General features: G+C 37.9%; 2 protein-coding genes across 2 annotated transcripts; one reads left to right on the top strand and one right to left on the bottom strand.

The window, feature by feature from the left end:
* Positions 1 to 38,625: 38,625 nt before the first annotated feature.
* Positions 38,626 to 90,959, top strand: TMEM26 (transmembrane protein 26; the record flags this gene model as incomplete). The annotated part of the gene is made up of 6 exons (XM_080695063.1): positions 38,626 to 38,816; positions 56,291 to 56,369; positions 61,077 to 61,190; positions 64,494 to 64,714; positions 87,389 to 87,465; positions 90,541 to 90,959. 6 exons carry the CDS (start codon positions 38,626 to 38,628, stop codon positions 90,957 to 90,959), a joined length of 1,101 nt encoding a protein of 366 aa, XP_080551189.1.
* LOC308261933 (large ribosomal subunit protein eL18-like) lies at positions 68,036 to 68,602 on the bottom strand (the record flags this gene model as incomplete). The annotated part of the gene is made up of 1 exon (XM_080694121.1): positions 68,036 to 68,602. One exon carries the CDS (start codon positions 68,600 to 68,602, stop codon positions 68,036 to 68,038), a length of 567 nt encoding a protein of 188 aa, XP_080550247.1.
* Positions 90,960 to 123,360: the final 32,401 nt, after the last annotated feature.

Raw genomic sequence — 123,360 nt, 5'->3', positions numbered from 1 at the left:
TGCTGAGGTTTCCCCTCCATTGTCTGGGGTCCCTCTAGTATCCCTAATACTCCCTAGCTTGAGCATATTAGAGAAAACATATGTCCCTTCTCTTTCTGTGCTTGGCTGAATCTCACTTAACATAATGTTCTCTAGGTCTCTCCATTTTCTTGAGAATGATATGATTTTGTTCTTAACTGCTCAGTAGAATTCCATTGTGTGTGTGTTTTCCATAATTTTGCAATCCATTCATCTGTTGATGGAGACCTAGGTTGGTTCCATGGTTTGGCTATTGTAAATTGTGCTGCTATGAACATGGGTATGCATATATTACTGCAGTTCTCTGATTTTAAACCTTTTGGAAAGATACCCAGTAGTGTTATAGCTGGATCATATGGTGGATCTATTCCCAGTTTTCTAAGCAATCTCCACGCTTATCTCCATAGTGGCTGCACTACTTTGCATTCCCACCAACGGTGCAAAAGAGTTCCTATTTCACCATATCCTCACCACCATTTGCTGTTATTTGACCTCTTTATGCATGCCACTCTGATTAGAATTAGATGGACTCTCAGTGTAGTTTTGTTTTTTTAATTAATTTATTTGTTTTTTAAATTGGTGCATTGTAGTCATATATCAATCACATTAAAGTATAAGACTTGAGAGGATATACAAGCACACATCATCCAGTTAGACCTCATCCAGCCCCCATCCCATTCCCTCCCCCTCCCTCAATCCCATGCTTCTTTGGTGATTAACTTTGATACATTTGTTTATGTACCTCCTGAGTTTTAAAGAGGCTCCGTGCACTATTCCATACCCTCTGATTGGTCACATTAGTTGCTTCACTATAGGGCCTTTTCTATAGCTCAACCTCTTCCTGTTGCCCCTTTCCTCCTAGTTATTGCTGATTAGGGGAAGCGTCTGATTTATATTTTCTGCGATATATCTCTGTGCATGCTGCGTTGCAAGTACTGATCCCACTCTTGATGGCCCCAGTAGTGGCCTGGCTACTCAGTGGACTGATCCAGACCTCACTGGCTCAAGCAGTGGCCTTGCCTCATGGGAGGCCCTGGTTCTGGTCTCACTGGCCCTCACACCGGCCTAACACCTCAGCTGGCTTCAATCTCAGCCTCGGAGGCCACAGTAGTTGCCTTGCCTCACGGCAGGCTCTGATGCTGGCCATTGGCCCCGTCACCGGCCTAACCCCTCGGCAGGATTCCAATCCCGGCCTCGGAGGCCCCAGCACCGGCCTTGCCTCACGGCAGGCTCCGATGCCGGCCTGGCTGGCCCCAGCACCGGCCTAACCCCTCGGCAGGCTCTTATCCTGGCCTCGGAGGCCCCAGCACCGGCTTTGCCTCACGGCAGGCTCCAATGCCAGCCTCACTGGCCCCAGCACTGGCCTAACCCCTCGGCAGGCTCCGATCCTAGCCTCGGAGGCCCCAGCACTGGTCATGCCTCACAGCAGGCTCCGATGCCGGCCTCACTGGCCCCAGCACTGGCCTAACCCCTCGGCAGGCTCCAATCCCGGCTTCAGAGGCCCCAGTACTGGCCTTGCCTCATGGCAGGCTCCGATGCCGGCCTTGCTGGGCCCAGCACCGGCCTAACCCCTCGGCAGGCTCTTATCCTGGCCTTGGAGGCCCCAGTACTGGCCTTACCTCACGGCAGGCCTCAGTGTAGTTTTGATTTGCATCTCTCTGATTGCTAATGATGTTGAACATTTTTCATGTATCTATTGGCCATTTGGATCTCTTCTTTTGTAAACTGTCTATTCAATTCATTTGCCCATTCCTTAATTGGGTTATTTGTTTTGCTAGTGTAGAATCTTTTGAGCTTTTTGTATATTCTGGATATTAGCCCAGTAATCAGAGTGGGAGCTGGTAAAGATCTTCTCCCATTCTGTAGGCTTTCTCTTTAGATTCTTGATGGTTTCCTTTGATGAAAAGAAACTTTTTAGTTTGATGTCATCCTACTTGTTAATTCTTGTTTTAATTTTCTGTGCTTTAAAGGTCTTGTTGAGAAAGTTACTGCCTATGACTATATGTTGGAGTGTTGATCCTATGACCTCCTCTAATACCTTAACAGTCTCTGGTCTGATTTTCAGGTCTTTCATACATCTTGAGTTTATTCCTGTGCATGGTGAGAGGTAAGAATTTAGTTCCATCTTTCTACAAATGGATAGCTAGTTCTCCCAGCACCATTTGTTGAAAAGGCTGCCTTTTCTTCAGCATATGAATTTGGCCCCTTTATCAAAGATCAGTTGGCTATAAGTGTGTGGGTTATTTGTCTGTGTGCCTGTTATTGTGCCAATATCATGCTGTTTTAACTACGATTGCTCTGTAGTATAATTTGAAGTCAGGGATTGTGATGCCTCCTGCATGGTTCTTATTGCTGAGAATTGCTTTGGCTATTCTGGGTCTTTTCTTTCTCCATATGAAATTCATGACTGATTTTTATAGGTCTATATAGAATGAAATTGGTATTTTGATAGGAATTGCATTGAATCTGTAGATCGATTTTGGCAGAGTGACCATTTTGATGATATTTATTCTGCCTATCCATGAGCAAGGAAGATCTTTCCATCTTACAAGTCTTCTCTAATTTCTTTCATTAATGTTTTATAATTTTCATTGTAGAGGTCTTTTACATATTTGGTTAGGTTTATTCCTAGATATTTTATTGATTTTGAGGTTATTGTGAATGGAATTATTTTTATTTCTTTCTTTGTGGATTTATTGTTAGCATATACAAAAGTGAATGAATTCTTTAGGTTGATTTTGTATCCTACCACTTTGCTGAATTGGCTAATCTGCTCCAGTAGTCTTTTGGTTGAGTTTTTTGGATCTTTTAAATATAGGATCATGTCATCTGCAAACAAAGATAATTTTAATTCCTCTTTTCCTATACTGAATCCCTTTAATATCCTTTTTTTTGTCTTATTGCTGCGGCAAGTCTTGAGGACTGTATTGAAAAGGAGTGGTGATAGTGGACATGCTTTTCTTGTTTCTGACTTCAGAGGAAATTCTTGCAGTTTTTCCCCATTCAATATGATGTTGGCTTTGGGTTTATTGTATATTGCCTTAATGATGCTAAGATACATTCCTTCTTTTCCAATTTTCTGCAGTGCTTTTAACATGAATGGATGTTGGATTTTGTCAAATGCTTTTTCAGCATCTACTGATATGATCAAGTGGTTTTTGTTCTCAGTTCTATTTATGTAGTGAATAACATGTATTGATTTGTGTATGTTGAACCAGCCTTGCTTTTCTGGGATGAAACTGACTTGGTCATGGTGTACAATTCTCTTGATATGGTTTTAAATGCGTATAGCTAGTATTTTGTTTAGAACTCTTGCATCTATGTTCAACAACCTGCTCACATTTAAAAAAGAAAAGAAAGCCAGGTGTGGTGGCACATGCTAGTAATTCCAGTACTTGGGAGGCTGAGACAGGAGGATCACAGGTTCACAACCAGCCTCAGGTCTGCCACTTAGTGAGACCCTCTTCAACTTAGTGAGATGCTATTTCAGAATAAAAAATAAAAATAGGGCTGGGGATGTAACTCAGGGGTAGAATGCCACAGGGTTCAATCCCCAGTACCACAAAAAAAAGAAAGAAAAAATCACAAGAATTATTTTTGTTCTCTCCTTTTCTTCCAATTTCACACATTGAAACTGTTACCAAGTCCTGTTGGTTCTATCAGAACTGCCACAATCCTCACCATAACCTCATTTTTCTTCTCCCTGGACCATATTAGGAACACTTTAACTTTCCCTTTCTTTTACACTCAACCCTGTCCAACCTACCTGCACATCTTTGCTAGGAGAGACTGATTTTTGTCATACTGGAAATGGAACGCAGGGACATTCTACCTCTAAGCTACAGTCCATCACTTTTTCTTTTTTCTTTTTGAAACACGGTCCTGCTGAGTGCCTCCCTAAGTTGCTGAGGCTAGCCTTGAAACTGCTATCCTCTTGTCTCAGCCTTCTATATTCTAGGATTACAAATATGCACCAGGTAGGCCAGTGTTATTAAGAAGAAGACACATCAGTCAGGTGTGGTGGCACAGGCTTGTAATCCCAGCATTTGGGAGGCAGAAACTGGAGGATTATGGTCCGCAGACAGCCAAGGCTACTTAGTGAGGCCTTTTGCAATTCAGTGAGACCTTGTTTCAGAAATTAAAAGACAAAAAAATAGGGCTGAGGGTGTAGATCGTAGGTACAATGCCCCTGGGTTCCATCCCCTGGCCCTGGTAGGAGAGAGAGAGAGAGAGAGAGAGAGAGAGAGAGAGAGAGAGAGAGAGAGAGAGAGAGAGAAGCATTTTAGGAATTTTTGCAATACAAACAAGCTGTCAATAAAGCATTATCTTGCTTCATCAACTTATTTCATTCCCATCACGGAAATGGCTACCATAATAACGGTTAGTTCTAAACCCTGAAAATGTATCTTCAGACAAAGAAGGCCCCACTCTAATGGAGTTCTACATTCTTGTAGGAGAGATGACAATAAACAAGTATGAATTGGGCTGAATATTAAAATTATATTATAAAGAAAAATGAATCTGGGTAAACAGGTAGAGTTGTTGCTCATGAGGTGTTTGCACAAACCTTGAATGAACTGACCCTGAGTCATGAGCTGAGAGTTCCAAGCAGAAGAGGAAGAAATGCTAAGGTCATGAGGTGGGACACGCTTGAGTTTTTTTAGGGTGGGTGAGTAGGAAACCGGCCAGGCAGAGTGAGTGTGGAACATAATGAGAGGGAGTAAGGTCAGGGAGGAAGCAGGAGGCTGGGTTTTTCTCAGCTAGTCTTCTGATGATGATGATAGGAGTTTAAGCTGAATGCAATTGCAAGGCACCCGAGGGTTGGAAGTATCTGCATGGTGGGAACTCAGTTGTATTTTAAGATCAGCACTCTGGTTATTGTATGAGTAATTGAAAGGAAATTGAAGGCTGGAGCAGAGATGATGACTTGAGGTATCTGATAGGGGGCTATATGTCCAGGCAAGGCATGGACCAGAGGGGTAATGGTTGGGTGTGGTAAATTCTGAGCATTTAGTGTTTTTTGAAAGTAGAGCTTGCTAATGCACTGAATGTGGAGGCTATAAGAAAATGCAAGTTTAGTGGACTCTGTTTGCAAGGTGGTCAGCTGTCTCATACTATCTCTGTCATTTATGAGTTATTTTCCACTGTTTATTCAGGGTAAGGACTTTTGTTGGCCTATCTTGTATAATATTTACCATCTTTGTAGTAATGTTGAAATATTTTCATGTGTCTTTTTCCTGTGACTCATTGAAGATAAAATAATTATAATTTAATGAAGAAAATAAAATTCAATAAACTGTAGTGGCTTGAAGGTTGACTGATGCTCAGATTTTAGGTCTTAGAGCCCTAAATAATGGATTATACTGGCCCTAAAGTCAAGGACTGCTCCTCAAGATCCCTTTTATTCCCAGTTAAACTCATTCTGTTGAAAATCCATCTCTCATCTCCCCTGATTTTTTTTTCTAAACTTAAATCCTGATGAAAAGTAGAGACTTTATCCTCAGAGTGATTATGCAAAATGTTGCTGTTGGGTAAAGAAAACACAAGGGATTAAAATAGTCTTATTATGTCCTGGAAATTGAGTGGCCAGAAATTTCAGAAATGTTTTCAATTTATTGCTGGTGTCAGAAGCCTAGTAAAACACTGCCTCTGATTGGCTATTATTGGGTCTATGTTCTATGGGTAAATGAAACTTAATGAATATGTTATTGAATTTTTAAAATTCAATAAATTTGGAGGGAAATAAGGATGATATAACTTGGGGGCAAGATGTAGTCTATTTTTTCTTCCATGAAAATTAATTTTCTTGTGTGGATATAATAAAGTTGTGATACTTAGATTTAATAGGTCATTGCTAAAAAGAGGAAAAAGGATTCTATATTTTGGTGTCTCTATGAAAGACAAAAAAAAATAAATAGTCACTCACTCCAGGTAGTTTGATGTTTTGGCAATGTTGGTATCAGGTAAGTTGAATTTTAAAAAGCTGAATTACATATTATATATGATGAAAAATGCTTGACCTGGATTATAAAAAGAGAAATTAAATTAAACTTTTATTGAAATAGAAATTTTTTACCAATAGATTGGCAAAACCCATTTTATGACTGTATACTATCTGGATGAGGCTACTGGGGGTGGGGGAATAATTATTCTTATATATTGTTGACAGAAACTAAAATAGTACAATCTATAAAGTGATAATATTTAATAAAATGACATATTAATTTTCACTTATTGGTGATCTCACTTTCAAAATTTATTCCAGTGATTCACTTGCAAAATCAAAAACGGATATACGCACAAAGCAGTTCATTGTAACAATAGTCTTGTAATTTCAAATACTAAGAATATCTGAAATGTCCATCTTAAATGCTCACTTAGGCCCACATAAATAAATTGTGGTACTTCCATACAATGGTGTTTTGTAGCTATAAGAATGGAAATATTTATACCTTTCTTTTTTAGATAAATGACACATTTAGAACAGTGACACATATACTTCTGTTCAGGTGGGGGTTTTATTCAATATAACAACCTGAAGATTATTTCAGAGTCATGTATTTAGAGAAAGAAAGTGGGGAAACAGAAATGAAAAGATGGGAACTGAGATGTATTCCTCATTCATATAAATTTATATATGCATGTATATAAAGTTGACTTACACACACACATGCACACACAAATTTATAGTAAATGTTTTTGACTAGTTACTCTAAACAAATAAAAATTGTTTTTGACTAATTAATGTATATATATATGGGTTGCTTGTCTTTGCCTGAGGCAGGTAATGTTGAAATCCTGCTTCTCCTAAGGTCTCTCTCACTGACTGTGAATATCTTCAAAAGCTTATTCCCAGAATTTAACTTCTGCCTTTGTGGTCCAACTCCAAGGCACAAAAAAATAAAATAAAATAAAATTCACAAAGACCAAATATGATACGAGTTTGAGGATTAAAAATTTGATCTCTCTGTTGCTATAAAAATAGGGAATTAAACATTAAATTAACACACTTTTTCCTTCCTTTAATTAAAGATAAAGCAACCCAAACAAACAAACAAACAAAAAAACACAAATAAGAAAAGAAAGGGAGCAGTGGCCCACCAAACTAAAAGTAAAGGTTTAAATTTGTTACACAACCATTGGTTGGCTCTATAATCATATAAAAGCCTTCATTTAATGCAGTAATGTGGTTTAAGCCAAAAGTAGCTCAAATGTTCCAAGAACTCACCAACTCCCAACTCCTAGATAAAGTCACCAAAGGAGTTTTGTTTAAATCTCTGAGTGCAAATGTTTGCACCATATATAAACCACACTTTTTCTGCCTTCTTTGGGAGTCACAGATCTTGCAACTGATAATCATACGCCATGGTGCCTTGAACCCTGACTAGCAGATGACCATTTCTATAAGTTCCTGGACTTTCTAGATAAAGACATCCAGAACTCCCTGGCTATACATACCATCTCTGGAAGTGCCAGGACTCCAAGTTTCTGGGTGGTGATCTCTGCAAGTGACAGACTATTAATTTCTGCATAACCCTTCTGGAAAGTGTCTGAATTGCAGATTCCTTGATGACAATCTCTGGAAGGGCCAGACTATAGATTCTTGCATGAGCATCTCTGGTAATGTCAGGACAGCAATTTTGTGAATGATGAACTCCAGAACTTCCTGGACTATAGATTTCCAGATAATAACCTCAGGAAGTGCCCGACTTCAGATTTCTGCATGTCCATCTCCAGAAGTATTTAGACTGCAGATTCCCAGATGAAGGTCTCCAGAAATTTCTAACTGCAGATTACTGGAAGAAAGTCTCCAGCAATACCTGATGGCAGATTTCTGCATGGGCATTTAAGATGACAATCACCAGAAGCACTTCACTGCAATTTCTTTTTTTTTTTAATTTTTTTATTGGTGCACTGTATTCATACATCATAATGGGATAAAAATAATACTTTTGTAGACATACATGCACACATCGCCCAGTCAGCCCCTACCTGATCCCCACCCTGTTCCCTCCCCATCCCTCCTTCCCATGCTTGGCTTAGTGGTTGACATCTAGTTTTATAGCAGTTTATCCAATATTAACATTGATAATCTCACATAACAGTTTCATTTGTCTGATACCAAGCTTTTGATGACTTAAAGATAACATTTCAATATTTCTTTTTGCTTTCTTTCTTACCAGAGAATATTTCTTTCTTTTTCTTTTTTAAGGTGAAACTATCATATATTTATTTATTTTTAACAAAAAATCTATCCTAATATGGAATATGGACTCTAGATACCCAAAACGCTCTCAAAAAAGAACAAAGCTAGAAGATGTATATTTTCTGATTTTAAACCATATAAAGCTACAATAATTGAAACAGTGTAGTACTGTTATAAAGGCAGCTATATAAACCATTGGTGTTAAATAAAAGCCTAGAGATAAATTCTTCCCTATATTGTCAAGTTATTTTTGACAAGGGTGCCACGAACATTTGGTGGAGGAAATAATTATCTTTTAACTTAATATTGTTGAAAAATAATAATTACATAAAAAAGAATAAAATCGGACCCTTACCTACCACCATATACAAATATTAACTCAAAATAGATAAAAGACCTAAATATAAATCTTAAGACTATAAACTTTTAGAAGAAAATCTGGGTCATAAAACCTCACAACATTGAAATTGGCAGTGATTTCTTGGATATGATTTCAATGGCACAGGCAACAGAAGGGTAAACAAACTCCCTAAAAAATAAAAAAAAATTGTATATCCAAAGACAATGTAAACAGAGTTAAAAGTTACTAATAGAATGGGATAAAATATTTCCAAATGCTATATCTGAAGGTATATTAATATTCCAAATAGAAATCCTAAAAATGAGCAACAATAAAAGCAAACAATACAATTTAGAGATAGGTAAAAGACTAACATAAAAAAATGAATCTCCACAGATAACCAATCTTAGTTGTCTGTTGAATGGAAAATCTTGTTTCTCTGGTTCTGGTGTGTGTTACCTATTTCTTCTTTGTAGTTAATCTCTTTGAGTATTTTCTCTAGCGCTGGTTTTGAAGACATAAATTCCTTCAGTTTCTGTTTGTCATGGAAGCTTCTTATTTCTCCATCTAATTTGATAGAAAGTTTTGCTGGGTAGGAAATTTTTGGCTGGAAGTTGTTTTCTTTCAGAGTTTGGAATATGTTACTCCAAGCCCTTCTGGCTCTCATGACTTGGTTTGGGAAGTCTGGAGTGATTCTAATTGGTTTGCCTCTGAATGTCACTTGGCCCTTTATTTTTGTTGCCTTTAAGATTCTCTGCTTGGCTTCCACATTGGTCATTTTGACAATTATGTGGCGTGGGGATCCTCTTCTCCGATCCTGTCTAAAGGGAGTTCTATAAGTTTCCTGGACCTGTGTATTGACCTCTTGCTCTATGTTTGGAAAATTTTCTGCTATTATTTCTTTGAAGATATTACTTATCCCTTTGGTTTCACCTTCTTTTCCCTCCTCTATTCCAATTATTCTTAGGTTAGCTCTCTTAAAATGGGCCCATATTTCTTCAATGTCAGATTCCTGCTGTCGGATATTTTTTTTCTAAATTAGAAATTATGCATTCATTTTTTGAATGATCTTCTTCTAAGATCAAGATTCTATTCTCCATGTGATCTAGTCGGTTGTTTGTACTTTGAATTGAGTCCTCTACTTCATTAATTGCATCCTTTATCTCTTTTTGACTCTCTCTGAATTCTTTTCAAAACACCTCTATTATTTCTATAGTTTTTTTCCTGATTTGATCTTTTAGAAATCTCTGAATTTCTGTTTTATCAGGTTCTGATGTTGTGGGGTTGTGGGCATGCATTGCTCCATTGTTATTTCTCTTTCCCATGATTTTGGAAGTTTGTTCCTTTTCTGGGTTCTTCCTTTGGGTCACTACGACTTCACTTAAGGTGCTCTGGAAGTTTGTTCCTTCTCTGGGTTCTTCCTTTGGGTCACTACGACTTCACTTAAGGTGCTCTGGATCTTGAGTCTGTGGTATCTAAGTCCCCACTACTCCTGTACTGGGTTGTATCACAGAGTCTCAGACCCAGGGAGTCAATCGAAGCTGCTTTAGACCATGGAGGGTGCCGGGTTGGATGTTCTCCTATGGTGTGATATCTCTGCCACTGCCACTTCCCCACTGGGTCAAGTCCCTGGTAGTACAGTACTGGGATTTCTCCTCCAGGGCCCACAATTTGACTGACTGTTGTTGAGTACGCAGATGGAGCTGTGGTGGACTCAGTGAATTCGCTGCTGCTGCCGCCGGTGGCAATATGGCACCACTGCCACGCCCTCAGCCGTGAGGCTGGCATAATTCTTTTCTGTTTTTGAACTCCGTTCTGAGTCCCTGCAGGGTGTGCTGAGCCTCGCTCCTGGGAGCTTTAGATGCTCCCTGCGCTGAGAAATCTGCCGAATTCCTCCCGGCAGTGGTTCACCTCGGCTCGCTGTCCGCCGCTCCTCTCTGGAGCCTGGTGAGCTGTTGAATGCGTTGGTCTGGTGCCGTCCGGTAAACTCGGCGCTGCCCCTGGCAGTAAGGTGCTGCTGCCGCGTCCTCAGCTGTGAGGCTGGCGTGTCTCCTCTGTAGCTCTGGGCTCTGTTCTGAGTTCCCCTTCTCTCTGGGGCCTGGTGCTGCAAGAAAAGATGGCGCCCGCGCCGTTCCGCACCGCAGCTCCGGCTGCAGCACTGCGGTCTGGTTTCTTTTCTGGTGCCTTGTTTTTCCAGGCCTCTTTTTCTCTGTCCCTTGTAATTACATTTTTTGTTTCTCCGCTTATGGTGTTTTCTGGCTATGAAAGGTGCTGATTTTGTGGTAATAGAGATTGGTTGTTAGCCGGGCTCGTAAGCCCCGCTTTCCTCTGTCGCCATCTTCCCAGAAGTCCTTCACTGCAATTCCTATAGGACTATATCTGGAAGTCCAGGACTGAAGGCTTTCTTATGACAATTTCTGAAAGTGCCAGGCGAGGTTACTTCATGGTCATTTCTGGAAATTCAGGGACAAATGACTCCTAAATGATGACCTCCAGAAGTGTCTGATCTGTCACTTCCTGAGTGAACGCATCCAAGATTTCAAGGACTAATGATTCCCAGGTGAAAAACTGTGCAAGTTCCTGGAACTACAGATTCCAGAATGACAATCTCCAGAAATGTCCCTTTGCAGATGCCTGCTGTGGCCATTTCCTGAAGTCACAGAAATACAGATTCCGAGACAATGATCTCTGGAAGTGCCAGATTGAAGATTCCAGATGATAATCTTCAGAAAGCTAGATTACACATTCCACCATAACTGTCTACAAAGTGCCTAACTGCAGATTCCTACATGCCCATCTCCCACCTGAGATCAGAAAACCAATGGCAATTTTCAGAAGTGCTTGATTGTGATTACTGTGATCTTCAGAAATGGAAGACTTTAGATTCCTGAAAAATCATCTCTGGATATGATAGACTGCATATTCTCACATGACCATCTCTAGAAGTGCCAGACTACAGATTTCTACATGATCATTTCTGGAAATGCCTGACAATTCCCTTCAAATTCCCCAGTGAAATGCACTGGAAGTGCCTCACAGTAAATTCATATGTGACCATATCCTAAAGTGCTTGGACTAGAGATCCTTAGGTGATAATCTCTGAATATTTTAGAATGTAGATTCTTGCATGATCATCTTCAGAAGTGCAGAATGGAAGATTTTTGTATGACCATCTCTGGAAGTCTTTGGTATAGAAATTCATAGGCAATAACCTCCTTATATTACCACACTGCAGTTTCTAGATTACCAAATTCAAAAATCCTAGGATTACATATTCCCTGATAAAAATCTCCAGAAAGATTGGACAACAAACTCCTACATTAATATCTCTGGAAGTTCTGGGACAGCTGATTCCCAGAAGATTATCTATGAAAGTGCTTGGAGTATAGATTCCAAGATGATTTCCAGAAGTGTTGGATTGCACATTTCTGCATGACATTCTCCAGCAGTACTGGACTGCAGGTTCCTGTATAACCATCTCTGGGATTCCTATATCTCTAGAATTCCTCCTAATACAGATTCCCAGATAACAATCTCTGGAAGTGCCTCACTGCCATTTCCCTAGGACCAAATCCAGAAGTCTCAGGATTACAGATTCCCCAAGGACAGTCAGCAGAAGTGCTGATTCCCTCATAACCATCTCTGGAAGTCCTGGGACAGCTGATTCTGGATGGTGATCTACAGGAGTGACTGGACTGCATTTTTCTAGATGATAATAATATCTGGAAACATCAGATTATATCATGATCATGTCCAGAAGTACCCAGCTGAAGACTCCTACATGACCATCCCTGTGCCCCTGGTTGTCAGATTCCCAGATGATAGACTCTGTCTGGAAGTGTCTGACATGTGACCATCTCAGAAGTGGAAGATTGTAGATTCATTGAAAACTATTACTGAGTTTGCTAGATACATATTCCTGCATGACAATTTATGGAAATGCCTGAACATTAGATCCTTGTTGAAGACCTCTGGAAGTTTCTGACTTTAACTTCCTGAATGAATGTCTTTGGAATTGCCTGGACTACAGATTTCAGTCTCTTATTCAGGCTGCTCACTGTTCTCATGTTGATCCACCACTGACAAGCAGACCTCCATTGACTTTTTTTTTTGGTTCTTTGGCTCCTACTTAGGGCAGTAAAAAAAAAAAAATGTCATGTGCTTTTTCTTATATCCCATTCTTATAAGAGCTGACCATGGCACAGTGCCTGTATTCCTAGTGATAGCTGGTTTTTAATACTTATCCAAAACACATAGGTGACCAATGTTGAAGGACTTCCAGGACAGCTAGAAGAAGCACAGGACATCTCTTTCTCTGGTTGTTTACTGGAGCTTAACTCATGGAGTCAAAATGCTTAACTGATTTTGGTAAGTGATTTCTGGACTACTTCTATTGTGTCTCTTGCCACTGATCTTCAATTTTAATGTCCCTATCCCTTTGGTCTACATTCCCACTGTGGGTATAATTTAAAATTTGATGTCTATGGATCCCACAGAAACCTAGATTGCATGGCCAGATCCACTAATTGGAATGTGCAGAGTGGGAGGTTTAGGGAAGAATCAGTGGATTCTTTCTTTTCCTAAGTTGGAGAATGAGTTTGGGGAGCTTCATATAGGTTGAGACTGGAGTGTGTGTGGGAGACAAGGGGCTGAAGAATTCAAGGTTTAGGGGAAGGGGACTGTCATCTGGCTTCCATATAAGATGGCTAAGCATCATAATAACCATAACATGCCTTGAGAGATTTCTGTGGTCAGCCATTTCAAAGCTTTCATTTATTATAGTAAATTTTATCTAATACCTTTTTAATATATTTTCACCTGTGACTAAATTTTAAACTTTTAGCAGTATTATACAATGGTAAAATTTGTCTTGAATACCCTTGACTTGAAATTGGCTTGAGTGAATTTATAAAATATGATTTTCAAAGCTGCTTTTATCTCTTATAAAAGTACCACTGTCTGTCAGTCCACTCACTGTTCTTTCCGTGGCCACAGGCCACTCATTTCATCATAACGTTAGAAATTTGTTGTAACTATTGTTACAAGAGCACTAGATTGACAGAATTCAGTAGAATGCAGAAGCCATACTGACATTAGATCTTTTAAAAAGGATGTTTAGGAAACAAAGGTAACACTGATATAAATCTTGAGTTTGGATCTTGTTTAAAAAATGCATTTTTTTACATTGGTTACCTTGAAAATATGAAGCAGTAAAATCTAAATAATTCTATGCTCAATAAAAATATTGAAGCTGGAAAGTTCTATATCAGAAACTTCAAAGAAAAAATATATACTTTATTTTTAAAGGATAAAGCTTACCTCTTCTATTAAGTAATTTGGAGAGTCAAAATAACTTCAATCATTGCTGTGTAGACTCCACAATTTTCTGAAGACTGTTACTCTTCAAAATATAACTGCTAGCCGGGCTTGGTGGCACATGCTTGTAATCCCCGTGCTTGGGAGGCGGAGACAGGAGGATCGCGCAGGTTCAAAGCCAGCCTCAGCTACTTACTGAGGTTCTCAGCAACTTAGTGAGACCCTGTTTCCAAATAAAATATAAAATATGTCTGGGAGTATAGCCCAGAGGTAGAAAAGCCCCTGGGTTCCACCCCCAGTAATATATATATATGTGTGTGTGTGTGTGTGTGTGTGTGTGTGTGTGTGTGTGTGTGTGTATAATTTCTGCTGCTCAATATTTCTGCATTATCAACTTTTGATTCAGAAAGGGGTAAATGCACCTTTAGGTTTCCCCAAGGAAAGTCTGTACCAATATCTTAAATGAATCTAACATTGCACCTTTTGGAGAGTTTAGAAATTGTTTCACAGAAAAATTGCCTTGCTTTTATTTACAGCTTCATAGGTCATCTCCAAAATCTATGAATGCTGTACAGTAAAAAAAAAAATTGAAACACCTTAGTGTTGCTACACACCACCCTATTATTTGTTTTTTCTCTAGGACTTACAGCATGAAGGTGTTATATTAAAAATAAAAAAAATTTCAAGAGCTTCTTCAACTTTGTTTAAAAAATAGTTTCCCAAAGAATAAAAATCATCTACTTGCAAACACAAGGGCTTTACAACAAATTAGCATCCTGAAAGTTGATTGCATAATATAATTTAGCTTCCTCCCACCCCTGAAACATACATTGCCTTAGTTTGACTGGTTTTTCTTCTAGACATGCTTTGATTATACCTTTTAGACCTAACCAAGTCTTTTATAACCCAGTTGGTAGCAGGATGTCAAAAAGGTAGGACAACTAAGGCAATGACAGTTGCCTCTTTTTCTGAAAGCCAGAGGTGATAAATAGAAAAGGAAACACTTTTTTAGTCAAGGAGGAGTATCTTTCAGTTAAGGTAACATAAGTAGTTGTGCTTTCTGCTAAAATCCCCAAGTGAGTTTTATTGTTTCTTTACTATTTTATTTATTTTGTGGTGCTGGAGATTGAGCCCAGGGACAGTCTACCTCTGAGTTATACCCTCAGCTCTATTTTATTTTTTATTTGGAAACAGGGTCTGCTAAGTTGCTGAGAGCCTTGCTAGGTTGCTGAAGCCAGCTTCAAACCTGTGATTCTCCTGTCTCAACTTCCCAAGCACTGGGATGACAAGTAAGTGCCACCACGGAAGCTTTTAAAAACCAGTTACTTACCAGAACCGGAAAGATTCAGAGAAATGTTCTACCCTAAACCTAGGACCTAGGTTCCTCTCTCGCTGGGTAAGAACTGTTCTTGCCTTTATCCCACTGTGTCTCTAAGGCTCAGCATTTGGTAATCAGTAAAACTCAGCTGATCTCTTTCTCAGTCACAACCCCCCCCCACACACACACACACACACTACTGGTAACTTGATCAGGCCACTTTGGGACAGAATGACCAAGCCTTCCCCTAAGACAAAAGAATTTATGATCAACCTTTCAAAATACCAAGTAAATAGGTTTCTGTTTCTTTTTATTTTTTAATCACTTTTTTTTTTGGTGGTACTGGGGTTCCTGGAACCCCTTCTACCTCCGGGTTACACTCCCAGACCTATTTTTATATTTTTATTTGGAAACAGGGTCTCCTAAGCCAGTGCAGCTGGCTTCGAACCTGCACGATCCTCCTATCTCCGCCTCCCAAGAGCGAGGCTTTTTTAATCACTTTTAAGGTCTCTTTCCAGTCTATAAATTTAATAGAAAAGACAAACACATACAAGCACACAATTAGTAGACCAATCATTTAGAAGCATATGCCCTCTTCTGTGGTAGTGATTCGTTAGCCCAGGCTGCCATAACCCAATACCCCAGACTTGGAAGTTTTATTTTCTTACAGTTCGGAAGGCTTTAAGTTCCAGGATCAAGATGTAAGAGGGTTACTCTTTGGTAACCTTCCAGCCTTCAAACTGGAAACTAGGTTGTGTGGATTTTGCAGAATGCTATTGATTCCACTTTTCTAAAGAACTGACTCATGCAGACATGCATTCCACATGTCACTTAATCATGTGTATTGTAAATGTTTCCTATTTAGTCATGTTTATATTTTGTTGTTGCAAAATTTAGGAATCAGAAAATCTCAGCCATAGTTCTGTAGTTTTCTGACTCCTAGCATGAGTCAGAAGCTTAAGTGGCTACAAAATATTTAAATGACTATAAAATATTTTCTAAATTCTCTAACTGTGCTAGCTGCAAGACCTCATGGTGAATCACTTACCCACTCTGAAATCCAGTTCCTCATTTGTGAATGGGAATAAAAATGTATTCCATTTTGATCTCACTGTCACTTTAGAAACTCATAACATGGCACGTGTACAATTTCCTTTAAAGGTACAAAGTACCTTTATGTGATTGCGTTTAGTACTAATGCCACATAATGCACAATGCATTTGTTAACATGGGTTCATCTCGAATTGAAAATTCTCAAACCTAGGGTGGGTGTAGTTCAGTGGTAGAGTATTTACCTAGCATGTGTAGGGCACTGGATCCGATCCCCAGTCTGGGAAGGAAGGGAGGAAGAAAGAGAGTAACTCAGGATTAAACTCAGTGCTTTGTTCATGCTGGGAAAGAACTGTCAGCATTTTTTCTTTTTCTTTTTCTTTTTTCTTTTTTTTAGTACTGGGAATTGAACCCAGGGGCATTCCAACTGCAAGTTACATCCAACAGCTGTATTTTTAATTCTTTTTATTTTGAAACAGAGTTTCACCAAGTTGCAGAGGGCCCCACTAAGTAGCTGAGGTTGGCCATGAACTGTGATCCTCATATCTCAGCTTCCCAAGTACTGGGTTTACAAGCATGCACCACCACGCCCCACTTTAATTTTTATTTTGAGACAAAGTCTTACCAATTTGCCCAGGCTAACCTTGAACTTATGGTCTGCCATCCTCCTGCTTCAGCCTCCTGAATAGCTGCGATCACAGGCCTGTACCACCCTGCCCTGCTGTAATCGTAATAGTTAGAGTTAGCAGCAGGAATCATAACTTCCTCCTCAGCAATTTTGCAAAACGTTTTCATCACGGCCCTCAGCATTCTAAACCTTGTGGTCAAAAGCACAGGCATTTATTCTCTGCTCTGCAAATTTCCATGAACTCTAGTTCATGGGAGTTGCCTTTGCAGAAAATAGTGGATTGAAAGGGAATGAGAAATCAGAAAGACTGTGTGCCAAGAAAAGAAAATAGACTAAATCATCTACCTTCCTTACCACCCCTTTCCCATCTTCCTCCCACCAGCAGGGGCACAACTAGTCCTGAGAATATTTTCTCGAGTCTCTTAAAATCACATGGAGAAAACAGCATTCTCTGATTGAAATAAGCAGAAGGTTTCATGTCTCCTTTTGTCACTGAATCAGAAAAAGAAGCAAACAGAACACATTCGGCTCGATCGAAATCTAACCAATCGCATAGCTTATTAAACACAGCATCGACAGAAAGAAAATATGGAGTCCTTGCCCAGAAAAGATGGATGCCAAGAACAGAGTAATTTTCTGGCTTTGTCTTTGATATCTATAAATTTCATTCTTTGTACAACTCGCTATGTGGCTGAATAAGTGTTGATATTAAACATGAGGGGAAGCTCTCAAATGGACAGGGAAATGCACTAGGGATAACCAGATGTTAACTAGCCACACTCCACGCCGACCCTCCTCACATCTGCTTCTGACCTCAGAGAGCGTAAAACACTTTCTTGTCTCTGCTATTATTCTATCTCCTTATTTTTGTGGCCAAGTGTATATTGGATACGAAACTTGTTCAGACCAACACTTGGCATGTGAACTCTTGATTTGGCTGCAGCTGGGTTACCACCAATTTGCAAAATAAAGTATGAATAATAATCTAAGCTGTAAGAGTGCAAAGTAAAATAAATCTTTACTTTTCCATCTTATCAGGGAATATAAATCAATCTGGCATGTAAGTCAACCTTAATTTCTATGTAAAAGTTCCAGATGTAGTTATGATTCTATTTTATAAATACAACCAGCATGTTATACATAATGAGAGCTAAAGATGCCACAGATCTCATCAATGGCCCTTTCTTCATAAACCGAATCGAAGCCCAGGGCCGTGGAATTCAACTGAGTTCACTTGACAATTCTGCCTTTGCACAGGTTCTCTTCACTCTGCTCCCGAGCCTCACTCCAAGCAGCTTCTTTCCACTCTTTATTTCCTGCCCTGTTTGTTCTCTTCCTATCTATGGTGATAAGTTGACTCTTGGGAGAGCAATTAAGTTTTAAAAGAAAAAAGGGAATTATATTTAGAACACATATGTGCAATAGTGATTTGAAGTAATGGCCTCTTTTTTTTTTATCTTCAAACTAGGCTTGAGCATTAGGGTTGTTAATATTTTAAGCCTCATAGAAACCCTTCACCATATAAGACCCTTATTGATGTTCTGCATGCTTGGCATGGGGGTGCTAGTAACCTTATACCCATTGTGTAGAAGACCTTGCACAGACTGGCAAGGCTACCAAGGATTTGTATTTATTTATTTATTTTTCTGTACTAGGGATTGAATCCAGGGTCATTCTACCTCTGAGTTACAGCCCCAGCCCTATTTTTTATTCTTTATTTTTGAAACAAGGTCTCACTAAGTTGCAGAGGGTCTAACTAAGTATCTGAGGTTGTCCACGAACCAAGAGATCCTCCTGTCTCAGCCTCCCCAATGCTGGGATTACAAGTGTGCATCAACACACGCGGCTCTCCCAGCCCTATTTTTAACTCTTTATTTTGAAACAGGGTCTCATTGAGTTGCAAAGGGCCTCACTAAATAGCTGAGGTTGTCCTCTGCAAACTGTGATTCTCTAGTCTCTACCTCCTGAATGCGGGAATTACAAACATGTGCCACCACACCCATCTCACTTAGGATTTTAACAACAAAATTTAAACAGCCATTGGCTATATCTATAAGATGCCCATAACTCACTATGGCACAAATACCTTGCTTTCTTTAATACCATGGCAACCTGCTAGGGCAGTTCTCTTAAAAATTAGTGGTATAGCCGGGCATGTTGGCGCACGCTTGTAATCCCCGCGCTTGGGAGGCTGAGACAGGAGGATCTTGCAGGTTCAAAACCAGCCTCAGCTACTTAGTGAGGCTCTCAGCAACATAATGAGACCCTGTTTCCAAATAAAATGTAAAATAGGTCTGGGTAGCCTGGAGGTAGAAAGTCTCTGGGTTCCAACCCCAGTACCACACACACACACACACACACACACACACACACACACACACACACACAATTAGTGGTATTAGTCAGGCTTGGTGATGCATGCTTGTAATTCCAGTACTTGGGAGGCTGAGACAGGAGGATCGCAGGTTTGTGGCCAGCCTCAGTTACTTAGTGAGGCCTTTTGCAAATTAGTGAGAACCTGTTTCAAATAAAGAACGAAAAAAGAGCTGGGGATGTAGCTCAGAGGTATAATGCCCCTAAATTCAAACCCCAATACCACAAAAAAAGAAAAAGAAAAAAATTAGTGGCATCAATGCACTTGCCTGTAGTTACACAGTCTTATGAGTTGGATCCCAAAGCTCAGGCCCACAGGTGATGTTGCTACTCTCTGCATCACATTAGAGGCAATCTAGTCCTGCTGATTCTCCCACTTTGCAATGCCTCTCCACGAAACAGAAGGCATCCCCCTATCTCCTTTTTTTGTATTTCCATCCCTGTTGCTTTGCTTTTCTGCACCCTCAATGACTCAAACATCTCAGGATATATTCCCTCCCCACTCAGCTGAGCTACCCTTTTCTAAGTGTCATGGTCTTTAGAAGTCAAGGCCATCTGGTTTTAATATCCTCTGCCTCTCTAAATCCCACAGTCATCTCCTTTTATTCACTTGGAAGCTTTGCACGGGAGTCCTTTTCTGCCAACTGTAGTTTCAATAGATCTCTACCACTTCTTAACCTTAGAGACACACTGAATTTCTTGCTATTTCCTTTAGGTTTGTGGATGTCCTCCAGTTCCTTTTTTCCTTACCCATCCTGGACTTCTTATCTGATAGTGAATCCATTGCTCCCCGCATTCTGGGTTCCTCTTGATTCTGCCCCATAAAACAGAATCACAGAATGTTCACAATCCACTTCCTCTGTACTTCCTCTACGTTGGACAGCTGAGGGTTACTGAAGGAAGTGACATATTCTTACATGTTGGTGTTAATACCAGCTCAAATTTGTTCACTAGCCTTCTATTTACCTTTGCTTAGACTCTACTCTCATTTTGCTCAGAGACAAGCCCAAATCTTTACCACTCTCCTCAGGCTCCACACCCAGCCTATTGTGGCCTCATATCCTATTTGGCTTTGACAGCTGAGGTCATCAGGTCTAATCCATGCTAGTTTCCGGCCTCTCTTCATCTGTTGCCTTATCTAAATCTACACTCTTCCTTCTTCCTTGCAGTCTCAGAAGACACAATTCCCTTCTCCTGCCTAGAATTTCTTCCCTTGTTCTCTCCATTTAGCTAACTCCTCACTCATCTTTTGAGACACCTCAGGTGGTTGATCTATTTTTTTTTCCTTCTAGTGGTGCTGGGGGTTGAACCCAAGGACATTCATTCTACCTCCAACCTACCTCTTCAGTCTGCTTTTAGTTTGAAACAGGGTTTTGCTAAGTTGTCAAGGATCTCAATAAGTTGCTGAGGTGGCCTTGAACTTGCTATCCTCTTGACTCAGCCTCCCAAGCACTGGGATTACAGATGTACACTATCAAGCCTAGCTAGTGATCTCTCTTCTAAAATAAGCTTAAGGCCAGTCCCATAGTTGGGTTAAGTGACCATCCTTTGAGCTTTTCCAGCATACCCATCTATCCCTGTGTTTATGACATTGTATCATAGAGCCCAGTGGGTGCTTGCTTCCTAGACCAGGCCGTGAGGTCCTTCAGGTGAGGGGCTCCCCATCCCTTCACAGGTCCTCAGTTTCTCTCGAGTATTAGTTGTGGCCTTATTTGCTTCACATCTCATTCTATTTGCATCTGCACTAAACACGTTCAGACTTTTTATTCTTGTCATTCCCTAAACAATACTGTATAACAACTGCATCATAACATTTACATTTTATTGTGTATTCCAAGTAATCTGGAGATGATATAAAATTATATGGGAGAATGTGCATAGGTTATATGCAAATACTACATTATTTCAACAAGATAATAAGGAAATTGGTATCCTTGTCTTGAAACTCATCTCTTGTGGCTACAAAAAGACAACTGTATTTATAAACTAATTTACTTTTAAGATATTTACTTTTTTAATTGATGCATGACAGCGTCACAACATAATGTAGTTCATAATGATGGTGACATGCATGCGCACAGCACTGGGGGTGGGGGTGGTCCCCTGCCTTTCTCCTCACTGATCCCTTCCCCATACACGATATTGAGATTGGCATTGCTGTTCTCACACATGTACATAATATCAGTGGAAGTGTTTCCTTCATTCATCAGTTATGTACACTTGGGTTGGTTATTATGAATTGTATTGCTATAAAACGTGGATATGCATATATTACTATAATATTCTGATTTCAGTTCCTTTGGAAAGATGCCCAAGAGTGGTATAGCTGGGGCATATGGTAGATCCACTGTGAGTTTTCTGAGGGTGCTCCACACTGATCTTTAGATTTATATGCAATTTTTAAATACAGTACAAAGTGTACTCCTCATCCATTTCCCTTTTTGTTAACATCTTACATAGTATATTACATTTATCACAAATGTGGAAGCAACATTGACTTTCTTTTATTACTATATCAACCAAACTTTACACCATATTTGTTTCTCTACTAATGTCTTTGTCTTGTTTCAGGATCCCATTCTTGATGCCACATTGCATTTACTCATTATGTTTCTTTGTCTCCTTAATGCCTTCTGGTCCTTGATAGGCTCACAGTTTTGGTTTTTCATGACTTTGATAGTAGTGAGAACTATTGGTAGGATATCCTGCAAGATGTACCTCAATTTGAGTTTGTCTGATGTTTTTTCTCATGTTTAGACTGTTATAGTTTGAATCTGTAATGTTCCCCCAAAGGTTCCAGTGTTAAAGACTTGGTCCCTAATGCATCAGTGTTCAAAATTGGAGCCTTAGAAAATGTGATTGGATTATGAACTCTTTAACTTCATTGGCTTATTAATGTGTAATTGGATGGCTCCACTGGAGGAGGGTGGAAAATATAAGAAATGGGACTTAGGTGGAGAAAATAGGTCACTGGAGACACATCCTGGAAGGTAGATGTTCTCTCTGGCCCCTTCCTCTCTCTCTGTCTTTCTTGTTCTTTCTGTTTTCTGAAGAGCAGATTCTTCATGGCCATGATGTGAGCGACTCTCCTTCACCATAACTTTTCTTCATGATGCTATGTCTTGCCAGAGGCCCAAAAACAATGGGGTCAGTTGACCATGGGCTGAAACCACCAAATAAATTTTTCTCCCCTAAGTTGATTTTCTCAGGTATTTTATTATAGAAATGGATATTAGAGGTTAGAACAATGACATTATAAGTTTTGGGGAGGCCTAGTATAAAGATAGATTTTTATCATATTGTATTACAAATACATGCCTATTGAAATGACTTATCACAGTACCATTAGTATTGACCTCATCATACATTGAATTTTCTTATTTGTTCCTTCATGTTGATGGGGGTCCCTGCCCCCCATCAGTGGCGGGACCGAGCAGGAAGGTAGAGTGCCAATGGCTCGAACACACACACACATACACACACACACACACACACACACACACACACACACACGAGCCGGGAGTCAAGTCAAGCAAGATCTCGTTTATTCCCCTCCAAGCAATCATATATATAGCACAAAACCACGAGGGGAATTCCCATGGGAAATAGCCTAGCCTATCGAAATAAAGATCACTAGCACGTAGTTCACAACCAGTCCCAGGCCAGTACATGAGCCATTCATGTGTGCAGAAGCTCCTTTAAAGGTAAAAAAAAAAGGGAAAAACTGCTCAGTCTCCACACCCATAATGAATGGGGAAACCAAGCCTTTGTAGCTTCCTCCAGGTGCCATCTTAGCCCCTTTTCTGCTGAATCATTTTACTGTGGAAGTTCTTAAACTTTACCTAAAGCTTTGCCTTAGGCTGCAGGCCGCTCAGGCCGAGGGAGGCTGCATCTCTTTAGGCGCTGTATGGACACGCCCCATCATATCCCCCTTTTTCTTTTATTTTTATCAGGACTGGGCCTGTCTTAGGTTGTCCTCATCAAGTACCAGAGATTACCCATCATTGGATAGCACAGATCTATGCTGTGCCTCCTGTCTTAGGTTTCACTAGCCCATGGGGATCTTACCCGTCATTGGTCACCAGCCCTTCAACATGCTGCAATTTTCCCCATCTGGGGAACTTGCAATGTGGGAGAGGGGCGGTCATATTCAGAGCACCAATCATAAGATTCATTTTCTTTGCTGGCAAGCCTTTGGTAATGCACTTTTATTTGGTTGATTTTAACAGAAACTGAACTAATCTATTAAAATCACAGGGGTCTATGATGCACAAAACTATGATAAACAGCAAGGGGCCCAACAAAGGAAGAAAATAGGGCAAAAGTCCATGAAAACCGGTCCAGAACGGATTCTCCTGAAGATCTCCTCGCCGCGTCTCCAGATCATGTTGGAGTTGTTTAATCTTATCTTGTTCCTGCAAAAAATAAGCAGATGCCTCCCTTTTCGGCTGTTAATAAATCCAATCCCTATCTTTTTTGTAATACCAAATTGGCTAGAGAATCTAATTGGGCTTGTAAGTCTTGGATGGTTTTTGAGACGGCCTTAATACCATCGATCATTTGGAGGGAGAGTTTCCTATGTAACTCAAAGGCATCCCAAGGCCAGACGCACCCATGGCAGTTTTGGCAGTAATCTCCAGGCCGATTAAGAGGGGGATGGCTTGTACTGCTCTCCTTTTTCACCCTCCCCAATCAAAAGGGGGGGGATGGGCATTGGTTTCTCCCCAAGGATAATATTTATATCAGGGAGCAGGGAGGCAAGGGTGCAAAGGCCTGTCCATGATGGGGGTAAAGACCCATATGCAATGCTATCACCACAAACAAAAACCAACCTGGGAGGGGGACAAAGATTTTGGGAGGGAGATTCAACAGTTATATTTATAGAGCAAAAACCTGAACCATCAACGTTGGATATGATCCTTCCGCAGGTATTATTTATTGATATTTAAATGGCTGAATAGATAATGGGAAGGACATAGAGCAATTGGGATGATCTAGTTTTGGGGACTCTTGATTAATTAGGACCAAGGGCCGAGGTGGTCTGGCTCGAAGATAAAGCCAACAATCTCTACCTACTTTAATGGAAGAAAAGGGAATCTCTGTGGTCCAATCCCTACGAAAAGGGGACAGGTTGGAGTCTTTTGAAAAATTTAAAATATTTAGGGTTAATAATGCTTTTCTTAATTGATCATGTGGGGGTAGCAACTCCCTCTTTTGTTTTTGCAATTGAACCTTTAGGGTATGATTATATTTTTTAATTAAAGCTTGTCCTTTTGGGTTATATGAAATACCCTTAGTGTGAATAATTTTCCATAATTGTAGGAAGGAGACGGAATGTTGACTAATAAAACAAGGGCCATTATCAGTTTCGATTTGTTTCGGAATACCAAGAATAGCAAAACAATGAAGAAAATAACTTATAGCATGTTTTGCCTTTTCACCCGAATGAGCTGAGGCCCAATCAGCCCTGGAATAGTTATCTATGGAAACAAAAATACACTTACGCTTTCCAAATGGTTGAAAAGGAGTTACATCCACTTGTCATAATCCATTGGGGCATAGGCCTCTCGGATTAACTCCGCAGGATTGAAGGGGGGATATTTGCAAGAAGGGTTGACATGATTTACAAGTGCGAACAATTCTTTTTAAATCCTTAGTAGGAATTTGAGGATATTTGTGTTTTAATCCTCTCCAATTTATATGGGTTAATCGATGAAAATCCATGGCCTCTTTTACAGATAGGGCTTGGACTTTTGTGCAGGCCATCGCCCGTCCCTTCTGAATGCCCATCCCTTCTGAACGGCGCTCGGCTCTCACCCATCTCTTTAGGACCTATTGTCTCATGTTTAACTGCTGTTGTTTCAACATGCCAGAGGCTGCTTACCTTGGAGACCTGCTGTGGATATGGGTACCGGCTGGCGCGAGATTTACACCTCCCCCGGATTTTCAAGGGCCAGCGAGAGCTCACCGGACGCTGCTGGAACCATGACACTTTCCAAAGCACAGGCCCCTCTCTTGGTGCGAACCCATTCCAGGGCACCCTGCCCTTCACAAGAAAATAGAACTCTCCCCGGGGCTCCCGCCGGCTTCTCCAGGGTCGGTCATGTTACCGCACTGGACGCCTCGCGGCGACCATCTCCACCACTTTGGATTTGGGGATCTGAACCCGACTCCCTTTAGATCGGCTCTAGTATCAATTAAACATTTAGAATTTTTATCTCCAATTGTGATGACCATCTTGGGTCTTAATCTGGTCACCAGAGATACCGTCCAATGGATCTCAGTGGAACCGTTCCCCTTTTTTAACGGGGCTGGGGGAAGGCCCCTTGGGAGGTTAAAGGCTCCCCCTTTTAAGTTAAATTTGGACCGGCAGTCTCGGGCCCAATGAAAGCCCTTACGGCATTTGGGACAGGGCATCCCAGGGGTTTCCCCTTTCTACCTTCCTCCCATAGGAGGTGTGGCCTGGGATGGATACTCTCCGCAGAAATGGCCCTCTTTTTCACATTTGAAACGCGTGGGGGGGACAACCCTTGACTGTTGCATTGCCTGTATCAGAGTCTGTAGGCCCTCCCATTGCCATTCCTTTACTGCAGCTGTCATGGCTTGAAATTGGTGGCTCATAGAGCCAACATCCCGAGAGGCCATGATCCATCTCTCTAAAGTATGCCCCTTCAACCCTGCGCAGGCCACCTTATGGTCGGCTTTCATCCCGTCCCACACTAGCATTTTGACAAACTTGTCTCTTAATGGACCGGCTGGAAACTTCCTCTTAAGGCTGTTATACACTCTCTCTATAAATGTAGGTAGATCCTCATCGGGCTTTTGAGTAATTGCCACAATAGGGGCCTCAGTGGGCCCATTATCTGGTTTCCTCCATGCTGCTGGTGCAGCCACCCTAACCTGATCCTGGTATGGGGGGAGCAAGGCCGCCTAACCAGCCCCTCAACTCGATCCCAGGTATCCCAATCATAAAGATTACTTTCAGGGAGCCATGGGGCAGTTTTTAAAAGGTACCCCCAGGCCTGGGTGGCTTGGTTATCAGCCCCCGTGTCAGTGGCAGGGCTGAGCAAGAAGGTAGAGTGCCGACGGCTCGAACACACACACACACACACACACACACACACACACACACACACACAAGCCGGGAGTCAAGTCAAGCAAGATCTCGTTTATTCCTCTCCAAGCAATCATATATATAGCACAAAACCATGAGGGGAATTCCCCTGGGAAATAGCCTAGCCTATCGGAATAAAGATCACTAGCACATAGTTTACAGCCAATCCCAGGCCAGTACATGAGCCATTCATGTGTGCGGAAGCTCCTTTAAAGGTAAAAAAAAGGGAAAAACTGCTCAGTCTCCCCACCCATAATGAATGGGGAAACCACGCCTTCGTAGCTTCCTCCAGGCACCATCTTAGCCCCTTTTCTGCTGAATCATTTTACTGTGGAAGTTCTTAAACTTTACCTAAAGCTTTGCCTTAGGCTTCAGGCTGCTCAGGCCGAGGGAGGCTGCATCTCTTTAGGCGCTGTATGGACACACCCCATCACATGTGATTCTTTTAATTGTCATGAAATGGACAAGGCTGGCATCCTCAGCTCCATTTGACAATAGGGGCCCTAGAGGCTGGGTGAGGAAGCAAGATGCCATGATCCATTGGTCTCTTTATAACACTCTGACCACTTCCTTTAAATTACATATAAAAGGAACGTTATTAATATACTTTTATTGGTGCAATGTAGCCTCACATCATAATGATAGCACAACAGAGTAATACCGTATGAGGTAGCAGTATACAAAGCTTTCAAGCACAAACTCATTTGAGTATACCTGTGCCTAGCAATGTTCACAGTTCCATGATACCTGCTATCTTCATTATATAGATATAAGCATAGGTATTTTTTAACAATTGCAAATCAAATTGGCCAACCAATCAATTAAGAACCAACAAACTATACAGATCAAGCATCCTGATATAAATTCATCTTTAAAATAAACTTTTTTTCAAATTGAGTATTTTGTGTTAACTTATTTATTTATAGTTTATTAGATAGTTATTATTATTTATGGTTTACTAGATAGTTTAGATGCTTTATTCTCTTAAAGATTAAAGCCTTTTTTAAAACCTAACCCCAAAAGTCATTTAAAGATTATTTCTTCATCTATAAAGTAGGCTTGGGGTAACAAGATACAATAATTTGGGGGTATAACAATGTTGCTTGCTTTTCAATCAGATAGGAAGAAGGCCTGATAATTGTCTCTTTGAGACAGTTATAACAAGAATAATTATTGATGTTGTTATGGTTATACATATACATATATGTTGAATGTACCCATACTTGCATACTGCTATGATACAATTAGTATTTTAGCAATAATAATGGCTAACACATTTTTTATTTACATTTATATACATTAGTATTTACTGTTTTGTTGTAATAGCACAAAGGGACTGAGACAGAGAGGTTCTCATTTTAACTTAATCACCTTTTTTTTTTTTTTTGGTGGCACAGCGGGTGGAACCCAGAGGCTTTCTACCTCCGAGCTAAACTCCCAGACCTATTTTATATTTTTTATTAGAAACAGGGTCTCACTCAGTTACTGAGAGCCTCACTAAGTAGCCAAGGCTGGCTTCGAACCTGTGCGATCCTCCTGTCTCAGCCTCCCAAGCGTGGGGATTACAAGTGTGCACCACCACGCCTGGCACTTAATCACTTTTTGAAAGACCTTATTTCAGCTGGGCTTGGTGACACACACTTGTGCCGCAGACTTGGCTCAGTCCAAATGGGGCGCGAGTCCACTCGCGATTGAACCGATCTCAGAAAAAGATAGATGTGGATAGGGTGCCGTACTGCAGCCACTTATCTGCAGTGATTCTTTCCCCTCTAGGAAATAAATTTCTTTAAGTTCCTATTTACGGCGCTTCTGGAAAGAATCTGACATGGATCAATGCTTCTTGTGCAATCAAAGACTTTATTCTAGACACAAGATTTTTTACATTTCCCCATTTCCCCGTGATTCCCTAGAAGAAAAGTGCAAACACCCAAAATACAATAGTGAGATACACATGCAAATCACCAACCCTGAACAAGACAAAAGTGAGGCCTGTGACATCACAGGTCCTTGTGATTGAAATCAGTCCCATAACCCCAGGTGGGTCTTGTGCTCCGAGTCAGCCCCTCTGGCCTTGCAGCTGCAGAGGCTTTTAGTGGGCAAATTCCAGAAGAACAAAAGTCACACCCAAAATCACTTGAAGAATCCAGTTTTTAAGAGTTTTCTTTAACCCTTTCGGAACTTTTATTCCTAGGGCTTAGTCCAATGTCCTTCTCTATCTAGCAACCTCCTTTGAGCTGAATGGGGGACAAAGTCTGAGATTCCAGCTTTCATACATGTAGTTGGTGTAGGGAAATCCATGTACATTTATGATGATTTAAATGATTTCGATGAATGTTTGCTGGATTTTGTCTGCAATACCATCTGCTGTCTGAAAGCTTAAGCAAGCTCATAACACAGTTTAGCAGGTAAATACCAAGAAATAACATGAAGTTTTTAGATTTAGTTGTCAGATGTACTTCTCTAGTAGCTGAGCACTTTTCCTCAAACAATAGGCTTATTAGAAGCCTATTCATCTTTTAATAATCCATTTCTACACCACAGTCCTTCTGTAACCTGCTTTTAATCTTCTTAATTCCTTTCTTTCCCATTTGGGACAATCTTAGGATAAGCTCCTCTTCATACAAAAATGCTTTCTTATTCTCACCATATTTTCTTTCTTTCACATTTACACATCTATTTTATCTGTCCTTTGTTCTGACATAGCTATTTTATCCAGGTGGTGTCGCCCTGTCTCCAGGCAGCGCTATCACTAGGTGCAAAGGTCAAGAGTCCTTCTAGCTCTTGGCTCTATTGTAATAGTTAAAATGAAGGTCAAAGATAGGAAGAAGTTCTGCATTTGTAATTACTGACTGGAATGCTGCCACTGCATCTAAATTCTAACTAGATTTTATTACCATTTGAACAAAGCCGAGGACGTTTATAGGCTTAGACAAATTACCAGAAACTTTATTTTTCACGGACTCAGTTTCTCTTACAGTCCTGATCTTATACCACCGGAGCAATTCGTGTGGAGAGTTAAAAGAATACTAGAAGAATAATAGTTATGAAAGAATATCTAAAAGTGGAGGAATTTTTTGGCCAGAGATGACACCCTCTCTCGGGGCTAATTGCCAATTTGACTACGTGGGGGGTTGTAACACACACACACACACACACACAGATGCCGAGAGGAAGTAGGTGGTCTCGAGAGGAAGTAGGTGGTCTCGGCAAAGTCTCGGCACACTTGTAAACCCAATACTCCAGTACTTGGGAGGCATGGACAGACTCAGCTACTTAATGAGGCCCTCCACAACTTAGTGATGATATCCTGTTTCAAAATAAAAGAATAAAAAAATAAGGCTATGGTTGTAGCTCAGAGGTAGAATGCCCCTGGGTTCAATCCCCAGTGCTGGAAAAAAAAAATGTTGCAGTCTGAGATACAAGAGTTAGAACTTCAACTTGTGCGTGGGAGAAACACAATCAACTCATAGCAGGAGCTAAGATTCAAACACAGCCATGTGAGCAAAAGTCAAAACCATAAATGCTCTGTACTCCTGAAAGATGAGTGCCACACTATTCAGAGTTGTATAAACAACAGCATTTTTAGTCTTCTTTATTTAAAAAAAATTATTGGTGCATTGTAGTCATACATCTTAACGGAGCACAAGAAGGTAGAGGCACACATGTACATATCACTCAATTAGCCCTTACCCAATTCCCACCCCATTCCCTCCCCCTCCCTCCTTCTCAAATTTGGCTTAGTGATTGACTTTGATATGTTTGTGAATGTACATCATGTACATTAGGGAATTTCCCTCTTCCCCCTCCAACCCCCCTCAGTTAGTTGACTATTACAGAGGATGATACATGGTTTTTACATACCAATGATCTCCTTTACATGACTGAATGAGGCACTGAATTCATACTAATTAAATTTCCTAGCTTTATTCTTTACCCTGTCATTTACAAGCAACTGGCCTTAGGAGGAGAGTCAGCAGCAATTGTATGAGCTAGGGAATAAACAGTTTGGGGCACTGTTTATTCAACCATCCCTTATATCTTTATTTATTTGCTCAGCAAATATTTACTGAGTGCTTACTGGATTCTAGACATTTTTCTAAATACTTTTGAAATATTAACCAATTTAACACTAACAAGAGACAGAAAGGTACATCATTATTTTTTGATAGATTAGAAACCCAAACTCAAAGGAATTAAGAAACTTACAACATCGTTTAAGAAGTAGAGACAACATTTGAAGGAGACTGGAAGAAGGCAGCCTCATTGAGAGCCTTACCTGCTCTATAAATTTTTCTTCCTTTCTAGCTTTTAATTTTTTTTAAATAAGTCAGACATGGTGGTACACACCTATAACCCTGATGAGGTAGAATTTAAAAAAATAAAAATTTAATTTAGGTAGAAAAAAGACACATTGGGAGAAAAAAGGAAAATATGGTTTTAAAATCTGAAATCTTTAGTCTTGTTTTAACAGAGCATTGCTATTCTAAAAAGCCAGGCCCAGCCAGGGATGGTGGCGCACGCTTGTAATCCCCACGCTTGGGAGGCTGAGACAGGAGGATCGCGCAAGCTCAAAGCCAGCCTCAGCTACTTAGTGAGGCTCTCAGCAACTTAGTGAGACCCTGTTTCCAAATAAAATATAAAATAGGGCTGGGAGTATAGCCTGGAGGTAGAAACCCTCTGGGTTCCACCCCCAGTACCTCAAAAAGAAAAAGTAAAATAAAAAAGCCAGTCCCATACTTTTAAATCGTAATGGGCTGGCTCCATATTAGAAATTCTTGAGGCAATTAAACCTGAGAGAGCTTCACCTATTGTCAAAGTTCCCTTTGCCTGAGGAGATCACAGAAAAACCAAAGTTATACCTTTCTTTAAGAGCTCTGAACCCCTGCTTCATGGCTTCATGTCATGCTTCATGAGATTCTTATCTAAAAGTAATCCCAACTTTTGTTACATTAAAGCTTAAAAGAGGGAGCCCACAGCTCTTGCTTCTTTCTCCCTACAGCTGCTCACATGCTCTGGAGATGGCCCTGTTTTTTCTGAATGTATATCTTTACTTTTCTTGAATTAAACCTCTGCATTTGATTCTGAATGGCTCACATTGAAATTCTTTTCACTATGGAAGCCAAGAATTCACAGCAATTATTGTTCTAACCCACGACAATCCCAGTAATTGGGAAGCTGAGACAAGAGGATCACAGGTATGTGGCCAGCCTCAGCAATTTAGCAAGACCTTCTGCAACGTATGAAGACCATGTTTCAAAATAAAAAAATAAGAAATAGACACAGACAAAAACTTCCTCAACAAGACCTCAAAAGAACAAGAAATTAAAATAAGAATTAATACATGGGATTGCATTAAACTGAAATGTGATAGGTCAGGTCCCCCCTGCCCCCACGTGACCCTACAGCAGGGACAGGAGGCGGAACCATGGAAGCCAGAACCAGAGATATCACGAGAATCCAGGTGCCATGATATTCCAGGCATCACAAGGCTCCAGATGTCGCTAGAGAATCAGTGTTCCAATACTTAGCCCTCCCGCCCCAAAATCTCCACCACCACTTAAAACACAGGTACTTCTGCCCCACCATGTGACTTAGCCAGCCAATTGGGACTACAGGTGACTCTCCAGATGTGTGGCTCATCCGTCCCTTCCCCCACAGCCTGCTGACTCCCCAGAGGGTGTCGGTTATCGGTTATTGGACTAAATAAAGCAGCAGTTTTGATAACCTGACTGGTGGTTTGCCTCCCTCCAGAACTCCATTTTCAATGGTTCATTCAAAGAGCTTCTGCACAGCAAAGGAAATTTTAAAGAACCTCAAGAGGGAGCCGACAGAATGGGAGATCTTTGCTACCTTTTCTTCTGATAGCGTACTAACATTTAGATTAAACAAAGAACTCAAGAAACTCACCACCAAAAATAAAAAAGTAAATAAATAATCCAATCAAAAATGGGCAAGTGAACTAAATAGACAATTCAGAAAAGAAGAAATACAAATGGCTAGTAAATATATGAAAAATATTCAACATCATTAGCAATCAGAGAGATATAAATCAAAACTATCCTGATATTTCACATAACCCCAATTAGTAGCACGGAGGTAGAAGGGTTTCCAGGAACCCCACTACTACCAAAAAGATAAAAAAATAAATAGAACGGCAATCATTAAAAACATAAACAATAATACATGTTGGTGAGGATGTCGAGAACTAAAAACTTTGATACACTATGGAAAATGAGGTATCAATTATTAATTAACATTTGTTGAAAAGGTGACAAAAATCAGCAATGGAGTTAAATAATAAAATAATCTGAAGACAAAGTTAGACATCTGAAAGGGAAATTTAAAAAATATTGATAAAAAGACAAAAAAGTAAGGCTTTTCAGAAAGTGAAAACAAATGATAAAGAAGTGATCAAAGAAATAACAAAAGATTTGATTGACTCTACTAGTTAGACACAAGACTACTGTGCTAGAAAGGGTATATGATAAAAAGTCCAATATCTAGGCACAATGAAATGACAAATATTCCACGATAAAGAAAATTCCTAAAATAATGGTCATTTAAAAAATACTTATCTAAGAGTCTGAAGAGAGAGCCTATATAATGGGAGGAAAATCTTTGGCAGCTACCCTTCGGATAGAGGATTCATATCTATAATACATAAAGAATGCACAAAACAACACCAAAAGAAATCAAATAAGCCAATTGAAAATGGGTAATTGAGCTGAATAGATACTTCTTAAAAGAAGAAATACAAATGTCCAAGAAATTTATAAAATAATGTTCAATATCATTAGCAATCAGGGAAATTCAAGTCAAAACAATCCTAGGATTTTTGTCTAACTCCAGTTTGAATGGCAACCATCAAGAATACAAACAATAAAAATCGATGGGAAAGGTATGGGGAATTAGGAACTCTTATACACCGTAGGTGGGATGTAAATTAGTAAAACCACTGTGGTGATAAGTGTAAAGGTTTCTTTTCTTTATTATACTTACTTAGGAGTAGAAGCATAGTATGCCCAGATATGCTCCTCCTTAGTATCTTTTCCAAACAATTTTAGTACTACAGTCACACGTACATACCCAATTTATAGCAGCACATTTTGCAATAGGCAAATTATTGAACCAACCTAGGTGTCCATCAATAGATGAATGGATAAAAAATGTTGCATAGACACACAATGGATTTATTCTGCTATAAAAAAGAACACAGTTATGCCATTTATAGGAAAATGAATGGAGCTTGAGAACATTAACGAGGATCAGCCAATCTCAGGAAGCCACGAGTCATATATTTTCTCTCATATGTGGAAGCTATAAAGAAAAGAGGAAAGAAAAAGGACTCGAGAGAGACCAGTATAATAGTGGAAAGGGAAGAGGGATGGGAGGAGAGGAGGAAAAGGGGGCTAAAAGAAATTAACAGATTAAATAATGTTCTGTTTATATAAAGATATGGCTACCAATCTCACTTACGTGTATAGAATATTAGGAGGGAGGATGAGGGGTAAGAGCAGGAAGGAAACCCACCAAATTTTGTGTGCTTACATAAATGTCTCACTTTGACTCTCACTGTGTTTTATAATTATAATGTATCATAAAAATATAAAAAATACTTATCCACAAAGAAAACAATGAGACATATACTTCCTACTAGCACTGAATTCTAAAAAATAATAAAGAGATGTCTCCAATGTTTAAGGGAAAAACATACTATGGAAAAAAATATCTTCAGTGGTAAATATATATTTGAAGTTTTTGAGCTTTACTTTTAGGATCACTTCACAAGAGATTACATTATAGCTACAGACACAATATCATTACATAATTAACAAAATTGGGGTGGTAGAGGTGGAGTGAAGAAGAAAGAAAGTATTGTAGAAGTAGTGGAATCCTCAAATTTAAAACAGAGAAGGAAAGAGTTCTGTAAGTTGGTAAGTCAAGAATCAGCGGAATATAAAAATATTTTTAAAATTGTAATTGCAACCACAAAAAATGTAAATTGTAAATAGTTCCTCTGAGGAAGACACTTACTTGTACCTCCCTATAATAATTAAATTTTCATGCACTGTATTACACACACACACACACACACACACACACACACACACACACTTATTTGTAAGAGTGATTTCCAAATAAGTTCTAAATGGAGCTAATAAAGGAATGGAAATCACCAGAAGGTCTCCTGGATTCTGAGAACAACCTACAGCTTTGTCAGTCATTGGATGTGCACATGACTTTGAATTCCATCCCTCTTGGAAAGTCATAGTGAAGTGCACAATTGCATGAGTGAGTCAGAGACATCTTTGGTATTGTAGGTTTAGAATCTAACCATGTCAACCCACAAGTGAATGGAGCCTGTTAACCTGCCTGGCTTCCTCCATTTTTCCCCTACTCAGATGATTCTGCCCAGAATTTCGTGTTAAAGGATGAATAAAGCAACACCAAAGTGGTCTTTGCATAGGGATGGCCAATGACTGCTCTGGAGTACATAAATAGCCTGTGCAGAGGCTTGTGCTGTGCCCTGGTGCCTGCTGTTAAAGGAGGTCAATGAAGTCCTTTTCTCAGGAACTTGATTTTCATATGGAGAAATGAGGCTGGAAGCCAAGAGTGTCAGAGGGTTTCTGAACAAAGACCCACAAACTGTAACCATGTGATCACTAGTGCTCCTGGTGTCTAAAGCTGGCCTCTCGCTTCAGCTGGCTAGAGTTCTGCTATTATACTTCTTGTTCTTGCTTCTAAGGAATTCCACCTCCATTTTAGATCACACATTCTCTTCCAAAAACTATAGGTTTTACTTGAGCTAGCTGGGGAAATTCTCTTTCTTGTAACCCAAGTTACCTTAATTGAGAAGATGCCTGATGAGGCCTTGATGTCCTCCTTGTACTCGGAAGGGAAGTGAGGTCTGCTGATCAATCCCCGAGACAGTGAGATGAGCTAGTTCTGCTTTCCTGTAACCCCAGCCTGTACCACGTGAGCTGGTGCATGCAAGTCTGATTGCTTCTTCAAGAAAAGTAGACTTAAAAAAAAAATTACTTCTTTTTTTCTTTTAAGAAGATTATCGGGCTATTAGGTTGAAGTTCTCAGAATATTTCTTAGAGTCTCTAGTGTTTTTAAATGGGCATAAGAAAAAAGTACAAAGAAACAACCTGTAAATTCTTTTTAATGACAGTTTTGTTTTTCAGATCCAGGGGACAACAGAACCTATTATGAATCTAAATTTTCAAAGCAGTCAACAAGAAAGATGTTTGAAAGATTCTGACTGACTTACCTCTACAATTTTTTTTTTCAGTCCCTCTTCGGAAGAAGCATGATAGACATGAGAAAGAACAAAATAACTCTGGACAGCAGGCAATTGGTCTGGAACCACCAGCCAGGCCTTGGTATCCTCTTCTGCAACATAAACACTTCACAAAACATTAGGCAAGGTCAACACTGTGACTGTGATGGATAAGGACACAAATAGGACCACTTGATAGTCATGTCTGAAGACAGTCAAAACTGAATATTGTAGGAGCCACAACAGTGACCACACATTTTGCTATCTAAATTAGATTTATCAAGACACCAATCATAAAATTAACCTTACTTTTTAGCAACCTCAATCTAAAGTTCTATTGTCCAAAAGCCTTAAGCTCATGGAACTCAAAACCAAGTGCTTTCTTATAAGTTTTTTTTTTTTTTTTAACATTTTTTAACCCTTCCAGCTCTCTCTCAAAGACCCCATTGTTCCCCAGGAAGTGTGCCTTTCTCTCCCTCCCTTAAAAAAAAAAAAAAAAAAAAAAAAAAAACAGTAAACCAAACCTGTTAGGATCCTGTTGGTGTTCAGTTGAAAGGTTTTGACAGGCCTTCAGAATGTCATGTTCCCCTGCTCAATTCTTATGTTTCCTTATCATCAAAGATAAATTCCCCTTACTAACTTTCTTGGTCTTGGCAATAATTGCCAATACAATTTCCTGCAAGAGGTTTTATATAGACTAACCCATCTTATTCCCCAATGACTCTATGAAGAGATAGGCCTAGTACCCAATGTATAGATGAAGAAACTGGGTATTATGGGTTGGATTTGGAATGTCCCCCAAAGACTTATATATGGAAAACTTGGTCCTGAATGCAGAAATGTTCAGAAGTGGGGCTCTCAGGAAGCGATTGAATCAGGAGGGCTCTAACCTCATCCATGGGTTAATCCACTGATGAGTTTATAGTTGAATGAACTATTGGAAGACCGTGTATACCTCCCTGCCATCACAGGTCCAGATTCAATGGAGCCAAGCGACCATGGACTGAAACCCCTGAAGCCCTGAGCCAAAATCGATCTTTTGTCTTCTAAGATGATTTTCTCAAGTGATTTGTTACAAAGACAGAAAGCTGGCTGATATGCTGGAATATAAAAGCCACAGCACTACTAAGTGACTGAGCCAGCAGTCCCAGGCAGTCAGTAGGTGGGTGTTGGAGCTCTGACTGCCACACCATGCTGCACCAGCATCCTATATTTAAAAGGCACTGTACCATCATCCTCAGGAAATCATTGCTAGAGTTCCTGTACAATGTTGTGGGAGAATGCACACCCATAGGAAAAATAAATAAATACATTCAAGCAGATAGCAGTAATGAAAAAATAACCTCTTAGCTTTTCTAAGCTTCTGGGTTTCTTTTTTGCTGTTTTACCTTATGGAGACAATCATATAACTCAGTTTTTCACTTTGCTTTTAAGATATGCAATAGTTTTAAGTTGAATAACCTAACCAGAAATTATATATACCCTTTACGTTTTTCTTCTAATACTACTGATGTCGACAAGTCATATTACTGTTTGGTAGTAATATGATTATCATTTTTAAGATTTCCTTTATAACAAAGAAAGTGAATCTGAGGCGTGGGATCAAAGGCAGTGATTAATATATGGAGAGACTGCAACAACTTTGATTATTTTGTTTTAATTATTTTTAATCATCTTTCATCCATACATAACTATACTAGTTTTCCATTCAACAAATGGTATAGTTTCTTTTTAAAATAAGTGTATTTCAGTTTTAAAAAAAAGTCTGTTTAAAAAATGTTAAGTAAATAGTAGTGTTGGTGGTAGACAATCAGCCAAACAAGGAAAGAAAAATCACGAAGGTGATTTAGAAAACTCTACCTTCAGTTTCTCCTTTGCTTGGAAGCTAGAAAGGTCAGAGTGTAACTCATGGGTCATTAATCTCAAGGTTACACCCTTCCATCCTGAATTTTACCTTCTAATCTCATTCTTAGCTTTATCTTTGGTCTCCTCTGTAACTTTTCTTCTTGCCTTTTTATCTGACTTTCTTCAATCCCTTCAGAAGAAAAATTGTAGTGGGGAGTGGGGTAGGATGGGGGATGTAATCATTGTTATACTCAAAGTCTGGGATCCCAGGGTGACAGAGATCACCACATACAATAATGCCAAGGCAGGAGGGAACTAGCTCGAGCTAGGGTCCGAGTCTCATCATGGCCCCACTTCGGTCCTACAGTGGGGAGTGGGGTAGGATGGGGGATGGCATCATAAATATGGCTTAATAACATCCTATTGGAAGAGTAAAAGTGACGAGGGATACCCTTGTGCTCAATGAGATGCAAGAAGCTCTCTGAAAACCCAGCTTCTTTGACTTTTTCTAGTCTTGGGAAGTTTCAATTCTTTAAACTGGGCAGGAACTGCATCTCTAAAACTGCTTGGACAGCAGATTCTTTAGCTCTCTGGCTTCTTAGCTTCCAATCATCCTGACAGCGGATTCCTGTGAAATGTGGGAGTGAATCAAAGACAGTACTTTGGGAGAAGAGTAAGGGCGGCATTGCCAGGGATGCTTCTCCTCTGTCCCCACCCCACCCCGCCTTCCTCGCGAGGCAGCAACACCTGGACCTTCAGTCCGCCTCCCTCCTCATGGAATTTTGGGGGACCCCCCCCCCCCCGAGGCCTGGGGGTGGAGATACAGTGATAGAGACTGGCCCGGGGATTGGGAGGAGGATGAGCAGCGCTGGAAAATAACGCCCTGGAGCCTGGGCGGCGCAGCCCGGGACTCCCAGGAAAGCCCAGCAGTGCAGAAAAGCTGGGTTTGAATTCTCCCCTCTTTAAAGAGTTCTCAGGAAGTTTGGGGGGAGGGGCGCTCCACGCTCTCCTGTCCTGCCCGCTCCGGCGCCGGAGGGCAAGGAGGGGCGACCGCAGCGGCAGCGGTCTGGGCTGTCAGTTTCCTGCCCTGGAGCGGGCTCCGGGCGCTCCGGGCTCGGCCAGCCGGGCGCAGGCATGGAGGGACTGGTCCTCCTCAACGCCCTGGCCACCCGCCTGCTGTTCGTGCTGCACTCGCTGGTCGGGGTCTGGCGAGTGACCGAGGTGAAGGGGGAGCCGCGGTACTGGCTGCTGGCGCTGCTCAACCTTTTCCTCTTCCTGGAGACCGTGCTAACCCTCAAGTTCAAGCGTGGGAGAGGTTACAAATGGTGAGAGTGCCCCGGGAGCGGGAGGGCGCGCGGGGGCCCTGGGTATTGTTCCCCGCGGAACTTGCAGGCAGCCCTAGACCCCGTCTCCCCGCAGCCCGCTGCGCCTTTACTCCAACTGATCTCTTTGTCCTTCCTCTCCCGGAGCTTGCAAGGCGCGCGAGATGCCTGCGCATCTCAGTGGTACCCCTGGGTTCCCAGGGCAAAACTGGGAAGGCTGGAGCCCGAGCGCAGCTAAGAATCGCCAAGTGCCGGGTTTGGAAACTTGGAAGATGAGAAAATAGAAGGGACTCACCTGTTTGCTCGGAAGAAAGTGCTCCCAGATTGGAGAGTCCGGGCTAAGGAGGCTGCCAGGTCTCTTGGCTTCTGACTATGGGATGTGCGGGTGCACACGGGTTACTCTGTGGGTCTGCAGGTGAAGGGGTGCCTTTCTCTGGGCATCCTCCAGCGGGCTTTGCAAGAGCCTTGCTTGTGGGCGCCCTCCCAGGGGAAGAAGCCCCTCACCGCGCCTCTTTGGTTTCAGCTGCTGCCCTCCTGAGCATTTGTGGTTTTAGCCTCTTCCACATCCTTCCAACCCCGCTAGTCCCTGAGCTTTCAGGCAGGGAACCAGCTTCAGGTGTTTGGGTTTGGTAGCTTCTGAGCTTAGCCAGTGGCCAGCCTGTCTTGCCAGCCACCGGTCGTGTGTTGTGTGTGATGTTGGTGGAAGGACCAGCAGGTAGTGGTTCAGCTTTAACCTCAGTGTGCAAGAACCGCAGACTCTGCGTGGTGTTTTATTTCTTCCCAAGAGAGCCTGGAAAAAAAGATTCTCTTGCCTTCTACACAGAGCCTTGCTGCCACCCCCATCCCTACACTTCCAGTTCATTTCCATCCCAAACTACTCAAAGTTTGGCCTCTGTCTGTATTTTCTTTTTAAAAACTGTGATATTATGTTTTCACATGTCAATATTTTTTAAAAAGCACCTAATACTACAAGAAAAGAGAAAACAGTATTTAGCCAATTTTAGAATTACATATACCTTGTTTGGAAGAGGACCCTCTACAGTGTTATATTCTAAACTACAAAAGGCTGTGTATTTCCTGACAGCCATAGCAGACAATATATTGCCTCTGAAGATGATGTGAATCTTGCTTACATTTTCCACTACTTAAAATTTATAGAATTATCAATGCCCAAAATATTCAAGAACAATCTAAATGTAATACAATGGGGACTGGAACATTACTGCCTCCCTCCTCCCCATGAGGAGTCTACTAAGCAGGAGACATTTGAAATCCTTCCCATGTGCCTTCTGGGCATCTCGAAGAAAAATAACATTAACTTTCCATATAAGCCCCAGAGCTATAGAAACCAAAGGGAGGAAACCTGTTCACCCAACAGGTTGTAAAACATTGACTTAGGTTTTTAGTGAATAGCTTTAATTCACTAGGCTAGAAATAGTTTCCATAAGAGGAGGTTGAAGCTTGAGGCTGAGAAATGTTCTAAGTAAAGTAGTCCTGCCACCAACACTCAGACCAATGTCAACCTTAGAAGAGCCAGCTCAGCAGGACCTGAAATAACCCCCTCCTCTCCAGGAGTAGACCACATCCTCTCTGTAGTGTACAAATCTAGCCTCCAAAGGAACTTTAGTTTCATGTCTCCATCTTCAGTGACTGATGATTCAGAGTGACACCAAGAAGGAAAAATGGTTGGGACAAAAATGGGTGATAGTCAGTGAGTTCGGTTAAATAGAGAACTGAGAATATACTAGAGTGCGGACCTCAAAATCTGACAGATAATGGAAAAATATGGATTTTTTGCTTGCTGTGAGACCTTGAGAAAGCCATTTAGTGTCTCTGAGCCTCAGTTTCTGTTCTGTAAATACTTCTGTCATAGGTTATTGAAGAATTATATGAAATGATACTTAATCATGGTGAATGAACAAAAAAGAAATGATCTTCTTTCGATCCTAAGGTTTGCTTTTTGAAAAATATTTATGTATCAATGAGATACATTTTATGTCTCTGTACAGTTCAACCAACTTTGAGCAACTATCCAATGAAACACTGACTTGGAGCAAAAATGATCTTTTCATAAAAGCAGAACTATGATGTGTATTGTACATTGTATCACTAATTCAAGAAAAATCTTGGTAGCTCAATATCTTCGCTAATATTTGAAAATAAGCACAGAAGTTGATGAATTTGTTTGTAAGACTTCAAAAACAAATGAGCCTTGTAAGTGGCCTAAATAGAAATATGATGCTTTGCTCTATCAAATATATTGGTGATGTTTTGATGTTACCAACTGAGTCTGCATATATAGTCATTTGTTCAGGAGAGAAAGAGAAAGCCCATACAATATTCTGTCCTAAATTTAAGGGAAAAGAATCAGAAGATGGACTGCTAAAACAATATATTAAATTGCCTTTGAAACAAAATGGTAAGATGAAAAAGGGCTTGATTTGGGGAGTATTTCATTTCTGGGCTGAAGTTTTCTCAGGAATATAGGCATATTATTTTGCTGTTTTGAATATTAGAAACAATTTTCTATTAGGGAATCTAAGCTGATGAAATCAAAGAGCTAAAATGTAGATCTATATAAATGTATATGTAGATTTATATAAATATAGATAAAATATAGATGACTAAAGCTTTCATCCATGGATCTTATTGAATGTATCCTATAGACCCCAAAGTACTCATATGTAATAATACAACCAAAAATGATAATTTTCATTATGTTGGTCAAAAACTACATTATTACCCATCAAAAGAATAGCTAAACCTTTACATGTTAATACTATAGAATATTTTGCTGGTACTAAAAAATAACAAGCTAGATTTTAACTATTGGGCTTGAAGAATTTTCAAGTTATGGTTTCATGAAACTAAAAATACACTTATATATTTGTTAGTTCATTTTTAAAAATGGATGTTGAATAGAATTGTCCTTTGAATTAATTGGAACTACCATTTCTACAAGTCAAAAAAGAGGAAGGAGGAAAGGAAGGAGGAGGAAGAAGAGAAGGAAGAAAGCAGCAATATCTGTTCCTCCATACTGCAAATGAATTGAATAGAGCTGGGCGTGGTGGCACATGCTTGCAATTCCAGTACTTGAGAGGCTGAGACAGGAGGATTGCAGGTTTGAAGCCAGCCTCAGCAGCTTAGTGAGGATCTCAATTTAGTGAGACCCTGTTTTCAAATAAAATTTAAAATAGGTCTGGAGGTGTAGCCTGGAGGTAGAAGGTCAATGGGTTATATCCTCAGTATCACGCACACACAAAATTAATAAATTTGAATAGAATAGAATAATAGCCAAATGGTAGACTAAAATATGTATACATATAGGACCAGAAAAAGCTCTCTTTTCCTTGAACATCAGATCTCTGAACCTTCTTTGGACTACTCTGGGCAACTTTGAATTTTTTTCTTTAACTAAAATTTACACTAGAATTAAAGCAAATCAAATCTATAGAAATCACAACAAAGGACATATAGAGAGGAAAATGTGAACAAAATTTTTGGAAGCATAGCAAACATGTTACATGCATCCAATGAATGTTTCTTTAGCTCTCCTTTGGAAAGAAAAAATGGAACCAGAGTTTCTGAGTTCAGCTGTCCAGGGACAAGTAACATTACATCAACACCATTAACTTGCCAGTTGGAGAAGTTTAATTTGCTGGAATCCTATAGGATTGAGAGAGAGAGCCAACAACACGACCCTTGTTAAATTCAATAAATGTATGCTAGGAGACTTTGCTCTTTTTTTTTTTTTACCTAGTATTTTGTTTCACCTGCATATTCACTTACATTTCTATAAGGTTGAAATTAGTATCACTTAGCTTAATTTTTTTCTTGATTTGATTTTCAGTTGTCTGGGCAACGATCCAATGGATCTGTGAATTACCATTTAGGTAATGTCAAATACAAGACAATATTTCAGTTGCTTTCCAGCCAATAGCGATAAAATTTGCCTTAGGGGATAGAAGAATTACCACGATTGTGACAAGTTTCAAACCTGTTCACTTGAAAGCAGGCCGTATCTGAGAATAAGTAGAACTCTGAGCTGAATCTACTAGCAAAAGTACAGAATTTTAAGCACTGAGCTTTTATCTACAAGAATTTAAGAATGCAACAGAAATATAATATTGGAGTTAATAGGTAACAACGTACATATTTCCTCACTTTTTTGTTAATCTTTTTACCTTTTCACTATTAACTTCATTTAGACAGGTGACTATTTGTTGATTGCTTAATAAGTAAACATGAGAAGCACTATGTCATCAGGTTGAAAAAAAAACAAACGCATAAAAATGAAACAAACTTTAAAATGAAAGTTTGCATTCTGATTACATACTCAGATGTATGGAAATGAGAATAATTATACACATTTAGTATTTACTTTGTTCCAGACTCTTTCAAGAATCCTGCACAGTGGATCCCATTAAGATCTTGACAACAGCTTTTGGTGTCTCTTTCTTATTTTTATTTATTTATTTATTTTTGGTGGTACTGGGGTTCCTGGAAACACTTCTACCTCTAGGCTACACTCCCAGACCCATTTTTATATTTTTATTTGGAAACAGGGTCTCCTAAGCCAGCGAGGCTGGCTTCGAACCTGCCCGATCCTCCTGTCTCCGCCTCCCAAGCAATTCTATATTAAATCTATCTCAAATTCAAATTGTAAAAAAGTGAATTAAATCCGTTTTGATTATTAAGTTTCATTTATGATGTTCAATGGGAAATTAAAAACCTAGACTTGATTACAAGCATGAACCACCATGCCTGGCTCTTTCTTATTTTAAATGAGACAGAATCACAGAGTCTTGAACCTTTTCACCTAGATTCACATAGTTCATCATTTGGTAGAGAGAGAAAGTAGTGAAGACTGCAGTAGATCTTTCCTACCTTTAACAATTTAGAGGAGATGGGTGGAGGAAAGGGACGTACACCACAGGATTTGGGTTGTTAGCAGGAAAAATTGGTGAACTGCATGGGAACAGCAGTGCAAGGCCAAGTAGAAAGAGACATCCTGTGTGAGTACTGTGAGCCTCGAGCAGGTTTCCCTGGAGAAAGCACAGAGTTTTATCATTCTTCATTCAACTACAACATACGGGATGTCAACCACATGTGGTAGGCAGTGCTCATGTTTGGAGGCTAAGAAAATAAATAAGAGGCGAAATTGTGCTCTCAAAAGAAAAAAACTCACATTGTCATCAAAGGGCTCAGAGAATAACCAAAGTAATTAAAAAGCAAGTGACCTAATAATAATAATAACGAACAGGTAAATAAATGAGAATTTTATTGGTGCAATATAACTATACATCATGTAGCGAGATTTAAATTGATTTAAATAATAACGAACAGGTAAATAAATGAGAATTTTATTGGTGCAATGTAACTATACATCATGTAGCGAGATTTAAATTGATACTCTTATATATGCACACACCTCACACTGAGGTTCCCTCCCAACCACATCTTGCTATTCCCCCATCCCTCCCTATGCCCACCAGTATGGTTGTTGATGTTAATTTTATATATGCACATAATATTATTTGGTCTGTTTCCTTTCTCGATTCTTCTTCTTTTTTTTTTTTCCTCCCCTGATCCCTTCCCACCACTCTACTGGCTCTCTTTTATTTTTACAAAGTCCATTTTCTGTCCTATTTCACTCGAGCTTTCACATATGAGAGAAAGCATATGACCCTTGGCTTTGTGAGACTGGCTTATCTCAGCACGATGTTCTCTAGTTCCATCTATTTTGCTGCAGATAACATAATCTCGTTCTTCCTTATGGAAGAGTAAACTTCTCTTGTTTGTATATACCACACTCACTTTTTCCATCTGTTGATGGACACCTAGATTGGTTCCATCGTTTGCTATTGTGAACTATATGGTTTATAGGAAGAGGGAGTTTGCTGGAGAAAGGTTCCCCTGGGTGGTCAGAGAGGCGGGTTGGAGGGGTGACTTTTTAGTTGAAGCCTTAGAAAGGGGAAGGATCCAGGGATAGAAAGGTGCTCCAGGGGAAAGAAAGGCTACCTGTGAACAGAAACATTTTTGCTATACTCTCAAATGACTGATGGATAGTTACTTTCTTTTCTGCCTTTCCTGTCTCTTCCTCCTGTGCGCCCTGACTTCTCATTAAAAAATCTTACTAATTGTTTTTGTGTAGTATTTGTACTTACTATTTTTTCTAACCATTCCACGTCTCGTTTTAAATATTATTTGCCAGCCAGGCGTGGTGGTGCACACTTGTAATTCTAGCATTTAGGAGGCTGAGACAGAATGATTGCAGTTTGAGAACAGCCTTAGCTACTTAGTGAGTCCCTTTGCAACTCCGTGAGACCCTATTTCAAAAATTAAAAAGACTAAAAAATAGGTCTGGGGGTGTAGCTTGGAGGTAAAAATGCTCCTGGGTTCCATCTCCAGTACCACAAAATGAAAGGAGAGAGAAAGAGAGAGAGGGAGAGGGAGAGGGAGAGGGAGAGGGAGAGGGAGAGGGAGAGGGAGACAAAAATAGGAATAGGACTGGGGTGTATCTCAGAGGTAGAATGCCCCTAGGTTTCATCCCCAGTACCAGAAAAAAAAATGTTATTTGTCAGAAATTGGATGATTTACAACTAAAAGCAGAAAGGAAAAATTAGGAATCAAAACGAAGTCTATTTTTTTTTTGTTTATTGTTTGTATTTAGTACTGGGGATTGAACGCAGGTGTGTTCTACCTCTGAGATACATCCCAGCCCTACTTCATATTTTATTTTGAAACAGAATCTTGCTAAGTTGCTAGCCTTGAACCTGAGATCCTTTTGTCTTAGCCTCCCAAGTTCTGTGAGTTACAAGCATGTGCGATCACCCTGCCTGCAATTCTATATTAAATCTATCTCAAATTCAAATTGTAAAAAAGTGAATTAAATCTGTTTTGATTATTAAGTTTCATTTACGATGTTCAATGGGAAATTAAAAACCTAGACTTGAGAGATGCATCTTTATTACCAAGATTTGAGCAGTGCAGAACTTTGTATGATTCAATTGTATGGAATTTGATAATATGTACTTTCCTCTACCAAAAATGCTTACCAAAATGCCAGAAAGAAAGTTGGGAAATATGCATACTCTCTCCCTAACCACTACTGATCTTTTTGGATTCCAGAGAGAACAAGATAGAAGGATCTGGAAGGAGACCCATGACTCCCATATGGTCAACTTGAGAACTTCCAAAAGATAGACATTTTCTTACCTTGTTCATACTTTCTCTCCAGATTTTCCTTGATTTCTCCTTAGATTTTTAGTTATTCCAGTAATACTTCCTATTGTTAATTGATTTATCATCCCTGTTTGTAACCTGCATCTGGAACTCTATAATATTTTCTTCTGGAATGTTTATAGGTATATGTGTTTTGTATCGTGAGCCTTGATCTCAATGCATAAAGATAACATAAGTTTGCATTCTTTTTGGAAATATACATTGAATATAACAAGCAAGTGATTTTGTTGAGTCATTCAAGTCATGGATGAGAAAAAAGAAACCTTCCTTAAATAAGGCTCCTGATTTACACTCAAGATGTCAGTACTTTCTTCTTTTATTTCACAATTAACTTGGGACAAATGTGATAATTATGTCAGTATTAAGAATGGGATTTCCAAAATATCGAACCATTGAATAGTGATCACATTTTTTTCCCTGAATATGTTTGACCAAGACCTTTAGAACGGAAAGCTTTGTTACTAGTATTTTATGGCCTTTTGTTCCTGACCAAGAGAAAAACAAAATACAAATTAATGTAGTAGCTCGAATACATCAGTCTAAATATATCTCTGCTTTTAAATTTCAAGCATTTATCTTTCTCATGACAGTGAAAATTATTATGCAGACATTATCAGTTTGAATCTGAATTGTCTAACATTTTTTTCCAACAGTGAAGTATTCACATTTACATGGAGGATTATTCTCCCTGTGTGCATGTCCCTCACTACCCTGGAGGTTTCTAAGAAGTACTGATGTCAGGAGAGTTACATTTCAGGTGGATAAATAATTTTGTTAAATAAAACCAGTGTTTCTTTAAGGAAACGATTAATTTTTAATGTATGTATCATAAGATATATTTTTGAAAGTCAAACCCAAATAATATTAGAAACACAGGATTGTTAAAATAAAATCCAAGGATAGGCTCTGATTTTGTTAGTTTGAGAAGGGGACCTGTATTTTACCGACAGTTTGCCTAACCTCAAAGAGGTAAATGATGGCAGGGCGTGGTGGCGCACGCTTGTAATTCCTGCGCTTGGGAGGCAGAATCAGGAGGATTGCCCAGGTTCGAAGCCAGCCTCACTGGCTTAAGAGACCCTGTTTCTAAATAAATAAATAAATAAATAAATAAATAAATAAATAAATAAATAAAGGGCCTGGGAGTGTAGCCTAGAGGTAGAAGGGTTTCCAGGAACCCCAGAACCACCAAAAAAAAAAAAAAAGGTAAATGATGTACAACTAACTTAATGTTATATACTTATTAGAATGAAGATCTTTTGGCCAGGTGTGGTGGCACATGTCTGCAATCCCAGTACTTGGAAAGCTGAGAGAGGAGGATCAAAAGCTCAAGGCCAGCCTCAGCAACTTAGCAAGGCCCTCGGCAACTCAGTGAGACCCTGTTTGAAAGTTTAAAAATAAAAATAGGGACCCAGGCATGGCGGCGCATGCTTGTAATCTCAGTTCTTGGAAGACTGAGACAGGAAGATCGCGGGTTCTCAGCCAATCTCAGCTACTCAGTGAGGCTCCCTGCAAATTAGTGAGACCCTGTTTCAAAATAAGGCATACAAAATAGGGCTGGAGTGTAGCTTGCAGGCAGAATGACCCTGGATTTAATCCCTAGTACTGCAAAATGAATAAATAAAAATAAATACATAAATAAATATAAATAAATAAATAAAATATTATAAATAAATAAATAAATAAATAAATAATAGGGCTGAGGATATTGCTCAGAGGTAGAATTTCCCTGGGCTTCATCCCCAGTGCTGCACAATAAATAAATAAGTAAATAAATAAATAAATAAATAAATAAATAAATAAATATCTTTAAGAGATTTTTTAAGAAAAAAAATCTCTAACATCAGTGCTCCTACTGGCCCTAGTCACATTCCGTTGCTTTCTCGCATCTTAGATTGAGCCACCTGTTGCATGCTGGCTGTGTTTTGGTTCACCTATATTCTCCTAGTGAACTGTCTGTACCATTCTCTGACAGTCTGCTAGTAGTAGAGGTGAGGATGATGATGAAGGTGATGGTGATAATGATAATGGAGGTAATTAGTTATCAATTGCTGGATGACGATGATACCCCAAGCCTGCTTTATACCCCTTATCTACTGCACTCCTCACAATGAGCCTATGGGTCTCATCTTTATCACCATTTTAGGGCAAAGACACTGACTGAGACACACAGCAAGGCCAACCCACTTTTCAAAGGTCGCAACTAATGGTAATCAATTACAAACACAATTCCTCGCAATCCGGTGAGCACTCCAATGTACTGAGCCATGCGTTTACAGTGTGTGCATCACCTCACTGGATCCTCACAGCAGCCCTGCTGCTGCTACTATTGCTCCTACTTGCAGATGGGGAAGCCAAGGCTTTAAGGTTTGGAGACGTCCCCTTCTTATGATCAAAATCATTGTAATCCTGTCTTGAGTCCTTCCCTTATTCTCTCATCCTATGTGTTGTGCTCTGTATTTAATAACCAAATTGGGTTTTGCCTTTAGACACTACAACTATGTAGTTTTTAGGGTCGAGAATTTTTTCCTAGTGGAGAAAGGGTCAATATTTCTTTTTTTTTTCTTCCTCCAAATTGAGTAGATAAATCCCAGGTGATCTGCTAATGGAAGACTAAGATGATTTTGCTTAGAGCAAAATATAAAAAAGTTCATGCTTACTACATGGCTCAGAGATTTTTTTCCCAGACATTCTTGCACAAGCAGATATTGTTGTAAAAAAAAGGGGGGTGGGGAAATTTTAGACTGCCTTCATTTTGGGTTTTAAAGTAAAGAAACAACTTTTTTTTTTTTTTTTTTTTTTTGCTGGTCTGGTGATGGAACCCAGCGGCATTTGACTTCTGAGCTACACCCCCTGCCCAAGTTTTTATTCTTGATTTTGAAACAGGATCTCACTGAGTTGCAGAGGGCCTAAGTAGCTAAGGCTGTCCAAGAACTGTGATCCTCCAGTCTCAGCCTCCCAACTTCTTCTACAGAACAGAAATAAATATTATTATCTTTGTATACTAGGAGATAAAAAAGTGTTACATAAATAATATGATGAATTTTATACTTTACGGAACACTAAAATTCTCATAGTCACTGGCAACCTAAGTTCATTATTCACTAAACAAGCATTTATTCTACTAGATTTTGTGATTTTTTTTACATTTATGCTTTGAGGAATGTAAAATAAATGCAGCTTTATGAAAATGATACAGAACCGACATTCCAAGAACCAAATAATTTGTCACAAATTAAGTCCAAGAGTGCAGAAAGGCTGCAGAGTCAAGATTGAATCAGAAGCCAGGCGTGGTGGCGCACGCTTGTAATCCCAGCATTCAGGAGGCTGAGACAGGATGATCTTGGTTCACGGACAGCCTCAGCTGATCTTGGCACTTATTAAGACACCTCCAGTCTACATTGAACTTCCCATTTCCTTGGAGATTCTCATGAGCTTATAACCATTTGGTTTTAGCCTCTCTTGCCGGTGGGCAGGCACATAAAAATGGCTCCTGGAGAAGAGACAGTGGGTGAGTGATCTGTTAATTAAGAAGATAAATTAGTGGTGGCCGGGGTGAGGTTAGTGACTTCCTTAGACCTTCACAGGTTGTGTATTCTACAGAAGCATGTGTTTATTGTGAGGAATTCCAAGGCCAAATACTGAGGCTGTTGTACTGACCCCATATTCACCCTTTACACTAACAGAAAACCCTTGCTAAGCAGCCTAGATGGAAACCGTGTATGTTAAGGCCAAATTAAAGAAATCAATCTACATGGAAGAAGGAAAGACAATTTTTAAGTTATTAGGGCTTTAGGGGCTCATGAGAGGATATCTTGACCTAGTTTCTTGGTTTGCATGAAAAAAGTCCATTATTATAATGTGTTTCAGAAATTTTATTGAAGATACTTAAGGTGGTTTAACATGAAATTTTGAAACTTGGGTCTGAGATCTTAATAATTTCACTCTTTTGTTGAGTAAAATATATTGAGAAAAGAAATATAAATAAAATCTAGATTCACATTGAAGTAACTTTTAAACATTTATGCTTTATTTAAATATTATTCATTTTCAGATTTATATAGATTATTTGAATCCAGAAAAAACAAACTAAACATGGAGGTGGATTAAATTTAGGTTAATTTTTCTTCTATATTTTTTATAATTATAATTGTATACTTGTATATCACAAATATGTTACAAATATATTATAAACATGTTTTAAAAATGAATGTGTGATTTTTCAATAAGAAAATAACAATGATCATTTTTAGAAAGAGGAAAGTGGAATCCCAATTTTAGGCTAATGATGAGTTGGAGTAACAAAATCCACTAAAAACATTGGTAAATATAATGAAATAATCATTTTAGTGAAAGCATTTTTGGAATTAAAAAAAAATTTTTTTGGTGGTACTGGTGTTCCTGGAAGGCCTTCTACCTCCAGGCTACACTCCCAGATCGATTTTATATTTTTTAATTTGGAAACAGGGTCTCTTAAGCCAGTGTGGCTGGCTTCGAACCTGCGTGATCCTCCTGTCTCCGCCTCCCAAGAGCGGGGATTACAAGTGTGTGCCACCACGCCCGGCTTAGAATGAAAAATTTGAAATACGTGTACCTTTTAAGAGTTCAGAGTAGTGTTTAGCATGTACCAAAACATATATATGACTTGATTCACAAACAAAATAAATGATTTGTTAATAAATAAGTACAAAAATGAATAAAAATAATCTTTCAATACATTGTTCTTGCTTGCGTATTTTGGAAAGAATTTGTGGATAAGTTAAGGATTGTGAAATCGAATATGGAAAGAATATCTTAGGAAAGTTTTACATTAGGAAAATAGTCAAGCAAAGTAATTTGGCATTAAAATATGACTTCTGGACAACTTCAGTATTCTGACAGAACAATAGTAATTGGGACTATAATAAACCTGAGTTTTTCAGAGCAATTAGTTCAGTGATAATAAGGTATGATCTGTTCTGCAAAAGTTTCCCACTTGAATGTGTTTATTTAGTTATATGTCCACCAGTTTTGGTCAGTGTACGATAATGCATTTTTACAAACAAGTATCCAGAAACCTTAAATTTGTTATTTTTTAGTTGGTCAGATCCCTTGATGGTCTTGACTTCAGACAAGGTGCTTCTTTTCTGCTCATTCCTGATTCTATCAGGAAAAATACCAAAGTGATATTATTAGGTAACTCCTAAAAAAAAACATGTGATTTGATTAATTACACAGCAGAAGGTGGGACACATTCCTGATGTATTGAGTTTCAGGATTCATACCCTCTTTGTTTCCAGAAGTTAATAATATTGGTAACACATGATCAAGTATATTACAAACCCTCAAAATAATAACAGCTATGATATCACAGTGAAATATTAGAACTTTCATAATATCAGAACAATATTCACTGCATTTCCTTCAGTAACACTTCTAATAAAAATAAACTTATGATGATAGTTCGAGAAAAAATTTCTAGTCAAACAAGAACAGAGCATTCGGAAAGTAGAAATCCACCAGGGCCTTATTGAGTCATTAAATGGAGCAAGGAAAATATTTCTGCAGGAGTCCCATTGAGTTGACATGACCTATGAGAAAGAGATAATGAGGGGAAATCGGGGGAGACAAAACTTTTCTTGGGAGGCCAACGCATGCGTGAAGGGTGAATCCCTGAGTAAGGCACTTAACTTCTCCAGAACTAGAAGTACACTGTTATCTGAACACAGTGAGGAAGGATGTCAAGCATCGCAACCCAAAAGGTAGGCTGGGCCCTGATTGTGCAGCATCTTGGAGGTCATGATGGGCACATGCCCCTGTGAACCCTGGCTGTGTGGCAGTAATCGCCTTCGCGTGAAATGTGAAGTTAGGCCAGTGATGCTCTCAGCAGTACAAGCACCATTGTAAGAATCATGGTTTAAAAATGGAATTGACTGTTATTCGTTGAGAGGATCAGGCTTTTAACCTAATATCCAGAGTTATCCTTAAGCATAAAGGCCATGAACACATTAGTAGAGCTGAGCGTAGGGAAGGCAGTAACTATTAATACTGAGCACCTACAGTGTTGGTTACATGTCACAACTGTTCCATTCAGTCCTCATAACCACCATATGAGGTGGATATTATCTCACCCCATTTTACAGATAAGAACATTGGCTCTCAAGAAGGAAATGTAGAGCGGGGTGTGGAGGCACAGGTTTGTAATCCCAGCATCTGGGAGGTTGAGACAGGGTGATCACAGTTCACGGGCAGCCTCAGACACTTAGTGAGGACCTTTGAAACTCAGTGAGACCCTGTTTTGAAATAAAGAATAAGAAATAGGGCTGGGGGTGTGGCTCAGATGTAGAATGTCCCTGGGTTCCATCCCCAGTACCACAAAATAATAGAAGAAAATGTATTTCTAGATTTGAATATAAGGAAGGGCAGGGTTCAAATCTGGGTCTCTTAAGTTTGTGAAATTTTTACTGGAGCATGATGTGGTATAATAATTCTTCAAGGGTCACAGCTCAAAGAAAATATTTGAAATGGGATCTTCATAAATAACAGGTCTTCATAGATGCTAGTAGCCCTGAATTCATTTGCTCAGTCTGTTCTTTATTGATAAATCCAGGTATTCAAGTGGTTAAGCATTTGTTTGATCAATATTAGTCAAAGATTTAGTAAGACAGTGTCATTGGGAAGAAGAGAAAATGAAGTGGGGGAGTGGGAAGGGATATCAAGATGAATAAGGTCCAGGCTCTACCTTCAAGGAACTTACATTGGGAAGCTAAACCATACGTTTAAATAACTATAAAAAAATGTACAGTATGTGTTGGGTCACAAGAAATTGCAGGTTAAGATTAATTTCTGTCATATATTGAAAGTACAAGTGGGAGATTGATTGTTTGATATGTAGGAAAAGGACATTTCAAAAAAGTTTTTGTAAGCCGGGGTGTGGTGGCGCACACTTGTAATCCCCGCGCTTGGGAGGCGGAGACAGGAGGATTGCGCAGGTTCGAAGCCAGCTGTGCTGGCTTAAGAGACCCTGTTTCCAGGAAAAAAAAAAAAAAGAAAAAGAAATATATATATCTGGAGGTAGAAGGGCTTCCAGGAACCCCAGTACCACCAAAAAAAAAAAAAGTTTTTGTAATTCAGGGAGACGTTTGGTCTAAAGCACTTTCAGATCAACTCTTCTTTACCCACAGGTTAAAGAACGCGGTGGACTGGGTTGAATATAATTAATTTCTGGGCCCATAGTATATGAGTCTTTCTTCCTAGCACCATTATTTTTTTTGTCAGATAAGCCTAATGAAGAGGGATTAATATAAGGGAAACATTCCAGGACTTTTTCCTCTTTCCTTTTCTTTATTCTTTTATTTTTGTGATACTGGGGCTCAATCCAAGGTTCTTACACCCAGCATTCTGCCACTGAGCTACAACGTAGCCCACAGCTTTGTTTTCTTTTAGATACACATCAGATTGGGACTGCTGAGTTGCTCAGCTTGCCAGGATATAGAAGGGAAAAGGAAGAGGAAATGGATGTAATGAAGGACTCTAATATCAGATTTTGGAGTTTAGATTTTCTATACTACATAACAGAGAAAATCTTGAATCTTGAATCTTGTGTGTGTGTGTGTGTGTGTGTGTGTGTGTGTGTGTGTGTATGTGTGCATGTTCGCGTGTGTTTATATAACCAATTTCTGATTAGAAGAGACATGTTGAAAGGGAATAGTATTTTTCTAATTATGGAAATAAGTCTTATACATAGAAGATATTAAGGGTCGTTTTTATTTTTTAAACTCTTTCAAGAGCTATTATATATCCGTTCGATTGTTTCCCCAGATTATTATTGTAATGTTATCATTAGCAAAAATAATCTCAAAATTAATCTAGAGGGAGTAAAAAAAAATGCCGTCTAGCCAACATTTGACATGTCCAAACAAACATGTACGTATGCCAATTCTCTCCCTGACCAGAACTCACTTCCTTCTCGATTTCACACAGGAAATATTCTCTCCTGGTGTTTCCTTTGATACATAAGGTCAAAGAGTTAATTGTTCCTTTTTTATTTTTATTTTTTTGAGAGCATGCTCAACATGGGTTTTTGATATTTCCCTGCAGCCCAGCTTTCTTCCAAGTCGGATTTTAATAATATCTTGACCCATAACCTTTTGTTTCAAAATTAGTTTTGGCAGAAAATCAAAAGTAGGGCAGTATCTCTATTAAATATTGATCTTTTCAAAAGACCTCTCTTTATCTTGCCTTTTCTCCCTTTCTCTCCTTAGAAGTTGAAAAAAAAAAGATTAAATGAAAGGGTTAATAGCATCTTAAAAGTCCATTCTAATTTTTTTCATTTTTGTTTATCTTTATTTATTCTTTAAATTATAATAATGTAGTTTGGGTAGTGTTTCATCTAAAATATACAACTGTGTTTTAAAAGTATTTTAATAAAATATATTGTCTTTTGAGATTGACTTTGAGATGTTCTATCAAGAGTCCAATTTGAAGTGCAATTTTAAAAATGCATTTTGAATATATCTTGTTTTATTTATTTAACAATTTTAAGGACATAATTTTCAGTGCAGAATGTCCCATAATAGCACTAACAATATCTCTCAGTTATTGAATGCCCTCTTCTGCCAGGCTCTGCTTCATAGAAAGTATAAAAATACCCTCTGGAGGTCAATGTGACTACTGTGGACTGAATAATGTCCCCTCCGAATTCCTATGTTGAAGCCATAGGGCCAAGTATGATGAGATTTGGAGATTAATTTGGTCATTAAGCTTAAAAAAAGTCAAAAACATGGGATCTTATCCCAATAAAATTGCTGCCCTTTAAAAGAGGATAAAGAGAGCAGGGTCCAGAATCCCAATACTTGGGAGGCAGAGACAGAAGGATCAAAGATTTGAGGCCAGCCTCCACATCACAGACTCTCAGCAACTTAGGAAGTCCTCGTTTTAAAATAAATGATAAATTAGGGTTGAGGGTGTAGCTCAGAGGTAGAATGCTCTTGGGTTTACCCTCCAGTGCCAAAACAAAAACAAAATCAAAACCCAAACAAACAAAAAAGTGCATGCCTATAGTACCAGAAAGCAAAACAAAACAGAACAACAACAAGAAAACAAGCAAAAAACCAACAACAACAACAACAACAACATAACAATGATGCATGCCTTTAATTTCAGTACCTGGGAGGCTGAGAAAGGAGGATTGCAGGTTTGAGGCCATTCTCAGCAACTTAGACCTGATTTCAACAAAAAATAAAATAGGGCTGGGAGTATAGTTAAGAGGTAGAACACTCCTTAGTTCAATCTCCAGTATCCATTACCCCAAAAGGGAGACCGAGAGAAAGAGCATGTGCTCTCCCAGCACGTGTCCCATGTACTGTGGAGAAGCCACGCAAGGCATATGAAGAAGGCCCAGTCTACAAGGCGGAAAGAGCGCCCCCTCCAGGCCCCTGCCGTGCTGCAATCTGGGAGAAGAAATCAGCCTCTTGTTTAAGCCACGGCGTACGCTGTGGCAGCCACATCACCATACAGTGACTGTCCCCATTCTGTGGGTTTGAAAGCAAAGCTGTCAGCGGCAAAACGAAGGCATCTGTATGTGTCCGACGACGAAAGCCCAGCCTTTAGATTCCTCTCTGAATTTTGAGCCAGAAAGTAATGAATAGGTTTAGATCATCTTCTTGAAAACCCCAACTGCTTGGCCGTTTTTGTTTGTTTGCTTGTATTTTATCGTACGTGTCTCACAAATATAGACGGAGGCAGCAGGTTGTTTCCATTCCCCGTCTTTATCGTCTGACTTTCGTGTACTCACAGGATATGCAGGATGTTCTTATTTGAACTCTTAAAAATTTCAGGTGAATGTTGTCACGTGTAACCAGTCTTACCGAAATTGTGATGTTGAAGATCAATCTGAGATTTATTATTCCTGTGTTTGCTTTTAGTAGAGCATATTAAATGCAAAATATCCAATGTTGTGCCTGAAACAAATTGGCAGTGTCCCATTAAACCATATTAAAATTAACATCTATTAATTGGATTAGAAATTCGGTGAGAATGACAGCTGCTAGTGCCTTTTACAGTTACTGTGTTTCTCTCCAATCCATATGGCTGAAATCACATAATGCTTTTTTCTTCCTTGAAATAATTACTTAAGAGAAAGAGGTTTGACTCCAGGGGATCAGGGTCTGTGAATTTATTTTCCTTCTTTAGTTTTTTTTAATCTTCTTTCATTTTTGCAGAACTGAACTATCTTTTCTTTTTCCATTTCACAGGTTTTCACCAGCCATATTTTTATATCTGATTAACATCGTCCCCTCACTATGGCTCCTTCAAATGCATGGTGAGAACCAGGTACTTCCTTTTAAACAGTAAGAGATTGGAATATTTATCAATAAATTACCTTCATAGTATGATCTGATTATTTCAGAAATGTACTTTTATAAGAGACTGGAGGTGGCAGGAATAGAATTAGTAAGAGGTCTTTGGCAAAGGGAAGTGACTACATATTACATTCTTTTAAGACCTAAGGTTACATATTTAGTCAGATATAGTGGGGTGCACCTGCAATCCCAGTATTTGGGAAGCTGAGACAGGAGTATTGCAGGTTCAAGGCCAGCCTCAGCAATTTTGCAAGGCCCTCAGCAATTTCACGAGATTTTATTTCAAAATAAAAAATGAAATAGGGCTGGAGGTGTAGCTTGGAGGTTGAATGCCTCTAGTTTCAATCCCCGGAAAAGAAAAAAAAAAGAGATTACATAATTAATTGGCATTTCATGTTAGTGATGATGTTTCTAAGACTCCTTCCCTAACCCCACATGCTGGAGTTTAACTGGGAGTATGGGAATTTTATTTTAACTTTTACGACTTCAATGACTTCCCATGTTGTGCTAAGAATGAGCAGGCCTCAGTAATTGGATACCTGTAAAATGACATCTGTAGGAACCACAAAAGCAACAACAACAAATAGAAACCACCTTCACCCTTGCTCTGCAATATACATACATTTGCATTTATGGAGGCTATTTAAAATACAGGCTGTGCAGTTTTAAAAGGGTGCACTTCCAGGTGTCCTCTGGGCTCTCCTAGTGAAATAGGGATGCATTCCAAAGCTGTGGAATTAAGGCCAGCCTTAGGGCTAATGGAGAAGTGTTGTGGGATCCACCGTGGAGAAAGGTGGGCATGTGTGGATTCGACCACATTGCTCTAGAAAATGAACTGTGACCTTCAGTAATCTTTCCAGAGAGGCTTTTTAATTGAGCCACTTTCTACACAGGCAACTCTAGTTAGCAGGCTTGGGTTACATCCAGTCATTTACCGTTGTTAATGCTCTTGGACAACACTGGGGTGGCCAGTTAGGAAAGTCTATCAGGCCCCAGCTTGGACTTCAAGGTTCAGGTTACAGGACGTTTGTTACAGGTGAACTGTAGTTATTATTATATAGGATTTTTGGTACTTTCATTGATAAAATGCTTTAGGCAAAATTTGTGTGAATTAGGCCCTGTACAGATTTTTTTCTATAGGTGGTTATTTTATAGTTAACTTAAGCTTCCAATATAATATCTTATATAGGAAAGTCTTGCTCTCAATTTTAGGTACACAGAGGGAAATTTAGCTCTGTGGACTATTTTTGGAGAAATTCCCAAACAAGTACCAATAATGTCACCATGGAGAAAAAAAAATTTTCCCTCTGTCAATCTCCTGCTAAAAACTGTTAAATTTATAGGCTATCTCTATGCCTGTAGCAAAAGTGCTTTATAACGATAGATTGGTTGGTTTAAGTTACCATGGCTTTTAGGGAAAAAGTACCATATGGAGTTAGGGGACTGATTCAATCTCCTTACTACTTATAGTACTTTCAGGGGCAAGGAAATAAACTCTGGTGATTCGAATCAATTTTTTCTGTAGATCCAATCCTACAACATAGCTATCATCCGCAATTACAATTCATTTACCCCAAATGCTTTTATGATATAAATGCATTATACAGTTAATTGATATACGGGTCAAATCCCATTACAACAAATACCATGCAACCAAAAGCTCGCTTTATAATAAAAAAAAGAGTTTTGAGCCCCAGGCAGTACCTCTCTAATTATCATACTACAAAAGGAATTGAATCTTTAGCAGTAATGGATTTGACACTGAGACTTAAAGTGAGTGCCCAGAGATTGCAATGGGCAGGGTGAGCTGATATAGAAGTAAAATAAGAGAGAGACAAAAACAGTATTGAGATCACATTTAAAGAAATAAGAAATGACAAGGTAAAGTGAGACAAAAAATTCCCCTAGTCCACTCATTTAAGAAATTTTGGTTGTAATAATCACCTTTCTTTTTATTGTATCTTATATTTCAGACTTCTTTCACATACTTTTTCTCTTTTATAGACACAGCAAGTCCACATTAGGCATGGTGCACACATTCCTATTTTGTAGAAGACGACTTTAGGGCTCAAAAAGGTTAAGTAAGGCCGGGCGCGGTGGCGCACGCTCGTAATCCTCGTGCTCGGGAGGCGGAGACAGGAGGATTGCACAGGTTCGAAGCCAGTCTCTCTGGCTTAAGAGATCCTGTTTCCAAATAAAAATATAAAAATAGGACTGGGAGTGTAGCCCGGAGGTAGAAGGGCTTTCAGGAACCCCAGTACCACCAAAAAAAAAAATAAATAAAAGGTTAAGTAATTTTTCTAAGGTCAAATAGCTTATCAATAGCAGTGCTCAAGGGCCTAATAGATACCTAGTCCACAAAAGCATACTGCCGTTCTCAGATATATATATATATATATATATATATATATATATATATATATATATATATGTATAGTTATATATTCTAAAATATAGATGTAATATATTCATAGATATAATGTATAGTCATATATAACACATAGTTATGTATATATTCTAAAACATAGATAAAATATATTCATAGATATGTACTTATATCTATATACTTATATATATTCTATTACATATATACACACATAGATATACCAGCATATACATATTCTACTTTTAGAAGTGTTTACATCAAAATCATCTGAGTTTTTCATGATGGAAAAGAGTAATTTAATTTACATTTAGATTTTCCATTCACTCTACATTAAAATACTTTAATCTCTGACTTGGCATTAGGAAAACATCCTGGCCTATTTCATGTTGATAATTTTCTTATATGACCAATTCAGTACCTTCATTCCTGAATCCAGCAGAATGCATGGAAACAAAATGGTTGCGATGACTGGGAGCTTAAACCATTCATGAGGTCTGTGCATGAAGGCAAGACTAAAGTAATGGAAATGTTTTGGTCTTGATGGTGCCCCAGTCTGGTTTGATCCAAAGAAATATTTCTGGAGCTATTAAGAGCTTAAAGACATAACTCATGGTAAAAAGTAGCATGGTGGTTACCTGAACCATCTTCAGAAGATCACAGAGGCAGAGACGAATATAAGCATGGAACCAGAAAAACAGCGCAGAGAGGGTAGGCGTGAGGAGTGAAATCACTTGCTCATTGATGTCTTCATGTAATTGTCATTTACAGGAAAATCTCACAATCCATAAACAAGTGGAAAGGAACTCAGATAAGTCTGAATACTCTGATATAAACTGCAGAGCCATTTGTTTCCACATTAGCTCATAATGCATGAAAAATGACTTTTCTCCTTATATAATAAGATGATTATGGATTTTTAGTGACCAGGATGTCAAAAATATATGAAGGTTACCACTTTTAATCTATAGTCTGCTTTCAATCCCGCAAACAAAGTGGTCAGAAGTTGTGTCCTATTGACCATTAACTTCTTAGCTAAAATCAGTAAACTACCCTGCAATGAGGAGGATCCATGGCTTGGTTCAATGTTTTAATTTTTTGATCTTCATTATCTTCTCTTGGAGCCTTAGCTACACACACACACACACACACACACACACACACACACACACACATGCACATGCACACACACACGCACACACGCACACACACTGCACACTGCAAACAGCTGTATTTTTGTTCCTAGAGATATGGCACTTGGCCATTTTTCTTAATTATTCTTGTCATTTCACCCATAAGACTAGTTATTTGAATGATTTGGATGAAAAGTGGAAAAAAATAGCTTCTTGGCAAGTCTTTTTTTTTTTTTTTACTACTTTTACAAGTAGCATAAAATGATTGCTGAAGTATTCAGAATAAATAAGAAAAATACAATTCCCCTAATTTTCGCTTTTTCTTCTTTTTAAATAGTTTCTCCTTAATGACAAACATGATGGTCGTTGTGCATATGTTTGGGTCTTTTAAAAATATATTAGCACTGCAGATGTTTAAGAAAATTCTTCAATCAATTTTCAGGCTTTTTTTGTTAAATATGCATTGGCTGTAGCTACATTTTTCAGTGCTGTCTCATTCTTCTCTTATATACTTTTTTCTTCTTTTACTCTACTTCTTTTCCCAGATGGGGAAAATAATGTACAACTGTACACTTGCAGAAATTCACATGCAAAATGAAGAGGAAAGAAAAATTCAATCGTTGAATTTTCCATAAACCTAAACTGACTTCTGAGCTGACACTTAAATGTACGCAATACTGAACATACTAATTTTTTGCTTGTTACAGTATTTGACAGGCAGGATAGAAAGTAATTGGATTATTTACTTAAGCAGAATGGTATTTTAGATGAAGAGGCTTCTGGGTAAAAAACAAACTTATAAAGTAAATGCTTTCACCAGGTCGTACATGGTCTAATGTTGTCATGGTTGTTAGTTTGTGTTCTTCCAGAGTTCAAAAAAAGAACCTTAATTATCAAAACATAAAATCCACAGTTTTTCGTATGACTCAGAGCACATACATCCTCATAGGAATATGGAAAAATAAGACATGTAGTTGACACTCTTCTCACGTTGATCAACAAGGGGTTTTCTATCTCAAGTCTGTATTCTGATCTTTGTGAATGTTTATGCATTCTGCACAAACTTTATGCTGCTCAGGATCTCTTGGATAGATTTAAGCTATTTTAAACTCTACTTTATTGTGATACTGTGTGAATATTGACTCCACCCTCAAATTCTTAGCACTGCAGTGTTCAATCTGAAGAAATGTCGCAGAATAACAGCAGAAAAGAAGACGTCAACCAAACCTCCATATCCAGCGAGCAAGCCATTGGAGTGAGTGATATCATTGAGACGGTGAGGGCATTTCCTGACACTTCTGAAAGGGTTTAATAAAAGGTGAACTTGGAGCCAGGCGTGGTGGCGCACGCTTGTAATCCCTGCACTTGGGAGGCAGAGACAGGAGGATCGCGCAGGTTCAAAGCCAGCAGCGCTGGTTTAAGAGGCCCTGTTTCCAAAAATAAAATAGTTCTAGGAGTGTAGCCCGGAGGTAGAAGGACTTCCAGAAACCCCAGTACCACAAAAAAAAAATTATATTTTTATATGTTATTAAATATTTAAATGCACAAAATTTATATTTTATATGTTATTAAATATTTAAATGCACAATATACATAGCATATGAATAAATATTCATAACCTAGAGAATTAAGGAATAATTAATTCTAATAATATAGAGGTATTACACTTAAATATATAATATTCTAGTATTTTAATTCTATAATTCACACATTTGTGTTCTAATTATATATACACTATATATTATATATAATATGTATATATAATACGTAAAATATATAGTATATATTATATATACTGTATATATATGTGTGTATATATATATATATATATATATATATATATATATATATTAGTGTGTGTGTATGTTAAAAGTCCTAATTGTTTTAGTGAACTTTGTGAATCGTAGCAAAATTGAAAGGAAAGCACAGAGGTTTCTCATACGGGCCTTGCCCTCATGTGTAAACAGCCTAACTTGTTATCAACATCTTGGGCCTAAAAATTTGATGACTCTGCATTGACACATCATTATAACTAAAAGTCTATCGTTTACAGAAGGTTTTTTTTATATTGTATATCCTACAGGTTTGGGCAAATGTTGAATGGCAGATGTCTGTCATTATAGTATTATATATTATATATTTCACTGCCCTAAACATTTTATGCTAGCCTATTTATCCCTCCCTAATTCCCAGCAACTGCTACTCTTTTACTATGTTTAATTTTACCTTTTCCACAATATTATATAGATGGAATCATTAAGTGTGTACTCTTTTCAGACTGAATTCTTTTACTTAATAATATGCATTCTACATGTCTTTTTATGGCGTAATTGTTTATTTTTTCTTAAGGTTGAATAATATTCCAATTATTCCATTTCATTATCCATAATTTTCTTCAAGTAGAATGTGTGTGTGTGTGTGTTTTCTGATAATATTTTGTTAAATTTATATCCAAGTATTTCATTTTTGAGGGTGCTAATAGAAATGACGTATTTTAATTATAATTTCTAATTATTTACTAGTGCATATGAACGTTTGTGTATAAATATCAGTATAGGAAAGTTTGCATATTGATGGTATGTATTGACTTTGTATACCCAAATTTTTTTCTGAAAACTTGATTGTTAGTTTCAGAAGTGTTTTGTCAGTTCTTCGGAATTTTTTATGTAGAAAATTGTGTTACTTGTGAATGAGGGCAGTTTTATTTCTTTTCAATAATTACACCTTTTAATTTTTGTGTTATTTAGCTATCTGGGATTTTCGCTCTATATATTTGTTTAGGTACTTATTAATAAAACAGAAAATGTTTTTAGCTAAAGGAGACAGACTTTCTTCACCTGTATATTTAGCAAGCTTAGCATGACTTATTTTTAATGCTTTCATCGGTTCATTGTAATTGTTCATCACAGTGAGGTTCAAAGTCATACAAACACACGTGCACACAGATCCTGGTGTGTTTTCTTTCAGGTCTCACCCTGCCGCCCACCCCTCTCCATATATATTTGTGACATAAGTAAAGATACTTTCATACATGGAGATAATTTGGATTGTTTATCAGTTCTTTCTTTACTCCTCCCTACCTCCCTTCCTCTGTCTCCTTCTTTTGTTCTCTCTCCTTGATTATCTAAAGTCCCATTTGTTTCCTATTTTCTAACTTTCATGTATGAGAGAAAACATTGGACCCTTGAGACTTTCTGAGATTGGCTGATCTCATCTAGTAACCAATGTAGGTACTAGTCAAAGGAGGAATCGATAATGATAATATCTATGAATAATGATAATGAATACATATATATATAGTGAGCTAATATACATATGTTATGGAATTTTATTCAACCATAAAGGAAACTATAAACTAAATATAAACTATAAACTACAAAGTATAGTACAGAAAAGACTGAAGGAAATAGCCCCTATCACCAAAATGTGTTTTCTAAAGAAAGGCTATCAATTCTGTGATGTAGCCCTGGGTTCTAATGTTGTAATTCAAGTTCCAATCACAATTAATCTATGTCACTTTGGACAAGTCAGGCTCTCTGTTTCTCTGCTTTATATCTGATAATTAAAAATATTAATATTTATCCTGCTGATGTTCTTTTTCTATGAATTAAATAAGATATGTGTGAACTTTCATAGAAGAAATATAAAGACACGTACAAACAAGAGTCTTGATCTTCATCCTTGGTTTTAGTCAGGTCAGCGTCCTCCCTTGTCATTTATCCTCCTGTATTTGTGCATTTGAAATCAGCACTGATCAAGAGGGAAAAATGGATTTTGCACAAATGTAGTTAATTCACTTGCACAAGTAAATTAGACTCATTATCATATCCTCCTCATACCCAATACCGTGTAGTTTTTAACAAATTTTAACCTATAGGGTCAATAATGTACTTTAAAATTTAATGATGAGGCAAATGGGCAAGAACTGTCACATAGCAAATGTTAGTGGGATGTAAATTTTTCTGAGTCTAAGAATAAGGGCTTACTAAAATTTTCTTATTATCTTATGGATTATTAAAGATTTTAAATATTCAGTATGCAAATAATAACTCACAGTTATTCTATTTCTTTAAATAAGTGGGTAAACTTTATTTTGTTTTTTCTTGTTAGATATAAAAGTTTTAAGGAAATAATAAACAAAAGGGTAGATTGTACCATGCTAAAAATATTCCCAGGTTAGTAAATTCTGTTTTAAAATCTATAAAATGAAAACTACAGGACTTTGTTTTCTTATGTAAAATTTATAAAATTTTGCTATGTGTTATATTTTCTTATAGAGTATAATAAAATGAACAATGATTTTTTAAAACATTGTAAAAATGACTCTAAATATTGTATGGTACAATCATTAGCAATTATAAGGTTTAAATTACTTGCTAGTTGGAGCCTTGTCTTAAGGACCATATTATTTTCTTTTACAGTATTCAGCTGAAAGGGGTGTTACTTTCATTATTAAATAAAGAATAACTCCTGAAAACATCTACAAAAGCAAACTCTTAATTCAAAGCCAGGGGGTGCAAGGCATCTTTCTACAAGATGCTAGCTCATAATCCTTCTGTGTGTCATTTCTGTTAACTAGGCCAAAGTTTTTGTCAATAATTTATCTACAGTATGTGAGACGGTATGGACTTTGGGACTCCATCAGACATTCCTGTTACTGCTAATAATAGGAAGATGGCTTCTACCCATTGGAGGCACGATCACACGAGACCAGCTCTCAGAGCTTCTCCTGATGTTTGTGGGAACTGCTGCTGACATACTGGAATTCACCAGTGAGACACTGGAACTGGAAAAAGTGAAGTAAGTTCAAAAACGAAAAGACCTTCCTTTGAAGGTCTGACCATGCATCTGTCTCTTCATCATTTATATTTTGTGTGAATGAGGATTTTTAGTATATCTTGTGTTTCCAACGTTAGAATCATAGAATTTGCTGCTATTTAGGTACACATTAGGAACCAGCACCTATTTTATAGCAAAATAAAGCAATGAGCAAACCAAAAACATACAGGAGATTTCTGCTGGAGAAAGGGGCACGTATATGTGCCGTGGATAAGAAGATCTCTGCATGGCCACAGGCCAGGTGAGGCCAAGGTTTTCCAGAAACCTTCGAGAGTGGGATAATCATCTCTAGGTCCTCTTTCACAAGCCCAACTTTCGGGAGCTCAGACAATTATAAATGATCTTCAGCAGCTGAACATAACTACAATTCCAAGAAACATGGAGAAATCACTCCCCTCTTCAGTTTGAAAATTTATGTTGCTTGGTGCAAATAGGGAATGGGGAAGATGAAGTTTTATTTTACTAAATTTTATTTTTAGTCAGTTTTGTTCAAAGCGCCCAAAGGCTTTCTGGTGTAGATGCCTATAAATTAAAACTTATTGAGTTGGTAATTTTATTTTTGCCACAAGCAAATAAACTCAGAATCCATGATCACATCTGTTTATGGAACTACTTTCTTCCCATTAGGGATTTAAGTCTCAGTGCCTGAATATACTTTAAGCTTGGATTGTTTTGCACTATGCTATAAAAATAAATTGGCACGAGGCTGGCTTTTAATGCTACAGTTTACTTTATGCTCTGTTTCTCAAACAACAAAACATAAAGCTGAGAAAAATATACTAACTTATTGACAAAGCCTAATATCTCAATTATAGTACAAATTATATTTATAAGCATGGGCTATCTTTATAAGATCATTTCTGATTTCATGCATACTAATTTTTCTTCTAGCTTATTAAGTTGTCATATTATTTTTAAAATTTAGCCCAAATTGATCCATTGTCTTCAACATGTATATTTTAGCTTTATTGCTTTGATTCCTTATAGTTGGCCAGTGCTTTGAATCATATAATTTATTTTCAAATGTTTTATAGATAATTAAAATAGAATGGGATTACAAAAATAGGAAGAAATCATGAGAGACCACATAAAAACAATGAATACCCATAGTGACGGAGGCATGGCAATATAAATATAATAAACTATATGCATCTAAAAATAAATACATACATGCTAAATATCCAGGGAGATAGGGCGATATGTTTTACAGAGCGGGTCATAAAAACCTAAGAAATACCAAACTCAGAGTAATCATAATAGCCAATTTATGAGTTCCACCTACAAGTGACACCAAGGTACAATTTATAGATCTGTATTTGCCAATAAATATTGACTATTAGGTAAGCTTGTTTAATTGCCACTCCCCCCAAACCTGAAGCAAACAGAAAATCTCTTTTGCCAATCTGGGGCATTCTTCCATTCACCAGCTATGGATTTATTATCTTATATGCACGGGGTGATGTGCTAGGCAGAGACTGGGCGACACCTGGTGAGCCAGTGTCAAGTAGAAGGACACACAGCCCCACCCAAAGCAAAACTACTTTGGTCCAGGAAGAATGCAGGGAGCGAGCACTTTGGGTATCAACACACTGTAAGACCCCCGGTCTCTTCTCCCATCTACAAATTAATCTAAATGCTTCAAGAAGATATACATGTGTAGTTACATTATATACTTATGTGTACATTTATAAATATATGCATTTAAAATTTTAAACTTGTGTCATATTCCAAGCAGCCTTATATTTAGTAGGGGCCAAATAAACTAGAGTTATCTCTCTGTATCAAAGGTTCCATTTATTTATTTATTTATTTATTTATTTATTTATTTATTTATTTATTTTTGCAGTACTGGAGATTGAACCCAGGGGCATGCATTTTACCTCCGAGCTACATCCCCAGCCCTATTTTTTACTCTTTATTTTGAAATAGGGTTTCTCTAAGTTGTGGAAGGCCTCACTCACTAAGTACCTGAGGCTGGCGGTAAATCTGCGATCCTCCTGTCTTAGCCTCCCAAGTATTGGGAGTAGTAATGTGTGCCACCACACCTGGCTCCTTTTTTTAAAAAAAAATGCCTGTAGCCCAATGTGGTAGCACATACTTGTACTCTCAGTACTTGGGAGGCTGAGACAGGGGGATTGCAGTTTCCCGGCCAGCCTCAGCTACTTAGTGAGGCCCTCCACAATTTAATGAGACTCTGTTTCAAAATAATTAAAAATAGGGCTGAAAGTATAGCTCAGAGGTGGAATGCTCCTGGACCACAAAATTAAATGAATGAACACATTAATTAATTAATTAATTAATTAAGCATTGAACCTGTACAAGCCTTTTTTCTGATCATTTCTCCTTAAACAATATAGTATAACAACTTTTTTTGTGTGTATGTGGTACTGGGGATTGAACCCAGAGGCATTCTACCTCCGAGCTACACCCCAAGCCCCGGTTTTTATTCTTTATTCTGAAATAGAATATCACCAAGCTGCAGAGGGTCTCACCGAGTAGCTGGCTGTGAACCTGGGATCCTCCTGTCTCAGCCTCCCAAGCACTGGCATTACAATTGTGCACCACCAAGCCCATCTGCATAACAACTATTTACATAGCATTTGCATTGTGTTGGGTATTTTATGTAATCTAGATACAATTTAAAGGAAGATGCGCATAGGTTACCTACAAACATTACCTAGTTTTATGTAAGGTCCTGAGTATTTGTGGAGTTCAGTGTGTATGCAGGATTCTGGAACCAGTACCCTGTGGATACAGAGAGACACATGTGTTGTGACTCATGGGGCCACATTTTAAAAATTTGCTCTCAGTTTTTATTTTCTCAAATGTAAGTCATTTCTATTTTTAATATTAATGCTTTGTGTTAGTGGCTTTCTGTAATCTCTATTCCACTCTCATGAATACAGAAATAAAGTTTCCCCATCAAAAACTCAATTATTATAATTCCATAGTTCAATGGTATTTAACAAATTATAATAACTACACCATGACTACAATACAGATTTAGAATGTTTTCATTCTTCTAAAAGGATTTCTCGTACCTACTTATAGTCAAATTTCACTTCTGCCACCAAACCTAGACAAACCCTGATATACTTTCTGTTTTATGGACTCTTTTTTTATGAATTTCATGTAAATGGAATCATAAGATAGGTAATCTTTTGTGTCTGTATTTTTTAATTTAGTATAGTGGTGGGTTATTTTTGGTTGTTGTTGTTGTTGTTGTTGTTGTTTTGTTGTTGTTTTGTTTTGTTTTGTTTTTCAGAGTCCAAAATCTTTTTATTAACAGGAGTAAGATCTGGGATAGCTTTTGTAGCAATGGCTGGCCCGCCGGCCTCCGGCACGCTCGAAGTTCCGGCCCTTGGGGCGGACATAGGGTTTGGTGCGGCTGTGCGGGCTGCCCGGCACCTGGCCGAAATGCAGGTCCACCTCTGGGCCCTGGCGAGGACCAGAGAGCAGGACGGTGCCGCAGCCCTTGGGGGAGTCCAGGGCCAGCCGGTCAAAGGTGAGGGTCTTGCCACCGGCCTTGAGGATGCGGCTGCAGGCCCTACTGCTCAGTTTGGGCACCTCCAGACCCCGCACATCACCTGTTAGGGTCCCCACCTCCACAGCTGTCTTGTTTTCCCGGCCAGGAAGCATCATCTTCCAGATCATCCCGGAAAGGGACAGAGGTGGCCGGTTGGTGCGACTCATAAACAACCTCTTCAGCACAACTTGGTTGAAGGTCGAGTTGGTCCTTCTGGCCAGAAACCTATACAGCTTGACCAACAGCCTCGGGTAGATGTCCCGGCTCTTGGGCTCCTTGCAGCGAACCTTTCGGTCCTTATTATGGCGGATGTCGACTCCCATGATGGCGCCTCCTGCTCAGCCAGGTCCGGAAAGAGCTAGTATAGTGTTTTGGTTTCTATCAATTTTGTGACACATTTAGCTCTTTCCAGATGTTGAATAGCATTCTGTTCAATGCGTGTACCAGTTTATCTATTCAATGAATTGCAGGGTTTTTTGTTTTTGTTGTTTTGTTTGTTTTTTTTTTTTTTGGTATTAAGAATGATGTAGCTATGAGCAATCACTTACAAACTTTTGGATGGGTATGTTTTCATTTCTCTTGGGTCAGTACCTAAGAGTAGGATGGCTAGTTTTATGTTAAGTACATATTTTACTTATTTTTTTAAGAAAACTGCCAAACTGTTTCTAAGGTAGATTTTTCTCAATAATTTGCTCATTTTATTAAATTATCTTGTTTTGTATGCATTCTTTATATATTCTAGAGATAACTTCTTTATCAGTTATATAAGTGTAAACTTTGCCTCCCTGTATACCACTTGTTCTTATAATCTTGTCTTCGGAAGGACAAATTGTAAAATTTTTTATAAAATCCAGATGTATCCATTTTTCTCTTATGTATCATGCTTTTTGATATCATACCTAAGAAATATTTTTCTAATCCCAAATTAGAAATATCTTCCCTTCTGTTTTCTTATGGAACTTGTTAGCTCTTACATTTATTTCTACTATCCATTTTGACTTAATTTTTTTTTACATTCAATGTGAGGTAAGATTCCAAACTCATTTTTCATTTTTAACATGGTCTCTGCTCTATTTAGTGACCCAGCTGGGACTAATTGTCTCAATGATGTTTGTTATAAATATTCTTTCTCTATGAATTTGCCTTGGCATCTTGATCAAAAATCAATTGACCACAGATGTAATGAGTTTTGTCTGGACTTTTAATTTTGTTCCATTGAACTATATGTTTGTTTTTGTACCAAAACCATATTATTATCATGATAACTATAGCTTTATTATAACTTTTGAAATGGGGTACATATGTCATCCAACATCACTCTTTAAAAAAAATTTTAGCTATTTTAATTGTTTTATTCTGTTTCAGCTATCCTTTGCATTTTCATATAATTGTTATGATTATCATGTCAAGTTCTACCAAAACCAAAATGAAATAAAAAGAAAAACATGTGGTCTTGATAGGAATTGAACTAAATCTCAGGATCAATTTGGAAATAGTTGGCATTTTGACAATATTAAGTTTTCCAATCTGTGAATATGAAATATCTCTATTTGTCCTGCAACATTTTTCAGTTTTCAATACACAAGTCTTGAACTGATTTTCCTAAATGTTTTTCCAAACTATTTTATTATTTTCAATGTTGTTATTAATGGAATTGTTTTTCATTTTTACATTTTCATTGCTATAATAGAAGCACAATTTATTTGTCAGCTTTATACCCAGCAACCATGCTAAGATTTTTTTATTTTTCTTATTCGTTAGGATTTTCCACAGACAGGATTATGCCATTTAAGAATAAATAGAATATTTTTATTTCTAGCCTATATGCTTTCATTTCCTTTTCTCACTTATTGCATTGGCCAAAAACTCCTTTCAAAGTTGAGTAGAAGTAATAAGAGTTAACATTTCAATCTAAAAAGAGGCATATTTTGTATTTCTCTATTAAGAGTGAAATGAGCTTTGGGTTGTACATAGATATCTGTTATCAACTTGAGAAGATTCTCTTTATTTTGAGATTATTGGGAGTTTTTCCTTATGGGTATTGAATTTTTGTTAAGTCATTTTCCTGCTTTTATTGAGATACTTATATGTTAGCTGTTCTTTATTCTATAAAAATTGTATTACATTAATAATTTTCAGATATTAAACCAACAATATTGATGTCTAGGAATAAAAGTCTACTTAGTTATGATTTATTATCTTTTATTTTTGTGTGTGTAGTACTGGAGATTAAACCCAGGGGCATTCTACTTCTGAACTCTACTCCCAGCCCTATTTTATTTTTTAATTTGCAAACAGGGTCTAAGTTGCTGAAAGCCTCACCAAATTGCTGAGGCTGGCTTCGAGCCTGCTGTCGTCCTGTTTTAGCCTCCAAATACTGGGATAACAAGCGTGGCCATCACGCCTGGCCAACAATCTTTTAAAAATATACTGTTATTGATGTATATTGTAACCATGCATCAGATATGTACATAGCACCTGTTGTATTTCCCTCCAGATCTCACCCCGCTCCTTCCCTTTCCCCACTTATAATATTGGTATTGACACTTCATCAATGTACAGAGGAGTGTAAAATATTTTATATGCTGCTAAATTTGGTTTGCTAACATTGTTAATTTTTTTTATTTCTGTTCCTGAGGCACATTGATCTTTAGTAGTATTTTTTAATATCTTTTTTCTGGCTGTTGTATCAGGGTATACTGATTTTTTCAAGTACTGCAGGATGCATCCTCTCCTTACTTCTTAAAAACCCTGATGTTATTTGCTCTTTAAATATTTTGTGATATTCCTAGGGAGGCATTGGGGTCAAAGCTTTTCTTTATAGGAATGTTTTAAATTGCTAACTCAATATCATTACTTTATGTAGGTCTATTTAGATATTCTACTTCTTGAGTTAATTTTGGTTATAATTTTTCTTCTAGGAATTTATATTTTATCTGAATTTTTATTGTGGGTTACAACACTGTATATAGCATTCATTACACGTGTGTTGATTTCTGTGCATTCAGTGTGATGTGCTCCTTTTATTCTTTGGTTCAGCAATTTGCTTTGCTTCCTCCCAAAAGAGGTTTGTTTACTTGTTTATTTTGATTTTTTCAGATTTATGATTTTGTTGATCTTGAAAAACAACCAGCTTCTGGTTTTATTAATTTTATCTATTGTTATTCTCTTTTCCATTTCCCATTTATTTTTGCCATGATATTTAATTTTTTTCTGTCATATGTTTGTTTTAGATTTCATTAGTTCTTTTTATTTTATTTTTTAGTGTAGAAATTTAGATACCTCCTTTTCTAATAGGCATTCAAAACAACAAAATATTCTCTAAGCACTGCTTTCCCGCATACTATAATTTTGATATGCAATGCTTTTGCTAATATACTTCAAAATGTTTAGCAATTTCTTCTGTGATTTCTCCCTTAACTTATGGGTAATTTATAAGTGAGCTGCTTAATTTTATTTTTTGGAGATTTCCCAGATCTATTTTATTGTTATTTTATTTAAATTCTATCATATTCTGATAATATAATTTAAATTGTTTTAATATTTTAAAATTTATTGAAAATATTTTTATGGTCTAGTATATGGACCTACCCCAAAGAATGTGCTATCTGTGTTTGAGCAGAATGTGTATTTGTTCACACTTTATCATAGGTTAATACTAACTTCAATTTCAGTAAGCATAACAATATTACTCCATTTGATCATCACTCCATGGCTTTATTGCTGATAGCTCCATTTCATCCCCCTCCTTTTCGCTGTTATGATTATACATATATAATGACCTTGAATGTTATAAACCAAGCAATATAATTTTATAATTATTGTTCTTTATAATCGTATGGCTTTTAAGAAGAGAAGAAAATCTTTAGAGGCTAACATATTCATATATATCTTTTGTTTACCCATACATTTACCATTTTGATGCTCTTCATTTTTCTATAAAGATTTAAATTACTGTCCAGTGTAATTTCCTTCATCCTAAAGGACTTCATCTAGTATTTCTTCTAAGGAAAATCTGCTAGCAACAAATCTTAAAATCTGTATTTATGTAGAAATATGTTTATTTTGCCTCACTGTTTTATTGTATATAGAATTCTTATTTGACATTTTTCAGCATTCCTATATATCATTCCAGTATCTTTTGACCTTCATTGCTTCTTGTCAAATGTTAGCCATTACTTGTTTGTTGTTATCCTCCACATAATGAATCAGTTTTATCTTGCTGTTTTCAAGATTTCTCCTCCCCTTTGTCTTTTAATAGTTTGACTATGATGTGTGCAGGTGTGTGTCTCTTTGCTTTTAAATAGTCTATGGTTTTGTTGATTTTGAATCTGTAAATTGTGTTTTCCCTTTGAAATTTTAACTACTATTTCTCTAAATATTTCCTTGCACTTTTATGTTCCTCCTTGTGAGACTACCAAGATATAGGTGGATGGATGGATGGATAGATAGATAGATAGATAGATAGATAGAATGCTGGATCATGTTTCATAGGTCTCAGTGTGTTTAACGTTACTCTTTTTACTCTCTGAACTTCTGAATAGATAATTTCCATTGACCTGTCACCTAGGTCACTTATTCTTTCTTCTACAATCACAATGTAGGCATAAAGTCAAGCTGTCAAGTCCATCTGTTGAATTCTTTATTTTAATTCCTATGTTTTCAGGTCTAGAGCTTCTATTTAATCATTTTATATGCTTGCTATATCTTTTTTATGCATTCAGTACGTTTCTAGATTTTTATTTTTTTATTGGTGTATTATATTCATACATCATATTGGGGTAAAAAACTTGTGTGTACATACATGTACACATCACTGATTTTACCCCTATCCAATTCCCACCCCATTCCCTCCCCGTCTCTCCTTTCCTTGCTTGGCTTAGTTGTTGACTTCGATATGTTAAAGTACATTGTGTGTTTTAGGAATTTTCCTCTTCCCCCCTCCTTTCTCCTCCTTTAGGTTGTCTTGCTTGCTCCTCTGTAGGACTTCCTTATTCATCTAGAGTTCCTCCTATGACCCATATCTCCCTAACTCTCACATATTAGGGAAAGCATCTGCTTTCTTATTTTTGTGACTGACTAATCTCACTTAGCATAATGTCCTCCAGTTCCGTCCATTTCCCTGAAAATGATGTAATTGAGTTTTTTTAATGGCTGAGTAAAATTCCATTGTGTACATATCCCACAGTTTTGTCATCCATTCATCTCTTGATGGACATCTTGGCTGGTTCCATAGTTTGGCTTTGGTGAATTATGCAGCTATGAACATAGATACACATGCATTAGTTTGGTAGTTTGGTTTCCTGTCTTTTGGGTAGATACCCAGAAGTGGTATTGCTGGATCTAATGGTAGATTTGTTCCCATTCTTCTGAGGATTCTCTATACTGTTTTCCAAAGTGGTTGCACTAATTTGCAATCCCACCAACAATGTCTTAGAGTTCCCACTTCTCACATCCTCGCCAGCATCTGTTGTTGTTTGTGTTTTGAATGATTGCCACGCTAGTTGGAGTTAGGTGAAATCTCAGGGTAGTTTTGATTTTCATCTCTCTGATTGCCAGTGATGTTGAGCATTTTTTCATGCATTTATTGGCCATTTGAATTTCTTCTTTTGTGAAATATCTATTTAGTTCGCTTGCCCATTTTGTTATTGGATGTTTTTTTTTTCTTTGTGTTGAGTTTCTTGGGTTTTCTGTATATTCTAGATATTAGTCCTCTATCAGTGGTGTAGCCCTTTGTCAAAAATCAATTGGCTGAAAGCATGTGGACTTGTTTAAAGTCAGGTATTGTGATTCCTCCTGCATCGTTTTTGTTACTGAGAATTACCTTGGCTATTCTGGGCTTTTTGTTATTCCAGATAAATTTAAGGACTGATTTTTCTATGTCTGTGAGGAATGATATTGGTAGTTTAATGGCCATTGAGTTAAATCTGTAGATCACTTTTGGAAGGATGGCCATTTTAATGATATTTATTCTGCCAATCCATGAACATGGAAGATCCTTCCATCTTCTAAGATCTTCGATTTCTTTTTTCAGTGTTTTACAATTTTCTTTGTAGAGATCTTTTACCTCCTTGGTCAAGTTTACTCCTAAGTATTTTACTTTTTTTGTGGGAGATCCTGAGTAGAAGTGTTTTCTGAATTTCTTTTTCAGTGGATTTATGTTTGGTGTACAGGAAAGCTTCTGATTTTTTAAGATTGATTTTGTATCCAGATACTTTGCTGAATTTGTTGATCAGTTCTATATGCCTTTTGGTTGAGTTTGTTGGGTTTTCTAAATATAGTCTCATGTCGTCTGCAAATAGTGAAAGTTTGAGTTCTTCTTTGCCTATTTGTACTCCTCTGATTTCCTTTTCTTGCCTTATTGTTCTGGCTAGAGTCTCTAGTACTATATTGAAGAGAAGTGGTGATAATGGACATCCTTGGCTCGTTCCTGTTTTTAGGGGGAATTCCTGAAGTTTTTCCCCATTTAATATGATGTTGGCGGTGGGCTTATTATAGATTGCCTTAATAATGTTGAAATATGTTCCTTCTTTTTTTTTTTTTTTTTTTTGCAGGTCTGGGGATGGAACCCAGGGGCATTCTACTTCTGAGATACACCTCCTGCCCTATTTTTTATTGTTTATTTTGAAACCAGGTCTCACTGAGTTGCAGAGGGCCTCAAAAAGTAGCTGAGGCTGTCCGCGAACCGTGATCCTCCAGGTCTCAGCCTCCCAAATGCTGTGATTACAAGCGTGCGCCACCACGCCCGGCTGAGATATATTTCTTCTATTCCAATTCTTTGCAGTGTTTTTATCATAAATGGAGGTTGAATTTTATCAAATGCTTTTTCAGTGTCTATTGAAATGATCGTGTAATTTTTGTCCTTGGTTCTGTTTATATGGTGAATTACATGGATTGAATTTCATATGTTGAACCAGCCTTGCATCCCTGGGATGAACCCTACCTGGTCATGGTGTATGATTTTCTTGATGTGGTTTTTAATGCATGTTGCTAGTATTTTGTTTAATAGGTTTGTATCCAAGTTCATCAGAGATATAGGCCTGTATTTGTCCTTTCTTGAACTGTCTTTATTCGGGTTTGGGTATTGGTGTGATGTTGGCTTCATAGAATGCATTTGGGAGAGTCCCGGTTTTTTCTTTTTCATAAAATAGTTTGAAGAGTATGGGGTTAGCTCTTCTATAAAGGTTTTATTGAATTCACTTGGGAAACCATCTGGTCCTGGGCTATTCTTTGATGGTAAGCTCTTTATTGCTGTTTCAGTCTCTTTGATTATTATTGGTTGGTTTAAGTGTTCTATATCTTCATGACCTGTTTAGGAAGGTTGTATTTATCTAGGAAGTTGTCAGTTTCCTCCAGATTTCCCATTTTGTTGGAGTATAGTTTTTCAAAGTAGTTTGTGATAATCCTCTGGATTTCTACACTGTCAGTAGTAATGTCTCCTTTTTCATCCCTTATCTTCATAATTTGGGTTGATTCTCTCTTTTTTTTAGTTAGCTTGGCTAGTGGTTTATCTATCTTGTTAATTTTTTCAAGAAACCAGCTTTTGCTTTTGTTGATTTTCTGCATTGTTTTTTATTCTCTATTTTGTTAATTTCTGCTCTAATTTTAATAATTTCCTGTCTTCTACTGGCTTTGGGGTTTAATTGTTCCTGCTTTTCAAGGGCTTTGAGGTGTGTCGTTAGGTTATTTATTTGAAGATTTTCTTATGTGAGCACTCAGTGCTATAAATTTTCCTCTTAATACTGCCTTTAAAGTGTCTCGGAGGTTTTGATATGCTGTATATTTTCATTTGTTTCTAGAAATTTCTTAATTTTACCTCTTACATCTTCTATGACCCATTCTTCATTCAGAAGTGTGGTGTTCAGTCTATATATGTTTATGTTGTTTCTCTGGGTCTTCTTATAGTTGATTTCTAGTTTCATTCCTTTATGGTCTGAAATGACACAGCAAAGTATGTAACATTTTTTAAATTTGCTAGTGCTCATTTTGTGTCCCAGGATGTGATCTATTTTGGAGAAGGTTCTGTGAGCAGCTGAGAAAAATGTCAACTCCGCTGTAGTTGGGTGAAATATTCTATATGTGTCCAACAGGTCCATTTGGTTAATGGTGTTCTTTAGTTCTGAGGCATCTTTACTGACCCTTTGTCTGAAAGATCAGTCTAGTGTTGTGAAAGGTATGTTGAAGTCTCCCAGTATTATTGTATTGGGATTTATGTGTGACTACATGTCACAAAGAGTTTGATTTATGAAAGTAGCTGCACCTATGTTTGGGGCATAGATGTTGATTATTGTTATTTCCTCTTGCTGGAATATTCCTTTTACCAGTAAAATATGACCTTCTTTGTCTCTTCTAATAAGTTTGGGTTTGAAGTCTAACTTGTCTAATATCATAGTTGCTACTCCTGCTTGTCTTTGAGTTCCATTACCATGGATTGCCTTGCTCCAGCCCTTTACCTTGAGTTTGTTCCTATCTTGTAAGGTGTGTTTCTTGTAAGCAGCAGATGGATGGATCATGCTTGTTAATCCATTTTGCCATTTTATGTCTTTTTTATTGGGGAGTGGAGGCCGTTTACATTCAGTGTGATTATAGACAGGTAATTTTAATTTCTAACATGTTAAGATTTTATTTCTGTTTGACATACTGTTTATTCTTCTTTGCATAGTTGTCTGCTGGGAGGGAAATCTTGATTCTTTGGTTCTGGCATGTATTACCTATTTCTTCTTTGCAGTTAATCTCCTTGAGTATTTTCTCTAGTGCTGGTTTTTAAGACATAAATTCCTTCAGTTTCTGTTTGTCATGGAAGCTTCTTCTTTCCCCATCTAATTTGATAGATAGTTTTGCTGGGTAGGGAATTTTTGGCTGGAAGTTGTTTTCTTTCAGAGTTTGGAATATGTTACTCCATGCCCTTCTGGCTTTCATGACTTGGTTTGGGAAGTCTGGAGTGATTCTAATTGGTTTGCCTCTGAATATCACTTGGGCTTTTGTTTTTGTTGCCTTTAAGATTCTCTCCTTGGCTTCCACATTAATCATTTTGACAATATGTGGCATGGGGATCCTCTTCTCTGATTCTGTCTAAAGGGAGTTCTATAAATTTCCTGGACCTGTGTATCTACCTCTTGCTCTATGTTTGGAAAATTTTCTGCTATTACTTCCTTGAAGAGATTGTTGATCCCTTTGGTTTCACCTTCTTTTCCCTCCTTTATTCCAATTATTCTTAGGTTAGCTCTCTTAAAATGGGCCCATATTTATTCAATGTCAGATTCCTGCTGCTGGATATTTTTTCCCTAAATTAGAGACTATGCATTCATTTTTGGAGTGATCATCTTCTAGGAGCGAGATTCTATTCTCCATGTGGTCTAATCTGTTGTTTATACTTTGAATGGAGGCCTTTACTTCAATGATTGCATCCTTTATCTCTTTTTGACTCTCTCTGAATTCTTTTTGAAAGGCCTCTATTTTTTCTACAGTTATTTTCCTGATTTGATCTTGAAGAGCTCTCTTAATTTCTGTGTTATCAGGTTCTGATGTTGTGGGGTTGTGAGCATTTATTGCACCATTGTTATTTCTTTCCCATGATTTTGGAAGTTTGTGCCTTCTCTGGGTTCTTCCCTGGGTCACTATGACTTCACTTAAGGTGCCCTGGATCTCGAGTCTGTGGTATCTCAGTCACCACTACTCCTTTACTGGGTTGTATCGCAAAGTCTTAGACCCAGGGAGTCAATCATGGCTGCTTTAGACCAGGGGTGCCAGGCTGAGCGTTCTCCCACAGGAGCTGCAACTATGGTGTGATATCTCTGCCGCTGCCACCTCCCCACTGGGTTGGACTGCAAAAATCTCCGACCCAAAGAGACTATCTGCACAAGTCCCTGGGAGTGAAGTACTGGGGTTTCTCCTCTAGGGGCTGCATTTTAACTCACAGTTGTTGAGTGCACTGATGGTGTTGTATTGGACTCAGTGAACTTGCTCCTGCTGCCGCTGGCAATATGATGCTGCTGCCATGCCCTTGGCCATGAGGCTAGCATATTTCTTTTCTGGTTTTGAGCTCCGCTCTGAGTCCTTGCAGGGTGTCCTCAGCTTTCTGTCCACCCCTTCTCTCTGGAGCCTGGTGGGTTGTTGAGTGTGCTGGTCTGTAGCCGTCCGGTGAACTTGCTGCTAACGCCAGCAGTATGGCACTGCTGCTGCAGTCCTCGGCCGTGAGGCCAGTGTATCTCCTCTCTGGTTTTGAGTTCAGTTCTGAGTCCCCCTTTTCTCTGGAGCCTGGTGCTGTGAGGCCAGATGGTGCTGACGCGGCTCCGGCCGAGGCACTTGAGGCTGGATTCTTTTCTGGTGTCTGGTTGTTCTTCCAGCCCTCTTTTTCTCTCTGCCTTGTATTTACAGTTTTTATTTCTCTGTTTATGGTGTTTTCTGGCTATGAAAGGCTCTGATTTTGTGGTAATAGATCGATTGTTAGCAGGACTCATAAGCGCCGCTTTTCTCCGTCGCCATATCCCGGAAGTGCTTGCTATATCTTTATTGAGATTATGTGTTATGTCATTGCCAGCAATGTTCTTTAATTTATGAAACATTTTCTTTCATTCTTTGAACATGTTTTTATTAGCTGCTTTGATATCTTTTTCTGCTAAATCAATAATCTAGGCTCTTTGGGATCATTTCTACTCCTACCCACCAATTATAGGCCCCACATTTCTGTTTATAGCATTTTATATACTTTGTTGAAAACTAGACATTTTTCAAGCCTTCGTATCACCACCACAGGTTTTTCCTTTTGTTGGTTTTGCTTTTTCAATCTGGGGACTCTACCTCCTCTTCGATTGTAACCACTGTCATCATCTGAGTTTTTGGAAGCTCAGTTCTACTTTTAGCTTGACACTTTAGTGGTCACATTTATAACTATGTAGTTTGTGATCAGATAGTAATTTGGGTGGAGATTGTGATCAAACACTTTAAGCCCTTAGGATTTCTACACTCTGTTCTGTGTATGGATTGAGTCTCACATTTAAAGCTCAGGAAGTTTTCATGTGTACTTTGGCTTTTAGTTTAAACTGGTTTCTTGAGTTTTCTCTGTACATGTGTATAACTTCTCAGCCAATCAAGCATACAAAGGAACTTATCTAGTGCCTCTCTTAGTTTTAGAATCTTTCCATTAAACTTAAAGTTAGTCACCACTTACCCCAAGTTGGACTACAATCTCAGAGTAGAAGCTTTAACTTTTCTTTTTCATTTCCAACCAACTTTATTTGTATTGACCACACCTCTAAATGGAAATTTTATACTTCTTTCCAAATCAATTCAACATTCTCAGGCCACAAGAGGCCTTTGATTTTCAACACCCAGCCCTCTCTGATAATACAACCACTTTAACGCATCAAGATGGTCTTAACATGTTCACAATTTGAACTAATTTTGTACAAAGTTTTTTATTGACTATAGGCCCCTGGTATCCTTTTTCTCAGAGCATTAACTTTAGAAAACTTGTAATTATAAATTTTTTCTCTGCCCCTTTGAGATCTAAATTTACCCAGACTCTTGCCAGTTAAAAATCTAAGACTGTTTTTTTCAAGAACCCAGAAACAATACTTTTTAAACATAAGAACAAATATAATAAATGTACAGAATTCTATGATGAATATTTTAGTCTGTGTGGGAGAGTAGGAACCTAACTTTTATAAGTGCCAATTACAAACAAAAATAATCTAATCACAGAGACCTCCTATACCCTAATATCCTCCAGTACTTTTCCACTAGCTCACCCCAGTGTTTAGAAGTTCCTACCTTTTGTTTCAGCAGAGTTGAGCTCAGTTTCTTTCTCCTATTGCAATAGCCTCAATTAAAGTATTTGTTGCCTGTTTAATTTCATCCACAGCCAATCTGAGGCTATGACAGTATCCATGGGCAGGAGTGCTGAAGATTCTTACTGTTCTTACCTGATGCTCTGCCAGCTTTTCATGAATAAATGTTGTTTACTTCTGGTTGATTTCCAGAGCCATAATGGTTATTTTCTAATGGTTTGTTCAGTGTTATACTTATTTTTTGGGAAAGGACTTACTGATCATTTTATTTTACTATAGCCATCCTCCAAAATTTTCAGAAGTCTGAATTTCAGTATCATTGCCAGAAAGTTTATTGGTCATTTATACCTTTGGAGATCAAACTGTGCAATCTTTTTTTAAATGCAGATAATTTGTTAAAAGAAAATAATGTATATTCCCATAAAATTACTGGTATTTTATTGAGTTTCATTACACAAAGGGGAATATTTCTATTTTATGCTGCATTTTTCCTTTATTTCAACTGATGAAACATTTATTCCAGTCTAGGTTAACACTTCATTTGCTTTCTCTCTTTCTTGTCTTTATTATTTTTCTTCTCTTAATGTATCAAATAATTTTTAAAGGTGACTGAATTTCTTTCACTAATAATCTATTGTTTACAAGAATATTTATACTTCTAAAAATAAATAGCTAAGAAAATGGACAAAATAGGACTTTTTGATTTTCATCTACCACATTGGGTATGCTAATCCACCAAATGCCTCTCTTATCCTCCCAGTTTTCCAAGTAGAAAGGTGAGCCTCATATCAACAATTATATGCCTCAAGATCCTTTGTCTCTTTATGAAGTAAGTCTAATGTCTGCTGTACCTCTTGGTTGACATTTGTGAATGCAGGTCATACATACAGTACAACAGTGCGCAAATCCACTCACAAATTCCTTTATAAATCCTGATTCTTTGCCATTTAAGTTCAATGATTTATCTGCATTTTAACCTTTAGCCTTCTTGAATAATTTTACTATTTAAGCTAATAACTCATATTTGTCTGCTTTAACATTTTTCCAATCTACTTTTCCAAAATTATTTTTGGTAACTTTACCAATACCAACAATCTTCCATATTTTGTGTGTGGATAGTTAAGATATGTACATACATAATATACATTTCATTACTGTATGGTTGGAGTTTGGAATATTTAGGGGTAAGGGTAGGCTATAATTTGTCCCTATTTCCTAAGAGAGGCTGAAATTGAACCACAAAGAATTTAAGAAGTCCTTTGACATAATAATAAAATAGTAACACTAGTACAAGATGATATTTATCATTTGCTGCATGCCAAGAAGTGTCCCAAGGGCTTTCATTTAATGAATTACTTATTCTTTACAGTGGTACTAGGAAGCAGATACTATCATTATCACAATTTTATAAGCAAAAGATTGTTAGAAAAAGTCTCTAGATTACATGTAATAAAAAATAACTAACTTGCAGTGTTCTCCCACACTTAACCCATGTGGTGCGTTCCATGATCTTTATGTATTTTACATATTCAAATAAATAATTGGGATTATAAAATAAAAGCCAATAGCTATTGTCATCCTCATAATGCAGATGGGTAACTGAAACATGTAGATGTTAAACCACTTGAGGTAGTAAATATGGTGTAAGTGATCTAACTAGGATTAGTGCTCACATATTATTTCTCTAGAGAAAGGTGGAGTTGGTATTTAAATTATGGTCATTTTGCACCTGGGCCCATGCATTACCACAACATTGTACTGCCTTATAGATAAATTGGCATTTGTCAGTTTTTGGTGGAATTACTGAAGTCTGTGACTATAATAAACTTTAAAAGTGACCATCTTAGGAAAAATCCATTTTCTATCTATTGAAAATCTTCTCCAAAATATCAACAAGTGTTTCTGGAGTCTCTGAAAAACCCTAATTGAAGGTATACTAAACCAAGTTATTGGGTAATTTTTGAGTTAATAATATTAGTTTCTGCCATTTTAATGAAATTTGTATTCTTACAGATGCAATTAAAATCCTTTCAATCTGAATTTTCCTTCTTAAGTCTCAAAGATTTTTTCCCCTTACTATAGCCCTTTAAACATATGAATTAAAGCTTTAACGACATATTCTACAATTTTCAGTTTCTTGAGAAATAACACATCTAACAGAGCTGAGTTTCTTTACCATCCTAGTCTCTCCCGTTTAATACAAGTAAATTTATAAATGTCTCACCTAAAACAGAAAGCACATAATATTTCAGGTGTGTTTTTAAAAATGCAGAATAGAGCAGGGCTAACACAATTCCTGGAAATAATAGAACATAGTATAAAATAATATATGGTATAATATAATATATAATAATACAGAGTAATGGTATAAGGGTTGATGCTGAAATCGGCCTATCTAGTTTTTATTTCTGCTTCTAATTCTTTTAACCACATTACCTTTGGACAAGTTTTGCCAACTCTCTATGCCTCAATTTCTTCCTTGGTCAAACAGGAATAATAAATGTGCCTACTTTAATGCACTGACATGAGGATTCAATTTGATTATGAACTTAAACATCTAGAAAACTTCCTGGTATATAAATCTGAGACTGGAAACTGTAGGTAACATTAAAAAATTCAGGCATGTAGCCAGGCGTGGTGGCGCACGCTTGTAATCCCAGCATTCAGGAGGCTAAGACCAGAGGATTGTGGTTCCCAGACAGCCTCAGGTACCTAGTGAGGCCCTCTGCAACTCAGTGAGACACGGTTTCAAAATAAAGAATAAAAAAAATAGGGCAGGGGGTGTAGCTCGAAGGTCAAATGCCCCTGGGTTCCATCCCCAGACCTGCAAAAAAAAAAAAAAAAAAAAAAATTCAGGCATGTCTAGATGCTGCCATTTCAAAGAGAAAATATGGGGTAGTATGTACTCTCAAGCACTTCCATTTAAATTTCTACATTTTATATTTCTTATGAATTGACCAATGATTGCAGATGATTTTGGAAAATCCAAAAATCATGTCATACCATGGACTGATAATTAGATAGTGTTAAAAGAAAAACCCTTGATGTTGAAGGCCCATTACTATAAATACCTGGTTAGGCTATATAAGTGATTCTTCAAAAGATTTCTTTTTATTAATTTATTTTTTAAATTGGTGCATTGTAGTCATATATCAATCACATTGGAGTACAAGACTTGAGAGGATATACAAGCACACATCATCCAATTAGCCTTCCTCCATCCCCCATCCCATTCCCTCCCCCTCCCTCCATCCCACCCTTCTTTGGTGATTTACTTTGATACATTTGTTTATGTACCTCCTGCGTTTTAAAGAGGCTCCGTCCTCCAGTATTCCATACCCTCTGATTGGTCACATTAGTTGCTTCACTATAGGGCCCTTTCTATAGCTCAACCTCTTCCTGTTGCCCTTTTCCTCCTAGTTATTGCTGATTAAGAGAAGCGTCTGATTTATATTTTCTGCGATATTTCTCTGTGCATGCTGCGTTGCAAGTACCAGTCCCACTCTTGATGGTCCAAGTAGTGGCCTGGCTACTCAGTGGACTGATCCAAACCTCGCTGGCTCAAGCAGCGGCCTTGCCTCATGGGAAGCCCCAGTTCTGGTCTCGCTGGCCCCTGCACCGGTCTAACCCCTAAGCTGGCTTTGGTCCCGGCCTTGGAGGCCGCAGGAGTGAACTTGCCTCACGCCAGGCTCCGATGCTGGCCATTGGCCCCTGCACTGGCCTAACCCCTTGGCAGGATTCCAATCCCGGCCTCGGAGGCCCCAGCACCGGCCTAGCCTCACGGCAGGCCCCGTTCCCGGCCTAGGAGGCCCCAGCACTGGCCATGTCTCACGGCAGACTCCAATGCTGACCTCGCCTCATAGCAGGCTCCGATGCCGGCCTCGTGGTCCCAGCACTGGTCTAGCCCTTCGGCAGGTTGTTATCCTGGCCTCTGAGGCCCCAGTACCAGCCTTGCCTCACGGCAGGCACCGATGCTGGCCTCGCAGGCCCCAGCACCTGCCTAACCCCTCGGCAGGCTCTTATCCTGGACTCGGAGGCCCCAGTACCAGCCATGCCTCAAGGCAGGCTCCGATGCTGGCCTCGGAGGCCTCAGCACCGGCCTTGCCTCACGGCAGGCTCCAATGCCGGCCTCGCTGGCCCCAGCACCAGCCTAACCCCTCAGCAGGCTCCAATCCCGGCCTCGGAAGCCTGAGTACAGGCCTTGCCTCATGGCAGGCTCCGGTGCCGGCCTCGCTGGCCCCAGCACCGGCCTAACCCCTCAGCAGGCTCCGATCCTGGCCTCGGAGGCCCCAGCACCGGCCATGCCTCACGGCAGGGTACGATGCCGGCCTCGCTGGCCCCAGCACCGGCCTAACCCCTCGGCAGGCTCTTATCCTGGCCTCGGAGGCCCCAGTACCGGCCTTGCCTTATGGCAGGCTCCAATGCCGGCCTTGCAGGCCCCAGCACCGGCCTAACTCCTCGGCCAGCTCCAATACTGGCCTCGGAGGTCCCAGCACCGGCCATGCCTCACGGCAGGCTGCGATGCCGGCCTCACTGGCTCCAGCACCGGCCGAACCCCTCAGCAGGCTATTATCCTGGCCTCGGAGGCCCCAGCACCGGCCTTGCCTAATGGCAGGCTCCGATGCCAGCCTCGCTGGCCCCAGCACCGGCCTAACCCCTCGGGAGGCTCTTATCCTGGACTCAGAGGCCCCAGTACCGGCCATGCCTCAAGGCAGGCTCCGATGCTGGCCTCGGAGGCCTCATCACCGGCCTTGCCTCACGGCAGGCTCCAATGCCGGCCTCGCTGGCCCCAGCACCAGCCTAACCCCTCAGCAGGTTCCGTTCCCATCCTCGGAGGCCCCAGCACTGGCCCTGCCTCACGGCAGGCTCCAATGCTGGCCTCACTGGCCCCAGCACCGGCCTAACACTCGGCAGGCTCTTATCCTGACCTCAGAGGCCCCAGTACCGGCCTTGCCTCATGGCAGGCTCTGATGCCGGCCTCGCTGGCCCCAGCACTGGCCTAACCCCTCAGCAGGTTCCGGACCCGACCTTGGAGGCCCCAGCACAAGCCTTGCCTCATGGCAGGCTCCAATGCCAGCCTCGCTGGCCCCAGCATCGGTCTAACCCCTCGGCAGGTTCCAATCCCGGCTTCAGAGGCCTCAGTAGTGGCCTTGCCTCATAGCAGCTCCGATGTCGGCCACTGGCCCCGACGCCCGCCTAACCCCTCAGCAGGTTCCGATCACTGTCTCTGTGGTTATTATTTCAAAGGTTCCAGGTGTAATGTATCAGATCTCTACCTCCCCTGAGTATTGGCTACTGGCATTGCCACTGCCTCCACCGTTTCAAATCCTTCCCAGGCTCTTTTTCCACTCTGAATGTTGTCCAGTGTTCCTAAGCCTGCGTGATGGTAGCATTCGACATTTGGTGTAATTTCTCCAAAAAAATAAAGTTGGTAGGATCCGGTTTCTGCTTCTCCTGAATACAAGTCTCCACCACCAACGCGGAGAACTCTTTCAACACCGCATTTCTCCTTGATCTCCGCTAAACTCTCTCCTTACAGGTGATGTCTGAGATTCTTAACAATATAGAGAAATAGCAGTCCTCTTTCACGGCGAATTTTTCCATAAGTTCCAGTGCGTTTAGATAAGTTTTGTCTGCATCTCCAGTGTCCTGGCATCCACAACGGCTTTCTTACCTCCTCTCCGATATTTTTCTTTATCTTTTTCTGTTCTGGGCCTGGTTTCTCCAGGTGTCTGGCGTGCTACTCGCAGTTCGGCCCGGGGCCCAGGGTCCCGCGACCCGGGCCCCGGCTGGTGTGCACCGCGCCGCGGCCCCCGCCCAGAACCCAGCGTCTTACTGGGCCCGGTTTCTCCAGGGGTCTGGCATGGTACTTGCAGTTCGGCCCGGGGCCCAGAGTCCCGCGACCCGGGCCCCATCTGGCGTGCCCCGCGCGAACTCTTCAAAAGATTTCTGAGAGCCCTTATAGAAGAAGATAATAATTACTAAGAATCAGCACATTTCTATGAAATACTAACTCTTCTATCCTGTTCCTTCCTAATTTAGGTTTATCCCATTAAATCTTTTGGAATCCTGCTTGCATCTTCCAGGGTACCGGGTATTTATCCAAAATCCACGTGCCTCTGAGAAGCTTTTTATTGGCATTGACAACCAGGTCATTGGTGAAATATGAAGTAGAACAAAATCAAAGACAAAGTATGCAGCAACCCATAAAAGAACTCCTTTGGGGGAGTCATTTATACCTAACAGCACTCAAACCATGAATATTTCTTAATTTTGTTAATATGAGTATTTGGGGGATTTTTTCCAAGAGGCTTATTTAAATCCAGATTCCCGCCATCAATTTATATGGTATTACCTACCTACTTGGTAATCCAACTCTTAAAAAAAAAAGATTATTAAATCAGCTTAGCAGAGTGCAATTGTTCTCAGAGAACCTGTGCTGATTCTTAGTAATTACTATCTTCTTCTATAAGGGCTCTCAGAAATCTTTTAAATAATCACTTATATAGTCTAACCAGCTATTTATAGTAATGGGCCTTCAGTGTGTGTGTGTGTATATATATATATATATATATATATATATATATATATATATATATTCTTCTTTCTCTTAGAAGGTAGGACTGCATTTTTTTGTTACCAACTTTGTCTCTACCACTAACTGCCATGACAGTTAAAAATGGCTTAGAAATCTCATTTACAAATTCTCTCAGAGTTCTGAGATGTAATTTTTTCAGGTCTCAACACCTGAAGCATTTACAGATATCTCTTATAATCACCCCCCATTTAGTGTACTTTCAATTATTTTTCCCTGATGCTTTTCTAGCCCTCTCCAGTTGAAAATCCCTCTTGACAGAAGATAAAAACAAAACTTGTCGTGCCACTGACTTCAGGTTAACAACTTTCTTTGTATTTTTGCTAAAGACAAATCTGACTGTAGTACTTCTTTAATATCTTTTACATTTCTTTGACCTCTCTTCCTTCTGAATTTAGTCTTCTAGACCATTCTCCTGGTAGACCATTCTCCTGGAGTGGGTCTACCAGAAGAATGCTTTGAAAGAGTAAACTCAGAAAAAATATAGGTCATAGAAATGTGCATTTGTCCAAGCACTGGTCCTTCTTTTTGACATTCAATGATTTCTTCCGTATGTATGTGAGCTTTGCTGGGTGTAGCTCAGCAATAGAGTGCTTGCCTAGCACGCATGAGGATCTGGAAATCTGTATGCAAGGAATAGCCTCAAAGAGGTGTTGAGAAGATTTCTGTCTTCTGCATGTGATTATACATTTTATTACTAGTTTAAAATCTTTATTGCCTCCTAGGAATAACCCTTCACTAGTCTGTGCCATCCTTGTTATATGGACTTGGAGCATGTTGCAGTTTCCACTTGACCTGGCAGGTAAATGTCCTGATGTGTGTGTGCAAAGAATGATAAACTTTACTAAAGCTAAGTAAGCAATTGAGAGGATTATCATTTTTAACATCCCAGTGTCCAGTTCAGCTTTGGAGGAAAATAGATAGAAACTTAGGAAATCCAGGAGTGAATCAATTCTGGTTTAAAATGAGCTTAAGATGATTCAGTGGATAGTCACACAACTTTGTCATCACTTATAACAATGTTTCCACCATTTATGACCTATAAAACCTCCTGAAAATTTGTTAACATGTCTGTGCCTCAGTTTCTTGATCCATGAAATGGCACATTAATCGTAGTAGCAGGGTTGATGGTTCTTGTGATCAAGATAGGTAGCTAAGTGCTTAAAAACTTGTTGCCATATCTCTTGATACTTTTAACAAGATCATTTTTGTTCCTTTGTCAGATTCATGGATTAGGGGAATACAAACAGTTTCAAGACCGCATATAGAAAATTAAAACGTTTCTTAGTAATGGCCCTTGGGATTACTTTAATAAAGATATAAGTCTTAGATGGGTGTGGTGGTGCATGCCTGTAATCCAAGTATTTGAAAGGCTTAGACAGGAGGAACACACTTTTGAGGCCAGTCTCAGAAACTTAGCGAGACTCAGTAATCTAGGGAGACTCTATTTCAAAAAATATAAAGGGCTTTAAGTATAGCTCCGAGGTAGAAAGCCCCTGGGTCTAACCCCTGGTAACACACACACACACACACACACACACACACACACACACACACACATTATAACCCTAAAGTCTTAGAAAGAAATAAACTATTTCATGGACATTTCATACTAGTGGTGATGATGTATATAGCTGCACTGTTCACTATGGTACCCGCTTGCCACATGGGGTTCTTCAACTTTAAATTAATTAAAGTTAAGTAAAACTAAAGGTTCCATTTCTCAGTCACAGTAGCCACAGTTTCAGTGCTCATTGTCACATTTGGCTACCATATTGTATAACAAAGACGTGTAACATTTTTTACCATCACTAAAGTTCAAGTAAACTGTGTTGACATAGAGTCATACCATAACTTCTTGGTACCGCGGCATTTTGATTTTATAATTCTCCTAAGTGCTACTGTAATTTGGAGAAATGCTAGAATTTAAGACTTACATTTTCTTTAGTCTATCTTATTGTTTGTGACACTCTACCTGATGGCCTCAGGATTAAAATTAATCCTTCGGACAAGGATAGTTTATTTTTTTTCTGGATCATTTTTGTTCGCTTTGATAAGCTCAGAGCTTTAAAATCTTAGCATCCACTTTGAAAACAAAATTATCACCAGGAAAGATAGAAAGTTGCTATGACTTTTTCACCAAAAACCTAATCACTGATTAATAATTACAAGCAAGTATATCCTAAATGCATGTGCACAGATTTTGTTAGTGTACCTCAGAAGGTACAGCATACTCTTTAGTCATCTTTTAGAATATTAGCCGGTCAGCTGGTCTACTATAGAATATTAAGTGCCATCACTAATTCAGTAATACCCAAAGGGGCCCTTGAGGAGCCATTTTCTGACCTTAGCTTCTTAGGAAAGGCTGTTACTCATCTCATGTTGGTTTCTCTTTTGTCATTCATTCTGCTTATCCTCACCCTCTCATATCTTGTGGTTTACAGCCTTGCTAAGAAAATTTTTATTTAAGAAAAGAATTTTGTAAACTTTTAGGGGTGATAATGTTATGCAGCTGTTTGAAAAACAAAGACCAAATGTTACTTCTGACTAAATCACTATTGTATTTTCCAACAAACAGTACATTATGTTTGCCCATATCAAAGCAACTTCATAATATTTTCAGGCTCCAGTAGATGGAAGGCATTCTTTGTTTGAAAACTCCAAATGGAAGGCTTCATTATTATAAAAGGATTATTTTCTGCCCTTGACCCTGAATTAAATTTACATTTTAGAAATTAAAACAAAAAGGTTCATCTGTTGATTGGACCTCCTTTTGTTCAACTGCAAAATCAGTAATTATATCCAGTCTTTCTAGCAAACTACAAAACAAAAGCATAAGGAATCAGGACAAAATAAAATAACAATGGCATTTATTTCGGCGTTTTTTCTTCTATGCCATTAAAAATATACTTGAAATGAATTAACTTTGAATTTGAATATGAGCACTTGAATTTTCACGGCACAATATGACCTTGAGTGTGTCAGCCAGTAAATAGGTAAACCCTAAAAAGATAAGTTCTAGAGTGATCTAGGTCATATGTGCTTTGTTCCAACGCCAAACTTCTCAGTTAAACAAGTCACTTATTCCAAATGGAAGCTTGAATGAGAAAGTGGAGAGAAGGCAGGCATACCATTCTAATGGAACAATAGAAGCCCCCTATTGTATAGAGACCCCTCTCTTCAGAGATATTATTATCCCAGGTTCCAGAGGAAGGAACCGAGGCCCAGAAAGGTTAAATCATTTGGCCCGTATCTCACTGCTAGAAAATGAGGCAGTCAGACTCCCCGATTAGAGGCCCGAGCTCGCTTCTGTATTTTCTCCCTTCTCTGCAGGCCTGGAAAATACACCACGGCACTGGACATGGTAGCACACACTTGTAATCCCAGTACTTGAGAGGCTGAGACCGGAAGATTGGAGGTTCAAGGCCAGCCTCAACATCTTAGTGAGGACCTCAGCAACTTAGCAAGACCCTGTTTCAATATTTAAAAGAATAATAAAATAAAATAGGGCTGGGGTGTAACTCAGAGACAGAATGCCCCTGGGTTCAATCCAGAGTAACACACACACACACACACACACACACACACACACACACACACAGCACTTTCCTTTATTCTTTATTCTCTTTAGTTTATTTAATTGTGCCTTCTTCAGAGTGAGAACTAAAAGATGACCTAAAAATGTTTAAATGGCTGAACATCATGTAGCAGCAGGAGGGTGGGGAACATTCACCCTGTTCCACCCAGAATTAAATCACAAAATTGTTACCTGTCATTTACCAGTGGAGTTCGCATTAGTAACAACGTGTCTACTTTTATTTGTCTTACATTTCCACATTGCAAACAGGCACATTAACTGGTCTGTCTGTGTTTCCAGTACAGCAAGTCGTGTGCCCCTTGTCCGTGGCAAGCAGGGGATTCCTCAGCCAGTTCTTCTGCCAGTGCAGCGCAGACCTCTGGAACATCGGAATCAGCATCTTCATCCAAGATGGACCCTTCCTTATCCTGCGTGTCATACTGATGACTCATTTCCAGGTCATAAATCAGATGCTGGTATTCTTTGCTGGGAAGAACTTCCTCGTGGTGGCTCTGCATCTCTACCGCTTGGTGGTGCTGGCTTTGGGAGTCCGTGCTTCTTTGCAGCACCGGTCAGAAGACCCCAAAGCTGAACACAGTTACCAGGGTGAGCCCTCCGAAAGTGGGCGCCGGCACTATGAGGAAGATGAGTCCAAAGAACTTGCTATTCCTTTGCAGGCTTCCCCAGTCACCTCCCAGGACCCACATCCCACACCATAGCTATTTTTCTCCAACATCACACAGCAAGACGATTTGACTTTCGGGATCTCCCTTCAGACAGGTGCTCCTTCTTTATTTTTCCTGTGATCTTGACATTATTTCAAACAACATACAAAGGTGATCTTAAACTAAAGCTGAGGAATTTTCTTTTTTCAACTGAAAGGAAGGAACTTTGATTAGTGGCTATGGCTACAACTTCTGCATGATAGCATCAGATGTGAGAGCTGTTTAATGACTCTGTGATTTGTTTTTGTTAAACTGTTTGAAAAGCTATGGACAGGGCTGCCAAGACATGCCCTGAAAAGATTTAGTGCAGACAAACTGTCGTGGCTGTTACCTGAAAATATACAAGCTTTGAACTTTGGCTCCATTGTCAGACGATCTCATTTGATCTTTTTCTGCAGTGTCCCTCTGACATTAAAAAAAAAAAAAAAATGTACATTCAGTGAATGCAGAACAAATTAGGAAAAAAAATGCCTTTAAAATTACCTCACTGTGGACTGGCAGCGGTGAAAATTTCTGCCCAGCTTCCACATCATAGAGAGCCGGATTCGTTGCTGCACACACCTTCCCAGGGGGAAAAAAAATCATTTTTTCTGGGCTGATGTGGTATTCTGTCATGGCGCATATGTTCTTGCAGAAATTTTATTGCTTTTGGCTCGGATATTACAAAATACACAGCAAGCCATTTCAGTTACATATCTACTGGTTGCGAGACAGGAAATACTGGTAAAATGCTAGCATGGTCACAATTTCCATGCCGAATATGATTTGCATTATTTGCCAGTGAACCCCGCTTTACCATTTTCTCTACTGCAGCAGGGAACTTCGAAGGTGGGGGAATAAAGGTGTGTGGGGCCCTGAAGTGTTACCATGGTTTCCGGTGTCTGCAAGCAGAGGCAAACATACCTGCTGCTTCTTGGAACTGCAGCCACTGGCTCTGCCTTGGGTCTCAGGAACACAGAGGAGGATTGCCTCAGCCCCACCCACCGCCTTGGATGACAGCTGGAATCCGTGGGACACTGTCACTGCATCCTAGGAATTACCCGATTGCCTTCATCTCTCCGCTTTAGGTCTTCATTTTTCCTATTGAAATAGCCATTCTTCCCTTTACAAACCTCCGTACTTTCTGGATGGAGGCGATTCTAAACCTTTTAAAGTGATTCTTGCTGTTAAAGATAGAGTGTGAAATTTACTTGATTGTATAGCAGCTATTACATGAGGCAAACAGTTTCTAAAACCGTTCTTTTAGGGATCAAGGCATAATTCCTCCTGTGCATGCACGCTCAGGAATTCAAAGGGACATTTAAGGCAAGTTACACCCTTAATTGGGTGTGACCTATTGACAACCAATTGGGGCAATTTTATCTAAAAATCTCAGTGTGGCATAATATCCATTTAAAATATTTGATAAAAGTATTGTAGGCAAATTATCTTTTTCATACAGAGTAATGTATATTTTCCCAACAGATTCTATTGCTTTCTAATCTTTCTTGTGCTTCTAATTTTAACAACATAATGACTATACGATTGCATGAGAATCAAACAGAGTGCATTTATAATTTTCCATAATAATTTTATACCAGTTAACATCAGGAACTTATATTTATATGAAGTCAAGACTTGACAACTTTTAAGGGCATGCTATTTAAAATGCTTAGCAAGGGAAAGCAAAACAATACCTGCTATTTATAAAAATGGCTCTGCAGAGTCTGGTTTTATGTTGACGGTCTCAGGTTGAGTGCTTCCTCCCACAACATGTATGTGCTGCCTATTATTGCAGAGTTGCCCATGGCATACTATTCATGTTTTAATTTTTTTTTCTTCCAGTAAAACAATCATTGAGCCTCTAAAAATAGATAAAGTAGTATGGCTGTACACGGATATTTTTAAGTGCTTTCAAATCAGAGACTTGGCTTCGTGAATGAGTTTCTAGTGTTTAAATAAAGTATTTTGTAATTAACACTCTTCCAAAGGCCTGGGAAAAAGAAAGCCTGTCCAAAATCTGGTTTTATTTAGAGTGCTAAGAAGTCAAAGAGCATGAGGGACCATCGTACACAGCAATTAATTGTGGCAAAAATAGACACATGCTCTGCAAGTTTTTCCAAGAAAATCTGCTAAGGGCAGCATCTGTTAACTTCTAGTACTCCTACTTCTATATACTGGCTGTTTTTAATAGTAGAAAAGTATCTTTATATTTTTAATCTATATGTTCAAAGAGCCCTATGTCCAGATTATCTCCCTGATGAAAAGTCAAAAATGTATTGTTATTTTTTTTTAATTGTAGACTGCTAAACATTGTAATCTTTTAAAACAGCCAATTGTTTGCTATAAAGTGTCTAGGCATCAGTTATGTCCCATATGTTGACATCTTGGGACTTGTTTTTATTTTATTTGTAGTAGAAAACTGATTCCCATCATCAATGTAATGTGATACAACCTGCCCCTTTGGCCCCACCCACATCCCCCAGACAGCACACTCCCACTCACTAAAGAAATCACTTATTTGTGGTTGTTAGATCTGTTGTTATTATTACTATCATTGCTGTTTTATTGCTTTCTAAAATTCAAATGTTTTCTTTTTTCTAAAAATACATCATTCCACTTATGAAAACACACAGTTTACATGTTTTAATGAAACAGTATAGAAGCACACCTTGTGATCATCTTTGGAGTTTTCTTTCCCCTTACTGGCTGAATCTCAGATGACATGCTAAAATTAGTAAAGTGGTTTTGTCTTTGATTATTCTGTTAATTTTTATTTAAGCTATAAGCAATAACATAAAAACTTGAACTGGTCAATGACATCGTTGTAATCTTTCGGCAAAGAGATTTAGACAAGTTTACCCATTTGCTAGGTTCTAGTCATACTGGTCTTTACACCACCACAACAGGGCCAATAAATATCAGGATTCCCTATTGTAATACCAGTTGTTAACTCATTACTCAATAACAACTTTTTTTTTTTTTTTTGCGAGTGTGGGGATGGAACCCAGGGGTATTCGACCTTCGAGCTACACCCCCTGACCTATTTTTTTATTCTTTATTTTTTGAAACAGGGTCTCACTGCATTGCAGAGGGCCTCACTAAGTAGCTGAGGCTGTCTGCGAACCATGATCCTTCGGTCCTTAGCGTCCTGAATGGTGGGATTACAAGCGTGCGCCACAATGCCCGGCAATAACAACTTTTTAAAGCTGAGGGAAGGCAGGCATTAGAGATGTGCACACTCCAGGATTTTTAAGAGATTTTAGAGTGGAACTTTGACTTTTGTCATCTTGGGCATTTAATACTGATAAACCTTTACCAATCCTGTTTAAAGGGGGAAAGAATTGCCAAAGTAAGACTTTGCTTTACTCAAAGAAAAATTAGTTAAAATATGTCAGAGAACTTCAGAGATGCAAAAGAAAAGCTAGTCTTGAATTTCAAGGAAAAAAATGAAATTTACTTTTTTCTAATTCCAGACTGCTTTTTATTGAGGCGATATTCTAATCTTTTTTCAGAAATATTTGATTAGGAGTTAAGGCAGGCAGCTGGATGATATTTAAGGTTACAAATAACTTTTTGTGGGGTGGGAGCAACCAAGCAATGTTTAAATAATTAACTATTACAAACTTAATAATGGGTCTCCTCCATCCTTTGGATCTTTCTTACTGAAATTCTGTATAAGAATATTTTCTCTAAAGTACTTATATTTATACTATTTTGCTATGATTGACCTTTGTGTTTTATAATCTGCATTAAATAATGAGTGTATAACTTTATCTCAGTGTCTATTTTTGCCTACTTTTCATGTCTTTGTTCTCTATTGTAATTCATTTCCTTTATGGTTTTTAAGCTCTGGCTTAAAAATAAACTGATCTATTTAAAAATATGATTAAAGTGGCATTTCAAACCAGTGAAGAAAGGATGACCAATTTTATAAATGATGCTGGGAAATTTTGCAATCCATCTGGAAAAAATCAAGTTAGATTTTTATCTCATGCAGTATATAGAAATAAATTCCAGATGGATTAAAGATCTCAATGTAAAATGAACACTATAAATATTAGAAGAAAATATGGAATGTGTCTTTAATATTTGGGGGATGGGAAGGATCTTCCAAAGCAAGACATGACATTCAAAAGCTAGAAAAGAATAGACTGGTAGATTTTCCTAAATAAATGTTTAACATTTCTAAATAACAAAAGTCTCATAAATATATCACTTTTCTGTAGAAAAATGTCAGTGCAATCAGATAAGAACTGAAAAGGACTGAAATTGAAAATGATGAGCCAAATTTATCATTTATTCATGTAAAGGTTGAATATTTAAGAAAAGCACATTAAACATAAGTAACTACTTAATAGTTAATCTGACATCATACAAACATCATCATTAGCTTGTCTATATACAACCATAACATTGAATATATATATTTGGAGATTTTTTTAACAATATGAACTAAAACCATAAAATATATAGGAATAGCCTTAAGACATGTTCAAGATCTATATAAAATAACTTTAAAGTGATTCTAAGGGTTATAAATAAATAATTTAACAAATATATATTCTTTTTGGGAGTCATAAGAAGCTTTGAGATTTTAAGACCTATCAATTCTACTCAGTTGAACTATTAATTTAATACAATCTCCATAATGTTATCAACAAGATGCAATTTTTAGTGCCTACAGAAGCTGATTCTAAAGGTTTCACAATAAAATAAACATAAAAGAATAGAGAATACAAAGAAGAAGAAAGATGAGAAGATTTTCAATATATTAAAGTATATTATACATCTGTAATAACCAAGAGAATTTGTTCCTGGCATGTGAATTGGCAGAAAATTTTTAAAAAACTCAACCAAATAAAGTTAATGAATATACTAAACTGCATAAGAAATTTTGATATATGATAAATCATAAGGGAGGGGTAGAATGTAATAAATAGTTTAGGTTTGGGGAAAATATTAAATTAGATCTCTACTTCAATCGTTATGTCCAAAACATTTCCAGATGGATCAAATAATTAAACATTCGAAATACAAAAAAAGCAGAGAGCTTTGATTTTACAATTTCAATGGTGAGAATGTTTTAAAACCAGATATAAAATAAGCAAGTGTAGGAAATTTATAAATTTCAGATCACTGAAAATGTTAGAATCAGAAAAATACCATAAGCGCATTTAAAAAATTGAATAACAAACTGGGTACATAAAACAATAGAACCACAAAATGGACAAATACATTTGTAAAAATATACATAAGCATAAGTTTCCTTAATGAAAAGCAGTTTTTACTAATAAAAAAAGGCTATTGGAAAAAACAGCAAAAAAAATATAGGTATCTGATTCCCTGCAGGAGGAATAACAAAATCCATTTTTCAAATTGTAGACTAAACGACAAGATAATGTTTTTTCACTTACGGGATTGACAAAGATCTAAAGGTTCTTTTGCAGAATCATTATTAAAGGGAAGTCTAGAGAAGTAGGCATCATTCCTCATGCCACTAAAGCTTTATACCCTTGATGGATATGGCTTGGTATACCGTCACAACAAAGGATTGGTACAACTCCTTTGGAAAGGAATTTGGCAATATCACTAAATATTAAGTATCAAGGGACACTAAAATTTATCTATCATTTGATCTAGTAACTCAAATTCTAAGTAACTATTCTATAAGTAGATGTGCAAAAATGTGTATGTATAAGGCTATTCAGTATTTTCTATAGTAGCAACATATGGGGTCCATCAGTGGGGGTCACCATTAGATAATGGGACCTCTCTGCTACATAATACCGGGCAGATTTTTTTTTAATGAAGCAGATCCATAAATGTTTCTGGAGAACAATTACTGAGATATTTTGTTAGACAAAATTAAGGATTTAAAATAACTTAGTAGCCGGGCATGGTGGTGCATGCTTGTAATCACCGGGCTTGGGAGGCAGAGACAGGAGAATCGCGCGGGTTCAAAGCCAGCCACGTGCGCTGGCTTAGGAGACCCTGTTTCCAAATAAAAAATGTAAAAATAGGTCTGGGAGTGTAGCCCGGAAGTAGAAGGGCTTCCAGGAACCCCAGTACCAATAATAATAATAATAATAATAATAATAAGAAGAAGAAGAAGAAGAAGAAGAAGAAGAAGAAATTAGTACATGTTCTTTTTATAAATGTTATCTATACCTTCACAAGTGGCTAATAAACATGTGAAACAGCACTTAAATTTCAAAGGAATATGACCATTTCTGATTTTTTTGCTTTTGTGCTTTTTATATCTTGAAGTTTAAAAGTTGTACATTACTTTTGTAATTTAAAAAGCAATTGTGCTGGGCATGGTGATGCAAGTTTGTAATCCCAGTGTTTGGGAGGCTGAGACAGGAGGACTGAGGTTCGAGCCTACTTAGTGAGGCTCATTGTAAGTCAATGAGATCCAGTTTCTAAATAAAGAATAAAAAAAAAAAATAGGGCTTTCGATGTCACTCAGAAATAGAATGTCCCTGGTTTCATCCCAGTACTGCAAAAAAAAAAAAAAAAAGCAATTATAGGTAAAAAGAAATCTCACCAACTTTTTACATGAACCTACTACCATGTACAGATGCTTTGATATCATTTTGCAAATAAAGACATTAATCTTTTAACCCATGGAAATAGAGATTTTGCCACATTAGTAAAGGATGATCTTCTGAAGCACTAGATAAATTAAGGGTTTAAACTATGTCAAATTCTGCTTGCCTTAAGAAGTGTCCAGTACTTGGGAAATGAAATCATGAGTAGCCCTAGAAGAGGACAGAAAATCAAACTGACCAAAAAATAGTCATTGGGTCTTTCTTGATGAGGACCACAGAGACTACTTCGCAACTGTCAGTCTGACACTTCCTCACTCCCTGACATTTATGAAGCCACCAAAACAAACCATAGAGGAGTTTAACTGTGAATTACATCGTAAACTGATTTCCCCAGGAGAGACTGAAGGACTGAATAGAGCCCTGAAAGAATAAAGAACCCTTGGAAAGAATCTATGCATCCACTTAAAATCCATATTCACAGTCCATTTAATTTGTGTTCATACGCTTTTGAATTTGGTCAAATATTTATTAAATGCACAATTGACTGTGGCTAGTGATCAGATGGGTCATATGCATTATTAAGGATTGAATTATTAAGGAAAACAAAAATTCCTAAACCAACCATATGTCCAATACATATCAAAACTACGAATTTTGGCCAAAGAAAATTGGATCTACAAGACAAAACATGTTTTCTCTGTGGATGCTGGTATTTGGCTTCTGCCAAATTCATAGCTGGAGAATTCAGATGGTCATGGTTCTGGGATCTTGGAGGTTGTTTCTACCTCTGACAAAAAAATATTCTTCACTGTTATTCAGGGTTTCCATATGACATGAGTGACAGATAACAGCTGGGTCAAAGCTATAATTATTTCATCAGCTATTGTGGTTTCAAATAACTTCTTTAACTAGTGGGGGGTTATGGTATCTTTAACCTGCCTCTTTTTCATACTTCAAGCCTGTATTAGCATCCCCCACCTAGTTATTTTGCAGGTAATACAAACCCCATATATGCATTTCACATGTAGAATATATTGGGTTTCCAGCAACTCAAGCATCCATGCCCAAACCAGATATATCCATGACCCTTGCTCCTTTTCATATTTTCTTCCTAAATAATCCTTAAGTTTTCTCAGCTATTCTACTTTTCAATCTTTATTCTATAATCTCTATCAAATTTTACTACCTTAATTTAATAGTGATAACTTTCTTGCCTCAGGAATTGAAATATTTTCCAATTAGTTTTCCAACTTTCTGGTTCAATTCTTCATAGTTTTCTAAACTCATTCAGAACTGGCTGTTGTAAAGAATATATTTGATAAGATCTCTTTCTTTTTTCTTTCTTCCTTCCTCCCCCTTCTCCCTCCTTTCCTTCCTTCTTTCCCACTGGGGATTAAACTCAGGAACATTCTACCTCTCAATTACACCTCAAGCCCTATTTTATTTTATTTTTGTTTTGGAACAGGATCACACTAAGTTGTGGAGGGCCTTGCTAAGTTGCTGAGGCTGGCTGCAAACCTGTGATTCTCCTGTCTCAGCCACCCAAGTACTGGTATTATAGGTGTGTACCACCATGCCTGGCTTTTATTTACTTATTTATTTATTTATTCATTCATTCATTTCTTTCTTTTGGTGGTACTGGGGATGGAACCCTTCTACCTCCAGGATACACTCCCAGACCTATTTTATATTTTATTTGGAAACAGGGTGTCTTAAACCAGCAAGGCTGGCTTCAGAACCTGCACAATCCTCCTGTCTCAGCCTCCCAAGCGCAGAGATTACAAGCGTGCGCCACCACATCTGGCTGGCCTTTCTTTTTTAAAAATACTTTGATGATGCCTCATTGCCAATAAGATCAAACTTGAACCTTCAAGATAAATATTTAAGTCTTTTCATAAGCTACCCTAAACCGAACTGACCAGTAAGTAATATTTCCTATCACTGCAATCCTTTCTCCACCCCTCTCTACAACACACACTCACACACACACACACACACACACACACACACACACACACACACACACCAGCCACCAAAATAAACTATTCATGTCCTCCTAAAGCTTCTATTATCCTTTGTATTACTTCATATTTGCAAATGCTATTTGTTTTTTCAGCAATACTCACTACTGCCACCATCCCTTTACTGATGGCTCAATTCCCCATCCAGCATTGATGGCTAGAGAATACGCCAAGCAGCCAAAATTGTTGGCACACTATGGGAACTCCAAGAAAGTGAATGTAGACATCCTTGAGTTCTAAGAACAGAGATATCTTTTTTGTTAGGTTCCTGATCTCTAGGGTTTTCTTTGAAGCAATAAAGCTGAAGAGGACAGCAGAGAAGACCATATGTATATGGAGCTATGAAATTTAATACTTACCATCGATCCTGACTAGAGCTTGTTGGAGAAAGACCAGATCAATAATCCCCGCAAGTTCCTTCCTCTTCTCAAATCTGAATAAGTACAGAAGAGATGATCTCTCTTGGACTTACTGACCCAATGCCTTCTATTTATATTTTTCTGATCACATCTTCTCCAGCTCCTTACAAAGATCCAGCCTTCTAGCAAAATCTTCCACTCAATACTTACCATTTTATTGGAACTCCTTCCCTACAAAGTTTCCAAAGGTTTTTCTCAAATATCACACCCTCTTACTTCTAGACCTGAATGAGTCTCCTATTTTACCGTGCTTACCGTATTTGTCTTTATCCCTGTGCTTACCATAATGCCTTGCAATAGTTTATTTATATGTTTGTCTCTGCCATAAGACTTTATGCTGTCTAAGGGCACAGCCCTTGTTTTATGTTCTGTTATAATAACCATGAAATTCCAGTCACTGGCATTTTATCTGTTCCCAGAATTCACCAAGCTTTTCCTGCCTCTGAAACTTTGGAATTGCGTCACTTCTTATTGGTGTTCCAACCTCACCTTACCTTTGAGCCAGGTCCTTCTCCTCTGGACTCCAGGTCAAAGGCAAGGTCCTCTCACGTTGCCTTTCCCCCATAATCACCGTCATGTTGATTTGTACCTTTTTTCTAGCATTTTGAGTGTTCAAAGTTATTTTTACTTGATATGTTTATTTACTGTATATTTTGCCTATAATGAAAACATAAAGGTCAAGAGTGTCTGTCTTGTTCATTTCTGTATGACCAGTGGTTATCATATAGTAGCTGTTCAAGATCTATCCCTGAGTGTGTCATGTTGTCTGCCCTGATTAACATCAATAATTTCTTTATAAAACTAAAATCATATTTCAAACTTAATGTGTATGTGTAATGTTCAAGCCTTTTTGTTGCTTGAGAATTTCTTATTGTTAACTATTCTTTGTGTGTGTGTGTGTGTGTGTGTGTTTGTGTGATGCTGATGATTGAACCCAGGGACATCATAACTCTGAGCTACACCACCAACTCTGCTTTATTTTTTTGTTTTGAGACAGAGTTTTGCTAAGTTAACATGCACTGGCCTCAAACATATGAGCCTCTCAAATTCTGGGATTATAGACATGCACCACTGTGTCCAGCAATGTTTACTATTCTTAAAAAAAATAATGTCTCCTGGGCGTGGTGGCGCACGCTTGTAATCCCCGCGCTTGGGAGGCAGAGACAGGAGGATCGCGCAGGTTCGAAGCCAGGTGCACGCTGGCTTAGGAGACCCTGTTTCCAAATAAAAATGTAAAAATAGGTCTGGGAGTGTATCCCGGAGGTAGAAGGGCTTCCAGGAACCCCAGTACCAACCACCAAAATAATAATAATAATAATAATAATAATAATAATAATAGTAATAGTCTACTACTACTGCATGGGAACATAAGAAAAATACCTAATCACCAAAAACCATAGGCTTTGCCATCCATCCTCTTTCTGGATAGTTTGCCTTTTCTTTGTGGCTACCTCACTCCCACAGTGATGTGAGAACCATCACCAGCTGGTTCTCATATGTTCTCCTTATTGGCTCCTTCTATATCCATGGGTCGGTTTCCTTTCCCATTCTGTCAGTGCACAGGTTCTAGATTATCTTTCTGGACTAATCTCTACTTTCACCACTCTGCTTTCATCTGTGAGCCATTTGTCTATAGCATCAGTGTTTTCCCAAACATCTTTTCTATATTTCCATGTAGAACCCTTATGGCACTTCCAAGTCCACAGGACCACGGTTGGATTTCTTTCCTTGCAAATCTGTTCTTTTCCTTGACCCCTCCATTTCTGTGAACAAAACCATCATCTTGCCAGGTATTTTAGCTCAAAGGAAGGAGTCACTCCTGACCAACTTTCCTTATTCACACATCTGCTGAGCCCTATATTCCTGCTTTACTGAATATAGCTTTACTGAATATAGCTTTTCTGATTTTTCTGATTACTTAATCAGTGTAATGATTTAAATGTAATTACTATTATTATTTTGTGGTATTGGGGGGTGGAACCTCGGGGCTTTCTACCTCCGGGCTATACTCCCAGACCTACTTTTTTTTTTTTTTTTGGTGGCTCTGGGGATGGAACCCAGGGGCCTTCTACCTCTGGGCTACACTCCCAATCCTATTTTATATTTTATTTGGAAACAGGGTCTCACTAAGTTGCTGAGAGCCTCACTAAGTAGCTGAGGCTGGCTTTGAACCTGTGCAATCCTCCTATCTCAGCCTCCCAAGTGTGGGGATTACCACGACCAGCTTCAATGTAATTATTTTAAACATATGAAAATGTATAAAGAAGAGCATAACATCTTATGACCTTATAATATTTATCATAAAATGTTTGAATTTAATTTTATGAATCTTTTATTGCCAATAAGAAGACCAACGATGAAAGGAAGAAAGAAAGACTGGATAATATGCTACCTTATTTTTAAAGATAAAAATCCATACTTCAAAATTGCAAAAAAAATTACATAGCTTAATTTAAATTTACATTTTGAACAACTTCAGCTATCAATCTTGGCCATATTACCTATGATAAACCATATATAAATTCACTGGGGGAAAATGTTTTAGAGCTTTTGTGAATTTGAAGCCTGAACAAAATGGTGTTCCCTGTGGTCAACTCTGGAATCAGGACCTTCTTTTATTCAAGTTTATGTCCTGTGGAGACTCTCATGGTGCATAAGAAAATCTTTTTTTCTCATAATGATCAACAAATATCTTTTAATATCTACCATATACAAGCCACTGCTTGCTATGTGAGGAATACACAGATGAATAAGATATTGCCTTTGCTTTTTGAGAAAATTTATATCAATGGTTTTTTAAAAATGCTACTATAACCTCCATAAACTTCACTCCCTACCACTCATCTTTATGCCTGAGAAGGGCTCATTTTGGTTCTATGGCTTTTTTTTTTCTTTTTGCAGAACTTAAAGTCCCTAGCGTTGGACCCCACATGTACTTTGAAATATAAGAGGAATGCAAAAAGAAAAAGAGATCTTAGAAGGCTGGTTGAAAAGAGATGAAAGTTGTTTGTTTTTTGAAACACAGTTTTGTAGGTAGATGGCACTTGATCCCTGTGGGATGGCCACCGTAGGATCCCCTAAACATCGCAAGAGCTCCTCTTGAACCAATAATGATTTGGGCTGTAATCTGCTGTCTTCTTTTCAAAAGATGTGTCTTTTCTGGAGAGGCTTCTGTCTGAACTTAGCCATATTGCTATGCTCAGAGTGGTAAGGCACCATTCAGTTAAAGCCCCATGAGAGATTTGAAAGCATTGTACAGACCTTCACAATAATCTGAAGTGTATTCCTAGTAGATGTCCAGGGAGGAAGGTGCTCATTTGTCACAAGCCAGGGAGTGGTGAGATTTATTTTTACAAAATAAAAGGAGGAACACTGAAAAAACAGAATATTTGAGCCATTACAGTCTGGCAATCTCAATTACAGCCAAACAAACTTAATAGTCTCCCTTGCTTACTCTTTCTAGTTTCTCCAAAAGTTTACAATTATACTTAAGTAATACATCACATATAAACCTTGAAGAAAATGCTAGTTTGGAGAACATGTCAGTCATTTTTACCAGAAGATGTCCACAATTTCTTTCTTTGGGAAGCAGCCTATTAAGCTGCATGCAGCTGAACTGGGTATGATAAAAAAAATTATTCAGTCCTGTTTATTTTGGCTGGGGAGTCAATAGCAGAAGAAGCAATTGCTGGTATTTCTGGATCTGCCTTACTTCTCCTTGAGAGACTATTGAGTCAGTCTTGATTGAACTCATAGATTCTCTGATTCTGTTGCATACATGTGCTTCTCTGCAGCCCAAGGACTGGTGATCTCTAGCATCTTGATAATTTGCATTTTAAAATGGTACACCTACCTGCACAGATGTAAAAATCAGTACCAATCAAAATAAGCTCACCGTGGAATCTTTGTGTTCTGTGCTTGTCCTTAGACGACTAAGCATCCAGGAACTGATCCATTTATTATACCGTATGTGGCATCTCTGGTGGTGACAGCCACATTCATCAAAGCTTCAGTCCCTTGAAAGGGATAATGTTCAGGAAATATTTGAGCAGCTATCAGAGAATTCGTTCTTGCCTTATGGCTTTTCTAAAACTTAATAAAAATCTTCCTTTCTATCAGAATCTTTCAAAGAATACATATTTCATCTCTCCAACTTCTTGGAGAAGGCAAAGCAGACACCAGCTATTATCACTTCTATTTTTTAGTTCCAAATCCCTCAAAAAATGCTGTTTTCCTTAGTGTCATTCTGTTGTTGACTCCCTTTCAGAGGCTGCCTGCTTAAGGATTTCACTCATGATGGATTCTGTGCTTTCTTTGTCCTTTGAGTTACATGCTTCTGGTGTATATGAGCTTTAAGAGATCTTGGGACTCCCTACCTCTTTGAAAGCAAAGAAATGAAAGTTGAAAGAAGGGTCATCAAAATGTCCTCTTGTGAATGGAAAATTGAGATTAAAATGACCTGTACACCAAGGCAAACTACAAACAAAAATACCAAACATAACAAAAAATTCTTTAGTTTTTTTTACTAATAAATGTCTTTAGTTTCCTACTAATAACACATGTTCATAATATCTTTGAAATAATTTTACTTTCCATGTTAGAGTTTACATGATATTTTCACATCTTTATCTGAAGCCTCACAAGCACTTTGGAGGCAATTTTTTTTTTTTTTTTGTGGTACTGGGGCTCCTGGAAATCCTATTGGAAACAGGGTCTCTTAAGCCAGCAAGTCTGGCTTTGAACCAGTGCGATCCTCCTGTCCCCGCCTCCCGAGTGCAGGGAGTACAAGCGTGCGCCACCATGCCCAGCTAGGAGCCAATTTTTTAAAGAGGAAAGAGAGAAAGAGAAAGGGAGAGAGAGAGAGATTGAGAGATTGAACTTTCATGGAGGTCAAGAGGCTAGTATAGGTGTGTATAGGTCATGTCTTTGGATCTGAGAAGCCTGAGTCCAAAGGTTTAGCTCTGAAGGTAAACCTTTGTATTTTTTCAGTGAATAGAGGTGAGTACAAACCAATCAGAAAATCTGTACTGATTTGCTTTTCTTATTGATCTTAGATCTTTCAAATTTAAACTTAAACCAACAAAAATGCTCTTTTGGTTTCAGATTTGGGGCCAAAACCATCTCCCTAAACAAGACAACTATATTAGCATAAGTAGAGTGGGATTAAATTGCCACTCTAGTTTCCTGGGTCTTGAGCTGGTTTGTTCCAACAGCTTCCATCCTCTCCTTGAGAATATTCTAATATTCATAAAAAAGAGAGAAAAGTAATTTAACTGCCTCTTCCCCAAAAGAGGGTGGTATTGTACATATTTGTTCAAAGAAAACTATTGTAGTTGTTTCTGTGGTCCTGGGATTAATTATGTCTGAACATTTTTTTATTGTCTTCTTTTCTATATTTAACAAAGCTGGAAAAAATAAAAATAATTTTTCTTTCTTCCCACATTCAAACCTTTCCCACATTTTGGAAGACAATTAATAAAACGTAAGAGAGACACACTGGCACGGAATATGTGGGGTTCTATTGCAGAAAATAATTGGAGTTTCCATGACAGAGACTTCTCCCTTTTCTTCCCTTTTAAGCTCTTTCTGTTTGTATATGAGCACTTGATTGATTGATTGATTGATTGATTGAGGTACTGAGGATTGAAACAAGGTGGCATTCTGCCTCCAAAATACACTCCTAAGCCAATTTTTTTTGGGGGGGAGGGACAGGGTCTCACTAAGTTCCTGAAGTTGGCCTTGAACTTGTGATCCTTCTGTTTCAGGCCTTATAAGTACTAGGATTACAGGCATGCACCATTACACCTGGCTGCATATGAGCACTTTAAGTCATAGGCACAAGAGTCTGCAGCACGTAAAACTGATAATAAAACGGCCCTCCTTCCTTTCTCTTCTTTCTCTGACTTCTTCATTTGCTTAAACTGAAATATTTTAAACTGGCTTTGTGGGTCTTTGCTCTGCCATTAAGTTCTTCAGTGTTCATTAAATGGCCAGCCCTGGTGGTGTCATTTCATTCTGTCTTCTGCTTCCTTAGTTTTTTTTGTCCCTCAACTTCCTCCAAATATCACTTGTCAAACTGGTATAATTATTTGTGCAAAGCCTCTATTGATAACCTTGGAAAGTCTGAATTACACCCAAAAGGAATTCATTACTGCATGGGGGTGACTTTGGCTTTCATGAAATTGAATGCTCCGAAGCCATCAGCTTTGGAAAATAATTCATTACACTTTTTTTTTTTTTTGGTGGGAGGGGGATAAAATGTCTTACATGAAAGCATCTCTCATATGGGTATCCTGCATAGTCTGCATGACCTATCTCTTATGAAAGAAAATGTTAGGACAGTCAGCTATTTGGAAACATTGTACCTGTAAGCTTTTATGCTGACTTTCAGTAAGAACAAGATGAATCATGAATACTTAAATTTTTTCCCCCATCGTTCTGCTTAAAGCCTAGTTTAATTGTTTCAGAGTATGCACCTGGGAGATTCCATATGCGATGTGGATACAGGAGCTGGAACTTCCAAGAGTTGTCCGGCTCAGTGGCCAGTGGGATTGCAGCTCCCCACAGTTCTCACCTCAGTCCTCCCTCCTCTCATTATTTGGCCAGATACTTTTATGTCTTTCTTTTGCTCGTGGTAAAAGAATACTTACCACTGGCCCCAGTGTTTGAAGGTTAACAAAATACCTTCAAAGATTTCTCTTTAATTTTGAAAAACTGGGAAAGTAATTTTTTAAGTAAGAGATACATGTATCTAATATCCAGGATTAAAACTTTCATATTTTATCACATCTGCCCTAGATTTTCTTTTCATATGAATATATAAATGTAATAAAGATTAAGTGAAAAATCTTTGTATTCTTTCTTAATTGTGCTTTTTCCCCCTCCACAGAGACACACACTCTCATACATTTTCTATGCATTCTATAAGTCTATGTTTTATATCTTTATTATCTGCTTTTAAATGATATGCAGTATTTGAAGCAGATGATTCTAATTGCCCACCTAATTGTCAGTATTTCCTCTCATATTCTTTCAGAACTATGGTCTTGTTCTTGAAGCAGTGGCCCAGCAAGTTCCAGTGATTCTCCCTCCCCATCTTTGGAGCCATAAGCTAAAGACTAGGAAGATGGGGAAGGATGGATATAACATAGTTTTAGTCAGAGAGCTACAAACAAAAATGTTAAAAGTGGGGCTTCCAGGGAAACCATTGTTTTCTTGGTAGAAGAAAGCAGGTTCAGATTCAGGCTCATGTTGTACTCTCTTCCTCTTTGGACCTAAGCAAGGATGCTTGTTGACATGAGACATATCATCTTACAGTCTTATGATCTTGAGGATGGAAAGATGGCAGGGAAGAAGATGCAATAAGCCATGACTCTGTGGAAGAGATTCAGTTTAGAGGTTTGAGTCTATAATTAAAATTGAGTGTTTTATAAAGATGGGCTAAATTAAACATCAATGTGTTTTATACCCTGATACCCTCTGGACCACCAGATGGGGTTAATTGTACGAGCAACCCTTACTCTTGCTTTGTGGGACCTGATTGGTGGCACCTGGGAGCCACCTTCGTCTGGGTCACCTTCAGCTGAACTCTTACAGGACAGAATCACAAACCCTCTTTTGGTTGCACCACTGTCATTCAGTTTCTCTAAATAGAGCCAAACATAGCCAGGTTTGGAGACACATGCTTGGGAGGATGCAACAAGAGAAAAGAAGGTTCTAGGACAACCCCAACAACTTAGTGAGACTGTCATCAGCTTAGACCCTTTGCAACTCAGTAAAATCCTGATTCAAAAAAAAAAAAAAAAAAAAAAAACTAAATAGGTCTAGGACTGTAGCTTAGAGATAGAATGCCCCTGGGTTCAATCCCACTTCTGCAATGACTACTACTAATAAAATATGCAGCCAAACACAATCCTAATTGTTAACGTATTATTTTGTGTTGAAGATTTTTATAGGAATGATGTTCATAAGTTCTGCAGTGCACTTTTTCTACTCATATTATGTTTGACCTCCATCTACCTTGATGTATATCTAGTTCATTACTTTTAAATTTATTTTTACCATCCATTTCCTTTTCATGAATGTTTAGATTGCATCTAACATTCCATTATTACCAATGACATTGTTCTGTGGAACTCTGCACATTCACATGCTTAAGAGTTTCTATAGGATGTATGCTCAATGTGAACTCTGATGATTCCTTTTGAGATCCTTACCTGGGTTCCTAGTGGAGTATTTTGATAGATAATAATTGTACATCTGTATGGTATACAGTGTAATGTTTCAGTACACTTATACATATGTAAGGATCAACTTGGGATGTTTAGGTCATCCTTTATCTCAAATACTTGTCATTTCTTTGTGAGGAGAACATTCAAAATGCTCTCTTCCGGCCTTTTGAATTATTCAATACAATATTTTTTTACCGTAATCATCCTTCTAATAGACAACTATGTAATTTTTTTTAAAAATGGGTATTTTAAGCATGCTTAACAAGAATACTATATTACTTGGTTTGAGGAAATATTTCATTTGTAAACTTTAACTTGGGGGAATTAATTTAGGAAAGACTTTTGAGAAATAAAATTATAATAAATAATAACAATTGTATTTAGCCCAGGATTCTTCCTAAATATGCTACAAAGGTCTATTACTTTAATTCACACAACCTACATGTGACAGGCATTATTTTATGCCCATTTTCAGATAAGAACACTGAGATACAAGAAGGCAAAGGTTAACTCCTCATAGAAAGTCCCTTTAATTCTCACAATACGCCTTAAATGTATATGCTACCAGTATCATTTTATAGATGATCAAATTAAAACAGAGATTAAGAAACCTAACAAGGACCCATAGTATTAAATTGTGAAATGTATTTGGTGTGGATTAATACAGATCTACACAGGAACATGATACAAATTAAAACTGATACCTACTTATTAAAGCTGTTTTGAATTAGAGTTATAGATCCCTTAAGCATAATTTAATTACTTTTTGTAAATACAGAAGAATTTGATTTTATAATTTGTCATAGAAGATTATGATTATGTCTGAGTTTACAAATTTCAATTTCCCCCCTTTTTCTTCCCCAATCTGCACATTCTTTCTAGTAAGGATTTAACACAGCTAAGCAAATGCAACGGAGCAGAGCAGAAGGCTCAGAAACAAATCCGCATGCTTATAGCCAGTTGATTTTTGACAAAGGAGGCAAAAACATACACTGGAAAAAAAGATAGCCTCTTCAACAAATGGTGGCAGCAAAAATCTTTAACCATATGCAGAGAAATGGAAATTAACCCCACTTTCTTACCCTGTATATAAGAGTCAATTCAAGATGGATCAATGACTTGGAAATCAAACCAGAGACTTTATAGATCCTCGAAGTGAGGACAGGCCCAACACTGCAATACATAGGCACAGATAAAAACTTTCTCAACAAAACTCCAAAGGCACAAGAACCTAAAAGGTAGATCAATACGTGGGATTGCATTAAACTGAAGAGTTTCTATACAGCAAAGGAAACTATCAAGAACCTCAACTGAGAGCCAACAGAATAAGAGAAGATTTTATAGATGAACAAATTAAAACAAAGAAACCTAACAAGGACCCCGTAGTATTAAACTGTGTGATATATTTGATGTGGATTAATACAGATCTACATAGGAACATGATACAAATTAAAACTGATACTATTTCTCTGGTAAAGCATTAATATCTAGAATATACAGTGAACTCAAAAAACTCAGCACTAAGAAAACAAATAACTCAATAAAAAATAGGCAATTGAACTAAATAGATACTTCACAAAAGAAGAAATACAAATGGCCAATAAATGTATCAAAAAATGCTCAACATCATTAGCAATCAGAGAGATGCAAATCAAAACTACCCCGAGATTTCACCTAACTCCAAATAGAATGGCAATCATTAAAAACACAAATAATGACAAATTTTGGTGAGGATCTGGAGAAGTGGGAACTCTATTACATTGTTGGTGAAATTGCAAATTAGTGCAACCACTTCGGAAACAGTATGGAGGATCCTCAGAAGAATGGGAATGGACCTAAAGGTGATCCAGCAATACCACTTCATAGGTATCTATGTTCATGGCAGCTCAATTCACAATTGCCAAACTATGGAACCAGCCGAGATGTCCATCAATAGATGAATGGATTACAAAACTATGGGATATGTACACAATGGAATTTTACTCAGCCATAAAAAACAAAATTGTCATTTACAGGGAAATGGATGGAACTGGAGAACATTATGCTAAGTGAGATTGGTCAGTCAAAAAAAGAAAGAAATCAGATGCTCTCCATAATATGTGGAAGCTAGAAAAGGGTCATAGAAGGAACTCTAGACAAAGGAGGAGAAACCATAGATGAGCAAATAAGGAGGCCTAACTGGGAGTGATGGGAAGGTGGAAGAGGGGAATTCTCTAAGGTACATGATGTACATTCACAAACATATCAAAGTCAGTCACTAAGCCCAGCATGAGAAGAGGAAGAGGAGGGAATGAGGAGGAGTTGGGAAAGGGCTAAATGAGTGATGTGTGCAAGTATGCTTCTACCATCTTGCACCCCATTAAGATGGATGATACAATGTATCAACAAGAAAAAAAGTGGATTCAGGAATGATGATAAAACATGATAATTACTTAAATACTGGCCTGAGAAGGCTATAGATTAGAATTTTACTCTCTTGCAGTCAGTAGGAAGAAAGGAAATTTGGTCAATTACACAGTTTCCAGGGTCCATCACTCAGCTCAGTGTCACTGTCGTTAAAACTGGACAGGACTTTTTCCCACTGGACCTGACAAAATCACACTGAACACATGTTATTGAATAGTATCCTCAAGAACCAAACCCAGAGGCAAATGTTTGAGACTGGGAGAGGCTGTAGGTGCAATTCAGGAAAATCATGATTATTAATTGCGAGTTGTCGTGTTTTTATACTGACTGTAGTTTGATTCCCTCATGAATACTTCTGAAGTCCTCAACATGTCAAATAATTATGAATTTTGCTGACTGTTCTTAATCTTTTCTTCTATTAGCGCTTTATAACTATACATCCTAATGAGGTCCAGAGTGATGAACACATACATGCCCACAGCATTCCTTGTGTGTTTCCTGTTGCTTCCCACCCTGTTCTCCCTGCCCTCACAGATAGTCTTATTATATCAACTGGGAATGGAGCCACCTTATGACACAGCCATACCACTTCTGACAATCTTTCCCAAAGCATTTACTGACATTTTGAATATTTTTTGAACTCCATACATATTTTGACAATTTTCCTTATTTTTGACTATGCTTGTCTAAGCTTTTAAAAATTCCTGATTGTGCTTATGCTCCGGAAACTACTGTATTGAGCCATCGTAGGGTCAGTGTGGTTTGTGCCACTAACTTAATACCCATTTATGTAACTTTATTTTCCCAGCCTGCTCAGTTGCTTATATTCTGTTAAGGCTCAGGGCACTTTATAAATTAATAATTTTTAAAAGCCTAGGATAATAGTTGCAAAACCAGCAAAACCCACAGTGGGCAGATTTCACTTTCTGTTCCAAATTGCTAGCACAGGTCTATTAGCAAGCAGAACAATGGAGGGGATTATAATGGCTTTTCTTCTGCTACATCCTTAAAAGAAAATTCTGCAGAGTAGGTTCAGAGGAAAATAGCTAAAATTTCTAGTTCCTGTTGTCATGCAGAAAGCGCTGATATTTATCATTATCATTATCATTATTATTATCTTCATCATTATCATTACAAATAGTTAAAGTAGGGATGCATAAATAAAGTCTGCCCTAGGGGCACCCTGAAGCTATATTCCACAAATTTCTGAGCTACAGTATTATGAGAATTTTTATCCATCATCAATAAAAAATGAGCATAGCAGTTATTATGGCAGTTTCCACAGTCAAGACTGTTTCTGCTATTACATCTCTTAGTAAAAGGGTGATGCACTTTCCATTATATGATGTCAACTCACCCACCTTTTTGACATTAAAGTATAATGGACAATCTTTACATGGATTCTTCCGTAGTGAAGTCACATTTCCATGAACTTGGAGCAAGGATACTATGGGGCTAAATTAACTGTGAGCAGGAAGTAAAGTAAATTGCATTTATTTTATGAACCAATACCAGCATGGAGATGCCTCCATTTCTTTTTACAGAAAGGAATAGACTTGAAAGAAATTTGATAAAATAAATATTTTACAGAGTAGGTCTGTGCTCCCCAGTGGAAGAATTAATCCAAGTGAATCCCCTGGATACTGCACTGGGCACTGTCTGAAACCACAAAAGAAGCCCAAACTGCACTGTGCCCCAGGCTCTCCAGGACTAGGGCTATAAAGACTATGAATAAGCAGCCAGACTGTCTGCTGAAACCATCTTTTCAGCAGCATAGGGGTTGGGGCTGGATACTCAGTGCTCAGAATGCCCAAGTCTCATCTCTAATTTGTGCTACATTGTTTCTTTCCCCAAACATTTTTTGTTTTGTCCTTTTTATCTATCTATCTACCTATCTATCTATCATCTATCATCCATCTATCATCTACCTATCATCTATCTATAGTTATCTATATCTATCTATCTATCATCTATCTATCATCCATCTATCATCTACCTATCATTATCTATCTATAATCTGTCATCTATCATCCATCTATCATCTACCTATCATCTATCTATAGTTATATCTATCTATCTATCTATCTATCTATCTATCATCTATCATCTGTCTTCTACCTATCCACTCCAGTTAATGGTCACCAATGGATGGAGAAGACGCCTGGGTAACTTACTAAAGAATATGAGTATGTATGGAGAAGTTCAAGAAGCCCAAGATTTGACACAGAAGACGCTAGTTCAAGTTCCATCTCTGCTTTTCATAGACGTGTTGCTTTTGGAAAAAAAAAATAATGTTTGAGAATTCAAAGCATTCTTTGGGGAAGATTAAGAGCTTCACTTTGAATATGGTCAATTTCAAACTATACTGGATATAGAAGTAGAAAAGTCTAATAAGCACTTTATATGAGTCTGGAGGTCAGGAAAAGGTTCCAGACTACAGTTCTAGTTTCTATTCTTGCCATAGCAGCATCTATTTTTGAATTAAGAATTAAGAGATTACAAATAGTATAATATTCTAAGACAAAAGGTTTGGAAAAGATGTAGGAATATTTTCATAGTCTTGATTGAATTTCTTGGTTTTTCTGTAATTAGCTTGGGTCAACATCTTAAATTTTTGAACAAAATACAATCAGCAGTAAAAAAAAATCTCATATCTATAAATGCATTTATTGGAAACACTTAGGACTTTTGAGTCAGAAAATAAATTTAGAGATCACTGTGATAATAGTTAACATTATTCTTTAATGCATGAATAGTTGGGTAAGTATATCAATACTAGCACATGTATTAAACACTGATTTTATGCTGCTCTGCACAGCCTAATAAGGGCCAAAGGTAATTAAAACCATTCCATGATAAATAAACTAAGCTAAAATAAAAATAAACAAAAGTATAAGAACAATTAAATTAAAGAAAAAATAAGTCTTGCCTTCAAGGAGTTTTTAGGAGAGAGCTTGGAATCTTATATATTCTCAAGGTCGATTTACAACAAAGAGTAAATTTGAAAAATTGCCTTTGGTCCAGTTCTAAAACCATTTTCAAATTTAGCTTGTCCTATAGCACCTCCACCTTCATAACCAACTTGTGCAGCAGAACATACCTTGAACATACAAGCCAAGGAGAGGATTCTACTTTCAGCACCTGACAACCACTGAAACACAGCTGAGAGCTATGAAGACAATGCAGTTTGGGGTAAAGAACATCAAAATAAAGCTAACTTCTTAATTCTACCCAGCATGTCACTCATCAGTCATGTTCTGTTGACAAATTCATCTATATATAACACTCCACTGTCTCTGACAAATTCATCTATATATAACACTGATGCAAGCAATATAGCAATTATTCTGCAGCAAAATCTCAAACACGTCTATCTTAAGTCCTTCAATTTTCCTCATTGCTTTACAACTGTATTTTTTTTTTTTTTACGATACTGAGGATTAAACCCAGGAGCATTCTGCAACTGAGCTACATCCCCAGCCCTAATATATATATATATATTGTATAATATATATATATATATGTATAATATATATATATATTGTATAATACATAATATATTTTTAAAAATATATAATACATAAATATGTATATATCTCTTTAAAATAAATATAATAAATATATATATATATTTTTTTTTTGCAGTACTGGAAATGGAACCCAGGGGCATTGTACCTCCATGCTCCACCCCCTAATTTTTTTTTAGTTTTTTTAGTTTTTATTTTTTTTATTTTATTTATTTTTTTTTTTTGGTGGTACTGGGGTTCCTGGAAGCCCTTCTTCCTCTGGGCTACACTCCCAGACCTATTTTATATTTTTGAAACAGGGTCTCTTACGCCAGCACGGCTGGCTTCGAACCTGCGTGATCCTCCTGTCTCCGCCTCCCAAGCGCGGGGATTACAAGCGTGCGCCACCACGCCCGGTGCTTAGTTTTTTTAGTTTTTAAAACAGGGTCTCACTGAGTTGCAAAGGGCCTCCTAATAGCTGAGGGTGTCAGCGAACCGCGATCCTCTGTTCTCTACCTCCCAATTGCTGGGATTACAAGCATGTGCCACCACGACCAGTCTTATATTTTTTTAAATTTTGAAACAAAGACTCCTTTAGTTGTTGAGCAACAACTCCTGCTGGACGACCCTTGAACCTGTGTCCTTTTGTCTTAGCCTCCCAAGTACTGAGATTATAGATATACGCCACTGCTTTCGGCTCAACTTTACTTATTAATCTTTACTTTTGTGGAGTTTACATACCCAGTCCCCAAACTGTTTAACATATAATTATCACAAGTTGCCCTCATGAACCCAGTAAACGTTAATTGGTGACTTACTAGGTACTTGGTTTCACAATGGTGCCACAAAAAAAAAAATAAAAAAAAAATGCAGGCCCTCTTTTCAAACAAAAAAAAAAAAAAAGAGAGAGAGAGAAATCACACTATGGAAATTAGCATGTTCGCAGAGAATATTATAAAATCAGAAATGGGCACATATCAACCCAGAAGGGTCAGTAAAGACTTCCTTGACAAGTCTTTGAAAACAAGTAGGGATTCGCCAGGCTAAGAGTCAAGAAGGCTCGGAGTAGGAGAAAAAAGTGTGCTTGTTAGACCGAACAATAAAATAACAATTAGGTACATTAGATTATGTGGAATGTCAGTTTTAAGACAGGAGGTCAGAGGGTTGCATTGGGAGGGAGAGAAGAGCCTGGGGGGAGTGTGGATGGTAGATCCCATAACTGAACTCAAGTTCCTTAATTTCCCTTGCTGTAGAGCCATTCTTCTCTAAGTGTAAGTGAATTCAAATCTATTGGGGTGTGTGTGTGTGTGTGTGTTTGTGTGTGTGTGCGTGTGTGTGTAGGAGGGGCTGGGAGGAGAGAGAATGTGTTATAAATAACCATGAACTGAATAAATGATTTTCTATAACTGCAGAGCTTCCTTCTTTTATGTTATACAGATGCCTGGGGAGAAGTGATACAAAAAGAAGAAAAATAAATAGTGTGGAAATTAATTAATCAGAATATCACTTGTTATTTTAAAAGTCAGCAAAAATAATGACATGAGCTATAAACATCTTTTAATTTATTACTAGAGATCATAACCAAAAAAGCAAAAAAATATTAAGTCATTGACCTTCGGGTCTGTGGTAACAGTTTTAAAATTCTTTAATTGTGACCTTGCTCTGGTTATTGTGTGTGAGGAATTGCCAGGGGGAAGTAACTCTAAAAAAGGAATTAAGAGCTCATTCCCAGTCTGGGTTGCAACAACTCTGCTCTTATGGCTTGCTTCATAGTAAACAAGGGGTGTAATTCACCAAAGGTTTCCCAGAAATGATTTTAAACTTCCAGAAACTATATCATAGGAATTCAGGAGACTATTCAGATAAAAAGCTTAAAAGAAAAATCCAAAATGTAAAAATATTAATTTAAGTAACACAAGAGAGTTTACTAAAGGTACATAAGAATAAATACACATGTAATATATAAACTGAACTTCTTTAGAGTTCTTTCAGATGTGTGTCTCATTCTAAGACTAAAAATATAACTCCTAATACATATTTTTTGTTTCTGGTACATTTTCATTTTAAAAATTATTCCTCAAATCTTGTAATTATTGAGATTGCTGACCAATGTTATTTGAAAATGTTTTGTAGTCTAGGTTTATAATCATGTTGGATAAAAATAGGCGAATGACATATGCTCCCTTTTAAGAAACAGAGTTCTTGGCTTCATCTAACCTAATTAACTGGTTAGAGTATCCATGCAACAAGACAGAAGCTGGCACTGCTGGGCCCCTTAGCATCACTCCATGAAGCTGTTCTCCTTAGATGGCTGATCTCCAGCCACCCCAAATATCAGAATTCTAATCCATAAAAAGTGGAAGTTTCCATCCAAGTTTCCCTTTCCCTTTAGTCCTGAAAGTGGTTAGAATAGGTCGCTAGTAGGTTGAATAATGAGCTGAAGTCTAGGGCAGTTTTTGATGTGGTGGTTGTTCTCTGGGTTCAATTCTTGCTGACAGTTCTATCAAAGTTAAGATGGCAGCAAATCAGTTGTGGATATATGTATACGATCACTTCTAGAAATCGCAATGTAACTTTAAAGAACCTGGATTATACACTGGATTCATAGAATGCTAATTCTCCAAAAAAAAAAAAGCTCCAAGGTCAACTCTTATATCATGTTTCATGTTGGCTTTACTTTCCAAAGTCAACACTTAAAATGTTGCATAGATGAGTGCTGTGGAAAGACTCTCAACCATTAGCACATGAAAAGTTCTAAAACTTCCAGCTGTAAGTAAAACCATTTTCCTTCATTTTACTAGAATTAAATCTACCTGGACTAAGAGGTTTTCTTTTCCTCATAAAAATACTAATATACCATGAGATTCTACCATTTTGAAACTCATTATTAAAAAATATTAAATCAGAATTTTGAAATTTACAGTATTCAAAAACAATTTTATATATGTATAGAAAAATTCCATATAACAACAATTTGAGGGTTGTGGATACTGTTCTAAGACTGGCTTCCTCTAGTTATAGGACTAGGAATGATAAGACAGTTTCTTAATTTCCATTGCAAAGCATCTCAATAATAGCAAAGCATTCCTAATTAGTTTCCTAAAGGTTAGCTACCACTTCATTTAGAGGCATAATACTCTTTCTACCATCTTTGAAGTATGAGCATATTTATAATTTTAACGTATCAGACAAATTGCCAAACACAAGGAAAATGGATCAGAATTTGTACTGTTCCAACAAGAAAAGTTCCAAAAGTCGTGGCAATATGATCCAATATGCTTGATATTCCAAATGTCATAATGAGGCTCACTAAGACAAAGCCTTATAGAGACAGGAATAGGAAGTAAAGTGAAGAGCCAGATTGGATCCACAGGTCCAGGTTCAGGTTGGAGCTGCCAATGTTGGGGTGTTGAAAGACTTTTATATGAAATCAGGATCCCAACTAGTAGCATTTCCTAAACACAGGGGACAGGGACCAAGGTGGGGTCTTCTGCTTATGGAATAAAACAATACTAGAGAAACAAACATAACTACTGTTGACTTGCTCTTAGAACTAAGATGCTATAGGGTGAAGAAAAAGTTAAAGAAACAACCTGAAATAAAAATAATTTATAATAGAAGGAGCAAGAAGTATATAAGATAGCATACACATAAATGAAAGTAGCAGGAATAAGAATTTTATAACATACACATATATAAATTAAATAAGACCTAGGAGGAAAGGAGAAAAACTAAATATAAAAATATGTAATCATTGACATAAAACAATTAGGTGAAACAACTCTGTATATGAAGCAAATTGAAGAAAAAATGAGAATCCATGAATGAGAAAAAAATTACATGAGTAATTTGCATGGAATGTATCACAGAGCAAACTAAATTTCTAAAAGACAAGCAAAAGCAGCCAAGAAATATAAATGATTAATTGGAAGGCTCCAGGAAAAGAGACTTGAAGATATTGTGAAGAAACAATCTCTGAACAAACATAACTGAATTCTCCTAACGTAAAGAAATGTTCACAAGGAATTTGGAATTCTGAGTCCTGTTGACAATTAACATAAAATCAGCACTAAAGCATTAAAATATTTTGAATAACCCCAAAATCTGAAAGTAAAACATCTATAGAAAACTGACACAAACTGCCAGAATATTCTTTTTTGTGATGAAAATCCCAAAAGACATTAATTAGAGTTTTATATTCAAGGTGTTGAGCATAATACCTAGGATCTGGGATTTTTAACCAGTTAAATTGTAAGAGTGAAGATAAAATAAAGACATTTTCAGACACATAACCTTTGAATGTTTACCACAGACACTCAGCTTAAAGAATAATTACAGATTGTTTCTGGGTGTGGTGGTGACCCCAGTATTTGAGAGGCTTGATAGGATCCTCCTTTGATAGGAGGATTGTAGGTTCAAGGCCAACCTCAGCAATGTGACAAGGAATTCATCAACTTAGCAAGATCTTGTTTCAAAAATAAAAAATAAAAATAGGGCTGAAGGTGTAGCTCTGAGGTAAAACACCCAGGAGTTCACACACACACATACACACCTGCAAAGACTGTCATCAAGCAGAGATGTGAACTCAGAAATTGACAGAACATCACCAAACTTAATAATTTATTGATTGCAAAAACAATTCATGTCTTAATATTTTAAAATGTTATAATTCTAAGTGAAAATAACAAGATGGTTGGCTACAGTTATTAATGCATATAGGTAGTGTGATAAGCTTTTTGTTATGAGAAAAGGGAGAAAAGTCACATAGCATTATAACTTGTGAAAATAATTGTGTATGCTTTTTAAATCTAGAGCACTTACAAATATAATAATACAGCTAGAGCCATGGATATTGTATAAATTTTTAAGATAATAAGAAAACACAATATTGAAACATAAAGAAAAACCTGAAGGCCTAGATATTTCTAAAACAGATGTTCCAAACAAAAAGTAGAAACATAATCAAGCACTAGATATTAATATATTTAATTTTTTTTATGGTACTGGGGGTGGAGCCAAGAGGCTTTCTACCTTCGGGCTATACTCCCAGACCCATTTTTATATTTTATTTAGAAACAGGGTCTCACTAAGTTGCTGAGAGCCTCACTAAGTAGCTGAGGTTGGCTTCCAACCTGTGTGATCCTCCTGTCTCAGCCTCCCAAGCGCGGGGATTACAAGCGTGAACCACCACGCCCTGCTAGGCTTTTTTTTTTTTTTTTTTTTTTTTTGGTGGTACTGGGGTTCCTGGAAGCCCTTCTACCTCTGGGCTACACTCCCAGACCTATTTTATTTTTGGAAACAGGATCTCTTACTCCAGCGCAGCTGGCTTCGAACCTGCGCGATCCTCCTGTCTCAGCCTCCCAAGTGCGGGTATTACAAGCATGCGCCACCACGTCCAGCTAAATATGTTTAATTTATAATCAAAATTCTTGTCCTTTTTTTCTCATGTTTCTATTTCCAATAAAACACACATAACCTCTCCCCAAATCCCAGGAACATAATTATTCTCAAGGTTTATTTTGTACAACCTTCCAAAAGTCAACATACACAAAATGTTTACCAAAACAGTATAAAGCAGAGAAAATCAAGTAAATTTATGAAGCAGGTATTAATTCTGAAATCAAAATCCATAAGAAAGAAATAGGGAAAATTGAATTATGCTTATAAATAAAAAGAGTTTAAGCAAAATACTAGAAATAACATACTCAGGAAATTCACAGAAGAAAAGTTTTATAACCATACCAACACATATAAAACCTTGCTAATTTTCAGGGGAAAATGCACAATTATTGCCAAACCAAAGAGAGAAACATTTTTGCACACATAGTGTTGGTAAGCTTTAAGAAGTCTATCAGTATAAAATCTTGAGCTAAAATAGGGAGAAACTTGCAAAACTTGGTATTTCCGACTTGGATGAGAAAGTTGTAAATTGCTACAACCTTTTTGTGCAGCACTTGGGCAATATCCAATACACTAGAGTAAGTGCACTTAATGAGGCCACAATTCCTCCTTTAGGCAAACTATATAGAAAAAATCTTGTAAAAACGAACAAAATGGCATGTACACTATGAGAACTATAGAGTGTTTGCAATAGTAAAATAGAAATAATCTCAAAAGCTTCCAAAAGGTAAATGAGTAATTAAATTGCAATTACTATTACTAGGAAACAATGGAGCACACAAAAGTTTAAATGAATGAACTAGAATTACATATATTAATATTAATAAACATTAAAACTTAAATATAAGCACAAAGGAACAGAATAATACAATAGATTATGTATATAGCATTGAAATTGCAAAGAGTGACATATATTATTTCTGGACCCATACAAATGTAGCAATGAGAAAGCTGCTATTGGCAGAACAAAAATTTTGATCAATAAATGCACAGATAAAATATGAATGGATATGCGTATGTATTTTGTATGAGATATTTGAACTGTAAATCAAAGGAAAATAAAAACAAAATGACTATACAAATACATATTTTAATTAATGATAATAATAGAATATTACATATCAAAGCTTGTCTGTTGCAGCTTAAGTTATGTTAAAGGGACAATCTGAGCATTACTGTGTATATCAGAAATGATGACAAGCTCAACATTCATGAACTAAGCCTCCATCTCAAGAAGTTATTAAAATAGAAAATGAAATCCATAGAAAGTACGGGAAAAGAAATAATAAATAAAAGAATAATCAGAAACTTTAATGACACTAGAAAAAAACACTTTTCAAATCATCTGAGACAAAAACTACCGTGGTTTTTAAAGAAACTGTCTAGGACATCAAACAAGAAAATGACAAAATTACAGCTCAATTTACTTATAAAATTAAATGCAAAAGTACTGAGCTAAATACAGATGGTCTCCAACTTACAATGGTGAGACTTATAACTTTCTGACTTTGTGATGATACAAAAACAATAGCCATTTAGTAGAAACTGAGATAGAAGAAATAAAAAATAAGTAGAAAGGAGACATAAATAAAGACTGAAGTTTCTTTTATCATCTGCAGTCTCTCTTGTACCCCAATTACTCCCTATTTGGGAGGAGATATAAGTCTTATATAAGACTTAGGTTCATTAATTGAAATTCTACCATATACTATGTGTATACATGTGAATATATACCAACATCAATCTGGGTACTCTGTTATTAAAAGGGAGGGAAATGGTGTGGGAGGGCACCAGGAGTGTGTGCTTGTATATCATTGTCAACATGATTTACATTATGTTGTGAGACTATAATGCACCCAAAAGCACAATAAATGTTGGCTAAAAATAAAAAGAAATGATGAAGACAGTAAAGTTTAGTTCATTAATTCCTCATATTTGTCCAGTCCTATCGCTCTCCAAACCAGCCTCTTTCCAAGACTTTCACTCCCAAATTTCTAGAAAATCCACCTTATATATTGTTAATTAGCCACCCAATAAAAAACGTAAGCAAGATAGATACTATAGGAACTTCCTAGTATTATATGTTGATTAGATAATAAGGCTTACATCAGCCTAAGAATCCGGAGAATGAGCAGAGTATGGTAAACCATTTTGGGATCACCAGACAGATGTCATCCCTACCTAAGTTCCCACACCCATCCCTCACCAAGTTTCTTTTAAAAGAGAAGCTGAGTTATGACCCCCTACCCCTAAAGGGATCAGTCTCTTCCTCTTTCTTGAGGTGATTTATATTCTCCCTGGAATGTATATTGCTTTTTTGATACTTTTATTGGTGCACTAAAATCTCACATTATTATATATTTCATAGTGATATTAACATACATGCACACAACGCTTGGTGGGCTTTCCCCGGCTCCCTCCTGACCATTTCCCCATACATAATATTCAGATTGGCATTGGTATCCTCACATATATAAATAATGTTAGTGGAAGTGTTTCCTCCATTAGTTCCCTCTCTAACCCCTTTCTCCCAAGACCTTTTTTTTTTTTTTAGCTCCAGTGGAGCTTTTCCACCATTATCTAAAGTCCTTCTTGTATTTTGATTAACTCTGTAGCTTCCCCATCGAAAAGAAAACCTATGACCCTTCATTTCCTGTGACTGGCTAATCTCACTTAACATAATGTTCTCCAGACCCATCCATTTTCCTGCAAATGACATAATTTTGGGGTTTTTTTATTGCTGAATATAATTCCACTGTGAGCATATCCCATAATTTTGTAATCCATTCATCTGTTGATGGGCACCTGGGTTGGTTCCATGATTTGGCTGTTATGAATTGTGCTGCTATAATCATGAATATGCATGCATTAGCATAATGTATTGCAATACTGTTCCTTCTTTTTCTAAAATTATCTGCCCCTTATATATCAAGAACCATACTGGTCCTGAAAAGAGTTCCCTCTTCTCTCTGGGAAATCCTTGGGACTCTTTTCTGAAGTTATCTTTCCTCCCATGACAGAAATCATGCTTGAAATTTTGATCATTTTTTGAGCAAGCAATAATTATCATTATACTCACTATCAGTGCAGTTTAGTGGCTCTCAGTCAGTTACATCATTACAAGAAAAAATATCCAATGTTCTTCATTGTACTGTATGGTCAGCATTTTTTTTTTTTTTTTAGCTACAGGTATTCAATAAGTTTCATAAGATATTCAACACTATTATAAAATTATCTTCGTGTTAGATGATTTTTCCAAAGTGTATGTTAATGTAAGTGTTCTGAGTACATTTGAGGTAGGGGAAGCTAAGCTATGAAGTTCAGTAGATTAAGTAAATTAAATGTATTTTATTTGTATTTTCTTACAACGGCTTTATTGAAACATAACATCATCGCAAGTCAAGGAGCACATGAGTTAGCAACTGAAATCCAACAACATAGAGAAGGGTAACATATCACAAAGAAACTGTTGTTCCAGGAATACAATTAGGCAAAGAGACTTCTTTAATTTTTTTTTTTTTTTGGTACTGGGGGTGGAACCCAGAGGCTTTCTACCTCCAGGATATACTCCCAGACCATTTTTATATTTTTTTATTTGGAAACGGTCTCACTAAGTTGCTGAAAGCCTAAGTAGCTGAGGCTGGCTTGGAAGCCATGCGATCCTCCTGTCTCAGCCTCCCAAGCGCGGGGATTACAAGCGTGTGCCACCACGCCCGGCAAGACTTCTTTAATTTTAAAAGGCATATATAGAGAGAGTGAAAACATCATCCTTAATGGTGAAGAGACAGTTTTCCCTCCAAGGTCATATATGAAACAAGGATGCTCATTTTTAGTTTTTCTATTTAATATAGTATTGTAAATCCTACCAAATGCAATAAT

Source organism: Muscardinus avellanarius (assembly GCF_963383645.1).
Source record: "Muscardinus avellanarius genome assembly, chromosome: 4".
Taxonomy (NCBI): domain Eukaryota; kingdom Metazoa; phylum Chordata; class Mammalia; order Rodentia; family Gliridae; genus Muscardinus; species Muscardinus avellanarius.
This window is presented reverse-complemented; position numbering and strand designations above follow the sequence as displayed.